This window comes from Diabrotica virgifera, chromosome 10, assembly GCF_917563875.1.
Source record: "Diabrotica virgifera virgifera chromosome 10, PGI_DIABVI_V3a".
Taxonomy (NCBI): Eukaryota; Metazoa; Arthropoda; class Insecta; order Coleoptera; family Chrysomelidae; genus Diabrotica; species Diabrotica virgifera.
In genome coordinates, this window is record NC_065452.1 from 74,507,235 (window position 1) to 74,651,413 (window position 144,179).

The 144,179-nt window shown below is 33.2% G+C and overlaps 1 protein-coding gene across 1 annotated transcript; it reads left to right on the forward strand.

Annotated features, from left to right (window-relative positions):
• The first annotated feature begins 41,883 nt into the window (after positions 1 to 41,883).
• On the forward strand, positions 41,884 to 42,502 carry LOC114346296 (uncharacterized). The gene is made up of 2 exons (XM_050663001.1): positions 41,884 to 42,016; positions 42,048 to 42,502. The coding sequence occupies exons 1-2, from the start codon at positions 41,884 to 41,886 to the stop codon at positions 42,500 to 42,502; spliced, it is 588 nt and encodes a 195-aa protein (XP_050518958.1).
• The last annotated feature ends 101,677 nt before the right edge of the window (positions 42,503 to 144,179 follow it).

Genomic DNA, 144,179 nt, shown 5'->3' on the forward strand with positions numbered 1-144,179 from the left:
CTTATGTATTTACTATTTGTTTACTAAAATTATTTTCTTTTGAAATGTATTGAAATAACTATTGCATAATTTTAAACAAAATTACACATCTTTTAACATAAAAACACATCTTTTAACTAAACTACTATTATGTATTTAGTAAGGTTTAAATGGGTTGAATGCTGAGTATTGCTGAGGGCTTTAACTGAATTACATAGTTTTAATAGTTTACAGTGGAACTTAAATACACCAGATAATGTCTCAGTAATTTGTTTACTTGTGAACTGAAATAACTAAGTTGTACTTACTTGAAAATAATTAATATACCGAATAGATGTTTCAAGTAACCTTTCACAAACACCATTCATAGGTAATAACATAATAGGTAATACACTCACTATTCGAAAATATTTTCGGCATTGACACTAAACAGGATTCTTTAAAACTATCTGTTTACTATCATCTTCTATCTATTTACATGGGACTGTCTATGCTTAAATTTGCGTACCGCACATAGTTGTCAGATTTAAATTTGGATACCAAAATACATTTTAATTTTTTGGTCAAACGGTTGCATTTAGAAAAAAATGTTATAAGAGTTTTTTGTTCTACATGGTGCCTTCTACCTATACCTTTAAGGAACGCACTATTTTCCGGGACACCCTGTATATATATATATATATATATATATATATATATATATATATATATATATATATATTTATATATATATATATATATATATATATATATATATATATATATATATATATATATATATATATATATATATATATATATATATATATATATATATATATTTATTAATAACAGATACAAACAGGTTTTCCTACTTACATGTATCCGTATCTACAATGACAACAGTTTAGTACAACATGCACATAATGTAATAATTCGAGGTAATAGAGACAAAAACGACAGATGTTTACCAGCGAAAACGTTAAAAATAATAAAAAAAACCTCTCTTTATATTATTCATGCAATAGACGTTTAAATAATTGCAAGTTTATTCCAAATAATTCCAGACGAGTGGTTGTTGTTAAATCGTTGTAAATTTGGCACATTTTATTAAGTGGGCTAGAAGTATTTACAAAAAATAATATGTTTCTTGGACGGGTTCTGTGATCCGGGACATAAAATTGTATTTGCCCCCAAAGATCAGGGAGTCTATTAAGTGATTACATAGTTTATAGAGAAAAAGTAACAACGTTGTAGTCTTCTTTGTTCTATTTTTTTTATATTAAATTCTTTTCTTAATGGTTGATACGAATCATATTCTGGCGATATTTTATGCTTTTTGTAAAATAAATATTTAATAAACTTGTTTTGAATTGATTCAATTTGCCGCATGTGACCACTATTTAATAAGGTACTCCAGACAATACTCCCAAATTCTAATTTGCTTCTAACAAATGAATTAAAGAGCCGTTTAATTGAGTCGATATTAGGAAATTTATATGTTACACGTTTAATAAATCCCATCATTTTGCATGACTGAGACATAATATTTTGCACATGTAAGTTGAAACTTAAATTATTTACAAACGTAATACCAAGATCCGTCACTTCATTGACCCTATGTAAGTTATTATTCCTCATATTGTACATAAAATAACTAGGGTTTGCCTGACGACTATATGTCATGATCGTACATATGTTTAAATTAAAATACAGTTTATTACGTATTGACCAATCATAAATCTCGTTTAAATCGTACTGTAATTAAAAATAATCATTCAAATCTTTAATTTCTCTAAATATTTATAAATCATCCGCATATAAAAGGCACCGAGATGTAATTAAAGAAGGTAATTCATTCACAAACAGTAAAAATAATAGCGGTCCTAAATTTGAACCTTGTGGTTTACCTGATTCCACCAGGAAAACCTCCGATTTATCTCCTTTATATGATACAAATTGACATCTATCTGTCAAGTATGTTACAAAAAGTTCTAGCAATGAATTGCTTAGCCCAAAGTACAATAATTTGTCTAATAGAATATCATGGTTGACCTTATCGAAGGCTTTGGCGAAATCAGTGTATAACACGTCTACCTGGTTCTTGTTGACTATGACATGATTAATATAATTAGTAAATAATAATAAATTAGCTTCAATAGATTTATTTTTACAAAATCCATATTGTTGTGGGCATATCATTTTCTGTACATGTGCATACATTTTTTCATGTAAGATGTGTTCAAAAATTTTTGCTATACAATTCAAAATTGCAATAGGTCTGTAATTTTTGCAATTATTTCGTGAACCTTTTTTATGGATAGGAGTTACCTTAGTCATTTTAAACAATTTCGGAAAATAATTATTATCTACTATTTTTTGGAAGATAATTATTAGAGTATATGTAAGGTAGTCGCGACATGCTTTAAATATATACCCCGGAATACCATCAGGTCCCGAAGAAAACTTTGGTTTTAATTTTGAAAATGCGTTATGTATATCACGCACTGTAACTTTAGTGAAACTGAGCAAAGGAGAATTATTGTGACTAGAATTAATAAAATTTAAATCGTATGTAGAAGATTTATGGTCATATATAGACTTAAAATAATCAGCAAACTCTTGGGAAATTGTTTTACTGTCAGAAATTATTTCATTGTTTCCATTAATTATATATTTAGTGTCAATAATCGCTTTCTTGTTTCTATTTACCAAATTCCAAAATAAGTTAGGGCTAGTATTGATAATGTTTTCGGCATTATGTATGTATGACTCATGCGCTTCCCTGATCCTATTTTTTAAAAGTGCTCGCAGTCTTTTATATTCAGTTATATGATAAACCGCTACATTTTGCATACCCCTATGAAATTTTTTCTCCCTTTGGAAACGAATAATGTCTAGAGTAAACCACACAGGAAATTTGTTTATTCTACTCTTAGTTCGAAATCTAGGTACACCCACCTCAAATATTTCATAAATTTTTTGATAAAAGTAGTCAACTGTAATGTAATATATATTATATATTGTTTGTTATTTCCTGACCGTGAATTTTTAAAAAGAAACTTTTTTTATTCCTGCGTCTGTCGGTCTGATAAATAAAACCCTTTATTTTTGCCTCAACGTTTCGGCTACTTACCATTTTCAATAAGCACTTTAAACTTTAATGAATAAAACATTACACTTAATGTTATATTTTCACATACATGTTATATTTTAACATTCATAAAAATACATTTAACATTCTAGATGTTTTAAGTGAGAATGAAAAAACTGGCCTGTCTCGCACCCTATGTAAACACTTCAGAACGGTTTTAAGTCGTAAACTAAAGATTATTTATACAAGAGATCGAAAAGAAAAAATACGATTATCGAATTTTTTATGAATGCGTTTCATCGAGATGAATGCTGATAACAAAATTAAGTTTTTTGTAAAGTTTCCAGAATTTTGGCTACTAGTGTATCTGCCTAAATATCGTAAATTAATTGCATTTAATGTGGTAAATAATTTTTTATATAGGTATCATCGTAACATATACCTACCTAGTATCTAACACAAATGCACCAACGCAGAAAATTTATTCGTTAATCAATTTATAAAATCAGATTTAAATGGATTCTAATGGGTACTTAAAGAAGATAGAAACTCGAATTGATAAAGATTTTAATAGCAAACTTTGACATCGGTTGATATTGCTCTCCACAGATTTGATACCTTCATTTTTGTAAAAAATTGAAATGATATAATTCTGAATATAAAAACCTTAAAGCTTTTAAAAACTCTTAAAATAAACATCTTTAATAGTACCATTACTAGGGCAGTCCGGTAAGTACTTAGCCTCTCCGCCCGATAGCGTCACTAACGCAAATGAAGTGTACTGTCATTTAATGCTTTCTCGTAGACGGCTTATATGAAAATTTCAGCCAAATCGAAATTATATTATTGTTGTGATTGCGTGTGAAACTCAGCGTGTCCGAGGATTTTAATAAAATAGAAAAAGAGCAATACCGGTCGGTGATTCCATTCTTGTTTTTGGAAGGGAAATCACGCAGCGAAATCAATTGGTTTAATGAGTTTCAAGGTGGACGAACGTCGGTTTTTGATGAGCCACGCGTAGGTGCCCTGAAAATGGTTACCACGGAGAATAATGTGACAAAAATCCACAACCTTGTATTGGCCACAGCACACCCCCACATAGCAATGCAAGTTTCGTGTTAACGAGTGAAACGACGATTGTCGCATAAGCCAGTGGTAGGGCGCGTAACTATACGCCATATGGCGGTAAATTCAAAAGGGCTGTAAAATTAACTTGGATTGAGAACTCATTTTAATGTAAAGGAAAATCAATATAACCTTAAAATAACAAAAGAAAACAAAATCCTTATCCTATACGATAATACTTATTATATCGTTGATTGATAAAAGTATATCTGTATGTATCAATAATTCGTATACTATTTGGATTTTCTTGTGTTATTTTGAGGTTATATTTATTTTCCATTACATTAAAATGCCAAAGTGGTTAAAGAATTAAAGAATAAAACATAAAATACAATCTTTATTTACAAAAATGTTTATATGTATGTTTATAAAATATGTTTGTTATCAATTATCAATGTAAAAACTTAAACACAACTACCTTATTACACATATATTTACACATTATTATTATTTATTCATCAGTTTAAACCACACCAAGATTGTATACATTTGGAATAAAACACAACTGCAGTAATTCACTTTTCACTTTTTGTTGCTGGATGCACTATTTTGCACTATTTAAACGCTATTTATGAAAAAATAAAACAAATAAATATGGAGTCGTATTTTTCTCAAGGAAATGAAAACTGACGAAGAAAGTGACAGAATACAGAACGAACTGAACGAACGATGTGCAGAAACCTGCAGAAATGAGACTAGTGGTGCCATCCCCTGCAAGGGCGCAAATTAGCAAACGTGCGTTGACCTTGAATATCCCTCTTGCATTGCTATGTGGGGGTGTGCTGTGGTATTGGCAGACCGCCCACTGAAGGTGCGCGAGATAGCTGACACAGTATGCATCTCAAAAGACCGCGTAGGTCATATCCTGCATGAAATTTTGAGCCTGAGAAAGCTGTTGGCGCGATGGGTGCCGCGTTTGCTCACTTCAGACAATAAGCGCAACCGTGAGGCCAATTCAGAGCAGTGTTTGACGCTATTTAAGTGTGATCTGAAGGAGTTTTTACGTCGTTTCATAACCGTCGACGAAACATGGATTCACTGGTATACACCAGAAACCAAGGAGCAGTCAAAAGAGTTAACAGCACCTGGCGAACGTTAACCTGGCGAACGTCCCATTTTCTGGGATTCACAAGGTGTGATCTGCATTGACTACTTGAAGGAAGGTAAAACGGTCACAGGACCCTATTAGGCCGAATTATTGGGCCGATTCGACGCCCAATTAAAGAAAAAACGACCCCATTTGGCAAAGAAAAAAGTGCTCTTCCACCATGATAACGCACCGGCTCACCACTCCGCCGTCGTCATTGCCAAATTGGTCGAATTGGGCTACAAACTGTTGCCCCATCCACCGTATTCTCTAGCTTTGGCCCCGTGTGATGACTATTTGTTTCCAAACTTAAAAAATACACTCGCTGGTCAGAAATTTAAGTCGAATGAGGAGGTCATCGCCGCGACGGAAGCCTATTTTGCAGACCTCGAGAAATGGTATTTTTCAGACGGGTTAAAGAAGTTTGAGCATCGCTGGGTCAAGTGAATCGAGCTAAAATGACACTATGTAGAGAAATAAATTGCCACTTTTCCAAAATTTTCCTTTTTCTTTTGTAGGCTTATCGCACTGCCCACGTAATTCCTCTATCCACATAAGACATTAAGTGTTATGTCGCGGCTGTGGCCGCGCTGAAATTGTAAAAAAAGAAAAATTTCATTGCCTTTAATTTCCATCTCAAAATAAAATTTCTTGAACAGGATTGGTAAAATAGTTTGACTTGTACCTTAAACCGAAAATCCTGAAAGATTGAAAGCAAAAGATTTTCCTGTCAAAAAGTTGTACTGGGGGTCAAAATTAGCAAATGCGCATATTTTCGATTTTTTTCAAAAAAGAAAAATTTAATTGCCTAAAATTTATATCTCAATACCAAATGCCATGAACCGGATACGTAAAATCTTTTGATCTATGCCTTGAACTACAAAAGCTTAAAAGCAAATTTTTTTTATGTGAGAAATTATACTGGGGGTCAATATTAGCAAACACGCAATTTTTCGATTTTTTTTTTAAAGGAAAATTCATTGCCTTAATTTTCTAACTCAGGACCAAATGCCATGAACGGCATAAGTAAAAGTATTTAATTTGTACCTTAAGCTGAAAATAGTGAAAGTTTTAAAGCAAAATATTTCTCTGCACAACAGTTATAATGGGGGTCAAAATTGGCAAAAACGCGTTTTTTCGATTTTTTGCAATTTTAAATTGGCTCTAGTTTTGTCACACCTTAACCTTTTTAAACTTTTATAAGGCCAATATTAATGGGGGGAGGGGGGGGGGTATGGTTTGAAATATTTAATTTTTTTATTACTTCAAATAAAAGTGCATACTTTCAAGAACACTCTCTAAAAATTTCAAATTGATCGGAGTAAAATTACCCGAGATAAAGAGTGTTGAATATCTCTACCTTCGACCCGCTTTGCCGGCCAGCACGCTTGAGGGTAGTGAGAAACTTTAAACAACTGTTCGCCTTCTTTTTTGTAGATTACTCCGAAATTCAAAAAACATATTCTAATGTTCATCACTTTACGATTTGGCAGACAAATAAGAAGATGAAAATGCAGTTGTCAAAACTTTAAACGCATTTTTCTCAAAACTGCTTTTTCAATTGCGGTGGACATTGTAACTGAAAAACTACTCGACCCATCTTCCTGAAATTTTGCACAGACTTTCTTTGGATATTTCGTGAGGTAACAACGTCGAGATATTTTTTGTTTTGTGCTTATTTTTTTTTCCACAATATTAAATCTGTTAGTTTTCACAAAATTTTTATTAAAAATTTCGTATTTTTGAATTCTGAGTGACACCAAAAATAGAAAAATCATTAAAAATAAAAAAAAAACCGACGTTGCTACCTCGCTAAACTCATAGGCTAATTCAATCTTTTTGAATTTTTTGTTTCTTATGATCCAGTGATGAGTTCTGATGTCCACTGCAAAATCCATGTTTTTTAGCTGCCTGCCAAAATTTGTCACCAATGGCTTATTTTTCAATATTTTGGATTGATTTTTTTCTTAAACATTCTTCGAATTGGACTCATTATCTTTATTTAAATTAAAAATAAAATAATTCTACCATAGCTTCGAAAAAAATTCACAAAAATGTGCTTGATATGTTGATTTCAAACCATACCCCCCTCAATGGAGCTTCCATTAGAATCAAATGTCATTGTTAGAATTTATTGAATACAAGAGAAGCTGGTTTCACGATTACTTGAATGGAGATGAAAATTTCAAAAAGGTCACATTTTTGACATAAGGCTAACTTTTTATGGACACACTATATATGAATTTAATAACTCCTGTTTGAAACCTGACGACTTAACGTAAAAAAATGCAACTTGCAGAATAAGAGAATATTGGAAACCCGAGTTTTGAGAGATTTTTAAAAGTAAAAAAAAAACGATGAAAAAAGGTCGTTTTTTAGCTAAAAATGGCTCGGTCTCCGAATTGGGGAGTATGTATTGGGTCGTGAAGTAGCAGAATGACCCATATATGTACATACACAGAATTTACTTCGGCGAAGCGATGACAGTCGCGAATTAATTCTCTTTCCCCATCCAAAAAGAGGTGCTATTCGTATATTATATACATATTCCGTGCCTTCTATATTATTTATATATACATACACATATATTATCTATACGTACAGAATTTATTTCGGCGAAGTGATGACGTTCGTGTTTTTTTTTTCTAAAGAAACCCGATATTCCTAATTTCGCAACGCATAATTTCTACTTCAACAAATCTCTTTTGCATTTTATTTACAGTGGTTACTTGTTTGTCAGTTATACGAAAATTAATAATTTGCCAACGTAACATATCTTGTTCATCAGCCTCTTATTAGAAGAGACAAAACCGGATATACTTCCTGCTGAATTTCCGATCCTCTTTTGCAATACTTTATATCCAACACACAGAAACTCCTGAAAATGCAACCCAGAAATCTCAGATTATTTACTATTCTATTTATTAGAATATGTATCAAATTACCTGTCATACTAGCCACACGCTCTTGAAGTTTTTTCTACTTAATTATAGGTTTGCCAGCAGTTGTTGAGCGAATTCTATCTAACACAGTGTACTATTTCATCACCTGGCGTATTTAAAATTTTTCGCTTCACTTTATACTGTTGATCCATTTTTAGATTAAATGGACAATTAGAAAGTTCAACACATCACTATTATTAAAAATTATTAAAAATTGATATTTTACACAAAACTTGTCAAAGTTGCGAGTCGGATCTATAGTAAAACTATCCACATCAACAGCTAAGCGTTTGTCGATCAACTGAGTAATGTTCGATCAACTGAATTTGTCGATCTTTCTGCCGTAATTTGAACTTTCCCACGCGCACAGTATGTTCAATATTATTTCTATCCTATTCGTGTATACGTATCTTCCCATTTCGGTTCACCTGTACTGATGTACATGTTTTTTGAGGGTCAGGTGGAAAGAAAATTGGTAAGTAAGTAGCAACTTACTGCTATTTACTGTCCTTAATGTGAGGACATAACCTCCGGACTAGCAACCCCCGTGTTGTGTGCGGAGTTCTGTAATGCCTGGTGCTATATCTAGGATTATTTTAAATACCTAGCACATTTAATTCAATGTAAGAGGCGGGCTGAAAAGTTCGTAGGATCGAATAGAAAGAAAAATTTTTTTTGATAAAATTTGATTTTATTATTCAATACAGTTACCTTCGAGGGTGATGTAACGATTATGGCGGTCATACAACTTTTCAATACCATGTTTATAATACAATTTGTCTTTATTCTCAAAATAAACCTAAGTTTCGGCGATTAACCCTTCGTTGGTGCTAAATTTCTTTCCAGCGAGCATTCTATTGACGTCAGCTAACAGATAGTAGTCGCCGGGAGCCATATCTGGTGAATAGGGTGACTGAGGAGGCAATTCAAAGACCAATTCATGAAATTTTGCTATCATTTTCATTAATTTGTGACACGGTGCGTTGTCTTAATGAGACAGCACTTTATTTTTCTTCAAATGTGGCTATTTTTTACGCGATTTCGTCCTTCAAACGCTGCAATAATGCAACGTAATAGTCGCTGTTAATGTTTTTTTCCTTTTCAAGATAGTCGACGAATATTATACAATGCGCATCCCAAAATGCTGATGCCACAGCCTTGCCAGCCGACTGTTGCATCTTTCCACGCTTTGGAGTCGGTTCGTCACGTGCAGTGGACCCAGCAGACTGTCGATTGGACTCCGGTGTGAAATGATGGAGCCAGCTCATCCATTCTAATATTATATCGACGCAAAAATTCGGTTTTATTACGATTTAATAGCTTCAAATACTTCTCAGAAATACCAATTCGTTGTTGTTTTTGATCGATTGTGGTCTCTCGCGGCACCAACTTTGCACAGAGCTTTTGCATACCCAAATATTCATGCACAATATATCCAACACGATCCTTTTATATCTTTACAGTCAGCTTTCTCGAACAACTTCACTTTATGGTCATCCAAAATTATTTTGTGGACTTTTTTGATGTTTTCATCGGTAATAGCCTCTTTGGGGCGTCCACTGCATGCATCGTCATCGGTGCTCATTTCGCCTCGTTTAAACTTAGCAAACCATTTCTCAATGGTTGATTTTCCTGGTGCTGAGTCTGAATATTGTTTATCAAGCCAAGGTTTGGCTTCAACTGTATTTTTTCGCCCAAAAGCAATCAATTATTAAGGTACGAAATTCCTTTTTATCCATTTTTTTTAAACTAACATAAGTTGCTTCACTTAAAATGCTATATCTTATAAACTAATAGATCGACAACTGTCAAATTTATAAACGCATCTTTTGAAGGTTAGAGCTGACAAAAAATCAAATGGATTTAATATCAGTACCATCTATGTGTCAGCCTACGAAATTTTCAGCCCGCCGATTAATAATGTAAACCTTTCATGATTATAGTACAACATTTATGCCAACAGCACTAATGATGAACTTTTTACTTCGAAAACGTTCTGTGATGTAGCCCTTTAAGAAATTTTTAAATAAAAGATTTTACTATTTTTTTTTCAATATTAACTGTTTATAGGATAAACAGCTATTATGAATTACTGGATCGTCTAAATAACATATTTACGGATAGGTCTAGCTAATAAACGCGAGCTTGCATATATGCGATACCATTTGTTCCTGTTCCTTGGTAATTTAAAACGCGGCGTTAAGCAAACGTGGCGTCTAACGCCCTTATTTGTACAGTGTACGTGTACAGGGTCTTAGTATTGTAAATTAATAACCATATTGTATACCAGTATTACCAGTTCTCTTTAATGATTTTTTTGAAAGTTGATTGTGAAGGGTAAATTTTTATATTTATAGATTTATTTGTTTTAGCTATTTTTGTTGCTGACAAATGAAGAAACTTCAAGTAAGAAAATAGATATATAGGTAAGCCATTTTTTCCATACGTATGTGGCTCCCCCTGGGCAATACATCATTTTTGGTGGCGAATTTAGATTTCTCGTCCCAAAAAACCCCCGCTTTCCAAATTTCGTGTTATTATCTCATGCGTGTTAGTAAATATTCAAGCATAAATAAAATAAAAGCTTAACTTTGACACCCTATATTTCGGTTATTATCAACTTTCGTACTAAGGTAACTTATCTTAAATCGACCTATTTTAAACTCAGAAATCTGAAGTTAAGCTATGGCCCATTCTTTACCAAACACCCTGTATAAGCTAACACGAAACCAAAACCACAGAAAGAGAAATTCAACCCAATAAACACGCTAGTTTGGAAAATTAAGAGAACTTATTGCTTATAAGTTATTATTTATGTCTTTTATGCAATCTGAGTTTACCTTATTTATGTCTTTTGGTTGGTTTTTCATTGAAAGTTTCCCGCTAAGCAAAATTTCCCCTCCCAAGGCAAATTTCTTGATCCGCCACTGCCTCTGACACGGAAAATCTTTAGTTCTACTCCGCAATTCCCAAATGGTAGACGGTGGATCTGTCTGACTCCTTCACCATTCCCCATACGTATTCATCTGGTGGCGTTAGTTTTGGTGAATGGCAACTCTCATAATCATCGCGTAGTATTCGAAGAGACTCCCTGGTAGTGTGACAGGTTGTCCCGCCTGCTGAAACCGTTGTTGATTTTAAGTTTGTACCGTTTTCGTGACCTTTTCCGTACGACCGAAAATAGTACTCCATCATAACAATGTTTTCTGCAAAACTGAGGACCATTCTGAAGGACCTAACATTATCACGACATTCACGAACAAAAGAGGTGCTACACCTATATTATATACGCGTTGTGTGCCTTCTACACTATTTATATAAACATACACATAATACGTACAAAATTTATTTCACTGAAGCGATGACGGTCTTGAATTCAATAATTTTTCCCCATCCAAAAATGCAAAACGTGCCTAAATAATTTTTCAGTTCAATAAAACCAAAAAATCTAAATTACAAGAACATTGAAATTAAATAATAAGTAATATATCTCGCCCTACCATTCAAAATTGATATGCTGAAGTTGACACTTCATTCTCCCCCTTCAAGAAACGCAGCTAATTGCTTTTATTGAGAATACTTTCGGTGATTCTGACCCTTTAGTGGAAGCGTACAAATTTACTACAGAGATTTCCTCTCTTCTACAAAATTTAAATCTGGCCTTTTGGCTATGCCAGTGCCATCGACTAAAAAAACAAGATTTAAATATGCTCTAAAACGCTTCTAATGAACGTTCCTTAAAAAATTGTTTAACTCATCTTCAGAACAAAATTGAATACAAACTAGACAACGACTCTTACACATTCTCTGGAGATCATACTACCGACGAATGCTACTACACTGACTCCTCCTTAATATCCCATTAATGTTTTCTTATAAGTATAACGTTCACCATTCTCCAATGAAACTGCGGTGGGTTCTAGCCTCACATAGATAGAATACAAAAACTGATTAAAATTTACAATCCTGACTTTATCTGTTTTCAAGAACCTAATTTAAAAAAAAATAATTTTGGTCGCCTAAAAAATTTTGAAGGATATCAACGCATACGTCCTAACTGTTCTAGTTATAGCCAGTGGTGGTGCATCGATATTTGCTTCAAACGATATAATATATTATACTCTCTTCTACCTCTTACCTCTAACCTCGAAGAGGTAGCAATTACTGCATGGTGTCCAAATAAACTCACCACCATTATGTAGTCTATATATTCCTCCAGACTATAAATTAAAAGAAAAAGAATTGGATTGATCTAATTTTTCAGCTTTCACAACCAGTCATAATTACTGGCAACTTTAATGCTCGTAGTACTATGTGGGGATCCATCTGTACATTTGGAAGAGGTAAAATTGTTGAAAACGTTTTAAATGTGTCTGGTTCATGTCTATTAAATACGTCCTCACACATACACACACTTTAACATATCATCCAAAACCACCTCCGCTATAAATCTTAGCATCTGCAACCCTAAATAGCACCCCTTCTTTCCTGGAACACTTGCGATGATCTGCACGACAGTAATCATTTTCCCATTATTATCTCTTCATGGTCCAATCAGGAATATCCTGTCCACAATTACTGGAATCTAAAATTTGCTGACTGGTCAAGATATACAATTGAAACGGAAAACATCCTCTCCAATCAAAACTTTTCATACAGACACAAACATTGCCTTTTAACAAAATAACCGACTGTATCATTTCAACGACTGACAATCTGTTGTCTTGCGTTGGTGGAATTTGTCATGCGAAGATATCCGCAAATCCAAATTCACTCTCAACAAACTGCGCCACAATAATACTCCTGCCAATCTTATACTTTACAAAAAACTCAAAGCCAAAGCCAAATATATCATAAAACAAAGCAAATAAATTTTTGGCCAAATTGCGTCTCAACCTAAACAATTCATACCTGCCCAAGTCTGGCCTGGAACAAAATACAACATATACAGTTCATAAATCTAGTAATAAGGGTCCTAATCTTATTATAGACGACAAAATCATCTGTGATAGCCAATCAATTTCAAACGTTTTCACCCTTCACTTTGAAGAAAATTTAAAAAACAGTAAACCTGTGTTAACGGCCACCTGCCAACATCGGCCACCTGTCCTAACGGCCAGGTTAAAAATTTCCCAAACCAATTATATGTAGACTACAAAAACTGGCAATAGCGGCCACCTTTCTATATCGGCCAATAGTTCTTTAATTTTTAGTGGCCGTTACTGACAGGTTTTACTGAATAAGAATTCCTATTCTACATTTAATTCGTCTCTTGCCCGTCCTCTCGTAAATAGTTCTATTGACCCTCTTGATATTGCATACGTCAATGAACCTTTTACCCTCTATGAACTAAAATTAACCTTATCCTCTTCCAAACGCCATGCGGCAGGTCCTGATAAAATCTCACACATTTTGTTAAAAAATTCTCCGATATCTCCCTTTGCAAACTGCTGGATTTTTATAGTCTTGTATGGAATTCCCAGCAATTCCCAACGAAATTCTGTGACTCTGCTGCATTTATTCCGATAATGAGAAAGGATCAACGATCCTCATTACCAACATCTTATCGTTCTATTTCTCTTACTAACAGTACCTGTAAACTTCTTGAGAAAATGATTAATAAAAAACTCCTATGATTTTTGGAAAAGTACAATCAAATTCCAAATTTTCAATCTGGATTTCGACGTAATCGATCCACTAGGGATAACCTTGATCTTCTACAAATCCACATTGAAACAGCACTCAACGGTGCACAAGAAATGGTCGCAGCTATTTTTGATATTAATAGTGCCTATGTCACAATCTCTAGAACATCTATATTAAATAAATTATGACATTGTAAACTTAACAGAATTATTTTTCTCTTTCCAATTCTTTTAAAGTATCTGTAAATGGAAAGTCCCCTATAAGCTGTTCTCAGCGACACGGAGTATCTCAAGGTTCTGTTATTAGCCCCACCCCTTTTTATTCTGGTTATAAATGGCATATGCAATAAATTTCCAAATCCCATTCAATACGTTCATTATGACGATGAGCTTATCTATTGTAATTGGAAAAATATTAACTGACAACTGTTACAGTTTTCAGTCGATCTCCTTCAAAACAAAATTCAACACCTAGGTTTATCCTTATCACCAAACAAATCTAAAGTTATTAAATTCAGCATAAAAGCCACCTCCTTCGCCCCACTAATCTTCAACAACAACAACCCCGTACCTCTAACGGATAATTGTAAAATTCTGGGAATGATTCTTTCACACTTTTGTTGGGGTGCTCATGGGAATGTACTTGTTATAGTCTACAAATCTTTGATACGATCCAAAATAGATTACGACTGCTTTATTTACATGTCCGCCTCATTTAAAACTATTAGATTATATCGATAATACTGCTTTTCGTCTATGCCTCGGAGCTTTTTGCTCCAGCCCGCAGGAAAGTATTTGCTACGAAAGTAACGAGACCCCTCTATCCCTTAGAAGACAACATCTACTTCTATCATATGCTTTCACTACATCAAGTAATCCTATTAACCCCATTTACCATCTTACTACATCTGTACCTGGCTACTAGGGTGGTGCGAAAAAAGTCAAGTTGATAATTCCGTGTCGCTATAGTGCGGAAAAGTTGCGATTGGTAATTACAAGAAAAACAAAAAAATAATTATTCAAATCGGGCTTTATCTTCCGATACCGCAACAGGCCTAAAGATTATGAAAAAATGAAATATTACCTTTTTTCAAAAAAAAAATTTATTTATCCTTCGTGTACGTTTTATTTATCGCTTTAGTAAAATTTATTTACAGTTTGCATGGTAGAGTAACAAAAAAAAATGATTTACGCATTTAACGAATATCTTCCGATCCCGCAAGGTCAATCAAAATCTATAAAAATTTGAAATTTTTGATGATTTTGATAAATTAAAAAACGATTAGTTATCTCATTTTTCTGTTACATTGTGAAGCTCTTCGCTTGTTTAGATATTGTATGACAATATTTAAACGACCCAGAACTCAAAACGAGGGGGTGGTTCCAGTTCTAGCTCCACACGCACCCCTCTCTCCAGCCAACCAATGAGTGTGTGCTTTTTACATTATTTACATACAGGGTGGTTCATCTCATTCGCCTCGGTCTCTGTACGGAAAACCACTTGATATTTTAAAAAATTTTCTTCACAGAAATATACAGGGCCTTTAATACTACAACCTAAAAATAATGTGAATTATACAGGGTGTTCCAAAAAAGAGTGGTATATCAAAGTTTTATTTTTTCTTATGGAATACCCTATATCTGATAACATTATCGAATTGACTATAAAAAATAAACTATACTTTCATAAGGGTTCCCTATACCTAAATACAGGGTGTTTTGATTTATTTCGATTTTTATAAAAATGTAAGGTTTTAGAAAAAAATAAATATCTACGAATCTAAGAAGCAGTGACAAATTCTTTCTTGGATCTTAATAATAGACTATTTAGCATACTTAAACGGATGCTTATTGCAACAAAAATTTTTACAGGGTGGTCAAAATATGAGATTGTTCTATTAACAAATTCAAGCTGTAATAACTTACTTATTTTAAATAGAACACCCTATATCTTACTAGTCTATCGCGTAGAAAATTTACTTAGCTTTCAATTTATATTAGGGTTTCCTATACCTATCTTTTACAGGGTGGTCAAAATATTAGATTATTCTATTAACAAATTCAAGCTGTAATAACTTACTTATTTTAAATGGAACACACTGTATCTTACTAGTCTATCGAGTAGAAAATTTACTTAGCTTTCAATTCTTATTAGGGTTTCCTATACCTATCTAGCTTCATTTTTTAAATATTTAAAGATTTCCTAATTTGTCAGCTTTAAAAATTAGAATTAAGTACCTATGTCGTGGTTATGTACAACACATCACCAACACCGGCAATATACTTAAATATCTTAGTCAAGATAGTTTCATTAATAAAATTCACATTTTATCATTTAATCACACAGAGTGTTCCTATTTTAAATGACATACTCGATATTCTATACTTTATAATGGAAGATATTTAAAATCTCTTCAATTCCATATAATTATAAATTGCCATGTTATTCTGTAAATACCCATTTTTACATATTTTTGTACAATAGGCTCGTTTTCGTCAAAGTAGCCATTGCATTGAATTGTTTGTAATTGCGATTTAAAGATTCAAACAAAAAGTGGCGTTCTTAAATTTACTTAATAACCGTTGGGTTAAGATATGGAAAATACTTATACGGAATGAAATATAATTTAAATATCTTCCAGAATACGGCATCTAATATAGGGTATGCAGTTTAAAATTAACATATTATTCAATTTCACATGTAGGCCAAAATCAACTAAAATAATACAACACTCTGTGTGATTACATGATAACAATGAAAATTTTATTATTAATGACAGCATCTTGTCTAAGTATATGTTGGTGATGTGTTGTACATAAAATAAACACGACATAGGTACTTATGTAATTCTAATTTTTAAAGCTTACAAATTAGGAAATCTTTAAATATTTAAAAAATGAAGGGAGATATGTATAGGAAACCCTAATAAGAATTGAAAGCTAAGTAAACTTTCTACTTGATAGACTAATAAGCTACAGGGTGTTCCATTTAAAATAAGTAAGTTCTTACAGCTTGAATTTGTTAATAGAACAATCTAATATTTTGACCACCCTGTAAAAAGATAGGTGTAGGAAACCCTAATACAAATTGAAAGCTAAGCAAATTTTCTACGCGATAGACTAGTAAGATACAGGGTGCTCAATTTAAAATAAGTAAGTTATTACAGCTTGAATTTGTTAATAGAACAATCTCATATTTTGACCACCCTGTAAGAAAATTTTGTTGCAGTAAGCATCTGTTTATGTATGCTAAATAGTCTATTATTAAGATCCAAGAAAGAATTTGTTACTGCTTCTTAGATTCGTAGATATTTATTTTTTTCTAAAACCTTACATTTTTATAAAAATCGAAATAAATCAAAACACCCTGTATTTAGATATAGGGAAACCTTATGAAAGTATAGCTTATTTTTTAAGGTCAATTCAATAATGTCATCAGATATAGGGCATTCCATAAGAAAAAATATAACTTTGATATACCACTCTTTTTTGGAACACCCTGTATAATTCACATTATTTTTAGGTTGTAGTATTAAAGACCCTGTATGTTTCTGTGAAGAAATTTTTTTAAAATATCAAGTGGTTTTCCGTACAGAGACCGAGGCGAATAAGATGAACCACCCTGTATATTATGTACCGGGTGTCCCAATAAGAATGGCTCTCGGCCATATCTCAGGAACCGTTAATAGTAGAGTTTTGAAATAAAAAATTTTATAACAAAAGTTGCCTCAGGAAAAGCCTGGAAATTATTTTCATAATTGTGGGTCCACCGCTAGAGGGCATAATTGAATATCAAAAATAAAAAAATCTAAATTTTACAAAATTTTCCTAATGAAGGGGCACTGGAAATTCGATTATTGTATTCTTCATCAAATTCTGCGCATATTTGATTTAACAAGTTTAACTCTACCTTTGCAAATAAGAGGTGGGGGTGAGTGGGAACCTTGTTATGAAAAAATGGCTGTAACCGGACGGTTCTGCTAAATCAAATTTTGAAAACTGGGTCTTGTTGAAGACAGATCTTTTTCTTCAATGTAAGCGTGATAATTTTGAACCATCCTAATAGGTAATAAGCCAGCTGGGAGGCGTTATTTAATTTTTTTCAGAAATCTAGTTTTCTTTGGAAAATATTAAATACAAACATGCATTTTTAATACCATATTACAAAATTAGACAAAATTAGCAACAGAATAGCGAAAACCGCATGTTAATACCTTTTTTCTATCTCGAGATATCTTACAAAATGTGTAAATTTAAAAACATAACTGTTACTGTCACCGGTAAACGAAATCCATTAAAAGTAGTGTGCTATGGAAACAACAAAGAAACATTTTCCAGCTGTCAACATATATTAGGTCTTTTCAACGCTTCTCATTTGTTTCGAGCCTCGTTCATATCTCGTGTATTAATATTATACACGGATTATACGGCATATGACAGAGGCTCGAAACAAATGAGAAGCGTTGAAAAGCCCTATTACAAAGAAATAAAAACAACTATTTAGTGATGACATAAACGTTCAAATTTTTGCCCATCATTTTCGTTGCAAACATTTACTCTTTCAAGAGTAGATTGAACAGCAGTCTCAATTTCTGCTCTCGATATGCTTTGAATGGCGTTTAGTATTCTCTGGATAATGTATTCTAGAGTAGTATATATGATGGGCAACAATTTAAATATTTAGGTCGTCACAAAGTAGTTCTTTTTGTTCTGTGTTATATTTAATTTTAATAGTTTTGCTTCTCTTTATATTGTTGTTTTAATTAATTATATTTTTATACGTTAACATCTGGAAAATGTTATTTTGTTTTTTTCCACAGCACACTACTTTTCATTAACTTAGTTTACCGGTGATAGTAACAGTTATGTATAAAATTTACACGTTTCTCGAGATATCTTGAGATAGAAAAAAGGTATCGACATGCGGTTTTCGCTATTCTATTGCTAATTTAATCTAATTTTATAAAGTATGATTAAAAATGCATACTTATATTTAATATTTTCCAAAGTAAACTAGATTTCTGAAAAAAATTAAATAACGCCTCCTAGCTGGCTTATTACTTATTAGGATGGTTCACAATTATCACGCTTACATTGAAGAAAAAGATCTGTCTTCAATAAGACCCAGTTATCAAAATTTGATTTAGCAGAACCGGACTTACAGCCATTTTTTCATAACAAGGTTCCCACTCACCCCCACCTCTTATTTGCAAAGGTAGAGTTAAACTTGTTAAATCAAATATGCGCAGAATTTGATGAAGAATACAATAATCGGATTTCCAGTGCCCCTTCATTAGGAAAATTTTGTAAAATTTAGATTTTTTTATTTTTGATATTCATTTACGCCCTCTAGCGGTGGACCCACAATTATGAAAATAATTTCCAGGCTTTTCCTGAGGCAACTTTTGTTATAAAAATTTTTATTTCAAAGCTCTACTATAAAAGGTTCCTGAGATATGGCCGAGAGCCATTCTTATTGGGACACCCGGTACATTTCTATTTCATCTGTTTGTGTCCAGCTCTTAAACATCAACTTTGTATTGTGATTTTTTGGTAAAATCTGGCAACATGGACCTTGATTTAAATGTTTTCCTGATGAATCCATCTGTTGATTGGGGCCCACATAGTACATTAGCATGCAACTTTAGACACCGCTCGTCAGCTTGCATGTGGCAGGGATAGTTTTGTACATTCCAGTCTGGCATGTCTCCCGATGTAATGCAAGAAATTATATCTTCTTAAAACTCTTCGAAGAACTGGTGGAGAAGATAGTTTTGTAACATGCCAGTCTATTATTTCAGTGTAGTCTTGTGCTTAAAAATTTAAAGTAGGAGAGATGAAATTTCTAATACTTTTGCCCTTGGCTTTAGTCTGTCCGGCTTTTAACACTCTCCTTGGCCCTAGCTCTCTAATGTGTTTCCTTTCTCCCTACTATTTGAAATTTTGAAGCACAGGACTAAATTAAAATAATAGACTGGAATGTTGCAAAACTATCTTCTCCACCACTTCCTCGAAGAGTTTCAAATAAAGATATAACTCCTTCCCTAGGGAAACATGCCAGACTGGAATGTACAAAACTATCCCTGCCACAAGCCAGCTGATGAGCGGTGTCTAAAGTTGGCTACGGAAGCATCGTTTAATGCTAATGTATGTGGGCCTCAATTAAGAGATGGATGCATCAGGACAACACTTAAATCAAGGTCCATGCTGCCAGATTTTACCAAGAAATCACAATGCAAAATTGGTGTTTGAGAGCTGGACACAAACACATGAAAAATAAATGTACATATGTAAATAATGTAAAAAACACACACTTATTGGTTGGTTGTAGAGAAGGGTACGTGTGGAGCTAAAAGTGCAACTACCCCCTCGTTTTTGAGATCTGGGTTGTTTAAATATTGTCATACAATATCTAAACAGGCGAAGAGCTTCACAATGTAACAAAAAAATGAGATAACTAAATGTTTTGTAATTTTTCAAAATCATCAAAAATTTCAAATTTTTATAGATTTTGATTGACCTTGCGGGATCGGAAAATATCCGTTAAATGCGTAAAACAATTTTTTTAGTATTCAACCATGCAAAGTGTAAATAAATTTTACTATAGCGATAACTAAAACGTACACGAAGGAGAAATACATTTTTTTTTAAAAAGGTGAAATTTCATTTTTTTCATAATCTTTAGGCCCGTTGCGGGATCGGAAGATAAAGTCCGATTTGAATAATTCTTTTTTGTTTTTCTTGTAATTACCAATCGCAACTTTTCCGCACTATAGCGATACGCGATCAACTTGACTTTTTTCGCACCACCCTATTGACTACTCCATTAGCAACCCCTCTGACGGAGTCATAGAGCCTTTCCCACTATTACTCACCCATCTATTGAAGAAAACAAACTATCTCTCACCCTGCCCATCCCTTCTCCAGTCACCCCTTCCTGGACCAAACACCTCCCTTTATTTAACACCTCCCTCACCATTTAAAACAAATGTGACACACCTTCGACTCTTATAAAGAAAGCATTCCTAGAAATAATAGACAAAACATCTTTTGATTTAATACTTTACACTGATGCTTCCAAAATTTTTGCGGTGTGGGTTGCGCACTAGGGTGGTTCGAAAAAAACTTTTTTTTTTATTTCAGACCGCTATAGTGCACAAAAGTTGCCATTGGTATAGACGTGAAAAACGCAATAATTATTATTTTTTTATTAATTTGTCTTCCGGTCGCGCAATGCCATCGAAGTTAGCAAAAATTGTGAAATACCTTAATTTTTCATATTTTTTTTAAGCAGGCCAGATGGTTTTATTTGCGTTCCTATACTATGAATGAACTACTAAAAGTATGTAAAATTAATACAAATTCACTTTTTATACCTTTGTTTCATATCTTTCGGTCTCGCACATGATACAAAATGAGTAAAATTAGTAGTTTTTGCAAAATTTCAAAGTTTAGAACAATTTAATCATACGACTTTTAGAGATGCTATAGTTTAATTCAATTAAAATAATGTATTTAAAATTCAAGCATATAAGATAAATTTTGATATTCAAGTGGAATTCGGTCGCGGAGCTTCGTCAAAAACAACAGACTACCGAGAGACGAGGTGAAAGTGACGAATTCCAGCGAAGCGCTCGCAGCCACAAATAGAGATACATGTAAGAATACTTAACTATTTATAATGGGAAATAAGCCACAATTTTACCAAAAAAAGATTTTATTAACGTTTCGAAGTCCAAATCGGGTTTCGTTGTCAAAATGCAAAATACTACTAAAATAAACCAAAATTTTGTTGCTAAGTAAAAAAATTATTCTAATAATTTATTTAATCTGACTCATTTATATTGGCAATTCAGACGTATATTATACATTTTAAAGTAGAAGACTTTAAAATGATATCGTCAATATTTATGAGTTGCGTTCCTGGGACGACTTTACTAAAAGATAGTTCATTCGATTAAATGAAATCAATCCCAACTTAATATGTGGGAACAATATGTGGGAATACCTCTACAATGGAGTGTTTGTCTTCTCCATTACAACGAACTGCCACTTGGCCACCTTTTCCAACACAGATGAAAATACAACAGACCCAATAGGATATTCCGGATCAATTGGAAAGGCCCTACCTGATTGTGTAAGACTACCAGTTATTGATTTTAACCTATTGATTGTGAGATTCCAAAAGTTGACAAGCGTATTCTTAGCAAGGACCAATTGTACTTCTTGCTTGAGATATCAGAAGACATCAAGTCAGGACATTGTTCAGAAGACTTTGTATTACGTGATCCTGGCCCAATGTCACATTCAAGAAGGCTTACTACTGCAAAACGAGTTTTGTGTTTCTACATCAGTGTGTCCAGCCCTTCTAAAAATCTAAGAGAGATTGTCACATTCATTCTCAAATGTTATATGCCTATGTCGTTTGCCATAAAAGTAAACCACAAGTTCACAAATGGGCCTAGACATGATTACAAAATCATTGAATCTACAAGGTATTTACCAGAAGAGCTTCTTCAAGTTGTTGATCCCGTTTTACAACGGAATGCTTATCTCGAACTAATTTGTCCACCCCGAAAATTTATTTTGGATATGGTAACTGATCAAAGAAACCATATCCGAGAGCTGGGCTTCAGGCGTATCATGAAGGCAAAGCAAGCAATATCTTAAAGTGACACTACCAGAATCTTTAAACCACCTCACTTAAACTTTGAAGCTAAATAGTATTACGAAATTATTAAATGGAACACCAGTACACTGACTCCCCTCCACTGTTAAGAACATTGACTAATAATGAAGAGATAAAACAGTATGTGTTTAATGACTTCAAGCCTGTTATAAGTATAGATACTTTCCCATGCCATACACAAGTAGTTGAAAGATGCATTAAGCTAGTGACCGAAGCTTCAAGTAAAGTGTGTGGACACAGTTCCAGAGACGGCTATATTAGAACCACATTATTGCACCGCTCAGCGATGCCAACTTTGACATTGGGCCAGGATCACGTACTACAAAGTCTTCTGAACAATGTCCTAACTTGACGACTTCTGATATCTCAAGCAAGTACAATCGATCCTTGCTAAGATACGCTTGTCAACTTTTTGAATCTCAAAATCGATAGGATTAAAACCAACAACTGGTAGTCTTTCACAATCAGGTAGGGCCTTTCCAATTGGTCTGGATATCCTATTGTATTTCCTTCTAAGTGTTGGAAAAGGTAGCGGAATGGCAGTTCAGAAATTGTAGTAAACAGTCAAACTTTGAAATTTTGCAAAAACTACTAATTTTACTCATTTTCTATTTTGTTGCGCGACCGGAAGATATGAAACAAATGTATAATAAGTGCATTTATATTGATTTTACATACTTTTAGTAGTTAATTCGTGGTATAGGATCGCAATTAAAACCATCTGGCCTGCTTAAAAAAAATATGAAAAATTAAGGTTTTTCACAATTTTTGCCAGCTTCGATGGCATTGCGCGACTGGAAGACAAATTAATAGAAAAATAATAATTGGTGCTTTTTTCACGTCTATACCAATGGCAACTTTTGTGCACTACAGCGATCTGAAATAATAAAAAAAATTTTTGAACTACCCTAATGCGCACTTACTACTTTAAAAGATCTTATAAGTTCCACTCAGTTGCCCTCATCATGCAGCAGTCACACGGGAGAGCTGTATAGCATTCTCCAAACTTTTAAATTGATTTCCACCTCACTCAAAACTGTAGCAATTTGTACCGATTCGCTTTCCTCCATATTCTCATTAAAATTTACTCTTTTTCTATTATTTTTATTTTTTTTTTATTTTTTTTGTTTTTCATTTGTGCAATTTATGCCTTTGGTGAGAACCAAATAGCTTTAAAATTGGTAGAAATAGATGTTTTTAACACCACAAATTAGGGATGGGAAAAACCTACCGGTTTAAACCTAAAACCGGTTTTTTTACTTCACAATAACCGGTTTTACCGGTTGTTTTTTTATCCCGGTTATAACCGGTTTTTTCTTTTTAAAGTAAAAACCGGTTATTAGGTTTTCACGGTGATTAGGATTAGGTTAGGTATTATTTTGGATCCCAATCATAATTATTATTCTCAAGTAATTATTCCAAACAAAACCATAATTCAAATTTTATTTTATTTTATAAATACAGAAGCAAACTGAAAGTGCAATCTCACATCAGCCAGAAACAATTTATAAGTTTTATTATAATATTTCCTTGAAATGGTATTTGTAATCATAATATTTACATAAGAAGTGATCTGGTTGAATTAGACGCAAACATCATCTATTTTTCACACCTAACTCTTGACATTGAAAGTGGGTGAATGACTTTTTCTGATTACCAAAAATAATGCTCTGACTATAAATATCGAATTACTGATTACGAATACGAATCTCCAAGAATTTCCTTACGTTTTCAAAACGATACACCCATACACGAAGTATTAAATGAGTTAAAATATACCTATTCTACAAATATACAAACGTGTTAAAAGTAATACATGATAATTTTTTTATGGTAGTAAAAATAAAAGATAAATTGCATTATCCAATTTATTTTTAAGTAAAATATTTATGATGATATTATTTTTTTAAATCCCATTTCAAAGAGTCTGGGAAATTTTTTATAAGTTGAACTGGTTGGGGATTTTTTTTGGGTTTGGGAGGAGAGGAAAATGGTGGGTATTTTAGAGGATTATATTTTTAAATGGTAAATTAAATTTGTATCATTAATTGAATACAATAATTAATAATTGCATATTATATTCTACTCTCATAATATATTCAATGACGATAGAACCTGAATTATTTCAGGGCTCTCTGTTGAGCAGTAGTAAAATAATAATTTTGGTTTACTGTTCTCTACATCTGAATACTGAAATTCACAAATCTTTGGGATTCACACAAATCAAATTTTATTTCGATCCAATGTATATATTAATCTTACGCTATATTATATTTAATAATAATCAATAAATATATAATAATAATAATAAAATAATAAATAAATATATTAATTAATAGAATAAAATGGTTTTATTAAAAATTGTGTTTTATTTATATTGATATTGATGTTCTTTCGATAGTACTAATTTTGATCATATTGATATCGAGTCGAATGGAGTATCGCAAACTAAAGTGCATTCTAAATGTAACTTTGTAACCTATTGGATTAAAAAAACCGAAAACCGGTTTTTCCAAAAACCGGTTTTTTTGGCCGGTTATAACCGCCAGGTTAAACCGTAAGCAAAAAAAAAACGGTATAACCAAAAACCAGTGTTTTGTCAAAAACTGCCATTCCTATCACAAACCAACAAAAATATTATAAAATAGAAAAATGTTTTAAATTCGTATTTAAATTCGTATTGTTAGATTTAATCTAATCGGGTGACTGCTTACGTGACAAAAGTGAGCGCGACTGTTCCCGGGTATATACAGGGTGAGTTTTTAGTGCGGGATCGGTCGATAATTCCATTACGGTATAGAATATCGAAAAAAGTTATTTAGAAAAAATGTAGGCGATGATATTTTCCACGCTTTGAAAATATGTCCATTTCTACAGGGTGATCAATAACAGCGTGGTATATCAAATATATAATTTTTTAAATGGGACACCCTATATATTTTTTCACATTTATATTCCCCTCTTAATTGTTGTTCATATAATATAGGGTTTTGCATTACTATACAGAGTATTTAACAAGTTATGACCATTTTTATTTCGAAATCCCTATGAGATTAACACCCTGTATATAAAGAAGTAATTCATAGACAATAATTTGTTTTATGTAGTAAGATAAAAAATATACTGTAGTTTTTAAATTAAGTCCAATTGAAATCATTGACGAATGTTTGTATACAGGGTGAACTACAAAACCAAGTTACGATTTTCTCTATTTTTTTAAATGGATCACCCTATATTTTATTTTTCAAAAATATTGTATTTATTATACTCTTTCATTTTTATATAGCATTCCCTATATCTAAACTTATTACTTTCGGAGATATTTTTAGTTTTCTTCAACTTTCGGGAATACATTCAATTTTTCTAGTAGAAATAAGTTGGTATTGAAACAAAATTATTTTTATTCAATAAATAACTAACATAAAATATAAACCATAGCAATATGCAATGAATGTATCAATAAATGTGATATTAAGGAATTATCATATTTCCCTAATATACAAGAATCATACAATTCCTACAAAAACAATATAGGTATCTTGTGTATAATAAAATTACAAGATTATTTTTATTTAATAAACAACTCACACAAAACATAAATTAAAACAATATACAACTAATTTAATAGTTTTTAGATTATTATCAACAGCATTCTAAGCCAAGAAGTTTTTAGTAACACATTCCTAATTGCAGATTGTGACCCACAGTTATTAATAATATAATTTTCATATTAAATTTCATTAATATGCATCAAGAAATCCCTACTTTGTTAACACTCAAACTAGGTGATCTATAAATGTTTTTAAGGTGATATTGTTAGAGATTATGTGATTGGTCCACATTTTTTGACGGTTGAGGTTTTTATACATCGGTGCTCCAGTTCTTCCAAAATTGATTTTTTTCAAGTGGGCTCTATAAAAAACCTTGTATACCAGAAGCATCCAACAACGCTTGATGATATGAAAAATAGAATAAAAGAAGCTTTTAATAATATTGACTTACAAAAATGTTAGAAATGTGGCTCGGTCATTTGAATATCGGTTACAAAATTGCATAGACGTTGAAAGTGGTCATTTTCAACATTTACTTTAGACTTAAATCTTTAACATCACATTAATTAGCACATTCATTAAATTTTTGTTATGGTTTATTATTTTTTTGTTAGTTATTTATTGAATGAAAATATTTGTTATATTATTACATAATACTTACTTGTTAAGTTATTTATATTTATAAGAATTGAATGTATTCCCGGCAAATGAAGAAAACTAAAAATATCTCAGAAACTAATATGTTTAGGCATAGGAGATGCTATATAAAAATGAAAGAGTATCATAAATACAATATTTCAAAAAAAATAAAATAAAGGGTGATCTATTAAAAAAAAATGAGAAAATCGTAATTTTGTTTTGTAGTTTAAAAGTGCTTATAAAAATGAATGTTCTACTAAAAAATTCTTGGCTTAGAATGCTGTTGATATACCAATATAAAAACTGTTACATCAGTTGTATATTGTTTTGATTTATGTTTCATGTAAGTTATTTATTGAATAAAAATAATCTTGTTATATTATTATATAGGTACAATACAAAGTCTCTTTTTGTAGGAATTTTACGATTCTTGTGTATTAGGGAAATATGATAATTTCTTAATATCACATTTATTGGTATATTCACTGCATATTGATATGGTTTATATTTTGTGTTAGTTATTTATCTAATAAAAATAATTTTGTTTAATTATCACTCAATACTAACTTATTTCTACTAGAAAAATTGAATGTATTCCCGAAATTTGAAGAAAACTAAAAATATCTCGCAAAGTAATCAGTTTAGATATAGGGAATGCTATATAAAAATGAAAGAATATATTAAATACAATAATGTTGAAAAATAAAATATAGGGTGATTCATTTAAAAAAATAGAGAAAATCGTAATTGGGTTTTGTAGTTCACCCTGTATACAAATATTCGTCAATGATGTGAATTGGACTTAATTTAAAAACTACAGTATATTGTTTATCTTATTACATAAAACAAATTATTGTCTACGAATTACTTCTTTATATACCGGGTGTTAATCTCATAGTGATTTCGAAATAAAAATGGTCATAACTTGTTAAATACTCTGTATAGTAATGCAAAACCATATATTATATGAACAAGAATTATGAGGGGAATATAAATATAAAAAAATATATAGGGTGTCCCATTTAAAAAATTATATGTTTGATATACCACGCAGTTACTGATCACCCTGTAGAAATGGACATATTTTCCAAGCGTGGAGAATATCATTGCCTACATTTTTTTTAAATAACTTTTCTCGATATTTTATACCATAATGGAGTTATCGACCGATCCCGCACTAAAAACTCACCCTGTATATTCCGAAAAGATGTTTCAAAATGAGCACGAAAATATTTAAGAAAGAATAAAAATCAACGGAGAATACATAAACAACTTAAGATACGCAGACGCCACTGTTATTCTTGCGGACAGTGCTGAAGGTTTGCAACGACTTTTGAATGTCATAACCAGAGAGAGAAATAGGTTGGGGCTGAATATAAACACAGGGGGTTGTTTTAAAAACACAAAAATGAGTTATCTAGGACATATTTACAGAGGAGAAAGATAAAACTTTTTACGACTCATAATGGAAGGGAAAGTGGAAGGAAGAAGAGGCCCAGGAAGAAGAAAATGCTCCTAGCTGAAGAAAGTAAGAATCTGGACAGGCATGGATATACATTCGATACTTAGAACCGCTCAAGATAGAGTGTAACTTGCTGTAATTATAGCCAACCCTTAGTAATGGAGAATGCACCTTAAGAAGAAGAAGAAGAAGAATTTTTAATAATAATTGCATAAATCAACGGTACCATGCCAATAATCAACGGTACCATGCCAATGGCCTTAGTTGTCTAGGAATTTAAGCTAAATAAAAAAATATATATTATTATATAATTATACATAAAAATTATATATAAAAAAAATATTATGTTAAATCCTTAGAAGTAAAAAACAAATGTGAAAGTTCAACCTACATTTTCAGAAACCATTTTATTTGTGTTCGAAAACTATATTACTGTGATCCATTCTGAAAAGCCAAAAAGCAAAAAATACCCACACATGCTGATATTGTACCCTGTGTAATGCGATATACTTACAGGATTACTTCCCGAAGCTCGAATATTTTTAAGGATATGAATAAATAATAAGAAACAGATGATTTAGCAACAGGGACGATTCACGACTTCCAACAATTTTTTAAAGAATCAATTTCAGTTAAGGAACTATGTAAAATAATTCAAGATATAATATGTGAATACTGTTATGCGTCAATCATATCATTATATTATAATAATTAACTGATGTATTGACCTCAAAACATTATCAGCAAAATAAACGATAAATAAATAAGATTAAATAAAACGAGATTCTAAAAGGAGAGAGAGAGAGAAAACGGAAGTCAACGATCAAATAACAACAGAAAATTTTTAAAACTGAAAACAGTGAAAATTATATGTAAAGATTCAACCAAAAACCTAATAAGGCAATGGTAAAGCAAAATACAAAGATAATAAGTTATAGACGGAGAGCTAGAGCCGAAAAATCATCGTCATAAGTAATATGGAGTTTTTCCTGTGAAATGTGTACGTTGTATATTGAAAATTATGACCCTTTTCAGGCTGACACCTCGGTGGATACAGGAAGTAGCAATAAGGGATGAAAGGGGAAAGTTAGTGCAGTCATTAAAGGTTTTCACCTCCTATTTTGTTAAACCTCCATCGATTTGCATGAAAATTGGTGACTAGTTAGAGCATACCTCAAGAAATAAAACTGATTTGGTGCCAACTTGCACTTTTACCCTGGTGGTGAATACCACCCCTTCCCGCGGGTGAAAATTTGTTATATCATGTTATTAAAATAAGTCAATACTTTTTGAGTTATTAAAGATCAAATATTTGTCTATTTAAGAGCATATGCGTGAAGATACGGATGATAAAAAGAACATATAAATTAATTGTATGTTAGTAAAATATTATTTTTATATTATTTCGATATTTAATTGAATCTTTTCTATCAACATAAACTGAATATGTCCAGAAACTGGGGGTGTCCAATAATGGGTATATTTAACATATTCGAATACACTTTTGCTAAATTTATAATATCGAAATAATATAAAAATAATATTTTAGTAACATACAATTAATTAATATGTTCTTTTTATTATCCGTAACATCACGCATGTGTTCTTAAACAGACAAATCTTTGATCGTTAATAACTCAAAAAGTAGTGATTTATTTTAATAATATGATAGAACCAATTTTACTTATAATTTGTCCCTCTATCGATTTGTGGGGTTATTTTTAATAAAATAGTTTTCACCCCCGAGAAGGGGTGGTATCCACCCCCAGGGTAAAAGTGCCAGTTGTCACCAAATCATTTTTATTTCTTGGGGTATGCTCTAACTAGTCACCAATTTTCATGCAAATCGATGGAGGTTTAACGAAATAGGAGGTGAAAACCTTTAACACTAGAAAGTCGGAGGGGCCAATTTGGTCCCTGTTGCGATTTGAAGTTATTGTAGTTTTTTTATTTGAGGCAATAATAATTTCATATTTTATAACTTTTATAATTTTGATACAAAGACTTATTTAGCACAACAAAATATTGTTTACTAAATTTATTAAATGGTTTTTCTAACAAATCTAAAGAATTACCAACTAATCTAAGAACCACCTAAAGAATTACCAACAGAAAAAAGACTGAAGATACACTTACTTCAGGACGACTCCATAAGAAACTTGTACCAAAGAAGATTAGATCAGAAGCTAGTGGAATTTCGTTTTGAGGAGAATATCAACAGGACATACGAACACATAAAAGAAAGCATAATACAAACAGGTCTGGAAGCGCTAGGAGAAATAGAAAATACAAGAGATAAAAATTACAAATGGGAATTCCACGAAGACACCTTAGAGAAAATAAAAGAAAAAAAGAACTATACCATAAATACCTAAGCACAAAAGATCCACAAGACCTCCGTAAATATAGAGATAAGAACAGAGAAGTTAGGGCTATTACAACGAAAGAAAAAAATGAACAATGGGAAAGGTCATGTAGAAGTATAGAACAGAATATGGGAGGAACAAGAAGTTCAGAAGCCTGGAAAATTGTGAAATCATTACGAACTAACAGGAAAGAGAAAACTTTTATACAATACATACCAGACGACGAGTGGGAGAACCACTATAAAAATCTACTGATAGAGCAAAGACCAGAATTCAGCATCGATGGAGACGAACAAAAAATAATGACCACAGAGGAAGAAAAAATAGTCATAACAGACAAAGAGATGAAACAAACAATAAATTCTACGAAGAACAATAAAGCTGGAGGACCAGAAGGAATTGTAGCAGAACTAATCAAATACGGAACAGAGAAATTAAGAAGAATGATATGCCGAATCATGGAAAGAGCAATAAATGGAGAGGACATCCCTAAACAATGGCAGGAAGCCTACATAACATCTATATACAAAAAAGGTAACAGAAAAGATTGCGAAAATTACAGGGGGATAAGCGTCATCGCTACAATGGAAAGACTGTATGGCAGGATCCTCAGGAACAAAATAGAGAAAAATATAGAAGGTAAAATCGGAGAAGAACAAGCAGGTTTCACAGCAGGGAAATCATGTCTAGATCATATCCATACAATACAACAGACAATAGAGAAAAAAACAGCTAAGAACAAAGATGTACACATGGCGTTTATAGACCTTAGGAAGGCATACGACACCGTGCCAAGGAAAGAAATGTACAAAGCAATGACTAAAATAGGGATACCACCTAACCTAACACAAGCAATCAAAAACATGTACAGTGGAAATGAAGTAAATATAAAAATCGGAAACAAGGTAGTTGCTAACTTCAAAACAACAAAAGGGTTACTACAGGGATGCCCAACGTCACCGACACTATTTAAAATATTTTTAGAACACGCACTAACAACTTGGAAGACAAAGTGTAGGGGTATGGGAATACAGATAAGAGACGATTATCTCTACACATTGTGTTTCGCAGACGATCAGGTGGTGATGGCTCAAGATGAAGAGGATATCAGTTACATGGTAAGAAAACTAAAAGAGGAATACAAAAAGGTGGGCCTGGAAATAAATATGTGGAAAACGGAATACTTAGTAATATCGGAAGAAGACGTAAAAAACTTAGAAGTAGAAGAACAAGTTGATATAAAAGGAACGAAGAATTTTAAATATTTGGGCTTTATAATGTCTAAAAACGGAACAACAGAAGCAGAAATAAAAAGTAGATTGGGTACAAGATCTTGCATCAGACAACTCCATAATGTACTCTGGAATAGGAACATCAATAATGTACTCTGGAATAGGAACATCAAGGGAAAAACAAAAAGAATGATATACCAAACAAGAGTAAGGAGCATCATGACATATGCCGCAGAAATTTGGGTCATAAACAAAAAAACCCAAAAAAGCATTCTGGCAACCGAAATGGAATACTGGAGAAGATGCTGTGGTCTCACCAGAAGAGACAGAATAACAAATGAGGAGATAAGGAGAAGAATGCAAGTGGAAAAAGATGCCCTGCAATATATAGACGAGAGAAGACTGAAATGGTACGACCACGTACGCAGAGCAGAAAACACTTGGATAAACAAGGTTGCAGAATGGAGCCCAAGAAGAACGAGAAGAAGAGGACGACCGAGAAGATCTTGGAAAAATGAAGTCGACGAAGCCATGTCTAAGAAAGGATTGGAAGACGGAGACTGGGATGATCGAAAAAAATGGAAGTCCTGGCTGAGGGAAGGGAAACGGCATTAGCTGTAGACAACCCTTTATATACATATATATATATATATATATATATATATATATATATATATATATATATATATATATCTAACAAATCTACCATAGAAGCCTAAAGGGGCCAAATTGGCCCTGTGTAAGTTATTATCGTTTTCTGGGAAATTCGACGAGCCTTTCTTTCAAATTCCTGTCGGATGGGTAAAATTATATTTATGTATGTTTATTGTAAATGGTTACCCTTATACTGGTACTGATCATCTACGTAATAAAGATAAAATTGTTGGTGAACACAAAGATACAATTGTGGGTGTAGGGGACCAAATGCCGCGTCTTTATACTACAAAAGTAACTTCAAGACGATGGCTTATGTACGTGTTTTATAATACTCTTGGCTTGGAAGCAATAAATGCATGGGTTATTTATAAAGAAATAACTGGAAGTAGACTCAGTCTTTGTAAGTTTATTCTTCGGCTGTGCGAAGAATTATGGGCCCCATACTTTGCCTCCCAAAATCTAGAACTACGCCTAGCAACACCAGGTCTACCAACAAGTATCACTGTTACTATCCAAAAACAACAAAAAAATCGGTTGAAAATATTTTGTAAAGGAAATCATACTTCCAATCATTGCCGCGGCTGTAACAAGGCAATGTGTGGCAAACATCAAAAACTGCAAACTGTATGGTGTTCCGAATGTTTTTGATAGGCAGAGAATGTGTTAAACAATGAAAGTAAAAAATAAAATCAGATTCTATCGTCAAGAGCAGATTTAATTTCTTTAAACTGAGTTTTAATTGATTAAAGAAAGTGGGGCCAAAATGATCCCTTCCGGCTTTCTAGGTAGGTAAGCTAAGCCCGACTTTCTAGTGTTAAAAACTACACTAACTTTCCCCTTTCATGCCTTATTGCTTCTTCCTGTATCCACTGAGACGTCAGCCTGAAAGTGGTCATAATTATCAATATACAATAGACACATTTCACAAGCCAAACTCCATATTACTTTTGACGATGATTTTTCGGCTCTAGCTCTTAGACTATTAATCAGAGTACGCCTTTTCAAGAGTCATTTAGGAACAATCTCATTTACATTTCCTCTGTTTTCATGCTTTGTTTTTTATTCGCCCTACTTTTTTTTATTAGAAATAACCCGCATCAAACATAAAAGGTTATTAGCGGTGGTACAATACATATTAAATCGATATAAAATATAAACTATAGAGATTTTTTAAAGATGATTTTAAATTGTTCATAAAGTAGCACTTATATTTGGTTATATAATTTAGTTTCCTTTAAAACCCAATGATTTTGTCACACTCTGCACTGTCTAAGGCACACTTTATATCACTTGGTAGTCCATTAGTTTGTCTTTCCAGATAATATAATGGACAGTCTATAACAATGTGACCTAATAGTCTAAGAGCTAGAGCCGAAAAATCATCGTCATAAGTAATATGGAGTTTGGCATGTGAAATGTGTCTATTGTATATTGATAATTATGACCCCTTTTAGGCTAACACCTCAGTGGATAGAGGAAGTATGTACCAATAAGGGTGAAAGGGGAAAGTTAGTGCAGTCTTTAAAGGTTTTCACCTCCTATTTTGTTAAACCTCCATCGACTTGCATAAAAATTGGTGACTGGTTAGAGCATACCCCAAGAAATAAAAACGATTTGGTGCCAACTTGCACTTTTACCCTGGGGGTGGATACCACCGCTTCTCGGAGGTGAAAACTATTTTATTAAAAATAACCCCACAAATCGATAGAGGGACAGATTATAAGTAAAATTTGTTTTATCATGTTATTAAAAAAATCAATACTTTTTGAGTTATTAAAGATCAAAGATTTGTCTGTTTAAGAGCACATGCGTGAAGTTACGGATAATAAAAAGAACATATTAATTAATTGTATGTTACTAAATTTTTTTTTTATATTATTTCGATATTATAAATTTAGCAAAACTGTATTCGAATATGTCAAATGTACCCGTTATTGGACACCCCCAGTTTCTGGAAATATTCAGTTTATATTCATAGAAAAATTCAATTAAATATGGAAATAATATAAAAATAATATTTTACTACAACACAGTTAATTAATATGTTCTTTTATCATCCATAACTTCACGCATATGCTCTTAAATAGACAAATCTTTGATCTTTAATAACTCAAAAAGTATTGATTTATTTTAATAACATAATATAACAAATTTTAACAAAATTTGTCCCTCTATCGATTTGTGGGGTTATTTTTAATAAAATTGTTTTCACCCGCGGGAAGGGGTGGTGCTCACCACCAGGGTAAAAGTGCAAGTTAGCACCAAATCAGATTTATTTTTTGAGGTATTCTCTAACTAGTCACCAATTTTCATGCAAATCGATGGAGGTTTAACAAAATAGGAGGTGAAAATCTTTAATGACTGCACTAACTTTCCCCTTTCATCCCTTATTGCTACTTATTGTATCCACTGAGGTGTCAGCCTGAAAGGGGTCATAATTGTCAATATACAATGGACACATTTCACAGGAAAAACTCCATATTACTTATGACGATGATTTTTCGGCTCTAGCTCTCCGTCTATACGGTTATATTGGTGTCACAGGCGTAGCACGTTCTAGGAGGTTCCTTCCTTAGTAGGTGTTCGTGCGTCAGTCTGGTATGCCCTATTCGGATACGATGTAGTACAACCTGCTCCCTTCGCTTTACTAAATTTGGTGTTTTCGCAGATAGATCTGGGTTTACTTGCCGCAATTTATTGTTTGGTACGAGTTGCCATCTTTGTAACCATAAGTTCTTTTTGTAAAAAGAGTTGAAGGGTTGCTGTCCTTAGTATAAGTGGACAGATCTGTATTACAATACGGAATTTGTATAGTCCAAGGGGGAGCATAATCAAACTGGTATGCATAATACTCGGAAATGTGAAGTTGCTAATTCTTTTGCTAAATGATGGTCGAAGATTAGGATTTTGAATGTAATTAGAATGGAAATGTGTGGAAAAAGCATAGGGTTAGGCTGGGTTGTTTGGATTAGTTGATAGCTTGCTTGCCTATTGTAAGCTTAGACGTAATCTTCTAATCGAAAGTGGCAGTTCCTGAGGTTAAAATAGGCCGATTTAAGCTAACTTACCTTAGTAAAAAGTTTATAATAACCGAGATACAGGGTGTCAAAGTTAAACTTTTTTTTTATTTATTATTGAATATTTCCTGACAGGTATGAGATAACAACATAAAATTTGGTATGTGGGGTTTTTTTTGGTCAAGAAAACTAAATTCCCTACCAAAAATTATGTATTGCCCAGAGGGCGCCACATACGCCTTTCAGTACTCATTTATTACGTTAAATTTTTTTTTATCCCTCACTCTGTATAATTTTGACATTAAAATGTGTATTCTCCTATTAGTTTTACTTAAAAAATGTATACTTCTTTCATCTCCCTAAACTCAACCGTTTTCGAGATAAACGCATTTTAAATCTGCGATACACCATCATTTTTAGCATAATATCATTGTAGTTACACCCTAAAAATAACTTAAAACCATAAAATTATCCAAAAATGTATCGCAAATTTCTTCAAATGGAATTTGCGATGCAATGACATAAATTTGAGAACTGGCACAATTATTATGGTTTTAAGTTATTTTTCGGGTGGAACTACAATGATATGCTAAAAATGATGGTGTATCGCAGAATTAAAATGCGTTTATCTCGAAAACGGTGAGTTTAGGGAGATGAAAGGAGTATACCTTTTTTAAGTAAAACTAATAGGAGAATAAAAAATTTAATGTCAGAATTATACAGAGTGGGGGCTAAAAAAAATTGAACATAATAAATGAGCGCTGAAAGGCGTATGTGGCGCCCTCTGGACAATACATAATTTCTGGTAGGGAATTTAGTTTTCTCTACCCAAAAAACCCCCACATACCAAATTTCATGTTGTTATCTCGTACATGTCAGGAAATATTCAATAATAAATAAAAATAAAGTTTAAATTTGACACCCTGTATCTCGGATATTATAAACTTTGTACTAAGGTAAGTTAGTTTAAATCGGCCTATTTTAACCTCAGGAACCTGAGGTTAAGCTATGGCCCATTATTTACCAAACACCCTGTATACAGAGACGCCCACACTCAGATATGTTGAGATAGACGGACAGCTAGAGCCGAGAAATCATCGTCATAAGTAATATGGAGTTTTTCCTGTGAAATGTGTCCATTGTATATTGACAATAATGACCCCTTTCAGGCTGACACCTCAGTGGATACAGGAAGGAGCAATAATGGGTGAAAGGGGAAAGTTAGTACAGTCATTAAACGTTTTCACCTCCTATTTTGTTAAACCTTTATCGATTTGCATGAAAATTGGTGACTAGTTAGAGCATACCCCAAGAAATAAAACTGATTTGGTGCCAACCTGCACTTTTACCCTGGTGGTGAATACCACCCCTTCCCGCGGGTGAAAACAATTTTATTAAAAAGAATCCCACAAATCGATAGAGGGACAAATTTTAAGTAAAATTTGTTATATCATGGTATTAAAATAAATCAATACTTTTTGAGTTATTAACGATCAAAGATTTGTCTATTTAAGAGCATGCGTAAAGTTACGGATGATAAAAAGAACATATTAGTTAATTGTATATTAGTAAAATATTATTTTTATATTATTTCGATATTTAATTGAATTTTTCTATGAATATAAACTGAATATTTCCAGAAACTGGGGGTGTCCAATAATGGGTACATTTGACATATTCGAATACACTTTTGCTAAATTTATAATATCGAAATAAACAAAATAATATTTTAGTAACATACAATTAATTAATATGTTCTTTTTATCATCCGTAACTTCACGCATGTGTTCTTAAACAGACAAATCTTTGATTTTTAATAACTCAAAAAGTATTGATTTATTTTAATAACATGATATAACATATTTTACTTATAATTTGTCCCTCTATCTATTTGTGAAGTTATTTTTAATAAAATAGTTTTCACCCCCGAGAAGGGGTGGTATCCACCCCCAGAGGAAAAGTGCAAGTTGGCACCAAATCATTTTTATTTCTTGGGGTATGCTCTAACTAGTGACCAATTTTCATGCAAATCGATGGAAGTTTAACAAAATAGGAGGTGAAAACCTTTAAAGACTACACTAACTTTCCCCTTTCATCCCTTGTTGCCACTTCCTGTATCCATTGAGGTGTCAGCCTGAAAGGGGTCATGATTATTAACATACAATAGACACATTTCACATGCCAAACTCCATATTACTTATGACGATGATTTTTCGGCTCTAGCTCTTAGACTAAGAAGGGTAACTAACTGGACACCACTATGGTCCAGGTGTAGAGGAAGACCTAAAAGAAGACGGCTGGATGATGCAGAAGAAGACATAAGAGCAATGAACGTTAATTATTGGAAAGTTCAGTGCAACGACAGGAAGAAATGGGAAAGGGTCACGACAGCAAAGACACACAGCAAACTATAAATGACAAAGAGGAGTAATCCACCTCAACCAAGAATAGGATTTTGAACGCCTTGATGTTAGCTTAATCTCTAGGGATTGTAATGATTAATGGATGAATGAATGTAATATAGTTATTTACTTTAGTTGCTGCAACTTCGTATTGATTCTGCAGAATAACTTTATTTAATTCATATTGTGCTGTGAGTTAAGAGACATTTTAATTGACGAATTATCTTACTGTGGTGATATATCTATCCATATATTTTTTTCATAAGTTTTGATAAACGGTTTTCTTTGATACAGATATCTATAAATCTATAGCTTGTTTTTATATTTGGTTTTATATATCTGTTTTACGGTTAGGTTAATTTACTCACAACTTATAAAAGCGATTTTGTTAAGTTTTTTCGTATTGTGCAAAGACTTTGTCGCTTTATATACTCTATCGACCCTATAATAATTATTATTCTCAACCATACATAAATGTTTTTGTTACTTTATTACGTTCATATTTTAAATTTTTGTAGGTCTTTTTTGTAATGATTTAGTATTAAATGTATGATATCATTTTTTATTTTACTTGCTTATTATATCTTCTATGTTTTAATACACAGACTCAAATCGAAGGAGGGAAACCAGCGTTTAGTAGACTGAACGTATATATTCAGACTCCCTTTCTGATAAGTCATTGTATGTGCAGAAAATAACAATGTAGTAATAGGTTAACCGTCTTTGTTGCATTTTTTATTATAGGTTTATTTACTGTTCTATTCTGATTCTTGGCTTTTTTATTCTGTAATACACTATGCGGTAAAATAAACAGTACTGAAATGAATATTAAAATTTTTATGATTGTTTATATACCTAGTATACATGATATAGCCCTGCAAACATTATTCACGAAGTCACACGTTCCCGATAAAACAGATGTTAAAGATGCCCTCTGGCCAGTGGCGGATCTACGGAGAGAAAAAATGAGGATATTTTCCCTCCTCACAAGGTCCAAAATTAAAGAAAAAAATTGTTCAAACATGAAAATATATTAGCTGACACGAAACTGAAATTACAGAAGGACAAATTCACTCAAATAAACACGCTAGTTAGAAGACTAAGGGAACTTATTGATTATAAGTTATTATTTCTCTCTTTTATGTAATTTGAGTTTATCTTGTTTAGGTGTTTTGGATGGTTTTTCATTGTAAGTTCCCCCTAAGGCAAATTTCCCCTCTCACGGCAAATTTCTAGATCCGCCACTGCCTCTGGCACGAAAAAGTCTTTAATTCCAGTCTGAAATTTCGAAGTGGCAGACGGTATTCGAAGAGACTCCCTGGTAGTGTGACAGGTTATCCCGCCCTGCTGAAACCATTGTTGATTTTAAGCTTAAACCCTTTTCGTGAATATTACCGAAAATATTACTCTACCATAAAATTTTTTTCTGAAAACCTGAGAACCATTCGGAAGCACCTAAAATTATCACGACATTCACATACGTTATAACGACGTTCGGAAACCACTCAGTACGTTTTGGCTCCTGGCACATACAAATTTGAGGCATACGAATATCAGTACTGTTTATTTTGCCAAATACCGGGCATACCGTAGTTTGTTTTTTCTGTCATTTTTCGTTAGGATTGAGATTTAATTGCAGGTAGATGCCTATGGATGCTCCTCTTGATATGGTTTTTGCGGTAACCATTTTGGACCAAGGCTTATTTTAACCGTTAACTACAGAGATCCGGTATTTTTTACCGGTGGGTATTTCCAAAATGCGGATTTCGTGGTAACCTCACCACTTACAAGTTCATGTGTCTCTGTACCTCTCGGGCAGTTTGTATAACAGTGCTGGTCAAAGCGTGTAGCGTGTATTATCAATATTTTCTTTTGTAGCACACATCAAAAATCTTAACCGGTAAAAATTACCGGATGTCTGTCTTCAGTAAGTATTTTTATATGGATACTATATTTGTAAATGTGAAATGTTTATATTATTTTTTTGTTTTTTTAGGGAAAAAGTGAATAAATGGACTGTGGTAGTCATTATTGACCTTCCATGAAGGCTAAATTTGAAGATAAAAATTTTGAGGCAACTTTGCAAAAATGCAATTGCCATTTAATTCTGTGACAATTTTACACCTTGCAGATTTTTTTCATGGATTTAAAAATTTTCGTAAATGCTATTTTATGTTTCTTTTGTGATTCTTTATTACGTTTATTTGTTAAAAAAAAGTCTAAATTTTTGTTCATAGCATTTATGACCGTTTGTTTCAATAGACCAAAAATGTTACCAAAATTTCTGGTTTAATAGATTAGTCTTTAAAAATCTTGTATTATAATAATAAAATCACTTATTTTACCATTTTCTCATATCTAGAGACTCCAAAAAAACACATAATGCATAATTTTTTTGTTTTATATTATTAACTTTATATTTTGACTCTATTTTCGAATAAGCGGTAAAAAATACTGGGATCTGTTGTTACGTGCTAATAATAGGATGTCTGTAGTTAAGGGTTAAAGAAGAAAGATCTTTTTACATAATCTCAACGGTGCGGCAGCGTCTTGATCTGGAAATATAAGTAGTAATGACTCAAGTAATTTGTGAAGGTAAAGACTGGAGTTCGCACGTAGATAGCGGTTGATATGGATGAGTTTTCTGTAAAGAGTGTAAAGGAAATCTTGAGATTGGTTTTTATAATACCGTCGAGTAACAATAAGGATTAATCAGGTTTCATATACATCGGAAGATGTATATCATTATGGAAACTATTCACATCTATTTGGAGAAATTAAGCATAGGCGAAAGATTGTACAGCTTTTGTCAATGGTGGCACTGACAATGAGATATAGTGGGTTTGCGAATTTTAGATAAGTCTTACATTCGAGGTTTTCTAAATGACTTGAAATTCAAGTTTGCTTTATGTCGAGAGACAGAAAGAATTTAGTGAAGATGGCTTTTTTGTTTTTTCCAAGTAAACGGTTTTTTAGAAATTGGTTTTGGTCTGGAATATTGATGAGATGTGCCATTTTTTTGACTATAAAAAAGTGTAATGTACCTACCTACTCATATGTGCGATATTAATATACCTATGTATTTTTATATAGCTTTTAGTCACCCGGTATATGTTATTTACAATTATGAAAAGTTTCTCATGTTTAAAACACTAATATTTGCTACTGAAAATCAGAATTAATACTATTCATAATTATTTTTTCCCATTTAAAATAAATAAGTTTCTCTAGTTTATTTGTCTAATACTTCGTATCTATAAGTAACAATAATATATTTCGCCAATTTCTTTGTTCGATAAGCTATCCGTATTTGCTATTTTACTATTAATATTTGAGTCCAATCTCTTGTACTCAAATCCATTCAAAACCTCGGTAAATGATTGTAGATAACAGAACCTATAAATTCATAGTTTTAAGAAATAAACGTAACATTGTAATTTTCATTTTCCAGTATAATAAATTAATCTACGTCATTCTACGTAATTTTATTCTAAAAAGAAGAATTAGTCCGGAGAAGAATTAGCAGCATAGTATTCCATAACAAAAAAGTGGTGTCAGAAGTGGGATCTCAGCAACAGAGTTCCTCTGGTTGTTGAGAGAAAGAAAAGCTGAGGAAATTTCGAATTGGCTTATTTCCTTCGAGGAAACATTCGGAAGAAACTGTCAGTGTGGAAAATTCGCCACTACAACAACTGTTTACATTAGGGTCCAGTACAAATCCAGTTCCAAATCCAGTGCCAGCCCAAGTGAATACTACCCTATTGTAGTAACAATCTGAAGTAGAGGTGAACCAGGAATAAGAGACTATGCGACTAACCATAAAATTAATATTCTGCATGTAAGTACATTCCTTCTTAAATTCTGTCTCATACCTATGTACTAAGTCATAAAAAAAACGTAAAAGATTATAAATGTATGTCTACCATATAACCTGATATAAGTAAATTATTTGACGAACAAATACCTTCTCCCGACTCAAATTCTTTCTCAAATTCTACTACTTCTAATTCTAATGGCATGTCATTATCAATTGAAATAGCTGAAAAACTTCTTATAAGATTCGATGGTACAAAATCAAAACTATACGAATTCATAGATAATTGTGATAAAGCTTACAATCTACTAGATTCAATCCAAATCTTCAATCCACTTCAATACTAGATACAATCAACAATCCAAAGCAATTTTATTAGCCATTATAGAAACTAAATTAACTGATAAAGCTAGGGCCATAACTAGAAACCGAACATTTGATGCATGGAAAGATTTAAAAGATTTCTTATTAGATGCTTATTCTGAACGCCGAACGGAAGGTCAGTGGCAATTGGAATTACATTCCTTACGTCAGATGCCCAGTGAAAATGTAATGTCATTTTCAAATAAAGTTGAGAACTGTTATATAAAATTAATAAATCCACTTGATCCAAATTTATCTCCAGATGCAAGAAATGCTTGTACTAAACTTTTAAAAAATCAAGCACTAAATGTCTTTATCCGAGGATTAAACAAAGACCTCTCTATTCTTATCAAAGCCCGAAATCCAGATTCCTTAAAAAAAGCTGTTGCTGTAGCAGTTGCCGAAGAACAGGAACAGTTATCAAGGCAAGAAATTTTTAGACCATTTTGTAATATTTGAAAACGAAATAACCATTCCTCAAACAACTGTCGATATAAAAACAATTTAGATAAAAATATTAGGCATTTTCAAAATTCTAGTTTTCAAAATCCAAAATATCCTAATACAAATCTTCAAAAACCAAATTTTCAAAATCGAAATTATAAACCCTCAAATTCAAATTCAAATTCCGATTTTCCTCTAAACTTAAGAAAAGATTATACCAACACTTCCCCACGTTTTTGTAGATACTGCAAAAACAGAGGTCACGTTATAGAAGAATGTAGAAAACGCGAATTTAACAATAAAAAACAAAAATCCAACAAATCCTTTAAACTTACAGAGTCCTCGAGAAGCAGCGGTCGATTCTCGAGGAGTTCGTTCAGTTCAGGTCGTATCGCAACCATCAACTTCTCAGTCACTTCCTATGTAGATTTGCCCATAGTAAATAATAATTGTAATCAACTCTTTTGCAAGTTTCTAATCGATACAGGTGCTAGATCTAGCACTATAATACTAGACCTTCCAAAAATTTATTCCGAATTTATTACTCTACGAGGTATTGATAAAAATGTCTTAAATCCAAATAAAACTATATGTAGTTGTAACATAAATTTCAAGGTCAAAGATTTTGTCCAAAGTCATGTTTTCTATGACGATTTTCCTCTTCATTTTGACGGTATACTAGGTAGCGATTTTTTTGAAATAAATAAATGTCAAATTGATTATAAAGAAAACAAATTAAACTTTAAAAAATTTTCTATTCCAATTGACTATATAAAACTTACACTAAATAACAATAATGACGAAATTCTAAGAGATCAAAATATCGAGACAAATTATCGCACTCATGAAATAATTACTTATGACTCTAAATCTACAGAAGATCATTCTTATTTAGAAACCTCAAATGATATCCAAATAACCTTAAGTAGTAGACCAATTCAATCTAACTCTGAAATCAGAGAAAATTCAAGTCCAAAATGTGAAAAATCAAATGAAAATGAGATATGCACAAATAAAATTTCTAGCTCTTCACTAAATTATGAATCAAAATCCTATTCAGACTTTCAGTCCAAGAAGACTCATATATTCGAACAAAGCTCAAATTCTAACTCAAAAAGTAATAAAATTATTCTAGCTCCCAGAACTGAAACAATTGTTCAAATTAAAGTAATAAATAACGAATTAAGCGAAGGATTATGTCCCGAACGCGAAATCCTTAAATGTGTATTTTTATGTCCTAGTGTTGTGAAGGTAAAAAATGATTTCTTTTTAACTTCAAACGTAAACACTACCGAAACGGATGTTGAATTAAAAGATATTCAAATAGCAATAAAAAAAAATTCCAAATTTACAAAGCAATGCAAACATACGAAAAATGTCTTCTTATAAAGGTAATACGAATTCTAACAGAATTGCTAATTTAAAAAAATGCCTTGGGAACAGATAATTTAAATAGTGAAGAAAAATTATCTTTAATTTCTATTTGCAAGGAATAAAATAACATATTTTATCTTGAAGGAGATCAACTTACCAGTACAAATGCCATAACCTGCAAAATTTCTTTAAATTCTAATGTACCTATTAGCACTAAATCATAGAGGTGTCCTGAAGTACACAAACATGAAGTCGAAACTCAAATAAAAGGTATGCTAGATCAAGATATTATCGAAGAATCAACGTCGCCGTTTAATTCGCCCCTCTGGGTTGTACCAAAAAAGGCCGATGCTTCAGCAAAGAAAAAACGGCGAATTGTTATAGACTATCGACGACTAAATGATATTACTATAAGAGATTCATTTCCACTTCCGAATATAGTCGATATATTAGACCAATTGGGTCATTCAAAATATTTTTCAACAATAGATTTAACATCAGGATTTCACCAGATCGAAATGGATCCTGAGGATTCTCCAAAGACTGCTTTTTCAACTCCTTCTGGACATTATCAATATTCACGAATGCCATTTGGATTAAAAAATGCTCCCAGTATTTTTCAAAGGCTAATGAATACTGTCCTCTCAGGAATACAAAATTATAGATGTTTTTTCTATCTCGACGATATAGTCATTCATGCCGATACATTAGAAAATCATAATAAAAGATTAAAAGAAGTATTCGAAAGATTGTCTACATTTGACTTAAAAATACAGCCAGATAAGTGCGAATTTTTCGTCGCGAAGTAATGTATTTAGGACACATAATAACTGAATTTGGTGTCAAACCGGACGAAAAGAAAATATGTGCTGTTACAGATTTTCCTATACCCAGAACACAAAAAGATATTAAGAGCTTTTTAGGTCTCACTGGTTATTATAGCCGCTTTATAAAAAATTTTAGTGCTTTAACACAACCTTTAACAAAATTGCTGAGAAAAAATGTTGAATTTAATTGGACAAGCATTCAACAAGAGTCATTTGAGAACCTGAAATCAATACTTTGTTCAGAACCAATACTCCAATATAAAGATTTTACCAAACCCTTTGTCTTAACAACGGATGCTAGTAATTATGCAATAGGGTCCATACTTTCTCAGGGTAAAGTACCAGATGATTTACCTATTGTTTATGCTAGTCGTACCTTGAACAAAGCAGAATCAAACTATAGCACAACAGAAAAAGAATTGCTTGCAATTGTATGGAGTGTTAAACACTTTAGACCATATCTGTGCTGAAATAACTTTTTCATTTATACGGATCATAAACCACTCACATGGCTATTTAACGTAAAAAACCCTGGATCAAGACTTGTTAGGTGGAGATTAGCATTAGAAGAATATAGCTATGAAATTATTTATAAACCAGGTAAATTAAATCAAAATGCTGATTGTTTAAGTCGTCCTCCTTTAACCATATCTGAAACAAATATTTGTGAAGAAAACAAAAATCCGACAACAGTCACCTTACAAATAAACCAATTGAGTAAAGAAAATAATGACACTTATTCACAGTTCTTATCTAAATCCGAAACTATATTAATAACAAATGATAATATAAAGAAAACAAGTGAAAAGGTTACATCATTCTCACAAAATTTAGCATTGTTTGTTTCCGTAGATTTAAATTTTAATGAGGTCGTTCAAAAGCAAATAAATAAACAATTCAATCATATAGAAAAATTAGAAGCCAAAAATCCAAGACTAAATGACATTATATATATATATATATATATATATATATATATATATATATATATATATATATATATATATATATATATATATATATATATAGTGATTTTTTGAAATATATAATTATATATATATATATATATATATATATATATATATGATTTTTGTACAAATATATATATATATATATATATACACCCCGCTATCATTATGTCATCTTTTCATGTTGCAGTCATTTGGCATCACCAAGAAATACTATCATTTTCGAATTTTAATTCGTGTATGTTTGTTGAGCGCATTTTTTAACGCCCTGTATCGTTCTCAGTTTTCTAAAATTTTAATTTTAAAAATTTAAATTATATACAAAAATTTTTACACTTCATAACCATTTTGACTTCCACCACATAAAAATGTGTATTTCCCATCATTTTGCCGCTTTTCGACGTTGCCACGAGTTAAAAATACCGATCTTTTGAGGACAGGTAGAAAAGGTCTATTGTAAACTTAGAGGATGGAATATTTTGGTAAAATATTCCATCCTCTGAGATTATAAACTACATAAAAGGTAGGTTCTTTACCTGTTCAGCTGGATTACCAAGCAAGGGTCTAAATATTTTACGAGTTGAATTGTGTTTATTTGATTTCATCTGTTAAATTAAAATTTCTCATACCGACTTAAAATATTTGTTTGAAAAATTCATTTTATATTTTCGTTTAATTTACTTAGGGTTTTTGGTCAGAATTTTGAAGAAACGCTTGGTTTGACATAAAATTTGGGACACGTACCTATAGCTAATATGTTAAAGAAAAAAAGTGATATTGTGCCGATATGTGCTTTTGATCTGGAGGTGAGTTTCCTCGGTTATAGGGTATGAAAACAAATACGTTCAAATAAGTCCGGAATTGGATAAACTGACTAATTCTAAGCAACTTCTATTTTATAGCGTTTTTCACTAAGTCAATACTTTTAGATATATTTGCGAGTGAATATGTTCATTTTTCAACAAAAAAAAAAACGTTTTTATACGGTTTTTCGCAAATAACTCAAAAAGTAGGTACTTTATTGAAAAAAAATTAGCAAATAGTAAATATAGCTTATAAAAAAGTGAAAAAATGGTATATGTGTCAGGTCTGTAGACCCAGTAGAAGCAGAGTTATTGCTAAGCTTTGTTTTAAAACCAAGAGGAGTAGGTAAACTAAATGGCAGATTCACACCCAAGAAAGTCACTAGAAATATCATCAGATAAATCTTCTTTTTTGGTTGATCATATCGGCCTTTGACGGTAATCTTGACTAAAAATCCAAAAATAAAAGGAAGAACGCAGAAAATACAAAAATTGCTGATAAAATAAATAAACTGACCTATGAAATGCCAATAGTGTCAAAATTTGATATGAGTAAAATTGCCTGAGGTTGTACCAATTACAAACAAGGTGTACGGCGCGGGAAATTTGAATGACTCCTCTTGTTTAAAAACAGACTATAGTGAAAAATAAGCTCTTATATCTCAAATTCCAAATCGAATATTTTAACGTGAAATAAAAAAAATGAAACACTTTTCTGGGAAAACTTATTACAACTTTCTTAAAGTGTTTAAGAAAATGTTTATTTTTATTTTTTTTTAAGTTTCCAGCAGCAAGAGTAAGCAGGTTACGCTCAAAATACAGTTGTTCCTTTTTTTTTGGTTAAAAATATTCTAAAAACTCCCTCTAATTAACAGCCCAAATGGAATTAATCGTTACCACTTCACAAGTAACTTTATGTATTGTTTGTGTTTGTAAGTTTCATCAGTTCAAAGTGCTTATTTGTGGAAAAATTTGGTTTTAAAGTAAATTTTTTTAAATCTTTAATGTTGAAAAAAAGACTTTTGTCAAAATAACTTAAAAATTATTAGTGATACCAAATATCTTAAAGAGTAAAAAATGTAGGTGTTGCTTTTTTAAATATTTGGAATTTTTTGATTTTCTGGAAGACAAAAATTGGTTAAGATATGGCTGTTCAAAATTTGCATATACATACTCGTGACTAGTGATTCGTTCGAGGCCTTTCAACAAAACCCCTTTCAAAAATAAGCATTTTGAACCAATGCAACTTACAGATCATATACAGGGTTTCCCCGAAAATAGTGCGTTCCTTAAAGGTATAGATAGAAAGCACAATGTAGAGCAAAAAAGTCTTATAACATTTTATTCTAAATTCAGCCGTTTGACCAAAAAACGAAAATACATTTTGATATGCAAATTGATACTCAATTAGTAAATAAACAAGGGGTCCCATTAGATTAAATTTCACAGTCACAGGTTCTTCTACGCCATGTTGCCAGGTCATATAAATTTATGAAAATAAAAATTTACTCTTATGGAGAACAACGTAATTTTTGTTGAAACGGTTAACTTTAGGAAAAAATGTTACAACACCTTTTTGTTCTAAATTGTGTATTATATCCACACCTTAAAGGAACGCACTATTTTCGGAGACACCCTGTATAAACAATACATTTATCTAAAGTAACGTGTGAAGCGGTAACAATTAATTTTCATGACTTTCTTTTGCCAAAAAAAAGGGAAAGATTTTATTTTCAGCGTAACTTGCTTACTTTTCACGCTAGAAACTGTTTTAAAAACACCAAAAAAAAATTTTTTTTAAACACTTTAAAAGAGTTATGATGAGTGTTTCCCGAAAAGTGCTTTATTTTTTTGGTTATTTTACGTTGAAATATTCGATTTGGTATTTGACGAATAAGAACCTATTTTTCATTAGCTGCAACCCTGCTTCTAATGGGTCTACAGACCTTATACTGACACCTCTTTTTCATAAGCTATATTATTGCTAGGAATATTTTCTTCGATAAAATATGTACATACTTACTTTTTGAGTTATTTGCGAAAATCCGTCCAAAACGTGTTTTTCTATGAAAAATAAACATATTCACTCGCACATACCTCGAAAAGTATTGACCTAAAACTTTTATAGAACAAAATTTGCTTAGAATTAGAATTAGTCAGTTTATCCACTTCCGGACTTATTTTGCACGTATGTTTTTTCACCTCCAAGAAGGGGTGAAAGTCACATCCAGGACAAGAGAACATATCGGCATAATCTCACTTTTTTCTTTGGCATTTTAGCTACGTGTGTGCCAAATTTTATGTCAATCCAAGCGGTTCTTTAAAATCTGGAGGTTTTGCGATATTTTATCGTGAGTGAATGGAATAATAATTATTACAACGGCAATTATTGCCGTTGTCACTTTTAGATAAGAAGTCATTATCACAATGATATAGTCAGGTTAACTGAATTGTATAATTATTGTTTTTATCATTAAATGTGAAAACCTAGAATTATCCATGTCTGTCCGTCAATAAACACAACTCGTCTATTAGTAGGACAGAAAGAATGACAAATAAGGTGTCAAATGAAAGCCTATAACCAAAATATGATATTACATGTGAGAAGTTTGACCTCGGACTGCCTGTTCCAGAGTTGCAACCGAAAGTACTGTTTTAAATTCGTCGAAATAGTACAAACTATTGGTCAACACGACTAAGAAAGACCAGAACAAATACATACTTCCGGTTTCATGCCTGTCTGTTCGTCCATATCTGTAGGTGAACAAAATTCATCCGTCATATCAGCTGACAAAAAGTTACACGAAGGGTTCAGATATCGACTGCCGGTTCAACTTCCGGTCACTTTTTGTGAAAAATTAGAACTTACGATGTCCAATTGCTTGTTACAATTTTTTTTATAAGTGTTCTACTCTATCTATTCTGACTTTTCATTAACTTACTTAGATCATATATAATTTAATACAGTTTTGATGTCAGGGTCTTCAAAATTTATGTGGTGAGTTCCGGTATGTGATGAATGAAAAACGACTCCAGAAGCAGAAGAAAAAAGTGTTCTCAAGACCTAAGACAATACATCGACTCACAAGAGCGTTGTGACAGTAGCAAAAATTCGAGTTGGGGTTCTAATTACTTTCTCATGCGGCTTACTCTCCTGACTTGGCCCCCTCCGATTATTAAGTGTTCCCAAATCTGAAGAAATGATGGGCGAGTCACAAAGTTTCACAAAAAAGCGAATATTTCGCGAAATGAACGTCAGATCGAAAAACTAAAAAATGCGTGTTCAATATTTTTCAAAAGTCTATCGAATGATACCAAAAACGAACCCCCACGGAAAGGGGTGAGGAGTAAATTAAAAATTTTAAATACGAACCCTGCGATATTTCGCGAAATGAACATCAGAGTGCCAGTGTGTGCTTTTTTTCTGGGGATGAGTACCACCCCCTTCTCGAGTGTGAAAAAATATAGGTCCAAATAAGTCCGTAAGTGGATAAACTAATTAAATTCCTTGTAACTTTTGTTTTTAGATGGTTTTTCGCAAATAAATCAAAAAGTAAGTATTTGATCGAAAAACTATTCCTAGCAAATATAAAGCTTATAAAACAGTAAAAAAAATGATGTATGTATGAAGTCTGGACACACAATAAAAACAGAGTTGGAGCTAATCAAAAGTTGGTTCTTATTCGTCAAATTCCAAATCGACTAGTTCAACGTAAAATGTCCAAAAAATAACGCACTTTTCGGGGAAAACCCGCCACAAATTTTTTAAAGAGTTTAAAAAAAGTTTTATTTTTGTTATATAAAAAGTATCTATTCTATCACCATCAGCATCAAAAGTAGACCGGGCAGTATCGTCGCCCCCGCTAGCGAAATTATTCCGATTCGATTTTTTTGCACAAACTTACTCAAAAAGAGGTCCTTATAACATATCCAAAGGGTGCCGGGCGGTGCATTGGTCGTAAAATTGTTTAAAAAATTTTTTTGAAACAAATTCACAAAAACAATTTTTTCATTTCGAACAATTTTTTTTAGATAACTTGTGTCATTCTGGGCAAAAAAGGTGTCTTGCCATTTTTGTTTAAAATTGATTGTTGTCGAGTTATATGCGATTAAAAATTTGAAAAATGCGAAAATGGCCATTTTTAAGTCTTAATAACTCGATTAAAAGTTATAATTATGAAATTAAAAAGTGAGCAGATCAAGTTTCAAACCCTTGCTTCAAGGTCCTTAAGAGATTTTTGTCATTATTTTATTACAAAGCTGTTATTTTTAATTATTAATAATTAGCGCTATAGTCCCGGATTTATCGTCGCCCCTGTTAGTGAAATTATTCCGATTCGATTTTTTTGCACAAACTTACTCAAAAAGAGGTCCTTATAACATATTCACAAGGTGCCGTGGTCGAAAAATTGTTTAAACAATTTTTTAAACAAATCCACAAAAATAATTTTTTCACTTTGAACAATTTTTTTTTAGATAATTTTGGACATTCTGAACAAAAAAGGTCTCTTGTCAATTTTCTCTAAAATTGATTGTTGTCGAGTTATACGCGATTTAAAACCTGAAAAATGCGAAAATGGCCATATAACTCGACAAAAATCAATTTTAGAGAAAAATCTCAAGATACCTTTTTTGCTCAGAATAACCCAACTTATCTAAAAAATCGTTCGTAATGAAAAAATTATTTTTGTGAATTTGTTTAAAAAATTGTTTAAGGTGATACAGTAGCGATCAACAGGTAGCCAAAACGCGTTCCAAGATTGCGGCTGTAATTTTGAATATTTTTTCAAGATATTTGGCACACGTATCCGTAATATAATAAAGAATGGCGGTACAGAGCCCAATTTGAAAAATATATTAGGTAATATTTGAAAATTATTCTGTAATTAAATACAATATTAAAAAAACGAGCCTGTACCGCCATTAAGAAGAACAAAAAAATACACTTTCTTCAAATAAACTTTTTTATCCGATGCCTAGATTTTGTGTCATTTTGGAACTACTAAAATGTTTTATTTCATTAGTCCAAAACAAAATTTAAATTTTTTAATTCGACAAAATATTTCCACGCACAGGCTGTGGTCTGTATTAATTCGAGAACCAAGAGAGACAGCTCATTAACCGCCTTTCATTTTTTCTTAGAAAATAAACGATCTCTACACAAAGTACTTATAGGATAATACGCCGCCGTTATGAAATGATTGTAGGATGTTAAAATGACGAAGGATGTTTTACCCGGAAATCCGAATTTTATATACTTTTGTTATATTTAATACCCTAATAGCACACGACGTCCTTTGGACGTCCAAAATAGGTCAATTTTTGGTCCTAACGTCCATGGACCATAAACGGACGTCCTTTGGACGTCCGACGCTGGACGTACTTCGGGTGTACTAAATATGTACGTCCTTTGGACGTCCGGCGTTGGACGTCCGGCGTTGGACGTCCTTCAGGTGGACTAAATATGTACGTCCTTTGGACGTCCGGCGTTGGACGTCCTTCGGGTGGACTAAATATGTACGTCCTTCGGACGTCCGGTGTTGGACGTCCTTCGGGTGGAATAAATATGAACGTCCTTTGGACGTCCGTACTCGGACGAAATACGGACCTTTTCCAATCGTCCATATTGGACATATTCTACCAATAAGGGGATTAAACAGAAAAATTATTTAATAAAATATTAACTTAATTATGTTAATAAAATAGTTTAAATGGAAAAGATTATAAATCATATTTAATTCAAAACTGTATATGTAGTTTAATATCTAATACATGTTTTTGTTTTTATGTAAAGTGTGAAAATCTGATCGGTAAATTATTCGTTATGTCCACTCTACATCAACAATAAATTGAACAAGAAATTGACTAAGTTATTCAAGGCCAAATTTGACGAGTACAAAATGTATGATTTGTAAAAGAAAATGAAGGAATTTGATGAAATAGAACAATTGGATATGTTTTATTTTGTCAAATTTCTTTATTTTCTGTTTATTCACGGCAAAATTGGAAGTAGAATTGTGTTTTGTATAAGCCAAATTTGACCTTGAATAACTTGTCGTCAATTTCTTGTTCAATTATTGTTGATGTAAAGTGGACTTTATAATGTTTTATTATTCCCGTTACCAAGATGATAGAAGTTTGGTGGTTAAATCTAATAAGCAAAAATATAATTTTTATCAATGTATCCTTACTACAGATGAATATTGAGAGCATCTTTTTGAAGTTGAGCGTACGTGTGCCCAAAATAGGTCCAGTTTTAGTCCTAATGCGGATGGACTATAAATGAACGTCCTTCGGACGTCCGACGTTGGACGTACTTACGTGTTGAATAAATATGAACGTCCTTTGGACGTCCATTGGACGTCCGTGCTCGGACGTCCGTTGGACATTGATATCGATCCGTGAGCGTCATCTGCAAAGAAGAAAATCACAAGCCAGGACAACCAATCCCAATAGTGAGTGTTTCAAACTTTTGTGTTGTGTTGTCAAAAGTTTATTTAATTATTTATGTTTTTCCTTACATACTTACATATTTTTTCAAGCTTTTTGGTATATTTTTCATATTTTTTACTATATTTCGATAAAAAAATTCTTCGCAGTTTTATCCTAATCAACATCATCATCATTCTATCCAAAAAGGCAAATCGCCAAAATCGCAATTTTATCATAATATGATATGTATATTTGCATTTTACCACATTTTTTCGATGTTTTGAAACATTTTTGTATATCTTTTGTGTATCTATCTATATTTTGTATATCACCCCTCCTCGGGGTAAAACTCACCCCCCAAATTCACATACTAATTTGTAAGTACACATACTTTGTAAGTATGGAATAAAGGTTGCTTAATATTAATCAGTTTATCGAAGTCCGGACTTATTTTGAACGTTTTTCACCCCAGAGAAAGAGTGAAACTCACCCCAGGGCAATAGCACACATTGGCACAATATCACTTTTTTTCTTTGGCATGTTAGCTATGCGTATGCCAAATTTCATGTCAATCCTTTAAAATTTACAGCAAAAACCATCAAAGAATGTAGTAATACTTGTTTTCATGAAGTCGGTGATAGAGTTTGACAAATCTTTATGGTTGTTAAATATCTTTTAATTTGTGTATTCGATTTTTAAAGGTAGGTACTATATACGTCCATTTGGCACAATAAAAAATAACCTTCGACCGGTACATATTGCTTGTATCGATGCTCGGTGCATTGTTCAGTCATAAATTTTACCTGTCCCTATTCGCTCCGAGCGTTAACAAAGTGTCAAAGCAAAATCGACCGACCTGCTCATGGTGGCGGTTTTTTGAAATTTTATAAGGACGCTTTGTGTATGTTTAAATGACCCATTTAAAAAAATGCCGTGTCACGCTAGTGATATTATGTATTAATATAAACAGAAAATAAAAACGCACTATAAATTCTTCACTTTCCAATATTGATTATCAGTTTGATTTTGTATGCATAACCTCACTATCGCAGTTTATGTCAATAAATATTTATTAACGAAAAAGAAAATATTTTGTTGCACTATAAATTACAGTATAAATTATTAACTAATGAATTCTAACAATTGTATTCGGTTATTATCACTACAAAATAAAATATTCAAGTTTAACAAAATAATCCCATAAGACTCAATGTTAAAACGTCCTTACAAAATCTGACAGCGTATCACGTGACTGTACGTAGAGGGGAGACGCACGGAGCCAATAGCGTCGGCCGTCGGTCGGGTCCTATTGTAAATTATTATAATAATAGTCCGTCTCGGTATTTTATTATTTCTGTCATAAGAATCTCTGTGGAAATGCAAATGCTGCTTGTAACATCCCAAAAACCAGCTCTACTATTAATTGTACTCGTATAAATAAGTGTATAATATGTACCTACCTACTTATTTATTGTATTCATTTATAGACCTGGATCCCGCGTAATAAAAAAAGTTGATTAACAGCAAGCTGAAAATTTGTTAATAGCTTCACGGTGTCTAGTCGGACAAACTTTGATGTACGGGAATACTGGAACCGGGGAAGTTTTAATTGTGGAACAGGTTAAAAACTTGGAACATCAGACTACCGAAAACGTTCCATGTATTTTGTCGGACAGAACTTCCAATTGATTTGTTACCATTTCATTAAACTCTTATGCAAAAATCAGACTGCGTACCAGTCTACTTTTATTCTCTTAATATTTTTACTTAAAAAAAGTGTACTACAATCATCTCGCTAAACTTAATATAACTGTTTTCGAGATAAACCCATTTTAAATCTGCGATATAACATAATTTTTTGCATAATATTGTAGTTAAATCCGAAAAATCAACTTAAAACCATAATAATAATTGTGCCAATTCTCATTTATGTCATTTATATTTTTGGAGATTTTTATGGTTTATAAGTTATTTTTCGAGTTTAGCGAGACGAATGTAGTATATATTTTTTAAGTAATAATATTAAGAGAATAAAAGTTTTGATTCGAAAAGTATATGTAATGTAGAGTTCCCTCAGCGATGTGATATAATATTATTACAGTATAGCTCCCCGTGCATGACAAGCTTATGGAGGTAGCCCATATAGCCTAGGCTATAATATTATTAAAAAAATCACTTAGATGGGACAATGGCTTTAGGAAATTCGAGACATCAAAAATGGCCCATTTTTAAGGTGGTGCGTTAATTTCTTGGAGAAATGTAATTATAATTTAATGTAAATAATCTAATATCCAATAATTGTAAATTAATATAAGATGTAATATAAGTTCCTTAAAAAATATATTTTTTATTTCCCACAATACATTCTCCACAGGTATAAATATCGTCTCTAGACGTCCACCGAACGTCCTCCCAGGACGTTAGATGGATGATCGGCAGCAATACATTGGACCAAACTGGGACGTCCTATGAAGGCCCAATTGACGTCCACCGAACGTCCCTTCGGACGTTAGGTGGACCTCCATTGGGCGTTTGGCAACATGGAATTTGGACCAAAATTGGACGTCTTGTTAAGGTCCAATTCACGTCCCCTAAGACGTCCGATTAAGATCCAATTTACTCCGATTAAGGTCCAATTTACGTCCAATTAAGGTCCCATTTACGTCCGATTAAGGTCCAATTTACGTCCGATTAAAGTCCAATTTACGTCCGATTAAGGTTCAATTTACGTCCGATTAAGGTCCAATTTACGTCAGATTAAGGTTCAATTTACGTTGGATTAAGGTCCAATTTACGTCCGATTAGGGTCCAATTTACGTCCCCTAGGACGTCCGATTAAGATCCAATATATGTCCCCTCGGACATTAGATGGACGTCCAATGGACGTTCGGTAGCGCGACATTTGGACCAAAATAGGACGTATAAAGGACGTTCCTCGGACGAAAACGGACGTCCAATGGACGTCCCTAAAGTCCGTGAAGGACGTCCATTGGACGTCCTTGTGCTATTAGGGTAGGTACCTACCTATAATTCTGGTGATTTTTTAAATCCTCTATTGTTAAGAGAATTTACACCTTTAGCCAAAGTTTTACGATTTTCTAACGGAAATTAACAAGTTATTTTAAATACGCACCAATTATCGATGTTGAAAGGAGTTTTTCAAGTTATAAAAATATTTTGTCTGATCAAAGAATATGTTTCCTCGTAAAGAATTTGGAAAAACACATTGTAGTGAATTATAATCGAAGATATATTTATAGTGATATTGTTGTTTTATTTTAAATAGGTAACTATTGGTAGCAGTTTTTGTAAAAACTGTGAATAAATTGCATATATAAAAAATAATTTTATTTGAAAAATAATAAATAAGATTACTAAATAAGACAGAAAATTTGTGGTTTCCCGAAATGCGCATTTTTTGAATTTTTGTGCATATCTTGCGCATATTTCGTAATTTTTTACCGCATATATATGCGAATATTTCATCAAAATTGATCGCATATAAATCCGCTCCCTAGTCATTGTATTCTGTTGGCTGATTCCAATGATTTGAGCCGCCGTACGACACGTTGGGACCAATGGGAGTGAAGATACGTAACTAATACCTATCAAGAGGTTTACTCAAACTTCTTTTCTGTACTTATACCTACCACTCGGTATAAGTACAAAAAAGAAGTTTGTGTAAACCTTTGCACAACTGTGTAAATACTAAAGAAAAATCTAAAATATTAAAAAAAAATAGTGGAATCCGTTAATCTGTTCTCGAAAAAATTAGCTATGAAAATGAGCATAATTTTCTATATCCCTAACTTTTGACGAGCAGTTTAGCTTAAATGGGGAAAAGCGGTAAGCTTAGACCAAACACCAGTTGGAGGCATTCAATTAATTGAGGAAAAAAATTAAATGGATAACAATATTCATTTCAGTTATAGAAAAGGCATTGCCCCGCTAGAATGGTTGAAATCACAAGTAACAATTAATAGTCCTACAAAAAAGACAGGCGCTTGAAAGTGATAAGACCATTGAACAATAAGCCTGCGAACTGCCTTTTAAACACATTCTTAAAAATAATCCATAACACAATTAAAAAAAGGTTTGTTAAGAAATTCTTTTATAGACTTCAGAAATTCAACAACTTCTCCTGATTATGTTTAAAAAACGTACGGAATGCACTAAATGAAAAAAAGAAGAAAAAGATTTATCATACCGTTATACTCTAATATATTCTTACGTTGAACATTTGATGCTTCCCTGTAGAGCATAAAACGGACAGTTGTGTTTTTCCCGTGAGCTGCCTTGTTTAGTCTTCTTTGTCGTTCTATTCGTTAAATCCTATCCTCTCAAGTCACAGCGTCAGAAAGCAGTGGGTATATGCAGTGAACGGGAGGCCTATGTCGAGCAGTGAACGTTGGGGCCCTTTCGCGTTTATCATATGTAGAGAAGTCGCTTGTCAAAAACTGGACGTATGTAATCGTATTCTATTTGTTAAATACTCTCACCTAATATGTCATACCATGTGTGTTAATCCATTTTATTTCTACAATTTTAAAGTGTTATTACATGCCGTCATTTTCATTTGTCTACACCATCTTATTCTGCCAGTTAAATCCCATCATTTCAGACGCTGTACGTCACGATTGAACCAATAGAACCGTAGATACAAGACTAAGGCCCTTTTGACATGATGCTGTAATTGATTTTCATACGTCATTGTATTATATTAGTCAAATCCAGTTATTTTAGGTGCTGTACGCCACGATTGGACCAATAGGAGCGAAGATACGTAAATAAGGCCCTTTTGACATATTGCTGTATTTGATTTTTCTGTGTCATTGTATTCTGTTCATTAAACCCTACCATTTGAGCTGCTGTACGTCACAATTGGACCAATAGGACTAGATATACATAACTAGGGCCCTTTTGACTTGTTGCTGTATTTGATTTTTCTGTGTCATTGTATTTTATTTGTCAAGTCCTATTATTTGAGATGCCGTACGTCACGATTGGTCTTATAGGACCGAAGATACGCGACTAAGGCCCTTTTGACATGAGGTTGTATTTGATTTTTCTCTCATTGTATTCTGTTTGTCAAATCCTATCATTTGACGTGCTATACATCACGATTGGACCAACAGGACCGAAGATACATAACTAAGGCCCTTTTGACATATTGCTTGTTTGATTTTTCTGTGTCATTGTCTTCTATGATGTCTAAGGCATATCTCTGATATGCCCTATTTTTAAATTGGACTTCATAAGTCCTAGGTTTTCACCCACAAGCTTTTATTTGACACCTCATTTGTCATTCTACCCGGTATAATGGCGGAGGAGTTATATTGGCGGTCGTACGGACCGACAGAAAGAGTACCCAGCTCAAATATCTCACCTTTAGTACCATCATTGGATTATAAGCTTTCATTTGACACCTCATTTATTATTATAGCTGGTATAATGACAGAGGAGTTACATTCGCGGTCGGACGGACCCACCGACAGACCGCCTAGGTCAAATATCTCACCTTTAGTACCATCCTTGTATTACCAGCTTACATTTGACACCTTATTTGTCGTTCTACCTGGTATAATGACGGAGAAGTTATATTCGCGGTCGTACGGACCGACAGAAAGATTGTCTAGGCCAAATATCTCACTTTTAGTACCATCCTTGGATTATAAGCTTTCATTTGACACCTTATTTATCATTCTACTTGGTATAAAGACGCAGAAGTTATAGTCGCGGTCGTACGGACCGGCGGAAAGACAGCTTAGGTCAAATCGCTCACCTGTAGTACCATCATTGGATTATCAGCTTTCATTTGACACCTCATTTGTCATTCTACTTGGTATAAAGACGCAGAAGTTATAGTCGCGGTCGTACGGACCGGCGGAAAGACAGCCTAGGTCAAATCGCTCACCTGTAGTACTATGTAATGATTGAGGAGTTATACTCGCGGTCGGACGGACCGACGGACAGACCATGTAAGTCAAATATCTCACCTTTAGTACCATCCTTGGAATATCAGCCTTCATTTGACACCTCATTTCTCATTCTACATGGTATAATGACGGAGGAGTTATATTCCCGGTCGTACGGACCGTCGGAAAGACAGCCTAGGTCAAATATCTCACCTTTATTACCATCCTTGGAATATAAGCTTTCATTTGACACCTCATTTGTCATTCTACCTGGTATAATGATGGAGGAGTTATATTGGCGGTCGGAGGGACCGGCGCACAGATCGCCTAAGTTAAATATCTCACCTTTAGTACCATCCTTGTATTATAAGCTTTCTTTTGACACCTCATTTGTCATTCTACCTGGTATAATGACGGAGGAGTTATATTCGCGGTCGGAGGGACCGACGGAAAGACAGCCTAGGTCAAATATCTCACCTTTAGTACCATCCTAGGATTATCAGCTTTCATTTGACACCTCATTTGTCATTCTACCTGGTATAATGACGGATAAGTTATATTCGCGGTCGGAGGGACCGAGTCACAGACCGCCTAAGTCAAATATCTCACCTTTAGTACCATCCTTGTATTATAAGCTTTCTTTTGACACCTCATTTGTCATTCTACCTGGTATAATGACGGAGGAGTTATATTTGCGGTCGGAGGGACCGACGGAAAGACAGCCTAGGTCAAATATCTCACCGTTAGTACCATCCTTGGATTATATGCTTTCATTTGACACCTCATTTGTCATTCTACCTGGTATAATGATGGAGGAGTTATATTCGCGGTCGTAAAGACCGACGGACAGACCGCCAAGGTCAAATATCTCACCTTTAGTACCATCCTTGGATTATCAGCTTTCATTTGATACCTCATTTGTCATTCTAGCTGGTATATTGACGGAGGAGTTGTGGTTACAGACAGACGGACAGACGGACGTGGATAATACAAAGTTTTCACATTTTTTCAAAATTGGGTGAAAACAATAAAACATGATGCCAGACTGATTTCTTTATGAAAATAATATATACATTCTCAAATTGTCTATTTTTCGTTGTGAATAATATTGTATTCAACAGTGATGCCAAATTTCTGATGCCAAAATGATTGATAATGAAAGTGGGATATACGTTTTCATGTATATAACGGCAGCGACAAAACGGTAAAACACTGAACTAAATGTATATAATATTTTCACTGTACGATCATTTTGGACTCAAACATTTTATGGAATAAACTTATATAACTTAGTAAGAGGTAAACAAGGAAAGCTGATATATTAAAGTAACATCAAGGAATCAAATCTCTAACTACCGAGCTGATTAGACTTCTGGTAGCAAGTACAGGAATAAAGTTATTAAGGTAGTGTAAAGTGGCATCGATATACAGATGCCACTTTGCAAGACGATGCCAAATCGATGGTAAATGCATAATGTATCGATGCCAAATTGATAGTAGGATGTATATATATATATATATATATATATATATATATATATATATATATATATATATATATATATATATATATATATATATATATATATATATATATATATACATCCTACTATCAATTTGGCATCGATACATTATGCATTTACCATCGATTTGGCATCGTCTTGCAAAGTGGCATCTGTATATCGATGCCACTTTACACTACCTTAATAACTTTTTTTCTGCACTTGTTACCAGAAGTCTAATTAACTCGGTAGTTAGAGATTTGATTTCTTGATGTTACTTTAATATATCAGCTTTCTTTGTTTATCCCTTACTAAGTTATATAAGTTTATTCCATAAAATGTTTGAGTCCAAAATGATGGTACAGTGAAAATATTATATACATTTAGTTCAGTGTTTTACCGTTTTGTCGCTGCCGCTATATACATGAAAACGTATATCCCACTTTCATTATCAATCATTTTGGCATCAGAAATTTGGCATCACTGTTGAATATAATATTATCCACACCGAAAAATAGGCAATTTGAAAATGTATATATTATTTTCATCAACAAATCATTCTGGCATCATGTTGTTTTCACCCAATTTTGAAAAAATGTGAAAACTTTGTATTATCCACGTCCGTCTGTCCGTCCGTCTGTCTGTAATCACAACTCCTCCGTCACATACCAGCTAGAATGACAAATGAGGTGTCAACTGAAAGCTGATAATCCAAGGATGGTACTAAACGTGAGATATTTGACCTTGGCGGTCTGTTTGTCGGTCTGTCCGACCGCGAATATAATTCCTTCATCATTATACCAGGTAGAATGACAAATGAGGTGTCAAATGAAAGCTTATAATCCAAGGATGGTACTAAAGGTGAGATATTTGACCTTGGCGGTCTGTTTGTCGGTCTGTCCGACCGCGAATATAATTCCTCCATCATTATACCAGGTAGAATGACAAATGAGGTGTCAAATGAAAGCTTATAATCCAAGGATGGTACTAAAGGTGAGATATTTGACCTAGGCTGTTTTTTTCGTCGGTCCGTACGACCGCGAATATAACTCCTCCGTCATTATACCAGGTAAAATGACAAATGAGGTGTCAAATGAAAGCTTATAATCCAAGGATGGTACTAAAGTTGACATATTTGACTTACGCGGTCTGTGCGTCGGCCCCTCCGACCGCGAATATAACTACCAGCTTGAATGATAAATGAGGTGTCAAATAAAAGATTATAATCCAAGGATGGTACTAAAGGTGAGCTATTTGACCTATGCTGTCTTTCCGTCGGTCCGTACGACCGCGAATATAACTTCTCCGTCATTATACCAGATAGAATGACAAATGAGGTGTCAAATGAAAGCTGATAATCCAAGGATGGTACTAAAGGTGAGATATTTGACCTTGGCTGTCTGTTTGTCGGTCTGTCCGACCGCGAATATAACTGCTCGATCATTATACCAGGTAGAATGACAAATGAGGTGTCAAATGAAAGCTTATAATCCAAGGATGGTACTAAAGGTGAGATATTTGACCTTGGCGGTCTGTCCGACCGCGAATATAACTCCTCCATCATTATACCAGCTTGAATGATAAATGAGGTGTCAGATGAAAGCTTATGATCCAAGGATGGTACTAAAGGTGAGATATTTGACCTAGGCTGTCTTTCCTTCGGTCCGTACGACCGCGAATATAACTTTTTTGTCATTATACCAGGTAGAATGACAAATGAGGTGTCAAATGAAAGCTGATAATCCAAGGATGGTACTAAAGATGAGATATTTGACCTTGGCGGTCTGTCCGACCGCGAATATAACTCCTCCATCATTATACCAGCTTGAATGATAAATGAGGTGTCAGATGAAAGCTTATGATCCAAGGATGGTACTTAAGGTGAGATATTTGACCTAGGCTGTCTTTCCGTCGGTCTGTGCGACCGCGAATAAAACTCCTCGATCATTATACCAGGTAGAATGACAAATGAGGTGTCAAATGAAAGCTTATAATTCAAGGATGGTAATAAACGTGACATATTTTACTTAGGCGGTCTGTGCGTCGGCCCCTCCGACCGCGAATATAACTCCTCCATTATTATACCAGCTTGAATGATAAATGAGGTGTCAAATAAAAGATTATAATCCAAGGATGGTACTAAAGGTGAGACATTTGACCTACGCTGTCTTTCCGTCGGTCCGTACGACCGCGAATATAACTTCTCCGTCATTATACCAGGTAGAATGACAAATGAGGTGTCAAATGAAGGCTGATAATCCAAGGATGGTACTAAAGGTGAGATATTTGACCTTGGCGGTCTGTCCGACCGCGAATATAACTCCTCGATCATTATACCAGGTAGAATTACAAATGAGGTGTCAAATGAAAGCTTATAATCCAAGGAAGGTACTAAAGGTGAAATATTTGACTTAGGCGGTCTGTGCGTCGGCCCCTCCGACCGCGAATATAACTCCTCCATTATTATACCAGCTTGAATGATAAATGAGGTGTCAAATAAAAGATTATAATCCAACGATGGTACTAAAGGTGAGATATTTGACCCAGGCTGTCCTTCCGTCGGTCCGTACGACCGGGAATATAACTCCTCCGTCATTATACCAGGTAGAATGACAAATAAGGTGTCAAATGAAAGCTGATAATCCAAGGATGGTACTAAAGGTGAGATATTTGACCTTGGCGGTCTGTCCGTCGGTCTGTCCGACCGCGAATATAACTCCTCGATCATTATACCAGGTAGAATGACAAATGAGGTGTCAAATGAAAGCTTATAATCCAAGGATGGTACTAAAGGTGAGATATTTGACCTAGGCAATCTTTCTGTCGGTTCGTACGACCGCCAATATAACTCCTCCGCCATTATACCGGGTAGAATTACAAATGAGGTGACAAATGTCAAAGTTTAGTAAAAATGACTCAAAATTAGAAAATTCGTATATCAATCCACGCAAAGTTACACGTAAAATTCAAATATCGTCTTCCAGTTCTACTTTCGATTACTTTGGGTGAAAACCTAGGACTTACGAAGTCCAATTACTTGTTTTGTTTAAAAATAAGGCATATCATAGACATGCCTTAGGCATCATAGAAGACAATGACACAGAAAAATCAAAACACAGCAGCATGTCAAAAAGGCCTTAGTTATGTATCTTCGGTCCTGTTAGTCCAATCGTGATGTATAGCACCTCAAATGATAGGATTTGACAAACAGAATACAATGACATAGAAAAATCAAATACAACAGCATGTCAAAAGGGCCTTAGTAGCGTATCTTCGGTCCTATTAGTCCAATCGTGACGTACAGCATCTTAAATAATAGGACTTCATAAATAGAATCAAATTTGACACAAACAAATCAAATACAGCAACAAGTCAAAAGGGCCTTTGTTATGTATCTTCGGTCCTATTGGTCCAATCGTGACATACAGCAACTCAAATGATAGGGTTAAACGAACAGAATACAATGGCACAGAATAATCAGTTACAGCAACATGCTAAAAGGGCCTTATTTACGTATCTTCGCTCCTATTGGTCCAATCGTGGAGTACAGTACCTCAAATAACTGGATTTGTCAAATAGAATACAATGACATAGAAAAATCAAATACAGCAGCATGTCAAAAGGGCCTTAGTCTTGTATCTACGGTCCTATTGGTCCAATCGTGATGTACAGCACCTCAAATAATAGTATTTGACAAATAATATAAAATGGCACAGAAAAATCAAATACAGCAACATGTTAAAAGGGCCTTAGTCATGCAGCTTCGCTACAATTGATCCAATCGTGACGTACAGCGCCTCAAACGATGGGATTTAACGGGCAGAATGCGACTGTAGACAAATCAAAATGGCGGCATGTAATAGCACCTTAAAATTGTAGAAATAAAATGGATTAACGCACAGAGGTGCATGACATATTATGTGACAGTATTTAACAAATTGAATACGATTACATATGTCCAGTTTTTGACAAGTGACTTCTCTACATGATAAACGCGAAAAGGCTCCGTTCGGTCACTGTTCGACATAGGCCTCCCGTTCACTGCATATATCCACTGCTTCCTGAAGCCGTGACATAAGAGGATAGAATTTAACGAATTAAACGACAAAGAAGACTAAACAAGGCAGCGTGCGGGAAAAACAAGACCATCCTTTGTATACTCCACAGGAAAGCATTATATATTCAACGTTAGAATTATGTTATAGTATAAGGGTATATATTTTTAAATGATAAAAATATATTTTTTTATTTAGTACATTCCGTACGTTTTTTAAACATGATCAGGAGAATTTGTTGCCTGAAGTCTATAAAAGAATTATTTCCTAACAATCCTTGTGTTATGGATAATTTTTGAGAATGTGTTTAAAAGGTAGCTTACATGCTTATTGTTCAATGGTCTTATCACTTTTAAGCGCTTGTCTTTTTGTAGGGCTATTAATTGTGATTTCAACCATTCTTGCGGGACAATGCCTTTTCAGTAAATGAAGTGAATATTGTTATACATTTAATTTTTTTCCTCAATTAATTGGATGCCCCCTACTGGTGTTTGGTCTAAGCTTACAGCTTTTCCCCATTGAAGCTATTTTATAACTAATTATAATTAGGGGTACGGAATTTTCGTAAACAAAAACATGAATTTCGCATTTACTTTTTTTATAATTACAAAATTTCGCATTTATTTTTAACTACGAGTAAAACAACAGAAAACATTAATTAAAAGCTAACATCGTTGTAATTTCGACATTCGACTCTTTAAGAGCTGTTCTTCGATCTGTCTCTACAATATTATATGTGCTGAAGAATCGTTCTGCGTCTACGCTGTTCGTTGGACTCCAAATGCTCTGTAATGCTGCTTTAGCAAATGACGGAAAACTGCACTGTGTAGCAATTGTGTCTTGTGTCACACAGATATAGGTCATCTGTTGCAAATTCTTTGACTCGATCACTCAAAATTGTTTTAGGGCGTCCCATTTTAGGGGATACTTTAAGTAACTTTATGTTACTATGAAAACTTTTTTGATAGACCATGTTCTTAATAAAAATTGACGGAATGAGCACTGATTGTCATGTTTGACTAATTTATATGTTTAGAAAATAAGAATTAGCCGACTTTTATTCCTACTTAGATTTTTACCAATACAAAAGACCGAAATGCAGATAACAACAGTCGGATTATTTATATTTCTCAAAGAATCAACATTGAAAAATATCAATTCCTTATCTTATCTTTATCTATTTAATGATGAACAATGAAAGTTCCTTCTGTTTCAACACGTGTTAGAAAAATAAACAACCTTTCAAAAATTATGTACAATAGAAAACTTTCCGTAAAATCTTTCCATGCCTTATTTACTACGTAACTACCTACTTATTTACGGGCGAGTTGGGCACCTGCAGGTATTTCGCGGATATAAACAAAAACTCCATATTTCACATTTATCGCATTTATGTTCAAAATTTCGCCGAAATTCGCATCTATTTCGTAAAAACCAAAATTCCGTACCCCTAATTATAATAAAACAGTTGGTCCAGAATCATTATCTCGTTGACATTCTTGTTTATCGTTGATAATTCTGCCGTTTGAACCTTCTGATAATCCATATATTTTCTCTATCTGCTCTTAAAGTGTGTTTATTATATTATTTTCTTTCTCATTTAATTTACACCGATCCAGACTAGTATAGCTCCATATAACAGTTCTAGTTCTGCAGTAACGAATCAATACTTTTATTTAGCACATTAATTTTTGTTTTGTCTTCGGGTCTATTAAATCATTTTCTTGCACTGTTTCTCGCAATTTTTAATTATCCATTTATTACTCTACTTGTCTTATTTTTTGAATATACGACTTGAATAAAGACTTTAATGTTTTTCCAGTCGTTATTGTTTAGTAGACCGGAATATTGAGATATTAATTCTTTACATTACATATTTGTCTTTCGGTGATTTTCTATTATTAATATGAAGCTGGAAGTGTTAGGTTACACTGGTTTTTGATATTTGGTCCAGAGTTCCCTCTCAATTCTTTTGTCGGATTTCTCTTTAATATTATCGCAGCTGCATGCACTGGTACTAGGTTCTGAGTGCTCAGGTGACCTTTGAAGGACTCCCAATTACTCTATTTCGTCCACTTCTTCTGAGGTGGGTTCAGAAGTGGATATCAACTTCTATTCCATTATTCCATATCTATTTATATGCCATCTAATGATTTTACTTTAAATTTAGCTGCTTGATCTTCTTCATGAGTAATAAATTTTTTGTTATTTTTTCTACTTAGCATAAAGCATTAGAAAGTCTGTAAGCTTTTTTTATGAACTGCTGAAGTGCGTCCTATAAAAGTAGACATATTTTCAAGAAAAACATGTTTTCATGAAAATCCTTTAATTTTATTCAATATGTTCAATACAGCGATTTTAACGGTTTTACAAATTTTTTATGTCGATGCCGTGCGCATAATACGATTCTGAAAGCTCTGAAAAATAGTTATTTTTTTCTTCAATTATCTCAGCTGATTTTTTTATTTACGAGTCATTTCTTCAGATTTGGGAACACTTAATAATCGGAGGGGGCCAAGTCAGGAGACTAAGCCGCATGAGAAATTAATTCGAACCCCAACTCGAATTTTTGCTACTGTGACAACGCTCTTGTGAGTCGATGTATTGTCTTAGGTCTTGAGAACACTTTAAAGAACACTTTTTTCTTCTGCTTATGGAGTCGTTTTTCATTCATCACATACCGGAACTCACCACATAAATTTTGAAGCCCCTGATATCAAAACTTTATTAAATTATATGTGATCTAAGTAAGTTATAGAAAAAGTCAGAATAGATAGAGTAGAACACTTATAAAAAAATTGTAACAAGCAATTGGACATCGTAAGTTCTAATTTTTCACCCAAAGTGACCGGAAGTTGAACCGGCAGTCGATATTTGAACTCTTCGTGTAACTTTTTGTCAGTTGATATGACGGATGAATTTTGTTCACCGACAGACATGGACGAACAGACAGGCATGAAACCGGAAGTATGTATTTGTTCTGGTCTTTCTTAGTCGCGTTGAATAATAGTATGTACTATTTCGACGAATTTAAAACAGTACTTTCGGTTGCAACTCTGGAACCGCCAGTCCGAGGTCAAACTTCTCACATGTAATATCATATTTTGGTTATAGGCTTTCATTTGACACCTTATTTGTCATTCTTTCTGTCCTACTAACAGAGGAGTTGTGTTTATTGACGGACAGACATGGATAATTCTAGGTTTTCACATTTAATAATAAAAACAATAATTATATAATTCAGTTAACCTGACTATGTTATTGTGGTAATGACTTCTTATCTAAAAGTGACAACGGCAATCATTCCATTCACTCACGGTAAAATATCGCAAAACCTCCAGATTTTAAAGAACCGCTTGGATTGACATGAAATTTGGCACACACGTAGCTAAAATGCCAAAGAAAAAAATGAGATTATGCCGATATGTTCTCTTTTCCTGGATGTGACTTTCACCCCTTCTTGGGGGTGAAAAAACATACGTTCAAAATAAGTCCGGGAGTGGATAAACTGACTAATTTTAATTCTAAGCAAATTTTGTTCTATAAAAGTTTTAAACGGCTGAAAATATTATAAGAATTTTTTGCTCTACATTGTGCTTTCTATCTATACCTTTAAGGAACGCACTATTTTCGGGGACACCCTGTATATGATCTGTAAGTTGCATTGGTTAAAAATGCTTATTTTTGAAAGGGGTTTTGTTGAAAGGGCTTGAACGAATCACTAGTCACGAGTATGTATATGCAAATTTTAAACAGCCATATCTTAACCAAGTTTTGTCTTCCAGAAAATCAAAAAATCCCAAATATTTAAAAAAGCAAAACCTACATTTTTTACTCTTTAAGATATTTGGTATCACTAATAATTTTAAAGTTATTTTGAAAAAAGTCTTTTTTTTCAAAATTAAAGATTTAAAATTTACTTTAAAACCAAATTTTTTCACAAATAAGCACTTTGAACTGATGAAACTTACAAACACAAACAATACATAAAGTTACTTGTGAAGTGGTAACGATTAATTCCATTTGGGCTGTTAATTAGAGGGAGATTTTTACGATATTTTTAACCAAAAAATAAGGAACAACTGTATTTTGAGCGTAACTTGCTTACTGTTGCTGCTAGAAACTTTTTAAAAAAATAAAAATAAACGTTTTCTTAAACACTTTAAAAAAGTTGTAATAAGTTTTCCCAGAAAAGTGTTTCATTTTTTTTATTTCACGTTAAAATATTCGATTTGGAATTTGACATATAAGAGCTTATTTTTCACTATAGTCTGTTTTTAAACCAAGAGGAGTAATTCAAATTTCCCGCGCCGTAAACCTTGTTTGTAATTGGTACAACCTCAGGCAATTTTACTCATATCAAATTTTGACAATAATGACATTTATAAAATTTTAACACTATTGGCATTTCATAGGTTAGTTTATTTATTTTATCAGCGATTTTTGCATTTTCTGCGTTATTCCTTTTATTTTTAGATTTTTAGTCAATATTACCGTCAAAGGCCGATATGATCAACCAAAAAAGAAGATGTATCTGAAGATATTTCTAGTGACTTTCTTGGGTGTGAATCTGTCTTTTTACCCTAATAGCACAAGGACGTCCATAGGACGTCCTTTACGGACTTTAAGGACGTCCGTTTACGTCCGAGGAACGTCCTTTATACGTCCTATTTTGGTCAAAATGTCGCGCTACCGAACGTCCATTGGACGTCCATCTAAGGTCCGAGGGGACGTAAATTGGACTTTAATCGGACGTAAATTGGACCTTAATCGGACGTCCTAGGGGACGTAAATTGGACCTTAACAGGACGTCCTAGTTTGGTCCAAAGCCATATTGCCAAATGTCCAATGGACGTCCACCTAACGTCCGAGGGGACCTAAATTGGACCTTAATCGGACGTAAATTGGACGTTAATCGAACGTAAATTGGACCTTAATCGGACGTAAATTGGACCTTAATCGGACGTCCTAGGGGACGTAAATTGGACCTTAACAGGACGTCCTAGTTTGGTCCAAATGCCTCGTTGCCAAACGTCCAATGGACGTCCATCTAACGTCCAATGGACGTCCACCTAAAGTCCGAGGGGAGGTTCGGTGGACGTCAATTGGACCTTCATAGGACGTCCCAGTTTGGTCCAATGTCGTGCTGCCGAACGTCCATCTAACGTCCTGAGAGGACGTTCGGTGGACGTCTAGCGACGATATTTAGACCTGTGGAGAATGTATTGTGGGAAATAAAAAATACGTTTTTTAAGGAACTTATATTACATCTTATATTAAATTACAATTATTGGATATTACATTATTTACATTAAATTACAATTACACTTCTCCAAGAAATTAACGCACCACCTTAAAATGATGCATTTTTGATGTCTCGAATTTCCTAAACCTGTTGTCCAATCTCAGTGATTTTTTTTATAATATTATAGCCTAGGCTACAGGTTACCTCCTTAAGCTTGTCATGAACGGGGAGCTATACTGTAATATATTATGTATATTATATCATATCACTCCCTATAGAAATGAGTGAGCCTGGAGACACGGAACTAATGGTTCCGTGTGTGCAGGCTCACTCATTACTATAGAGAGCGATGTGATATAATATATATTACAGTATATAGCTCCCCGTGCATGACAAGCTTAAGGAGGTAACCTATAGCCTAGGCTATAATATTATAAAAAAAAATCACTTAGATGGGACAACTGGTTTAGGAAATTCGAGACATAAAAAATGCTCAATTTTTAAGGTGGTGCGTAATGGGCTCTATATTATACATATACATATTATTTCAAATCGACACCTTGCTCATTTGGAGATAATGGATAATTTCTTAAAAATAAGATATTCTATCTATGTATACTTATTATACAGAGAGCACGTAAAGGTTGGAATAAATTCATTTTTTTTTTGAGAATGGAGGATTTTGGAGAAAAATCCCGAAACAGGTCAATTTTTGTTTTTAAATTACGACTTTTTGGCATATATATCATACTAGTGACGTCACCCATCTGGGCGTTATGACGTCATCGATGATTTTTTTAAATGAGAATAGGAGTCGTGTGATAGCTTATTTGAAAGGTAATTCAATTCTCTATTCAGTAATATAAACATTAACATAATTATTTATACAGGGTGTCCAAAAATTTTTTTTTTGATTAAATTAATTGACATGGAAAGAAGAATGTATGTAATTTATTTAATTCAAAATACATTTTACTGCTCTCAGAAAACAAAAAAATGTTTATTTGAAAAATATTCATGGCTTTTCGCTTAAATTAAATATTCAAACTGTCACGAGGCTGGTGGGTGGCTGCTTTAATATTGAATTTAAGCAAAAAACAATATTTATTTGCCAAATAAACATTTTTTGTTGTCTTCTGATAGCAGTAAAATGTATTTTGAATTAAATAAATTACGCACATTCTTCTTTTTATGTCAATTAAATTAATTAAAAAAAAATTTTTTTTGGACACCCTGTACAGATAATTATGTTAATGTTTATATTACTGAATAGAGAATTGAATTACCTTTCAAATGAGCTATTATACGATCCCTATTTTCATTTAAAAAATTCATCGATGACGTCATCACGCCCAGATGGGTGACGTCACTAGTATAATATATATGCCAAAAAGTCGTAATTTAAAAATAAAAATTGACATGTTTCAGGATTTTTTTCCAAAATCGTCCATTCTCGAGAAAATGAATTTATTCCAACCTTTACGTGCTCACTGTATAGTGTAATATTATATTATAATAATCATTCAACTTTTGTCTAATTTTTTTTCATTCGCCTTCGCTTTCTGTCTTTAGATAATTCAATATTATAAATAGATTATAAAATACTGAGATAAATACTTTTTGCTTACTAGGTACAATAACCAACCCAATCTGTTTGACAAAAGAACTTTATGGGTAGAGGTAATAAGTTAAGACGAACAAAAGGCGACCGCGGTAGCGAAACTTTCCTTTAACAATTGTAATTCAAAATTCAAGGAAGTCTATACTTTATAGAAAATCAAAAAGATTGGCTAGAATACAAATATGTACTTATACAGAGTGTTTGGTAAAGAATAGGCCATAGATTAACCTTAGATTTCGGAGGGTAAAATAGGTCGATTTAAGTTAACTTACGTTAGTACTAAAGTTGATAATAACCGAAATACAAGGTGTCAAATTTAAAGTTTTATTTTATTTATTCTTGAATATTTCCTAACAAACATGGGATAATATCACGAAATTTGGTAAGCGGGGTTTTTTTGGGACAAGAAATCTAAATTCAACACCAAAATTGATGTATTGCCCAGGAAATAATCAAGAATAAAATAAAAGTTTAAATTTGACACCCTGTATTTCGGTTATTATCATCTTTCGTACTAAAGTAAGTTAGCTTAAATCGACCTATTTTAAGCTCAGTAATCCAAGGTTAAGCTATGGCCTATTTTTTACCAAACACCCATAAGATTGAAAAATGTATGAAAAATATACCAGAAAGAATAAGAAATATATATCAAAGAGCATGAAAAAATATGCAAATGTAATAAAAAACGTAAATAATACCAATGTTTGGATACCAGTTGTCCTGGCTGGTGGTTTTTTCCATCATTCTCGGTGAGTTTGTCCTCTAGGCCATCAGGGATCGATAGGCTATGTCCAGACGGTGGTAGCAGCAGAGTCTGAATGCTTCCTTTTTGGCGTTCACTTACCAAGAAGTGACTGGCTGCAACGTGGAGCTCCAGTAGCTGTCTGGGGTTGATGGCTCCGAAAACTCCTCATCTGATCGAGGAATCAGGAACATAGACTGTTTCGGCACTTCAGAAAAACTCCAGGAGCAGGAATCCTCAGGGTGGTAGATTAAAATGTTGTGCGCCTATGTCAAAGGGGCACATAATAATCCATTGGATGGGCTTATGCATTGATGCTCTAAATGTCCCGATGAGGCGGTCGGACTCTGTGTTATGTTGTGAAACAGCGTCTTCATAGTTTTACGTAATATATAGTATATGTATAAGTATATTATACTTTAATTCATATATAATATAATTTCTTGCATTATGAAAATCAGTGGTTAATGAATAAAACTCTACGCGGGAGCCCTAACGACGACAACGACTGAGAGATCAACTCTCCAACTTCGAACTGATATCGGTGGGTGAATCGAAAATCTATCGCCTATCGTTATAGTTTTGTGAACAGAGGAACCAAGTAGTGGGGGTGATTTTCAGACGTCCACAAAAAGTCCGTATTTCGTCCAGTACGGACGTCCAAAGGACGTTCGTATTTATTCCACCATCGGACGTCCACCATCGGAAGTCCGAAGGACGTATATATTTAGTCCACCGTATTCATATTTATTCCACCCGAAGTACGTCCAACGTCGGACGTCCAAAGGACATCCATTTATAGTCCATAGACATTAGGACTAAGACTGGACCTATTTTGGGCACGGCCACGTATATTCAACTTCAAAAAGATGCTCTTAAGATTCATTTTTAGTACAGATACATTGATAAAAATTATATTTTTGCTTACTAGAATTAATTAGCAAACTTATGTCATCTTGGTAACTAGAATAATAAAACATTGTAACAAATAATTTACAAATAAGATTTTCACACTTTACAAAAAAAAACAAAAACATGTTTAGAATATTAAACTGTGCAATTTTGAATTAAATATAATTATCTTTTCGATGTAAACTATTTTATTAACATAATTAAGTTAATATTTTATTGAATTATTTTGCTATTTTATCCCGTAATTCGTATAATATGTCGAATATGGACGATCAGCAAACGTCCGTATTTCGTCCAGTACGGACGTCCAAAGGACGTTCATATTTATTCCACCCGAAGAACGTCCAACATCGGACGTCCGAAGGACGTACATATTTAGTCCACCGAAGGACGTCCAACGTCGGACGTCCGAAGGAAGTACATATTTAGTCCACCGAAGGACGTCCAACGCCGGACGTCCAAAGAACGTCCATTTATATTCCATGGACGTTAGGACCAAAAATGGACCTATTTTGGACGTCCAGAGGACGTCGTGTGCTATTAGGGTTAGTTTACCTACTCCTCTTGGTTTTAAAACAAAGCTTAGCAATAACTCTGCTTCTACTGGGTCTACAGACCTGACACATATACCATTTTTTCACTTTTCTATAAGCTATATTTGCTATTTGCTATTTTTTTTTTTTCAATAAAGTAGGTACCTACTTTTTGAGTTATTTGCGAAAAACCGTCTAAAAACGTGTTTTTTTTTGTTGAAAAATGAACATATTCACTCGCAAATATCTCTAAAATTATTGACTTTGTGAAAAAACTCTATAAAATAGAAGTTGTTTAGAATTAGTCAGTTTATCCAATTCCGGACTTATTTGAACGTATTTGTTTTCATCCCCGATAACGTACGAAACTCACCTCCAGATCAAAAGCACATATCGGCACAATATCACTTTTTTTCTTTAACATGTTAGCTATGCGTGTCCCAAATTTTATGTCAAACCAAGCGTTTCTTCAAAATTCTGAACAAAAACCGTAAGTAAATTAAATGAAAATGTAAAAGGTATATTCCATGTCAAATCACTCAGGCAAAAAAATTTGGATCTCCGATTTGTCTGAAAATTGGTATATAGCTTCTGCGGGACGTAAAAAGAAGATATTTAAGGTCAAAAAATCTTTTTCTTCTTTTTTTCTCAAAATGTTATTTTATGCGATTTTACAGTGATTTGGTGTTTATTTAAACAAATTTGCATTTTCTGTCGTAAAGTATCAATGAAAAACATAATATTTTAATAGAAATGACTCAAAAATGTCATTATATGGCATTATAACAAGTTATTTTGAATCAAAACAAGATTTTGATCAAATTTTATAGTGTAAAAAACGTTAATATACCGTTTTTTACATTTTCCTCCATTCCCAAAATACATCATCATCGATTTGGCTAAAAATTTGCCCGCAGATAGCTAAAAGATAGGACTTTAAGTGGTTAGAAGGATTTGAATTATATTACAATACCAAAAAAGTTACATGCAGTAATATCGTACTCAAAAGTATATATTAGTCCAGTCGGGATAGCATTTGACCTTGAATGCCAAGCTGCACAAAAATTTATTTTTCTGATCTTTAGGGGAGTCAATAGTAGCCTAAATTTAAAATCGCGAATGAATTCCTCCGTTACGTTAGCGGCCATCTTGATTTTAAAGGAGAACCTGTTTTGCTCAATATCTCCGCCATTTTTAACTTTTCGACAAAAATGGAAGGAACTGAAATTGTTCCAAATAAATCGTATTTACAATTATTACAATTTCTTTTTAAAAATTTTTGTCGTGAGGTCGATATTTTCGAGTTAATTTTACTTACAGTAGACGCCTATATTTTTGACTATAATATTGCATGTAACTTTTTGGGTATTGTAATATAATTCAAATCCTGATGACCACTTAAAGTCCTATGTTTTGTCTATCTGTGGGCAAATTTTCAGCCAAATCGATTATGATGCATTTTGGGAATGGAGAAAAATGTAAAAAAAAACGGTATTTTAACGTTTTCTACAATATAAAATTTGATCAAAAGCTTGTTTTGAATCAAAGTAACTTGTTATAATGCCATATAATGACATTTTTGAGTCCCTTCTATTAAAATATTATGTTTTCCATTGATACTTTACGAGAGAAAATGGAAATTTGTATAAATAAACACCAAATCACTGTAAAATCGAATAAAATAACATTTTGAGAAAAAAAGAAGAAGAAGATTTTTTGACCATAAATATCTTATTTTTACGTCCCGCAGAAGCTATATACTAATTTTCAGACAAATCGGAGGTCCAAATTTTTTTTGCTCCAAAATTGAGTGATTTGAAATGGAATGACACAAAATTAATTTTTCAAACAAATATTTTAAGTCGTTATGAGAAAATTATAATTTAACAGATGAAATAAAATAAACACAATTCAACTCGTAAAATATTTGGACCCTTACCAGCCGAACAGGTAAAGAACCCACCTTTTATATAGTTCATAATATACCTTTTCTACCTGGCCTCAAACGCTCGATATTTTTAACTCGTGGCAACATCGATTGACGGCAAATACACCGCAAATACACATTTTTATGTGGTGGAAGTCAAAATGGCTGTGAAGTGTAAAAATTTTTGTATATAATTTAAATTTTTAAAATCAAAATTTTAGAAAACTGAGAACGATACAGGGCATTAAAAAATGCGCTCAACAAACATACACGAATTAAAATTCGAAAATGATAGTATTTCTTAGTGATGCCAAATGACTGCAACATGAAAAGATGACATAATGATAGCGGGATGTATATATATATATATATATATATATATATATATATATATATATATATATATATATTTCTGATCAAAATAAAAACTTTTATTTCATCTTTATAACAAATAATTATTGGGACAATACCTCTTACGAAGACATATTTAATTCCCTAGTAAAATTAAGAGACTGGTTATTAAACGATAAATTCTCAAAAATTTGCCTACCCAGAATAACTTTTAGCTACGATAAATTAAGTTGGGGAAAAATTAGATCTATGATTAGATTTATTTTTAGAAAAACCATTATACCTATTATTATTTTTCATGATATACTAACAACTCCTGAACCTGAAGAAATAACTACAATATTACAAGAAAACCACACTAGTCCTACGGCTGGACACTCTGGTTTTCATCGGACATACAATGGTATAAAAAAATATTTCAGATGGAATAATATGAAAAATGATATAAAAAACTTTAAAAAATCATGTGAATCTTGTCAGAAAAATAAACTCGTTAGGAAAAAATTCGTAAAACCTATGGAGATAACAAGCTCAAATCCATTAGAAAAGATATTTTTAGACATAGTAGGTCCTTTACCTTTAACTTAGTCAGGTAACAAGTTCATATTACCATTACAAGATGACTTAACAAAATTTTCTCAAGCTTATGCAATCCCGAATCATGAAACGAAGACTATCGCTGAAAATCTAGTTCGTGGATTTATTTGCAAGTTTGGAAAACCCGATATAATAGTTACTGATCAGGGCCGAGATTTTATTTCTAAATTATTTGCTCAAATCGCCAAGCTTTTTAAAATCATACATATAAATTATACTACTTATCATCCAGAATCAAATGCTGCATTATAAAGGAGTCACGCTGCTTTAGCAGACTATCTTAAACATTATATTAATGCTGATCAGTCTGATTGGGACGAGTGGCTAGATTTTGCTATGTTTTCATATAACACAACTACTCATACTTCAACCAAGTTCACACAATATGAACTAATATTTGGATATACACCTAATCTGCCTAGCAGTATAATAAGGCCAGTAGAATTTAAATATACATATGAAGATTATCTAGATAATTTAACACTTAAGCTTAGAAAATCTCATGAGTTGGCAAAAATAAATCTATATTTGGCAAAAAATATTATGACAAAAAAATTAATGACACAATTTTCTCAGAAGGACAATTAGTATATCTCCAAAATGAGCAAACAAAGAAAGGTCAAACGAAGAAACTTACACAAAATTATAATGGGCCATATAAAATTCTAGAGATAAATTCTCCTATAAATTGTACAATTTTAGTAAATAAAAAACCAATAAAAGTTCACATGAATAGATTGAAACATGCTTTTGTTTCAGGTATGCAATAATATGGTTGACAAATTCTGAGCAAATCTACAAGCAATTATCCAACACTCCTATCAACAAATCACCTGGAATTTATTACGAACACATAAAAAATGTTCAATTTATTGAAACTCATTGGAACATATTAAGTCATATTCCTTTACAACCTTTTACAGACAAATTAAATTTTGTAGATCTCACCTATCAAAAGACATTAAGACAGTGTCAAAACAGACCAATTCTTACTGAATTACGATTATGTGATACTTCACTAAAACTTTTGGGACAAATCATACCTAGACTCTTCCAAGGTGAACAAACTTTAAAAAATCTAATTCTGCATGAACATTCTAGACCAAAACGAGCTCAATTTAATGCAATTGGATCTGTTTTTAGGACTTTATTCGGTCCCTTAGACAGTGATGATGCGGAAAATTTCAATAATGCTATTAACAATGCCGAAAGTAACGAAAATCATCTTCTTGATTTACTAAAACAACAAATTCATGTAGTAAAAGCCACGATTGCAAATTTTAATAACTCTATTACGAATCTAGACCGAAACAAAGTAATTTTGATAAAAATTTCGAATCAATAACGAATTACACAAATAAAATTAATAATAAATATTTTAATTTAGACTTAAAACAGAAAATAGAAGAGCATTTTACCTTACTAAATTTATTTATAACAGAATTACAACAAGAATATTCTACTTTAATAAACATTGTTCTATTTGCAAGAAATAATAACCTTCATCCTTCTGTTATAACACCTGACCAACTAATTCAAGAATTATCTAAAACAGTAACGCATTTGCCTAGTACATCGACTTATCCATTTCCATTGACTATCGATTATGCTCATAAATATTTCGAAATTATTTTACTTAAATATAGATATTTTGATAACAAAATTTTCATTTCGGTTAGTATACCTTTGGTTAGTAATACTCATTATTCTCTCTTTAACCTAATATCTCTTCCTATAATTCATCCAACATTAAAGAAACTTACCTTTATTCTCCCATCTGTCAAATATATTGTTCTTTCAGAAAATAGAAACATTTATATTACTATTGATACATTAGAAGGCTGTTATTCATTAGATGAGGAAAAACTTATTTGCAAAAATCCTGATACTTTCCGATTTACACACGTTAACCCAATTTGTGAAACCGAATTGTTAACTTCAATAACAAACATACCGTCTAGTTGCGATACTCGCATAATTCAAACGGAATACAAAATTTGGCATAAATTAAGTAAACCAAATTCTTGGATATATATTTTACCTAAACCAACAGATTTGATTTAAGCTGTCAGACTAGTACGCCAATATCTATTGTTCTTTCAAACACAGGTATTTTTTCTACCTCGAATAATTGCAAAACCTACACTGGATCAACTATCTTGATATCGGTCTCAAATCCAAAAGAAAGTAATTTTCAGTCTATCATTCCAGATTTATCCCTTCCAGAAGTCTGTTGTGATGATATTAAGATAAATAATGAATCCAAATTACACCTTGTTCCCTTACAATTAAATAATCTCGACCGAGATGCATTAAATTTAGCAAGCCATAAAGTAGATAATTTAGAGAAAATGGCATCGGAAACAAATATTAATTTTTCAGACACAATAAAAAATAGTTCTTATTTCACTTATGTAATCTTAATTTTGATAAAATGTCTGTTACTTTATATCTTATACAGGATAATTAAATATTTCTACCGACGACTTCCTCGAAATTCGTCACGTAGTTGTCAACAAATCAAAAATTGTTAGCACTAAATATATGTCAAAGTAAACGAAACCATGTAAATGAGACAGATTTAAGTATAGAGTGTAAACATCATAAAGACAATTACAGTGAATCCAAAAAGTGCGAAGAAACTAGTTTTACAGAAACTACACCGATAAGACGAAGTGAAAGATTATCAAGACTAAAAGAAAATATTTAAATGTGTCAAAACAAAATAATAATGTACACAAATGTTTTTACCATTTGAATGAAAATTCATTTAACAATTATTTTCATTCTTACAAAAGGAGGTGTAATGTACCTACCTACTCATATGTATGATATTAATATACCTATGTATTTTTATATAGTTTTTAGTCACCCGGTATATGTTATTTACAATTATGAAAAGTTTCTCATGTTTAAATCACTAATATTTGCTATTAAAAATCAGAATCAATACTATTCATAATTATTTTTCCCATTTAAAATAAATAAGTTTCTCTAGTTTATTTGTCTAATACTTCGTATCTATAAGTAACAATAATATATTTCGCCAATTTCTTTGTTCGATAAGCTATCCGTATTTGCTATTTTAATATTAATATTTGAGTCCAATCTCTTGTACTCAAATCCATCCAAAACCTCGTTAAATGATTGTAGATAACAGAACCTATAAATTCATAGTTTTAAGAAATAAACGTAACATTGTAATTTTCATTTTCCAGTACAATAAATTAATCCACGTCATTCTACGTAAATTTATTCTAAAAAGAAGAACTAGTCCGGAGAAGAATTAGCAGCGTAGTATTCCATAACAAAAGTAATTGGGATGACTGTAGCGTTTGCTTTCTTAACGAGAAGAATAATTCTATCTGAATTTGAAAATATTTATTTCAGGCTTTGAATTTCTAAAAATTCTGGAAATATATTTTCTAGCCATTTCGGTATTATCAGAAGTAACCGTCAGAAATTCACACTGAAATCAAATTATCCTAGATCCTGTTTTGAAATATTCGGTAGGTTTGAACTGTGTAACATAGTAAAAGGTTTAAATAAGGAATTTCATAAAATTTCTATTATTCATTTAAAATGGTGTATTTGACGGATCGGACAAGATCACGAAGTTTTTGGTGAAAAGTCATTGTTACTTTTATTCCTTTTAATTACTACAGTTTAGAGTACACTACTCTTGATTGAGACAATAGTGATATAGCAGACAACAAGAATTGAATATAATATAAAGCATTCTTATAATATCTACTCTTCAATATATTTGTACATCTACTAAGAGTGACAGCAAATAAAAGATGTTCAATACTTTTTTAAAGCAAATGTAAAAACCCGAATAAGTATAACGGACTACAACCCTTAAACTATAACCCTTAAAACAAACTTACAAGATATATGACTATAAAAACGGGATTATATTAAACGTTCCAACTACTACCTAAATCAAGATTCACTTTCGTCAAGAACGTCCCTGTTCCCTCACAGTCGTGTAAAATACTCATCCCTAGAAGATTCTCTCGTAAGGAACTTAGATGTGCTGCAATTTAAGCTCTATTTCACTTCCCTACTTCTGACGTTAATCGACTTCTCAGCTTTTGAAACGGTCGCTGATGTCAAGCGAGGGTTGAAGGGCAGCTTAGGGGGCAGTTTCTTTCTACCTTCTCTTCGATATGAATTGTTCTTTTCAATTCGCTCGTTTGTGTTTACTAGTTCTGGGGGTTCTTCGCTGAAAAATTACTTATTCGCTCGTATTCGCCTCGTTTTAAAAATTCTAAAACGTTTCTCGTTTTAGTCGTTAATTTTACAACATGAAACTTGATTAATTTTAAAATAAATAAGTTTATTAAAGTAATAAAAACAAATTGTAAAAAACAACATATGCAACGTAGAACAATAGTAAAGCAGAAGGACTATCTATTCGGCTAACTTCGAATATAATGAATATTTTGAAATAAAATACACAGATATATTATGTAAATATAAAAGTTATTTATAAAAAACATATATACACCATTATTGCAATTTTTGGTTTTAAATTTTGTTTGTTATTAATTTGTTCGTTGTATTCATTACTTGGTTTATATGTTTATTGATATTCAATTCCAACTCAAAGTTATTTTTTGACATTGGAATTTCTGTTACTCTATGCAATATGCTGATAATTTATGATGTATAGGATGAGATGACGAATTGTGTATAGTTGTGTGGGTACGGGTAAGTTTATGAAATACGGGGAACTCATGTTTTTTTTTTAAATCTGGTAATTCTTAAACCGCATTTCTACCGAACGTTTCTACAAATTTAACTAAATAAGTTCTCCGTATTTCGTAAATCTACCCATACCGACCCAACTATACATAATTCATTATCCCACCCTACACAATATCAATTGGCAGCCTATAACATTATTGGCAGCATGTTACATACACCAACAGAAATTCCCAGGTCCAAAAATAACTTCAAGATAGAATTGAATCTTATTAAACAAATAGCAGCAAACAATGGATACAACAAATAAATAACAAACAAAATTTTAAACCAAGAACTACAAAATAAAGCTCTGAAATTAGTATTTGCATCACCAGAGAAAACACGCAGTACCGTCTGTTTTATTACATACACAAGCAAAATATCAACTAAAATAGCCAAACGTATATAAAAGAAAGGAACAACTCCAGCTTTCAGGACAAACAACTTAGACAAATATATTAAGAACAACAAGAGCCAAAAAAAGCACTTACACAGTGGTGTATACAAACTTACATGTGGTGACTCCCCAAAAACTTACATCCTTTAAACTGGTAGAACCTTTAGCAAAGTCAAAACAAAATCATTCTTATAATGACCAATGTTAAATTCTTCATATTCAAAATAAAGACCTTAAGTTATTAGAATCTATGGAAATTAATAAATTCAAAATTATAGCGTTACAACAATCTGCTAAAATGTTTTGTTTTAAACCAGTCCTTTAAACAATTATCTCTTGTATTTTGTGTTGGTAATATCATTCATTAAAATTTTTTTTTAATTTGTTTAATGTTTATTTAGATGGGAAATAAGCCACAATTAAATTGAAAAAATAATTTTATTAACGTTTCGAAGCCCAAATCGGGTTTCGTTGTCAAAATACAAAATACTACTAAATTAAACAAAAATGTTGGTGCTAAGTAAAAAAATTCTTCGAATAATTTATTTAATCTGACTCATTTATATTGGCAATTTAGACGTATATTACATTTTAAAGTAGAAGACTTTAAAATGATATCGCCAATATTTATGAGTTGTTACTCTTCACATGCTATAATTTTATTGTGACGGATATTCTTGCATTGGGATTGATTTCATGTAATCGAATGAACTATCTTTTAGTAAAGTCGGCTCAGGTACGCAATTCATAAATATTGGCGATATCATTTTAAAGTCTTTTACTTTAAAATGTATAATATACGTGTGAATTGCCAATATAAATGAGTCAGATTAAATAAATTATCAGAAGAATTTTTTTACTTAGCAACAAAATTTTTGTTTAATTTAGTAGTACAATGGCTCTCGGCCATATCTCAGGAACCGTCTATAATACAGCTTTGTGAAAAAATTTTTACAACAAATGTTACTTCGGAAAAAGCCTGGAAATTATTTTTATAATTGTACGTCGACCGCTAGAGGGCGTAATTCAATATCAAAAATTAAAAATCTAAATTTTACAAAATTTACCTAATGAACGGGCACTGAAAGTCAGATCGTCGTATTCTTCATAAAATTCTACGCATATTTGATTTAGTAAGTTTAAGTCTACTTTTGCAAATAAGAGGTGGGGGTGAGTGGGAACCTTGTTATGAAAAAATTGCTGTAAGTCCGGTTCTGCTAAATCGATTTTTGCAAACTTGGTCTCGTCGAAAACAGCTTTGTTTGTCAATGTAAGAGTTATAATTACGAGACAGAGAAATAACTGAAAAAAGAATGCAAGAGGAAATAAAGGAGAAAGCACAAGAGGCCTGAAGAGAAGGTAAAACAATAAAAAGGGGGTTTCGGAACATCCCAATAGATGGCAGATTATGGAGATGGAACCGAACAAAAGGAAAGCTGGACCCACCAGCAAACTAGAGCTGAGCAGCAGGGATGGATCAAAGGATAATGGAACTATGGTAATGGATGAGGACACGAAAGGATTATTAATAGGGGAAGCAGGAAAAGTAAGAAAAAATAAAGATCATCCAAGCACACTCCGGATAGGTTCCTGGAACATAAGAAGTACTTATGAAGCAGGCGCCCTAAAACATAAAGTGTCAGTAATGAAGCAGTACAAAGTGGATATCCTGGTAATGCAAGAAACAAAACAAAAGGGAACTGGTGAAATAACCCCCTGATGAAGTGTAGACGTTAGCCCGTGAAAAAGCCCCCCCTTGTCTGTGTTGCCCCTTGTTTTTCGACTAATCTGTCTTGGTAAGTGTCAAAAGGATGCCAGAGGTTAGTTGAAAAGAGCCCATGAAGTGAAGTAGTACTTGAAGTCTTCCCCCTTGAAGTGAAGTAGTAGGAGTGCCCCCCGTGATTGATGTCTGTCTTCTTGTATCTGATGGATAACAAGTGTAATACTCGTGATGAAGGAAGTGTTGTTCGGTTGTTTGGGAACACTCCCATTAGTAGTCGGAGCAAGAACTCTCTTATCCCGTGTAAGCTCATTCAGGAACCAAGTTTTAAATATTGTTTGTGTTTGTATACCCCTGTTTTGTCTAAAAGTCTTTGAGTCTGTTATCCCCCGTTCCCTGCTTGTTTGTCTATCCCTGTTTTGTCTGGAAATTTGAGAGTTTGTTGTCCTATGTTCCTTGTTAGTCCGTGTCCGTGATGGAGTTTGCTTTTTTTGGCGAATAGTTTGTTGGCCCCTCTTTTGTTTGTTGAATGAATGTAGGTCAAGAGCAGAAGCTGTTACAAGGCTGGTGATTTGGGATCTGGCCACGTTGAGTACAGGTGAAGTTTGCTTTCGGTCGATAAATGGAAGCGGTCGTTCGTTGAAACTGTCATATTTTTCACTTTCCCTTTGGTCCTTCCCTTGTGTGTTGCTTTCATCCCTGTTTTGAAAAAGTAGTCTACCCCCAGTTTTAAAAAGTGAAGTCTATCCCCAGTTTTTGAAAAGTGAAGGCTACCCCAGTTTTGAAAAAGTAAAATCTATCCCCAGTTTTGAAAAGTGAAGTCTACCCCAGTTTTGTGATTTGAAAATAGGAAAGTTGTCTTGTGAACTTTTCATGAAAGGCTCTTATGTCCTAGATTGAACCGTTGATTGGAAACGTAGTGATGTAGTGTTCTCTATATCATGTATTGCCTTCAGTTTCTTTAGTCTTATTTAAAAAGTTTTATATCCCGTCTGCATCCAGTATACTAGTCTTTTTTGTTTGTTTTTTCGTTGTTGTCACACGCACGCCATTGTTAGTCTTGTCTTGATTTTGGTCTTTGTTGTTGTTGTTGTTATACACCCCTTTGTCTACACCTGTCTTGTTCAAATTAGTTGTTGAGGTACGTTATTTATGAGATTCTGTTCAAAAATTTTCAAATATCTGAAAATGAGTCACCCATCCCTACTGGAGACAAATTTTAGGGTTACATTTTGTCTCACTGAGGTATTTAGACTGAAGTGTCTAAATCCTCCTTTTGCAGAACCGTTGCCGAAATATTCCGTGAAACTCGCTTGGCGTTAGCAGAGTTTAAGTAAATGTTTATTTGCCATACACCTTTTTTAGTTTTAAAAACCGCTCGAGGTTAGGCAACGAGGTGATAAGGCTGTACCTGCCCTGGTATGTCACTTGTGTTACTGCTGTGGATGTCAGCGAGGTCCACACAGGGCACAAGGTTAGTTTCTTTCCCAAGGCACAGAAACTCTTGCCACCTACAGTTCTTTGTAGAGTCGATACACATTGAAGTCTACTCGACTTTAAAGTGTCTGGCGATTGATGGCACGCTAGCCCAATCCCTAACGATTTTTTTGTTTTGTTTATTCCCCACTAGACATCATTTAAATATTTTGGTATTTGTGTCCCGTCACACCCAACATGTCAATGTTGGATTTTTTCTGTTGTTATCGAAAAGTGGATAGATATCCCAGTCTCATCTCTTCCGAGGAGGCTATTATAGCATTACAAAAATTTGCTATAATGTTTTTGTTTTAAACTCGCCCTATAAACAATTATCCCTTGTCTTTGGTGTTGTTGTTTATCATTCATTTAATTTTTTTAAAATTTGTGTAATATTGTTGAAGTTTTTGGTTACACCCTGTATACATGGCTCCTCTAATCTATTTATTGTATACGTAGTATGTATGCACCTGAGTAAACAGCTACTACGCATAAAATAGTTTTGTAAAATGATCGTATTTTCTTTTCTTTTGAGCGCGAAGCATCCCATGCGACTATTGGAGTAGGTTTTGAAAGATCGGCCACTCAATTCGGAATGATCAACTTACGACGAACAGCTCCCCAGTCCTCAATTTCTTCAGTTTTTCTTCTTCTACTAATGGCGCTACAACTCTTTATGCCCCAACTTTTCTTAGTCCATCCCCAATATGAACTCGTCGGAGATCTTGTCAATTAATACTTGGTGTTTAATTGTGGTCTGGACAATGGAAACTGACATATTAGCCTCGCCATATAACATGTAATAATTAGCTCACAAGTTGCTGTTCTAAGCCTTATTGTTTCAGGTGATAATTTAAGATGACCTGTTACTACTTTTGGACGTGCGATAGTTCTTGTTGTACCCGTTCACCAAAAACGATCTACATCTATTATAGATACGACCTTCGATGTATAAGTTGTAAATTCCACCGGAGGACGCAAGGTTGACAGTTACTATGGGGGCTCTAGTTTAAGCGGTCGGCAGTTGCCCCTTGATGTCGACCCGCTCTAGTTTTTTGACTGTTGTACTATCTTCTTACAATTACTACGAATACGGCCTACGTCGCCGCAATTCCACCACCTAGGCTCGCGTCTCTTTGGCATATCGTTACGAACTACTTTCCGTATTATTTCCTCCAGAGGTTTATCGTTGTGTTCGTCACTTTCTTCAATGGTTCTTACTCTATGGCTTCGTGAAGTTTGACTAGCCGTTTAGTATTACAATGCAATAGCAAATGCTTCTTCTAAAACTTTCGGTCTTGCTAATCGTAAAGCTTTCTGTAGTTCACTCTCTTTCAACCCATTGACGAAGGTATCTACCGCAATTTCTTCCAAAACGCTTTCTGGCACCTCCAGATAAGCCAACCGTACCACACGAGCAACATATGCTTCAAATTCTTGCAGATTCTCACTTGCTCGTTGACTTCTACTTCGAAGTTGTGCTTTGTATAATTGTTGTAGATGGGCATCTCCATAGCGTTTTTCCAGACGAGTGAACAAAGTCTGGTAACATTTTTCCTGACCCTTAGGAATTGACCTTAATATATCGGCAGCATCACCTCGTAGAGCAGCAGTCAAGGAAACAGCCTTTTCTTGTTCGGTGCAATAATTGGCGGTCGCAATAGCTTCAAATTGTCTAAGGTATATGAACCAAGAAGACTTTCCATCAAATGGTGGTAATTTGAATCTCATATGATGCGACGTTTCGTCTCTTGATTCTTCTTTCACTACAGGATCTAAAGCTTCTGCATTAACTAGTGGTTACATTTTCGTATTGGTTATTATGCTCTCTAATTCTTTGATATTTTCTTCTCCGGTCTCTAATTGTGTGATCTTCTCTTCTAGTATTTCTTTATTGTCGTCGACACTTTTCGAATTTCTCGTTGTTCTGTCTGAAAACATATTTAATTACATAAGAAACACTTTCAAATTTCTCGCTGTTCTGTCTACAAACTTCTTCAAGTTTCTCGTTGTTCTTTCTAAAAGTTTCATCGATCTTGTAAGAAACACTTTCGAATTTCGATAAGATTGCTTCTTCTACTGACTTGAAGTGGAACGTCTCTAGATCATCTCCATTCTTCCTGAGGACCTCCTCGAGTCGTGCTTGCAGGACTTTCTTGGATCCACTGACATCTAACTCGCGTTCTTCTAACTGCTCACTCAACTGTTTTACGGAAAGTTCTACTAGCAACATGGTCGGCACACACGTACTTTTCAAATGTTCTTTTAAAAGTCTCTCCGAATACCGAACAATTAACGCACTCCGCTTATTCCCGACGAATAAAGTTCAGAAGTCTTTTAAAGTCACTTTTAATTTGCATTAAATTCCACACGTAACACAAATTGTAACAATAAAACGAGCGACTCGTTTATACGAAATTTATTTATACAATTTTACAGATCGAATTTACGTTAATAACTAACTACTGCTAAACATTCGCGTCCTTACATATTGAATACAAAAATAGCAGACTTGCTCTTGAATGTTCCAGAAAAACAAAACCACCCACCCCTAGTAATCCGCAGCCTTGACCGCCGAACATTCTCGAGAAAACCTTTCCTCGCTTGTTCGCAGCGTCATTCTTCCCGATGTTTCCGTACATACCTGGCTGTCGAGACGGAACCCATTACTTGAGGTCGGTAATTCGTCACAAGGTCGATCGGGACCGATCTGTTTAATGGATAAAAATTATTGGATATGTAATTTAGTATGTTATTAATTACAAAAAACAAGGGGTGCCCGATCTAATTTTGTTCTGACTATAATTAATCAATAATTAAAAAAGGCCTTTTTTTATAAATTTTAAAATAAAATTCTCGACCCGGGCAGATATTATTTCAGATTTTTTTGGATTATTCTAAACAAAAAAAACTTATGTAATTTTTCCCTTAAGTTGATCGTATTCGAGTTATAAACAATTTAATGCTGAAAAAGAACGAAAGATGATGATTTTCAAGGCTCAAAAACATAAGTAAAAAACATTTTTTAAATTACGAAGTATCTAAATGAGAGCTCAAATTTTATTCTATCAGTTCTTAATAAATATTTTGCACCTATTTTATTGTAAAATATTGTTGAAGTAAAAACTTTTTTAGGGACTTTCTGCGATTTTTGGATAGGGGAAAAAGCATTGAATTTGCGACCGTCATCGCTTATGCTGTATAGTATGTGTATGTATATAAATTTTGTGTAGAGGTATTTAAATTTAAAATAAATGTAAAACCTATTTTAGGATGGGAAAAAGGATTAATTTTGCGACCATCATCGCGACCGTCATCGCTTCAGCGAAATAAATTTTGTACATATACTTATAGGTATAGTCCGTTCGCTAAACTCAGACACAACTGGCTAGTGACTTTAGTAAGTAAAAAATAATTACTAAATATTTAGTAATTAATAAATAGTTAGTGATTTTGCTAATTTGTACAAAATTGGCAAAAAACAAAAAAATTAACCGACTACAATCTCTAGCCAGTTGTGTCTGAGTTTAGCGAACCGACTATATATTATGTGCGTGCATATATATTAACTTGAATAGAAGTATTTAAATTTAAAATATATGTAAAACCTATTTTTGGATGGGGAAAAAGGATTTATTTCGCGACCGTCATCGCGATCGTCATATCTTTGGCGAACTAAATTTTGTACGTATATTTATTATGTGTATGTATATATAAATTGTGTAGGAGTATTTAAATTTAAAATACATGTAAAATCTATTTTGGAATGGGGAAAAAGGATTGATTTCGCTACCGTCATCGCGACCGTGATCGCGACCGTCATCGCTTCGGCGAAATAAATTTTTGAAGTGAAAACTTCTTTAGGGAACTTGTGCACTTTTTAGATGGGGAAAATTTGTTGAATTAGCGACCGTCATCCTTCGGCGAAATAAATTTTTGAAGTGAAAACTTCTGTAGAAACGTTATGCCCTTTTTAAATGGCGAAAAAGTATTGAATAAGCGACCGTCATCCCGACCGTCATTGCTTCGAAGAAATAAATTTTTGAAGTGAAAATTTCTTTAGGTACGTTGTGCCCTTTTTAGATAGGGAAAAAGTATTGAATAGCAAACATCATCGCGACCGTCATTGCTTCGACGAAATAATTTTTGAAGTGAAAACTTCTTTAGGGACGTTGTGCCCTTTTTAGATGGGGAAAAAATATTGAATTAGCGACCGTCATTGCTTCGATGACAATAAATTTTTGAAGTGAAAACTTCCTTAGGGACGTTTTGCCCTTTTTAGATTGAGAAAAATTATTGCATAAGTGACCGTCATCGCGACCGTCATTGCTTCGACGAAAATAAATGTTTGAAGTGAAAACTTCGTTGAGCCCTTTTTAGGTTGGGAAGAAGTATTGAATTAGCGACGGTCATCGCGACCGTAATTGCTTCGACGAAAGTCAATTTTTGAAGTGAAAACTCTTTTAGGGACGTTGTGACCTTTTTAGATGGGGAAAAAGTATTGAATTAGCGACCATCATCGCGACCGTCATTGCTTCGACGAAATAATGTTTTGAAGTGAAATCTTCTTTAGGGACATTGTGCTCTTTTTAGATAGGGAAAAAGTATTGAATTAGCGACCGTCATTGCTTCGACGAAATGCTTTTTGAAGTGAAAACTTCTTTAGGGACGTTGTGCCCATTTTAGATGGGGAAAGAGTATTGAATTAGGGAACGTCATCGTCATCGCCACCGTCATTGCTTCGACGAAATTATTTTTGAAGTGAAAACTTCTTTAGGGACGTTGTCCCCTATCTAGATGGGGAAAAAGTATTGAATTAGCGACCGTCCTCGCTCTGGCAAAATAAATTTTTGAATTGAAAACTTTTTTAGAGACTTTTTGCACTTTTTCGATGGGGAAAAAGTATTGAATTAGCGAACGTCATCGCGATCGTCATTGCTTCATCATCATCATCATCATCATTTGGCTCTATAACTCTATGTGAGTCTTGGCCGCGTTTACTATTTTCGTCCATTGTTGTCGGTCCTGAGCAGCTATTACCCATTGCTGAACTCCCATTTTGCGTAGATCACTGGCTACTGCGTCCTTCCATTTCTTTCTTGGGCGACCAACTGACCTTCTGCCACCGGGCCTTTCCCAGAATGTGGCGTTCAGAAGTCTTTCGTCACTCGATCTTAGCACGTGACCCGCCAATCTTATTCGGTTTACTTTGATGTAGCGTACTATGTTTTCATCTCCATATATTGTCTGGAGTTCTTCATTGTCTTCTTCTCCATTCTCCTGTTGTCTCTTCCCTGCAAGGCCCATAGATAGTCCGCAGTATCTTTCTTTCAAGTACCAGTAATTTTGTTGTTTCCCGCTGGTTCAGAGTCCATGTCTCGCTTCCATACGTTATTGTGGGACGAATTATTGTTTTATATACTCTTATTTTTGCTGCTCTTGAGAGTATTTTTGATTTAAGTACGGTCATTATTGAGTAATAATCCCTGTTTCCTGCAATGATCCTGGCTGACACGTCCTTTTGATATTTAATTTCAGATGTTATGATCGCTCCCAGGTACTTAAATTCTTTGACGACTTCAAAGTTGTATTCATTAATTGTTACGTTTTGTCTAACCCTTGGTCTTGGGCTCTTCGTAACCACCATGTGCTTGGTCTTGTCCTCGTTGGCCTTAAGACCAACATCCTTGGCTCCGTTCTCGAATAGGGTGAAAACTTCTTTTGCATCTCTGGTGGATTGTGCAATTGTGTCCACGTCATCCGCAAAGGCCAATATTATTTTTCATCCTTGGGCGGCAAATCCGTTTGTCAGTGGTGGCTGAGCTATCCTTACTGCATGTTCCAGTGCGAAGTTAAACACCAGGGGGGCGAGAGGACCGTCATTGCTTCGACGAAAATAAATTTTTGAAGTGAAAACTTCCTTAGGGACCTTTTGCCCTTTTAGATTGAGAAAAATATTGATTTAGCGACCGTCGTCGCGACCGTCATTGCTTCGACGAAATAATGTTTTGAAGTGAAAACTTCTTTAGGGACGTTGTGCCATTTTTAGATGGGGAAAAAGTATTGAATTAGCCACCATCATCGCTACCGTCACTGCTTCGAGAAATAATGTTTTGAAGTAAAAACTTCTTTAGGGACGTTGTACTCTTTTTAGATGGGGAGAAAGTATTGAATTAGCGACCGTTATTGCTTCGACGAAATACTTTTTGAAGTGAAAATTTTAGGGACGTTGTGCCCTTTTTAGATGGGGAAAAAGTATTGAATTAGCGAACGTCATTGCGACCGTCATTGCTTCGATGAAATAATTTTTGAAGTGAAAACTTCTTTAGGGACGTTGTGCCCTTTTTAAATGGGGAAAAGTATTGAATTAGCGACCGTCATCGCTTTCGGCGAAATAAATTTTTGAAATGAAAATTTCTTGAGAAACGTTGTGCACTTTTTGGATGGGGAAGAAGTATTGAATTAGCGGCCGTCATCGCTTCGGCGAAATAAATTTTGAAATGAAAACTTCTTTAGCGACGTTGTGCACGTTTTAGATGTGGAAAAAGTATTGAGTTTGCGACCGTCATCACTTTGCCGAACTAAATTTCGTACGTATATATATTTCGTGTATGTACATAATACTAAAAATAACCAGATAGTATCTTCCCGTAGCCCAAATACGTCCGAGTTCACGCATGATGACGTTGTGATGTTGGGGGTTGCTGGACGAAGACACTCCCGAACAAACAAACTTAAACTTTCTACATATCTTTATTCTTACAAGGTTAAAGGTACAGTTACAACTACGTCGACCGACATTATAGTTAGGATAGGTCAAGGTGACCCATATCTCGGTAACTATATCCCCTGACCACGCGCCAGCAGAGTTCAGCGAACACACTGATACAACAATGAATGTCTCAGGTACTCGACCTTCCCACTTATATCTTATTATATTAAAAACAATGCCCATATGTATTACCATATATGGTTATGCTATACGTATTTCAATAATGACGTGTGCTGTGTTTGCAGTCTTGCGAATGAGTTGAATACTTTGAACTTTGCTACTATCGTAATAAATTATACAAATTGCAACTATAATATTGACCTTATTCTTATAACAAATAAATTAGGAAAATTCCGTGAGGGTTGTCGTGTACCATCACATCTCTCTGGGCGGGGAAAAGATGAAAGGGAATTTCAGTAACAATTTCCTTTCATCTCTATTTTATATTATTTATGCTGACTGACGTCTCTCCTTTATAAGAAAATTAAACAAACATATTAAAGAAAATGAGAAAAGAAAAAAAATGAGATATATAAATATTTACACTGAACCTTAAGTACTAGTAAAAGTCTTATGGTGGACTATTATTACACTTTTACACTATAACACTTTTCAGTACTTATTCTTTTTATATATTATACAGCTTAACGTTATTCTTATGTATGACTACTTGTTTACCCTTTTTCTCAATAATTACGTTAGGCGTTTCATCTTTAATTACGGTATATGGACCCGAAAACAAACAGTTAAGTTTTGTGTTTGGCTCCTTTTTTATTAATACCTTATCTCCTGGTTTATAAGTTATTTTACTCGTTTTGGCATCATATATTTTTTTTTTGCTGTGTTTTGTATGTGTTAGTGTTTCTCTGGCCTCCTTTGCGGCTACTTGTAGTCTGTATTTCAGTTCCATGGGATAGTCGTCAAAATTATACAGGGGTTCTATTTCGTTTTGAACATTTGTCGGCAGTCTACATATTTTTCCGAACACTAATTCGAACGGAGTATAACCCGTTGCTGAGTGTACTGAAATGTTATACGAAAAACAGAAATATTGCACCCATGTACTCCAATTTGTAGGGAATTTTGATAGTTGTATCCTAAGGTACGCATTTAAATGTTTGTGAGTATTTTCTAAAGCTCCTATTGTTTCGTGGTGATATGCTGTTGAGTTTAGTTTCTCTATTTGCAATAATGAGCATGTTTCCTTAAATGTTCTTGCCATAAACTCTGAGCCTTGGTCTGTGACTATTTTTCTGGGTACTCCATACCTCAGAATAAAATTTTCTACCAATGCCTTGGCTACTGTTTCGGCTTCTTTGTTCTTTATTACATATCCTTCTATGTATTTACTTAGCTCACATTGCAGTGTCAATATATATCTATTCCCACTGTCATCCATCTCAAATGGTCCTACTAGATCTATAAATATTGTGTCGAATGCGCAGGTGGCAGTCGATGTGATAGTTAGAGGTTGTTTGGTTATGATAGAATGCTTATGTCTTTGACAATCGTCGCATCTCTTCACAAATTCCTCGATATCTTTTCGTAAACTATTCCAAAAATAATATTTCCTTATATTTTTGTACATTCTATTTATTCCGGCATGCCCTCCTGTTGGTAACATGTGAAAATCATTAATTATAATTCTTCTTAATTTTTCATCTGCTATATTCTGTTTGTCTTGTACTATACATATTTTGATATCTCTTTCTTTAAATATTTTAGGATCCTTTCTTATCTCTTCAATAATTGGCTGATTCTTATTATTCTTTACTAGTACTAGTTCCTTTATATTCTTTTGTGCGCACATTTGAATCAAGGCTCTCAACGATGCTCGTAGCGCAGACGTTGATCGAGGTTCTTGATATGTCGAGTTTCTCAACGACGCTCGTAGTGCAGACGTTGATCGAAAATCTCGAATCAGATAAATAATATCGTCTTCTTCATTGTACAATATACTACTATTTGTATTTTCTTCAGCCGAATCTAGCTTCATTGTTTTGCAATCGTCCTTGTCTATCAGTTTTACCTCTACCGCATTTTTCGGGAATTTCAACAATTCGACTACGTCTGGTTGATCAGTCCATTCGTTCTTCGAATCGGTGATTTCCTCCTGCTTTTTCGTTTGTGCTCTCGTCATCACTAATATACTTTTCTCTGAGTCCTTATTTAGTTGCTTTAGTTCTTCTGATGTAACTTCTATTCGTGATAAGGCGTCAGCTGTTACATTTTCAGCTCCTTTCACGTATTTAATTGTAAAGTCGTATTCTTCTAACTTCAATCTAAATTTGGTTAATCTGCTGGAAGGGTTTGTCATACCAAATAGGTACACCAATGGTCGGTGGTCTGTCAAAATAATAAATTCTTTCTGTAGAAGGTAATGTCTCCATTTAGCAATGCTCCATACTATTGCCAGTAATTCTTTTTCTATCGTAGGATAATTCATTTCCGCTTTATTAAGTGTTCTACTGGCATATGCTACCGGTTTGTCATTCCCGTTTGACAAAGTTGCTCCTAGTGCGATGCCAGATGCATCTGTCCGTAGAATAAACGTGTTCTCCTCCGATAAATCTGGGAATTCCATTACGGGGGGGTTTGATAATGACGTCTTGAGGCTTTCAAAAGCTTTTTGGCATTCTGTTGTCCACTCAAATTTTACATTTTTCCTTGATAGTCTATTTAGAGGTGCGGCTATTTCTGCAAAATGATTGATATGTTTTCTGTAATAATTTGCAAAGGCTACGAATCTTTTTGCTTCTTTTGCATTTTGTGGTATTGGATATTGTTCCAATGCGGTGATATTTTCCGGATCTGGTGCTACACCTTTATTCGAAATCTTGTGTCCTAAATATAATAGTTCTTTTTTCATAAACTCGCATTTAATTGGATTTAATTTCAGATTTACTTTCCTTAGTCTCTCTAATACCTTCACTAAATTCTGATTATGCTGTTGTAGACTGTTGCCAAAGACTATCAAATCATCAAGATATATAAACATGTTTTCATAATTTAAACCTGACATTGCCATAGTCATGGCTCGTGAGAAACATCCTGGGCTTGTCTTTAACCCCATCGGAAGTCGTGTCATTTGATATTGACCTCTATCGGTTGCGAATGCTGTGTACGGTCTGGACTTAGAATCGAGTTCTATTTGGTAATATCCTTGGTATAAATCTAAATGTGAAAAATATGTTGCTCCTGATAAAGCGTCTAGGATTTCTTCTATGCATGGTAATGGAAATCTGTCATTCTCAATTTTGTTGTTTAGTTGTCTGTAATCTATCACAACTCTCCATTTCTTGTTTCCATTTTCATCGTTTTTCTTTGGCACTATAAGTAGTGGAGATGAGAATTCTGATATTGCATTTTCAATAATCCCGTCTTTTAACATTTTGTCTACTTGTCTATTTATTTCCGTTTTTTGTCCGTGTGGTAATCTATACGGTTTTGTATAAGCAGGTGATACTCCTTTTTGCAATTTTATTTTTGCTTTGTATACGTCCGTCGTTGTGCATGGATCGTTTTCTAAGAAAAACACATCGGAATATTTTACACATATTTTTTCTATTGCTCTTTTTTCCTCTAGCGATAAATTTTTTGTGTTTATTATATTCAAAAGTCTTTCGGCACGACTCACCGATTGTTTTGATTCTCCCATGTGGAAAACGTCGAACTTGTCTAATCTTTCGACCTTCGGTCTAAAATTCTTAACAATTATTTCTCTATCATTGATATTTAATATCCTTATTGGTATTTTTCCGTCGACTGGTTTTGAGACTGTTCCTGCCGAGAAAATTCCTTCCGCTATCTCCTGTGGTATAGTTACAAAATCTCCGTAGTGTGTCCCGATCTCGAAAAAAAATAATTTTTCACATCTCCTAGGTATTATTATCGTATAAATTTCTCCCATAGATAGCATTTTAAAATCTCTTCTCATTCCTTCTACATGTAACGATAATTTTAAGGATTCGTAATCTATTGTAGCAAAATATTGGTATAAAAAATCGCTACCAATAACCCCATCGACTTTATTTGTGAAACTCTTCATAACTGCAAATTCCTGTGTCAACGTTATCTTCTCTGAGTTATCTAATATTTCAAGGTCACACAATAAGGTTCCCCTTGTATATATAGTTTTTCCGGTAACACCTCGCAAGCTAATACGTCGGGTTTTGTTTATGTCGGTGTAGTTTTTATCTAAACATTCTTCAAATAAAACGCTGACTGTTGCGCCAGTGTCAATTAATAGTTTTTTGCGTTTTCCTCTGTAATAACCATTAATATAATTTAATCCACTTGCTGTGGAATTATCTGCCTCCATTTGATGGGCCACGAAAAAAATCTACTTCTTGTATTGTGCTTGTGTGTGGTTGCTCTTGGCGGGGCTGCTCCTCTGTTGCGAAATATGCTCCTGGTGAATTTCTGTTGCTGGGGTTTCTACCTTGCGACCAATTATTATTTCTCCCTCGATGACCATGTCCTGCTCCTCTGTTTCTTTGAGACCTACCTCTGTTATGATATTGTCTTACTTCGTTTCCATTTGTATTTCTATTATTATATGTCTTGTTACCTTCTTTTCTCCTGTCAAAACTATTTTTGTATCCGTTTGTTGTATTTCTTCTTCCGCCTCTATATGTTTTATTCATGTGGTACATTCCTGCAGTTTCCGTTCGAGTTAGCGATTCTTCGTTCTTTGCGCTTGTTATCGCTTCCGCTAAAGTGCTAAAGTTCTTGGCTTTCAAAATTGTCTTTATCTTGTCATTTTTTAAACCGTTAGTAAACACGCTTATTGCAATTTTTTCGTTTACTTTGGCCAGCACTTCTTCTGCATCTCTGTTTCCCTCTGCTTGTGCTATTGTTAATTTAGCCATGAGCTCCTCTAAACTTCTTCCAAATTTTTCTATTGACCTATTCTCTTGTTTCGCTGAGTTGATCTCCGCTGACAGAACAGGGATAGATTGTTTTACTAGAAACTTTTCTTTAATATCGGTTATTAGTGCCGCGTTTGAGTTGTAAGTGGTCTTCAGTCGTAATTTTGCTGCTTGCGTTAGTTTCACCTTCAACAGGTACTTTGTTAGTTGCGGTTTTCCTTCATCATCTAAAAATTCATCGTACAGTTCAATTGCGTCTATGAATGCTCTAATTGATTCTTCGGTGTTTCCTATGTGAGGGATCAGGTTCCCTGCTGTTTTCAGTTCGAATTTCTCTCCCATCTTGTCGTTGTTATGTTCAACTTGTCTTTTCCGTAGTTCTGTTTGGACTTTTCCGATCTTTTCTCCAATTTTTGCAATAATATCTGCAATGAATTTGTCTTCTGCTGCCTTACAGCTGTCACCTTTGTATATTTTATGCACCGTCCTAAACTGTTCCGTGATAGTCCTGAGTTTTTCCACCCATTTATCTGTGATTAGCTTATTTTTCCTTCGTTCTATAGTGTCTTTTGTGAGATTCCTATTTAATATAGTTATATCTTCCAGAATACGTTGAAATCTTTCCTCGAACATAAATTCGGCTTGGCCTGACTACGTTACTCAATAGTATATGGCCTAGTGTCTCGAAGTCTCAATTACTTCGTAAAGCTTATCATTGCCGTTAAGTTTATCAAATATAACAAAATGTAACATATAAAATAATATAATAAAACATAAATGTAAGTAAAATAAAAGGATCAATAATATTGGATAACCGTCAATATTTAAAGTGTCAGTAAATAAGTAAGTGAGTAATTATATAATAAAAAAAAATCAAAATTTCAATATGAAAATAAAAAAAATAGTCATCAAACTTACTTCATAAGCAGTTAAACTGTATTGTATTAAAAAGAAAAATTACTCACGAATATGGGTTCATGTGTCTATGTATTTGGTCCTGGATTCTGGGCGTCTAACCTCAGCATCTCCATTGATTTAGATACTTCCTGTCGGATGTGGCGTCGAAGCTGCTTCTTCCATCGTCGATACAGTAGCCATCCGACGATGATTATGGCCAGGCTGAACGATACAATTCCCAAAACTCCAGGGATTGATAGCTTCTCGTTTTCGCCGGTTTCAGCTGTCACACCTCCGCTGTTGCCTGCTTGGTTTATGAAGATCTGTTCCTCTTTTTCTTTATTCTGGTTGTTTCCCATCTTACGTGTAGAGCTGCATACCTCAATCTATATGCGAACCAGAAAACTCCATTCTTTGACTTAAGGCACGGGTCGCCATGTGATGTTGGGGGTTGCTGGACGAAGACACTCCCGAACAAACAAACTTAAACTTTCTACATATCTTTATTCTTACAAGGTTAAAGGTACAGTTACAACTACGTCGACCGACATTATAGTTAGGATAGGTCAAGGTGACCCATATCTCGGTAACTATATCCCCTGACCACGCGCCAGCAGAGTTCAGCGAACACACTGATACAACAATGAATGTCTCAGGTACTCGACCTTCCCACTTATATCTTATTATATTAAAAACAATGCCCATATGTATTACCATATATGGTTATGCTATACGTATTTCAATAATGACGTGTGCTGTGTTTGCAGTCTTGCGAATGAGTTGAATACTTTGAACTTTGCTACTATCGTAATAAATTATACAAATTGCAACTATAATATTGACCTTATTCTTATAACAAATAAATTAGGAAAATTCCGTGAGGGTTGTCGTGTACCATCACAACGTAACTGGAGATCAATTTGAATTTTAATTCTTGTTATGGTTAAATGGGATTTGTATGCATTCTGTCATGAAATTATTCAATTAGCAAAATAATATTAAACGACTTTTTTTGTGTTTTTTGTTTATAAAAGACATCTAACTTTTACAAAGATAAAATATAAAATACACTTATCTTACAACCGCGAACAATTCAAACTAATCGGACGTTACGAACCATTACGAACGTGCCGGTCTCCAGTTACGTCACGACTCCCCCTCTCTTCAGGATGATAGAGCAATATATTATCTTCTTGTTTGTAGTATCATGTGTATGTATTTCAACGCGTATATAATATAGGTATAGCACTTCTATTTGGATGGGGAAAAAGCATTGAGCTCGTAATTTATATATAATAAAAAGTTTTAACTTCTGTTAGTACTCCCATGAGTGCTTTAAATTTTTTTTATTTTTTTTTTGTTAATGCAACAAACAATTAACCTTCCCCATTAACAATTAAAAAAATAGATTGTAGAATAAAGCATAGCAAAAAATAATCTCGCGACCTAATAGGAGAAGGTTTAAACTTGAATTTAAATTCTTTATCATTTCAAAAGTGATACCTTTTACTTGTGTTTTTGAGACTTCAAAATCGACATCTTTCTTTCTTTTTTCAGTTTTAAATTGTTTATAACTCTTAAACGATCAACTTGAGACAAAAATTACAAAAAATCTTTTGTGTTTAGAATGGCCCAAAAATTCTAAATAATACCTGCCCAGGTCGAATTTTTTTTATTTATAAAAAAGTAATTTTTTAATTCATAATCAATTATAGTCAGAACGAAATTAGATGAGGCACCCCTTTTTTTATAATAAATTACATATCCAATAATTTTTATCCATTAAACAGATCGGTCCCGATCGACCTTATATCGGATCCTCTACTAAACAATAGGGTACGTACGTCCATCAAGTTAGCAGAACAAAGTCAGCAGAACACAGTTATTATTATAACATAATCAAGTGTAAATACAATGCAAATTTAATGTTCCAAGAAAAAATGTATTGCCCTTTTTTTAAAAAAGTTATGGCATGTTCTGCCAACTTGATTTTAAGCTAGCAGAACAGTAGTTTAAAAATTGATAAACCATTTGAAGAGTGGATATATATATATATATATATATATATATATATATATATATATATATATATAACGGTCCAAGTGACGAAAAATCAATATTTCTGTTTTTCTCAATGGTCTATGCAACAATGCCGTTAACCTGTATTATGGGCCAAGTGACAGTTGCATTGGAAACAGGTCTAAATAAATTCAAGAGATAACGTCCGCCGTTAAGTATAGTGTTCTGTTTCCTGATAAAAACTCATTTTTCTTGATTGTGTATTTTTGTCACTTGGCCCGTTATATTATATCTCCACTCTTCATTTATAATTGAATACCAGAATATTCACTAAAGTAAATGCAAATTTAATGTTCCAAGAAAAAATTTATTGCTCTTTTGTTAAAAAAGTTATCGCATGTTCTGCCAACTTGATTTCAAGCTAGCAGAACAATAGTTCAAAAACTGATAAACGATTGATAACTGAATACCAGAGTATTCATTGAATTACATGCAAATTTAATGTTCCAAGAAAAATTTATTGCTCTTTTGTGAAAAATGTTATCGCATGTTCTACCAACTTGATTTCAAGCTAGAAGAACAATATTTCAAAAATTGATAAACCATTTATAATTAAATTCCAGAGTATTCACTGAATTAAATGCAACTTTAATCTTCCAAAAAAAGAATTACTGCTCTCTGTTTTTAAAAGTTATCGCATGTTCTGCCAACTTGGTTTCAAGCTAGTAGAACAGTAGTTAAATATTGATAAACCATTTCTAATTGAATACTAGAGTATTCTCTGAATTAAATGCAAATTTAATGTTCCAAGAAAAAAATTATAGCTCTTTTTTGTTTAACCTTCGGATGGCCAAGCGGGGGAAATTGTGACCCCAGCGTATGTTGTTCTTTAATAAATTCAAAAGTATTTTTAATTTTTGACTCATTATTTTTTTATTTGACTTTAATATCATTCTAGATATCCTCATATTTTGAAATAAAAAAAATCCCTATATTTTACGAATAAAAAATATATTCTGAAGTTGATGTTTAGTAAAATACCGTCTATAATGTGTAATTCCAAGTAGTTTTACGCTAATGACGTCGACTTTGCAAAGTAACAAGACACTTACTCAACATACACACTACACATGACACTAATACTCATGTTGTGATTGGCCGAATGACATAAAGTCCATGCCATAAAAAAAAAATTCATTTTTTTGTTAATTGTCATTTTTGGCATTTTTGACCTGGGGTCATTTTCCCCCCTTGGTCATCCGTGTAACAAAAAAACGTTGGTCATCGGAAGGTTAAATTTATCGCATGTTCTTTCTAAATTTTGTCTTGGAACATTAAATTTGCATTTAATTCAGTGAATATCCTGGTATTCAAATATAAATGGTTTATAAATTTTTGAACTATTGTTCTGCTAGCATGAAATCAAGTTACTGAACATGAGATAACTTTTTTTAAAAAACAGCAATACATTTTTTTTAACATTAAATCATTTAATTCAGAGAATACTCTGGTATTCAATTAGAAATGGTTTATCAATTTTTTAACTATTGTTCTGCTAGCTTGAAATTCAGTTGGCAGAACACGCGATAACTTTTTTAAAAAAAGAGCAATAAATTTTTTCTTCAAAATTTAAATTTTCCTTTAATTCAGTGAATAGTCTGGTATTCAACTATAAATGGTTTATAAATTTTTGAACTTTTGTTCTGCTAGCTTGAAAATAAGTTGGCAGAACATGCGATAACTTTCTAAAAAAAAAGAGCAATACATTTTTTCTTGGAACATTAAATTTGCATTTAATTTAGAGAATACTCTGGTATTCAATTAGAAATTGTTTATCAATTTTTTAACTACTGTTCTGCTAACTTGAAATCCAGTTGGCAGAACATGCGATAACTTTTAAAAACAAAGACTAATAAATTATTTCTTGGAACAATAAATTTGAATTTTGTTTGCACTTAATTATGGTATAATATTAACTGTGTTCTGCTGACTTTGTTCTGGTAACTTGATGAACGTCAAGTAAGTAGGTACTCGTAAGCAGCAGTTGTAAATACATGTCTGCGATAAGATTTTATAAAATTGACTTTCGATTATACTTGTCTTCGAATATAATGGATAATAAAAAACCACGGATATAAATGTAAATATATATACATAGAAGTTATTTTTGTCAAGTACATAATACACCGTTATGGCAATTTTTGGTTCAAAATTTTGTTTATTATTTGGTCGTCGTATCCATTGTTTACTGTTACTCAATTCCATCTGGAAGTTATAGTCCCATGGTAGGTATATTCCACCTTGAAGTTCCAAAAATAACTTCAAGATAGAATTGAATATCATTAAGCAAATAGCCGCCATCAACAAACAAATAATAAACAAAATTTTAAACCAAAAACTGCATAAGAAACCCTTGAAATTAGTCTTTGCATCATCAGAGAAAACAGGCAGTATATTCTATTTTATTACATACACAAGGAAAATATCAACTAAAATAACAAAACGTATATAAAAGAAAGGAATGACACCAGTTTACAGGACAAACAGCAACTTAGGTAAATATGTTAAGAACAAAAAGGGCCAAAAACTTACACAGTGGTGTATACAAACTTACATGTACAAAAACTTACATCCTTCAAACTTACATTCTTTTAATGGCCAATTTTAAATTCTCCATAGTCAAAATAAAGGCCTTAAGCTATCCTTATTGGAATCTATGGAAATCAATAGATTAAAAAATACAGATATAATTCTGAATGACCAAATCGAGACAAACCTTCAATTTCTTCAGTTAAAGACTATAAAGTGTAGACTCGTAGCAATACCACATCAGTTGAGAAAAGCACTCTGCCGAAACATTGTAGTGACATTAATTATTTGTAATACGTTTTTTGGAGGTAAAGAAAACAAACGTTTTCAGTATTTTACTGTTACATAAAATGAACTTCCATCAAGTAACGGTCGAATCCGTCACTTGTTTACAATAATCAACTGCAAAAGAAATTTGCAAAAAATTAACTCGTTAAACTATTTTTGTTACAGAGAATAATTATTGAGGTATTGATTAAGAATAAAAATGGTTGACATATCGAAAGTAAATAGAATAGAATATAATAGAATAGAAATATGCTTTATTGCCATGAAAATTTTTACAATTTTATCGACAAAGCTTATAAATAGTCAAAAAAACAAAACAGTAACAATCCAATTTACTAAAATTACATAAATCGTCAATATATTTAAATAATAATAATAATAATAATGAAGTTAAAGCAGAAATAATCAATTGCAAAAATTTAACACGGCAGTAGTCGCGCTCACTTCTGTAACGTCGATAGTCGCGTGTGAGATTCTATCTCAAGATACGAATTTAAAACAAATTTTTAATTTGGACTATTTTTATCTACTTTTTATATTGAAAATATATATTTCTAACAATTTTATTAAAAAACCTGTGTTAACGGCCACCTGCCAACATCGGCCACTTGTCCTAACGGCCAGTTTAAAAATTTCCCAAACCAATTATATCTAGACTACAAAAACTGGCAATACCGTCCACCTTTCTATATCGGCCAATAGTTCTTTCATTTTTAGTGGCTGTTACTGACAAATTTTACTGTACAGTAAAACCTGTGTTAACGGCCACCTGCCAACATCGGCCACCTGTCCTAACGGCCAGTTTAAAAATTTCCCAAACCAATTATATGTAGACTACAAAAACTGGCAATAGCGGCCACCTTTCTATATCGGCCAATAGTTCTTTCATTTTTAGTGGCCGTTACTGACAGGTTTTACTGTATTACGAAGAAGGATGAAATGTGAGATTATATCTAACGGCGCGACTACTCGCGGGTTAAAGCTAATTGACTCTCCCCAAAGCCATAAATTCCACAAAAAGAAGAAGAAGAAAAAGAAATTCCTACGCATTACTACACCCTTCCTCGAGGCACTTAAGAAATTTTTTTCAAAATTGCAAAATTTTTCATCAAGTTATCGCGAAAAAGGATAAAAATTGAGATTCTATCTCACCGCGCGACTACTCGCGGGTTAAATAAATTGCAAATGCATAGTCTACCTAATAATTAATAAAAAAGGTTTAAAAGTTAAAAAAATAAGCTGCTGCATATGACACCCAAATATAGATAAAAAAATAATAAAAATACTACTTGTGTAAACGGTAATGTAATTTCTTAGTTATTGACTAAAAAAATCTTCTACTGAATAATATGGTCTTTCAGATAGGTAGGCTTTTGTCAGTTTACGGAATTTGGGGAAAGATGGTGCAGATTTTAGTTGTAGGGGGAGATGTTTGTACATTTTTTTTTTGAGGAATATAATATCGATTTCTTTACTAACTCCGAGGACGGGGTCGGCAAATAGACGTCTAACGTAGAATTTCTCGTGAAGTAGTCATGATTAGGTCTTGGTGGAAAGAAATGTAGATGTTTACGAATTAAGCAAACAGTTTCTAAAATATACAAAGGTCAAAGATGGAAAGTTTAAAATTCCGTGATCTTTGAAATATCTTCTGCAATGTGTTGTTCTTCTGAGGCCAAACAGCTATCTTATTGCTCTTTTTTGTAATTTGAAAATAACATCGAATTGGGCAGCTGTACCAGAACCCCAAAAAGGAAGACCATAACGAAGGTGTGACTCGAACAAAGAAAAATATGTTATTTTGGAAGATGCTAAATTGAGTTCATTGGAAACAGATCTTATGGCATAGCAAGCTGAAGAGAGTGTCTTCCGTAACAAATCGATATGGAGGGACCATTTAAGGTTGCTGTCTAAAAAAATACCAAGAAATTTTACAGAATCAACGGTACTGATCTGGCTGTTATTAAGAGGTAAGGGTTGAAGAGCTCCATTATAATACAATGCTACTGTTTTATCTACGTTAAACGAGAGTAAATTTGAGTCAGACCAGGTTTTTATTGTAAGTATATCAGAAGTTATAGTAGCATGAAGAGTTGCAATATTTGAGTTGCTCCAAGTGATGCTGGTATCATCAGCAAAAAGAAAGATTTTTCCATCGATTTTTAAATTAGTGATGTCACTAATAAAGATAAGGAAAAGTAGAGGACCCAATACTGAACCTTGAGGTACCTCACATACAATGTTTTTGAGACTAGAGTCTGTATCATTTGCTCTAACCAGTTGTTTCCTATCATCCAAGTAAGATTGGAACCAATCTAAAGAAATGCCTCGAATTCCGTAGAAATTGTGATTTACACAATCAAAAGCTTTAGCGTAGTCACAAAAAATGGTGGCAGTGTGAAGATTATTGTTTGTTCAGTGCTTGATAAACCTCATGTAGTACAGAAAACATGGCATCAGTGGTGCATTTATTATTTAAAAAGCCGAACTGATTTTGTGATAAAATGTTGTTTTCAACTAGAAAGGACATAAGTCGGGCTTTTATGAGCCTCTTAATAATTTTGGAGAGTACCGGTAGTAGTGCAATAGGTCTATAATTGCAGGTATTAGATATTTCCCCACCCTTATAAAGAGGAATAATGATGGCTGTCTTCAGGCACTCTGGAAATTTACCTTTCTCAAAAGAATCATTAATTAGTGAGATGAGGACTTTAACACATTTTCTGGAAGATTAGAAAAAATTTTTACCGATAGACCATCAGTACTACAGGAAGATTTGCTTTTGATACTATTGATTGTTTGGACTAGTTCAGATTTATCGACTGGTTATACAAAGAATGAATTCGAGACCTTTCTTGAATTAGGGAGATAGGAAATGGGATCTTGTTGTGGCAAAATAGTTGATGTAATATTTTCACTCACATTAACAAAGTATTCATTTAGATTTTCAGGTTCTGGAAGGGAAAATGTTTGAGCAGTGTGGGTTTTATTTCGAAGATCGTTTATTATGGACCAAGTTTCTTTTGCAACACTTTTGGAGCTTCCCAGACGGTTCTGGTAGTAGACTTTTTTAGCTGATTTTATAAGTTTAAGATAGGTTGCCCTGTACTTGGTGATATATTCAGTGACGTTGGTAGTAAATTTCTTGATATAGAGAAAAGAACGCATATTCTTGGAAGATATTCGGATACCTTTAGTAGTCCAGGGTTTGTGATATTTTGGCTTAATTGCAATTAAAGGAAATCCTTTATTGAAGATACAGATAAGCTTATATAAGAATTCACTGAAATTATTATCCACGTCCATGGCAGGAAAGCGCCACTCAGAGGATAAGCATAAATTTTGGAATTTACGAAAGTTTCGGGTGGAAAAAATCCTGCCTAAACGTCGGGTTTTCGAGGAGGGTTTGCTGGAGATATTAAACTTCCTATAAACTGCTTCATGATCAGATAGTCCAGCATTAATAATTGTAGAGTGGACATCAAGGGGTGAGAAATCTGAGACAGTATAATCAATTATGGTAGTTAAATTTTTTGTATTCCTTGTAGGAGGATCAACGTGCATTTTTAGACCATACGATTCAAATATGTTGACCGAGGATATTTTTTGTAGCACAAGCAGCAGCATAATCAATGTTAAAGTCTCCGCATAAATTTTTTCTACTTTTATGAGGCAGGTCATCTAACAAATTTAGCAGGTTCTGAAAAAATAGTTCCACGGAAGAGGCAGGTGATCTATAAATGCAAATAATATAAAGATTAAGATTCTTATTGTAAACTAAGGAAAACTCAAAGGAGGCGTCGCTTAACAGAAAGTCATATTTTTTACCAAAGAAAAATCATTACTCGTAGACAGAATTAGTGTCCCCCCATAAGCTGAGCTTGGACGATCATACCTACCAATTGTGGTGTATTTATCTACAAAAAAAGGCTCGTTGACTTCAAGCCAGTGCTCTATAACCGCAACTACCGGGGGAAATCCTAATTCCTCTAGGAACAAAAACAATTCATTAGTTTTGTATCTTATAGAACGAATATTAATCAGAACCATACTAAAGTTGATATCCCTAAAACAATTTGAGGATTCTAGTCCCTCAGAACACGTCGTGACGTTTAAAAATTTCGTTTTGGAGAGGCAGCGGAATAGTAATTTCGGTGACATTCTCTTGATTTTTGCAGGTGTATAATTCTTTCAGAAGTGAGAAAGGACCTATAAGCATTAAGATCAGCTTCCACCTCATCTGGACAAATTCCATAGGCATTGTTAAAGTCTAGCAGAATTTGTCGTAGATCTTCTGTCTTAGTGGCAAGTCCCTCGGAAGCCAAAAAGAGTTTAACGCTTGTGTTGGTAAATCCATCGTAAAACACTGAAGCTAGTTTGTCATGTAGATAAGAAAGATGAAGTTTAATGGCTTTTAAGTTATCCGGTTCCCTTAATCTGGCTAGAAGATATCGACTATTAGAGTTATTGGTTAATCGAACTCTTGGTGGGGTCAAAGGATCCAGATTTATCGATGGTTCTAAAGTATCCTTCTTAACGAAATTTATTGGCGAATGGAACGGATTCTTCGATTTACAAACTTCGATGGCTTGCTTGTCTGTACGTATGTTTGTGTTTTCTACTTCATCTTTGTTCTTGCGAGAATTGGTAATTGGATTTTCCAAGATGACAGGGCTTCTGAGATTCTTCGGATTCTTATGTGACTGAGATGAAAGCGTTGGTTCAGAAGAGGAAGATTCTATAGACCATCTAATGTTAACACCAGGTGGCCAAATTTCCTTATTAAACAATAAGTTAATAGATGTTTTAGATTTTATACCTATTTTGAACGAAGAGCCAGTTGTTGTGTCGGCATCTTTAAGGAGTGCGTAACATCTAAAATATATTCCTTAATGCCTAGCTTCTCTATAATATAGTGAACCACTTGTATAGGGGTGTACGTTGGGGTCAAGTTACTAATAACTACAGAGTGACATTTATCTTCTGTACTTTTATCTTTTGCTCTGGACTTGGTTCTAAATGTCGGTACTCTTCAATTTGGGTACTTTCGGTGGCATAAGATGTATTTTTCTTCAATATCTCTTTTTTAGTTGGTATAGTAGATAGATTTTTAGTAAGACTGCTCATTTGATTTGAAATTTCACCGATATTTGAAGAAAGCCTTTCTAATCCCAACTTAATCTCAATTGAATTTGTGTCTTGGATTTCAACCTTGATAGTCTCGTGTGAAGAGCCGAAAGAAACTGACGATATATTGAAAATGTCGTGTTCCATCTGTCTTAGCGATTTTAAAACCTTTTCAGGATTCAGCACGTTGTTTAGTTTGTGGATCTCGTCAATTTTTTTCGTAAGATAGTCCAGTTTACCGTCATTTTTAGTTAATATATCATAAGTCTCGATGAAAACAGGCAACTTGTCATTTAGTTTTTTAGTAACTTGAATTAGGGTCTCAAAGTTTTCTAAAGGTATTTGATTTTTTGCTAAATTTGTAATTTTGTCGTTTGAATATCTTAAGCTTGGAGAGTCACATATTGTACAAAAGAATCTAAAATGGGAAAACTTTTGGTCCAATAGGGCTTTAGTGGTGGTCTTATTTAATCCCGTACATTTCGTACAAAAATTTCTTCGCCAATTTCCGTTACATATTAACTGAGTGTATTTATCCGAGTCAGAATATTGGGTAAGACAATGTTCACAAGTATACGTCATTTTCAAGGTTAATTGATTACGATGTGCAAAAATTGACTAGGTCGATGTGATGGTAGTAATAAAAAATTTGGAACACTTACAGCTAGTATTCACAACACATAAATCAAAACAAATAACAAAATTTGTAAACACAAGAAACAAATCAAAACATACATCCGTACACTTCCACTGCTGGAAAACGAATGAAGTACAGTATGCGGCAAAATAAACAGTACTGAAATGAATATTGAAATGTTTATGATTATGTACTTATATATTTAGTATACATGATATAGCCTTTGAGCATTATTCACGACGACGTTACCGATAAAACAGATGTTAAAAATGCCCCCTGACACGAAAACAACTTTAATTCTAATCTGCAATACCAAAATGTATCACTGTGGATCGGTCTGCCCCTTCGGTATTCCCCACGCCTACGCATCAGGTGGAGTTAGGTCAGGTGAGTGACGATATCCCAAAATGATCGCAGAGTATTCGAAGAGACTCCCTGGTCGTGTGACAGGTTGGCCTGTCCTTCTGAAACTATTGTTGATTTTAAGCTAGGACCATTTTCGCAACCTTTTCCGTATTACCGAAAAAACTACTCCACGGTAAATTTTTTTTCTGCAAAACTGAGAACCATCCTGAAGGATCTAACAATAACACCACATTCACATACGTTATAACCAAGGTCCCTATACCATAGGTTGTATGGTAACTTTGACATTGACAAATGAAATATTGTCATCGTGACGTCACCCAGATGATCAATTTTACGAATTGTTTGTAAACATAATAGGATACGTGGTTTGGAGGCTATATTTTGTTATTAAATATCGTTAGTGTTTTAATTTGTGTTTATATCTTGAGATATAATGTATCTATAGATATCATTAAGTGTTTTTAGTATAATAACTTAAACCCAAAACTCTTTTACAAGAAGTGTTATATACGTTGACGCCTAGCCCTATTTCTTTCGCATTTTCTTTAAGCTCCACATACAGTTCTGTAATATCTCTTGCGGTTCTTCACATCAAGTTTACATCATTTGTGTACGTTACAATCTGCTTAGACTTATTGAACAATATATCTAATTAAGTCTATAGATAATAGATCTATTATATGTACCTAATTGTTTCATAAAAAATTATAACCTAATATTGCAGTCATCTGAAGATCGTTTGAATAAACAATTATAAAGCAAATGAATATATAAAATAGGGAAAATTCCCTTTGTTGCACTGAAATTGTATTTTTTTTATAATTTACTGTTAATGTAAAACTTCACAGGTACCTATTGAATGGAATCATAATGTTTTAATAGTTTTAGATATTATAATCCAGTACCTAACGTAATCAGATGCTCTTATATTAAACTTAAGGGAAAAACTACTAATTTTGATAGGTACATAAATCTTTAGTTAAATCTCTTTTTCACCATGGTTTACACGTTAGAAGGAATTTATAATAATGTACTACATGCATTATCCCCAATTCAAAATGATTATATACCTACTCAAAATCATTTAAAAAAGTAAATTGTATTCAACCCATTATTAATATACCTAGGATATTTGAATGATTTAGTCCCATATATAAACACAAGAAACAATCTACTTCTGCTTTAATTAAGTAGTAATGCTATTCTACTGCATATATTTAATTGCAGTTATATTCTATGATTTTTGTAACTCTACAGGTATCTACCACTTTTTTTAAAGAATATATTAAATAAATAGTCATTAAAAATCCAAACGTATTTTTTTTAAATATACATATATTTTCAATCATTAAAAACATTCCTATTTTCCGAGTTCATTTCAATGAGTGAAGTGAATGAATTTGAATGCAGCATTCTGGGTGACGTCACTCCCGCCATTAGATTCTCGACGCTGATTGGTGGAAAGTTACCATGCAACCTGTCTATTTATGAACCTTGCGTTATAACTACATTCGGAAACAACTCGGTACATTTCGGCCCATAACACATACAAATTGAAGACATACGCATTTCAGTACTGTTTATTTTGCCGCATATCGTATTAGTTTATTCCTAAAACATCTGTATTTTTGGGAGCTGATATGCTTCTAAACAGTTCTTTCAAATGTAGATTGATAGATATTATGTTTTATTGTGCAATTGACTCAAGAAAATATTGGTCCAATGCACCAATGCACCAATTATTGCTCTCACCACTTTTTAAATGGTATAATCATATAACATGCATTGATCAAAGCCTGAATTTAAATAATTAAAACATTTATAAAAATAAATTTTTTTTGTAAAAAGATACTTATACCCATTATATTCCCGTTTACAACAGATCACGTGGTATTTGTTAAGAGCTCGAAAAGAACTATATTATAAAACTATGTTAAATAAATGTCAGTAAGAACACAAAAACTTTTCAAACTATCTATAAAATTCTACCAGCAAAAGACCAAAATTAAAGCAAGCAAATGAAAACAAAATATTTAATTAAAAAGTTCATTACATTATCTTAAACTATTTAATGATAGTTTTATCCAAGTTCCTAAATTAATCAGTCTTTCAGCTACTTGTTAGTCTTTTAGCTACTTGCTTACAATTTACTACAACAAACTGGCTAAAAAAGAGTTTATCTTTAAAAGTTAAAAGTGTTAATCTTTAATAAACTTTAAAACATTTTTATAATAGTCAATATAAGTTTATAAGGTCGATCTGCACCTATCTGCTTAATGGATAAAAATTATTGGATATTTATGTAATTTAGCATGGTAACAATTACAAAAAAAAACAATGGCTGCCCGATCTAATTTTGTTCTAATTATAATTAATTATTAATTAAAAAACGACTTTTTCTATAAATTAAAAAAAATCGACCCGGGCAGATATTATTTCAGATTTTTTAGATCATTCTAAAGAAAAAAGGTCTTTTTTAATTTTTCTCTCACGTTGATCGTTTTTGAGTTATAAACAATTTAAAACTGAAAAAAGAACGAAAGATGACGATTTTTAAGGCTCAAAAACATAAGTAAAAAATATCATTTTTGTAATCATCAAGTCGTTTCCGTTAATGCAAAATGTCATATGTTAAATACTGCACTTTTCAGGAGACAAAAAAGAACTAGAGAATATTTACTCTGTGAGTAGTGTTTTTCTTCAAACTATAGGGCTTACCTATACATATAGGTATCGTCTTTTGTTTTTAAGTATATCTTCTAATTTAGAGAGAAACACTAATTACACAGTAAATATTATTACACAGTACACTTACACAGTAAATAGTCCAGAAAACTTATCAATAGCTGATAGAATCAGGTTTGAACTTGAATTTAGGTGTTTCGTAATTTCAAAAATGATACTAGTTTTATTCTCATGTTTTTGAGCCTTGAAAATCGTCATCTTCCGTTCTTTTTCAGTTTTAAATTGTTTATAACTAGAAAACGATCAACTTTAGAGAAAAATTACCAAAGACTTTTTTTGTTTAGAATGGACTAAAAAATCTGAAATAATAGTATCTGCCCGGATCGAATTTTTTTTTTATTTATAAAAAAGTAATTTTTTAGTTACTAATTAATTCTAGTTAGAACAAAATTAGATCGGGCAACCCTTATTTTTCTAATTTTTAACATGCTAAATTACATATTCAATAATTTTTATCCATTAACACGTTCAGTGCTACTCTTGTATTAGTAACATTTCTGCCGGCCTGATACATATTTTTGAAATTTTTGGCTCCCCATTATTGTTAATATGTGTGTTATTATAAGAGTTAAAAACAAGACAAAATAAGTACACACATTACCACAAGTGCTATCACTCCTACGAAATACACACTACAAGTGCTAGCATATAACTAAACATTATATTCGATATGGTATATGACGCACAGGTGTGTCATCAGCACAGAACGTGTTAAACAGATAGGTGCAGATCGACCTTATATCGTATCCTCTACTATAACATAATTACTTTCGATTGAAAGCTGTATGTAGTGACATCTCAATTATTTAATCATATACGGGGAAAAATAACATTACCTACTTTGTTTAGTGGGAATAAAACGAAACTTTTATTTAAATTGCGTTGTATTTAAAATTTAGATTTCCACTTTGTGACGTTTCTATTTAAGTTTCATTTCGTCCAGAGTACATTCCTGTGATTTCCCCTGTCGATACGAATAACTTAGATGTACAGGGTGAAATTTTGAAATTATACAGTGTGAAATCATGGAATAAAATTGTGTGTGTCCTTATTTTAAAAAAAAATGTAAAAAAACGCTTGGACTCGCCAACTTTTAAATTTAAATGGGCGCTATTCAAGCATAAATTTAAATGTACAGGGTGATTCACGCAAGGCCAATATACTCCGTTATATTTATTTTTAATGCAACCTGTATTGTTTTATATTGTTAAGAGCTTCTTAACAGCCTGATCTCAACGAACTAGATTATTTAGGGTCTTCGAAAATTTTTGTTAAGTATTAAATACATAATATTTTGGAGTTATTAGTGAGTTATAATATATAATATATCACTCTTTAAATATTGGTATTTTTTAAACTGAATAAAAGCATTAAATTTCTACACTGAGTATCAATATATTGAGTTTTGTATTCAATTTTTTGACCAAAAATGTACCTACATAATTTCAAAATTACACTGTGTATTAATAATATAGTATAGTAAACTTCGTTGAGATCAAACTTTTACAAATATCAAAATACAAAAGGTATTCCATTAAAAATAAAGATGATGGACTATGCCAGACTTGCCAGAATCACCCTGTACATTTAAATTTATGATTAAGAAGCGCTCATTTATATTTAAAGTTGACGGGCCTCACAGTGATTTCTATATTTTTTAAAATAAGGACACAAATAATTTTATTTGATAAGTGATGAACACACTGTATAATTTCAAAATTTCACCCTGTACTATTCATAACAGACCCTACATGATATAGTTCGTTCAGATCAGGTTGTTAAAGAGCTTTCAAAAATATAAAAATATATTAATAGGGTGTTTCATGAAAACCAAATTATGTTATGTGGGTACACCACTTAACGACAGTTTTAACGACTCCAAAAGGAAGAAAAATATGTCACCTAATGGTGGTAGCCACTGAAACAAATTAAATCTTAAGCTGTCTCTCGTTACTTTATTTTTGCTCACATTTTGAGTACTAGGAAGCAAAATTTTGTTAAATTTTTATCTAGATAAGTAGACAGGTGTAGAATGGTTATTCTAGATTTTCCCATGTCTACTATTTATCGGTCTGTATGCCTTGCAAATTGTAGGAGGCTCAGATTAAGGGTTGCAATCATTTTCTTTTCGACCGAAGAGATCTATAGTACTTACGTCCTTTTGATTTTTCTTTGTTTTAAGTAGATATCACTAATGTCGTAATTGGCTTACTAGACAGCTGGATTTAATTTTGTTTCAGGGTAAACCTCAGATATTTCAAAGAACTCCAGAATGAAGAAACCTACTTATGTCAACTGATGGTCGTAGCGCCTGAAATACATTAAATCTTAAGCTGTCTCTCGTTACTTTAGTTTTACTAACATTTTGAGTTCTACGAAGCAAAATTGTGTTGTAATTTACCTAGATATGTAGACAGGTGTAGAATGCATATTGTAGATTCTTCAATGTCTCCCATTTATAGGCCTGTATGTCTTGGAAATTGTAGAAAGCTCATATTACGGGTTGCTATCAACAATTAGCTTCCTGATCGAAAAGATTTATAGTACTTTTGTTGATTAGATTTTTCTTTGTTTTAAATAGATGTCGCTTATACGTCCAATAGCAAATAATTCTTTATTATTTTGCTTACTAGATAGTTGGATTAAATTTTATTTCAGGGTACACCACAGCCAGTTATGAGGACTCCAAACGGAAGAAACATGTTAACGCAACTGATGGTGGTAGCCCCTAAAACAAATTAAATCTTAAGCTTTCTCTCGTAATTTTCTTATTTTTTCGTCTTGTGCTTTAAGATTTTGCAAAATTGACTGATTTATTTCCACAGATTCGTCTAATTCGGGCTTCTTGTCTGACTTCCAATGTGGATCATTAGCGCTATCATTTAAATTATAGTATAAAAACCTCACTGCATTTCCAGAACTATAACTTTATTCTAATAACACTATTAATTCGTCTTTCGACGAAAGATCCCGCATCACTCCTTATGGAAAACCGGTCCTGGTCAAATTTAGCGTAAGTTAGATCAATGATAGTTCCCAGTCCGCAGATTAAAAGAGACCATGGACCCGGGTCTGAAAAACTACTATTCTGAAGCGAAAGCCTTCTGAAGTTATTGGATTAAGTTGCTCAGTGTACGTCAAGAGCACTAATTCATGGTGAAGTCAACGAAAATATTTATTATTAAAAGAAGAGAGTCTCATTTCCTTCATGCATATTTGCTGTTGCATATGAATCCGTGGTTAAAAATAGACGCATCGTATTTTAGTCTTGAAGAAACCCCCGAAAAGTTCTCAGAAAGCTAAAGAAGACCGATAGAAAATGTGCTGTTAGAGCGACATAAGAATTATCATGTTTTCAGTAATCCTTCACACTTATGCAATACCAGCATAGTTGCAGTTGCGCCTCATCTTCAGAAAACTACTGAACAGTGGCGGATATTCAGGGATAGAAAAAATCCCCCTGACACGATTTTTTTCTAAAAAATCTTAAAGAAATTATGCATATATAATAAGATGATATTTTGGGTATTATCGATGCAGCAAGTGCCGTGCCGCGGTTTCTTCATTTTTTTAATAATAAGTCAGATTTTTTTGGATAATCAAATGGTGCTGTTGCAATGTTAAAAGTCAGGTATGTATTCTGCATGCGCTAAAACGTGAAATGTGTTGTGCTGCTCTAGCAGCACATGTGCTTTTTCCTCAGTTTTTTGAAGGAACTGAGTAGCAGTGGCAGATCTGGATATTTGCCTTGTGGGGGAAGACTTCCAATGAAACGTCAACCAAAAGACACAAAAAAGATAATCCCAAACTACAAAAAAGATATAAATAATAACTTCTATGTATTAAGTTCTCTTAATTTTTCCAACTATATTTTTTATATTTCAACAATTTTTTCTCTAATTCTGGAGCGTTTTGTATGTGAGGGAATTTACCATATTCCCGCCTTCCCCCCTCCAAGTGTGAAGCGTTCGTGAAAACCTGATAACTCTTATGTCGCACATTTTCTATAGCTCTTCTTCAGTTTTCTGAGGACTTTTCGGAGGTTTTGTGAAGACTAAAGTACGATGTATCTATTTTTGTCCACGGACTCATATGCAATACGCAAATATACGTGAAAAAAATGAGTCTCTGTTTTTTCAATAATAAATATTTTCGTTGACTTGGCCGTGCATTAGTACCATTAACGTACATACACTGAGCACCTGAATCCAATAACTTCAGAAAGCTGTAGCTTCAGAATAATAGTTTTTCAGACCCACGTCCCACCCGTGTTTTTCTATATGATTGAACTTGTAAATGGACAGAAACGTCTACTGACATACAGTTACATCCTTTCGACTGTTCATGTCGTCGGGCATATACAGTTGATCTGGTGCTGACCGAATAATGAAATCATGAAAGGCCACATCAGCCACATTTGAGCAACACTGTTTTTTTTTTTTGTAAAATCACAGGTTGTTTAAAAATCTATAGTGCTTAATATGGTAAAAATTATTACTATATTTAAGTAGATATAAACAATGAAATGCAAATATACATGGGGCCTAGAATTTCTTTAAAAATTATATGTTGCGATCAATGTGTTAACATACATTCATTAACTTTGAAGTACGATTAAGTGTCCCTCGGCTACAAAGTGATCACGGTTTTCCGATGAATTCAGATTTTGCCTGGTAATGACAGACGCCGAGTTGTTTGTGCATGCGTGTGTTTGAATCTGTGATAGGGGTCATAGAGAAACAATAAGAGTCGCTTAGTTAGTACATATGTACAGGGTGTTTCTAAATTCATGCGACAAACTTCAGGAGGTGATTGCTCGTATGAAATTAATATGGGTTCTTCCTATAACAAAATTTCCTAAGCCCAACCCTTAAGGGTGATATCACCCATAAAAGGTGGTAAATAAAATTGAGTTTTTATTTTTATTCTGTAATTTTCGTGCACTCGCAAAGGACTAACCACGTGTATTTTTTCAATATTCCTGTTACATTCTACGGGGGTGAAATTAGCAACCCTTACTTTATTTCATATCAAAACTTTTTTTTCGAGACGAAGTTGCATGAAATAAAATTTAACTTAAAATCCTTGTTTTGTTTAAAACTTTTTTTTATTCTTAAATTTTTTTCCCAAAACCAATAGCTGCAGAGAAAAAAAAATAAACATCATAATTTATAATTTTTTTAATAAATTGAGTGGAAAACATTAAAGATCTAAAATGTGATACGATTCATAATAAATGCTGGAAATGACCACCTCTACCTTAATGTTTTTAATTACAAAGTTTTAGAATAGTAGGCTGCTGTCACTTCGACATTTACCGTGTTTACTTAATGTTTATTCAAATTTTAGTAGACTGATGTCAAACACTGTTGTTGGTAGTTACCAATCGAAGTTTACTTGTAAGTTTGAAGGTTGTTATTTTTGCATTATCTGTGTATTGTTGTCCAAACGCTGAAATGGCCGACATGCATTTTGTGTATGGTATGGCAAATGGTAATTTTCGACAAGTTAGACGTCTTTATGCTGAAAAATATCCGCAACAAATAACGCCTCATCATTCCGTATTTGCACGCATTCACAACCGCTTATCCGAAACTGAAATGTTAAAAAGAAATTCAATCAGTACTGGTCGTTTCCGGACAGTTAGAAATGTAATGGTAGAACAAGCAATTTTAGATGAAATTGATGTACACCCGGAAACAAGCACTAGAATAATTGCCAACACCTTAAATATCAGCCATTCATCTGTGTGGCGAGTTTGAAAAGAGCAGCAGTTATGTTCTTACCACATCCAACGGGTTCAAGCTCTTTTACCTAGAGATTTTCCTCAACGAGCTAGATTTTGTGAATGGTTAACACACGAAATGCGACAAAATCCTCAATTTTTAAATAATGTATTGTTTACGGACGAGGCACATTTTTCAAGAGTAGCTATCATAAATTTTCACAATAATCACGTATGGGCAGACGAGAATCCCCATGAGATTATAGAGCACCATTTTCAAAATGTTTTTTCAGTGAACGTATGGATTGGTATAGTAGAAGTAGGGGATAACTTAATTGGGCCACATTTTCTGGCTCAGCCATTAAATGGAATTTCTTACAACAGTTTTCTACAAAATGATCTCCCTGAACTACTTAAAGACATCGCACTAAATATCAGACAAAACATGTGGTTCATGCACGATGGTGCTCCAGTACACTTCTGTCGGACTGCTAGGCAACACTTAGATGTAACATATCCCAACCGTTGGATTGGCCGAGGAGGGCCCCAACATTGGCCTCCTCGATCTCCAGAGTTAAATCCTTGCGATTTCTGTTTTTGGGGTTACCTTAAATCATTAGTCTACACGACACCCATAGCTGATATCAACGATTTGAAGAATCGTATTCAAATAGCGTGTGACACCATAAGAAATACACCTCAAATCTTTGAACGTGTACGGCAATCCATGACACGTAGGCTACGTTCATGTATTTTGGCTAGAGGTGGTCATTTCCAGCATTTATTATGAATCGTATTACATTTTGCATCTTTACTGTTTTCCACTCAATTTATTAAAAAAATTATAAATTATGATGTTCATTTTTTTTCTCTGCAGCTATTATGATGTTTATTTTTTTTTCTCTGCAGCTATTGGTTTTGGGAAAAAAATTTAAGAATAAAAAAAGTTTTAAATAAAACAAGGATTTTAAGTTAAATTTTATTTCATACAACTTCGTCTCGAACAAAAAGTTTTGATATGAAATAAAGTAAGGGTTGCTAATTTCACCCCCGTATAATGTAACAGGAATATTGAAAAAATACACGTGGTTAGTCCTTTGCAAGTGCACGAAAATTACAGAATTTCAAGTTTCTAGCTTTACTGAAATTTAAAAAAAAAATAAAAACTCAATTTTAGTTACCACCTTTTATGGGTGATATCACCCTTAAGGGTTGGGCTGAGGAAATTTTGTTATAGGAAGAACCCATATTAATTTCATACCAGCAATCACCTCCTGAAGTTTGTCGCATGAATTTAGAAACACCCTGTATATTTATCATGTCTGCACCTTCGTAGGATTAAGTTATGTTAAAGACATAATTATTATCAGATATATTTTTCAACTTCCCTTGAGACTGTGAACTGGAGGAACAGATCACATGCATATAGGGGGCGCTGGCGTCAGGGTTTGGTATTAAACAGAACCTTATTTTATTCTGTCATTATTTATTTACATTGCTTGGTACTTGTTTTGTATTTATTTGTTTTGCAATTTTGTGAGTGATTTAAGTTTTAGTAAATTATTTAGGACATTTTAAATGTTTGGGCACAGTTTAAAATAGAACTGACAATGTTAAGTTTTATAAATTCCCATTGAACGAAGCTTTACAAAAACGATAGTTGATCGGTATCAGGTCTGAAAAAGTATCAGCAAGCACACAACAACATATTTAAAAAGACACTTTGAACGTTTACCTGTTATAGAAAAATGTTCTATAGAGAAACAAAAGGCTCCAATTTGTTTACAAGCAGCAGAATACCCAGTGCCAGAAGGGTAGCTGTAAGATGACTGGCAAATCTCAGTCAAATTTGTGTTTTCTAACAACCATCTCTAAGTTGTAATCTGATGATTTTTTTAGTCTGCACAGTACCTGCTCATAATGAAGTACCTACACATTGTTATCCTCAGAAATTTGGGTGTACTTAATACATAGTTTCATTGCCAATATTCCACCCTTTTATTTGCCCTTTTTAGCCATTTGCTGTTGAAAGAAGACGTCTATGCTGGCTTTATTAATTATTTTAGTCCTTTAATTGTATCTGTTGGAAGTGGTTTATAAACAGTATGAATAGGATATGGTATTGGCGTTTTATGAACTTCAGTCTTCTTTAGATTTAATAGAGAACCCAAGTTTTTTCTTGCCACAACCATAAAGTATATACTAAATAGTGTAGTATTACAGAGCAGAAACAAAATATTGTATAGGTTTACTTACCGTCTTTCAAGTTGCTTTCTATACTAAAGTCACAACAATGATGCACTAGAACTAAACAAACCAAGACACGTTAAATGTTACGAGTTAGCTTTTAGTATATGTAGTACCCGTTGTTTTGGTGCCAAGTGATGATAACTTTTTTTCAACGTTGAAATATCCGTTATCCAAAAATGTTTAAACTAAAGGTTAAATAACCCACTAATTTCACAAATTTTAAACACAAAAAAAGGGAAATAATCAAGGCAACTCATAAATTAAAGGGAACTAACATATTCAAAGATGAAGACTACCCCAAATAAATTCAGATTCAGAGAGGAATATTACGAAAACAGATGAAAGAAGCGAGAGAAAAAGGATATAAGGCAAATATAGTATACAACAATTTGTACATAAATGATGAAATTTATACAGCAGAGAGCTTAGGTTATGAACAAGAGGAGCAACAAGTCGTAACAGATGGCGATAAGGAATATAATGCAAGATCAAAAGCAGGAATAACATACAGCGCAAGGTCTCCTGGGATGGGAAAAACGGAAAGGTCTCCTGAGATACGCAACAAATACCCAAGAAAAATCCATCCAAAAAACTAATTAGCGAATCGGACGGAGAGACGTTGATGACGACCAGGCAAGGACATGGAACATCCAGTACTACGAAGGAACAAATAAAGAGGGCAACTAATAACAAGGAAAATAATAGAGAGAAGAACAAAACAAGAGTGACAAAAGCTATTAAACTAGGAACCTGGAACAACAAAACTTTGTATAACAAAGAGAAGGAACTAGAAATGGAATTTGAAAAGGCAAATTTAGATTTTCTTGCATTGACAGAAACTAAGAAGAAAGGTAAAGGAGAAATAGAGCTAGAAAATGAACATTTGCTAATATACAGTGGGGTCAACACAACTGAAAGAGCTGCATCAGGAGTAGGATGGATAATACACTCCAGAAACAGAAAGTTTGTAAAAAAGCGGGAGGCCATATCCGACAGAATAATGGTAATTGTATTAAAATTCAATGAACCAAACAAAAGTATAATAGTGGCGTATGGGCCGAACGAAGACGAAAGAGCAGAACGAAAAGATGTTTTCTGGGAAGAACTATCAATAGCGAGCGAAAGAAGTAAAGGATCCATATTAGTAGCGGGAGATCTTAATGGGAGAGTAGGGCAGAGAGATCATGAGTACAAGACAATAATTGGAATACATGGAAAAAAAAAAAAGAGAAATAATAATGGCAAGAGACTACTCGACTACTGTCAAGTACACAATTTAATCGTCACAAATACCTCCTATGAACACAAAGATATTCATAAGTATACAAGGGAAAAACCTAGCAGAGGTGAAAAATCCATAATAGACTATGTGCTGATAGAAAAAAAAAATAGAAGGAAAATCACTGATGTAAGAGTAAGACGCGGTCCAGACATAGGTAGTGATCATTATTTACTCGTGGCAACAATAAAAAAGTAACAGAGGATCACAACCAAAGAGCAATAACAAAAAATTTGGAACAATTAAATCATACAGATTAAGGCACAAAACTTTAGCGAACAAATATGTAAATGTTTTGAACGAAGAATTAGGAAGGAAAAATTGGGAAAACTTAAAAGTGGAACAAATGTGGCAAACATTCAAAGACACAATTATAAAAACAGCAGAGACAGTTTGTGCACCAAAGCAACAGTAAACAGAAATTAACAGCATGGTGGACAGAGGAAATGAGAAGACACACGCGCAAGAAAAAGTAGATGTGGAGAAAATATCTAGGTAACCGAACAGAAGAAAATTATAAACAATATAGAGAGCCGCGAAAAAGAGTTAAAAATATAGTAGTAGCAGCAAAGCAAAAGTCCTGGAAAGATTTTGGAGACAAATTAGAACACGATAGCAGAAGCAATTAGAAATTATTTTATAAGGTCATAAAAGGAATAAGAGGTAATAAACATAAAGAAGTAACATCACTAAAAGATCAGAATGGAGATCTACTGACTGATGAAGTGAGCATTATGAAAAGATGGAAAGAATATTTCCAGAAACTACTACAACACGAACCACACAGCACAAGTGAAGAAGATGAAGAAAGAACTGGCGAACAAGAAGTTGAATTTATACCAAACATTACAATGTATGAATTAACTGACGCGATTAGGAAGATAAAAAATGGAAAGGCACCAGGTCATGATCAAATTACGGCGGAAATGATCAAAAACATGGGTAATGTGGGACTACAAAAGTTATTAGAACTATTTCAAATGATTTGGAGAGACGAACAAATACCTACAGACTGGGAGATTGGTCTGATTGTACCTATACATAAAAAGGGTGACAACAAGAATTGAAACAACTATAGAGGAATAACTCTGTTAAGTACAGTGATGAAAGTTTATGAGCTCATAGTAGAGAGTAGACTAAGAAAAATAATAGAACCAACTTTAGAAGAAACGCAAAGGGGTTTTAGACCTGGTAGATGTACAGAAGAACACATTTTTACGTTAAACGATATAATAAGTAAAAGATTATCTAGGAAGAAAAAAACGTACCTCAGTTTCCTAGATATGGAAAAAGCATTCAAAGTACAGGACAAAGTACCTAGATCAAAAGTATGGAAAAGTCTGAAGAACAGAAACATACCAGAGAAACTTATACGGGTAACTAAATCAATATACAGACTCACTAGAAACCGTGTGATAAGTAAAAATATGATATCTGACCAGTTCAGAACAACTGAAGGTGTAAGACAAGGAGGAAGCTTGAGCCCGTTACTATTTATTACTTTTATGGACGAAATAATAAAAGAAACAAAAACAAAAGTCAGATCATTACACATAGGGTATAGAAATCCGAAAAGCACAGAGAGAGCAGATTGTACATTTGCCGACGATGTAGTAGTTTTAACAGCGACTGAAGACGAGCTACAAAGAAGTGTAAAAACATGGAACACAGTTTTAAAAAAGTATGGTATGACTATGAACAAAGAAAAATCGAAGGTAATGGTAATAGCTAAAGAAAGAAAGGATGTACATGTCCAGGTAGATGACACAGAGGTTAGACAGGTATAATCGTTTGAGTACTTGGAAGTAACCATTGAAGAAACAGGTAGACAGGGAGCTGAGATCAATAAAAGAATTGATAAAGTGAATAGACTGTACGACGCAATAGGAAAAACAATTATTAACAAGAAAGAAGTATCGAAACATACGAAAATCAAGGTATTTATGGCTATATACACATACAGACCAGTACTGACATACGGATATGAATCCTGGGTACTAAATAGACAACAGAAAAGTAACATACAGGTAGCAGGAATGAGGTATCTACGTAGAGTTCAAGGAGTCACTAGAAGGGATAGGGTAAGGAATAACTACATAAGAGAAGAACTGAAAATCGAGATAATGATGGAGTATATTGAAAAAAGACAATTAAGTTGGTGGTGGCATCTATAACGACTACAGAAAGAATTACCAGTTAAAAAGATATGGGAAACGAAGGTGCAGGGAAAAAGAAGTAGAGAAAGACCGAGAGAGACATGGAACGAAGTGATGGCAAGGATTCTTGACAAAAAAGGAATATCATGGAACGAAGCAAAGGCTATGGCACAAGACACGAAACAGTGGAAGAGATTTGTGCAATGTTAAGAGAGCACACGTTAATACCTACACCCGAGAGGGTAGAAGGTCTAAAGATTATATAAATTTCAAATTTTAAATCACGTATAACTCGACAAAAATAAATTTAAGAGATAAAAAATCACACGAGACCTTTTTTGCTCAGAACGACTCGTATAATCTAAAAAAAAAATATTATATTATCATAATTGTACCAAGTGAAAAAATACATTTTTTGAATTTGTTTAAAAAAAGTTTAAACAATTTTCCAACCGCGGCACCTCCCGGCACCCTGTGGATTTGTTATCAGGACCTCTTTTTGAGTAAGTTTGTTCAAAAAACGAATCGGAATAATTTACCTAACGGGGGCGACGATATATCTTGGACTATAGCGCTAATTGTTAATAATTAAAATTAACAGCTTTGCAATAAAACAATTACAAAAATTTCTTCAGGATCTTGTAGGAGGAGTTTTATTCTTTGTGTTGGTCACTTTTTGACTTTCATAATAATAATAATTTTTAATCGAGTTATTAAGCTTTAAAAATGGCCATTTTCGCATTTTTTTTTTAATTTTAAATCGCGTATAACTCGACAACAATCAATTTTAGAGAAGAATAAGGAGAGACCTTTTTTGCTCAGAATGACCCAGATTATCTAAAAAATATCCAAAATGTGTTTGAAATGAAAAAATTATTTTTGTAGATTTGTTAAAAAAATTGTTTAAACAAATTTTCGACCACGGCACCGCCTGGCACCCTGTGGATTTGTTATAAGGACCTCTTTTTGAGTAAGTTTGTGCAAAAGAAATCGAATCGGAATAATTTCGATAACGGGGACGACGCTACAGACCCATCTATTAAGTTTTCTCTCTTTAAATTCCATGAGTTAAAATAAGTACTGATAAATTGTATAGATAGATAACAAAATACTTGAACATGTCTCCCATCCTACTTCTCGATTTTCTCTGCTGAGCTCTATGCAGTGCTCAAAGCTATCATGCATATAAATTCTAATGACATTCCTAATTCAGTTATCTTAAGTGAATCACTAAGCACTCTTCAAACCCTTAAACAGATCTATCCCAAAGGTCCTATTGAGAAACACATTAAATTCGAACTGATGCAGGCTCAAGAAAACGCTAGACGAATCAGATTTATATGGATACCATCCCACATTAGCATTGCAGGCAACGAAAAGCTGACCAGTGCGCCAGTGAAATTGTCGTATGTGCCGATATAGAAAACGATGAGTGTCGAAATACCGCTAGTGATGTAAAAGCTTACATTAAGAGTCGTGTTTTGTGCAAGTGGAAAAACGAATGGCAATCGTCTCAAACGTTACTGAGACTAATTAAAAATGACATTACAGCCTGTGAAACCTCAACTCGTAACAGAAGAGAACAGTTGGTGATAACCCGATTGAGAATTGGCAACACGAGACTTACTCACTCATATTTATTGTATAAAAACGATCCACCTGTATGTGAAATATTTAATGTACAAATTACTGTTAATCACTTGTTAATTGTTTTCCCCCGTTTTGCCAATTATCGCGCCATGTTCAACATACCTAACTGTATAGGTAATTTATTGGGCACTAATTATTCAACGGACAATATTATAAAGTTTCTTAAATCCACAGGAATATTTTATAGAATTTAGCATTATATTCTCTAGCCGCCGCTAATCACAATCAAGGTGTATGCGGCTGTATTTTCTAAATAAAAAAAATATTTAAGAGGGTGATTGGTCTCCAGTTTTCACATCAAGAAAGGTTTCCTGTCTTTACTAATTTTATTATCATTCCTTCGGTCCACTCCATAGGTATTTATTCATCAGTTCATATTTTTCCAGTAATAGGGATAAGATTTCAGGGTTAAGTGTGCCTTCATTAATTCTGCTGGTATTCGATCTAATCTCGATGCGTTTTCATTTTTTAAATGGTTTATTGCATGTCTTATGTCGTCTTTCGTAAATTCTTCTTCATTTATGTTCAACACTTTGTTTCTTTCTGTTTCTTCTATAAATACATTGAGTGCCATGTCCTCATTGTACAATTCTGCAAAACATTGAGTCCATCTTTCTGCTACTTCTTCTTGTCTTGTAAGTATATCTCCTTCTTTCCCTTTATATTTGTTTTTTGTTTGTTTTTACCTCCCTTCAGTCTTTTTATTATTGCGTGCAGCGACTTTGTGTCATATATTTGGCCTGCTGATTCTGCATCTTCTGAAATTTGCTCTATGTGTAAGCTTTAGTTCAATCTAGCTCGTTTTTTACTTTCCTGTTTTTTTTTGTATTCTTCCTCTAGTTCTCTTCGTCTAATGGGGTTTGTTCTAATTAATTTTGTTTTTATTGCTCTTGTGTCTTCAAATTTTTTCTTAGTGTCTTGGGTTATCAATGTTCGTTTTATATCCAATTATTTCTATTGCTGAGCAATTAGATTATAACGTGTATAAACATGTATATGAATTATAAAGAAAAAAATGTAATATCAAAAATAGTAAAATTTATTAAAACGAAAAATGATCGTTAAAATTCTGTATGTGTTGCTCTAAATGTTTTTGCAAATTTGTTGTATTGCCGAAAAAACATTAATTCCTTTTTACATCACATACAAAAAATTATTTAATGTTTTCTTTTTTTTTTTTAATGATTGCACTCACTGAAATGATTTTTTTCTCCTAGATTTATATATTTAATGGTAACAGATAAGTTTATTCTCGTTTGTGTATAGCATCTAACAATTACAATAATTGTAACTTCATTATTAACTATGACTGCACAACTTATTAACTGGTTGAATTTATTTTTAATAAGAACGCCAAATTCAACAAACAAGACGTACTTATTCTCAAGAGCATCAAAATGGTCCATTCAGCCTATCACATTTCTAAAAACATATTTAGTGAGTTGAGAGTCATTAACGAATATAAACATTAAAAAATCAAGAATATTGATTAATTTAAAACAAACAATCTTTTTCCCTGAATTCATTATTTTTGTCAGAGGTATAAGTTAAAATACTTTAAGGCGGCTACAGGCCTTCTGTTCAGTTAAAATTTATGTGTGTAGGCAATGCTGTAGTGTGTGTAGTAAAGGTTTTCACTCGACAGTTCGACTGTTCAGTTGAAACTGTGCAGTTAAAACTGTAGGTTTGTAGCCGCCTTTATCCGGTTATTACCTTAAAAAGAAAAAACCAATTACAACCGGGACCAAAAAACAACCGGTAAAACCGGTTATTACGAAGTAAAAAACCGGTTTTAGATTATAACCGGTAGGTTTTTCCCATCACTACTCCTCAACCTATCCAGTTAGATACTTTAAGGTGTAGACGCATTGTAAAAACCCAGTGGCGGACCGTGACTTTTTCTAAAGTGTTACCAAAACCAGATGCAAAAAATCTTATTTAAAAAATGAAGATATGGCTAAATGTATATATAGGATTAGGTGGGGTAATTGTAAACACTTTTCGCCAGTTCGTAACTTGTTTTGTCATAAAATATATACAGGTTAATTTTTAAGAATCTAGTATTAAAAATAATATTCTTTAATATTTTATATTTCATATTATATGCCTACATAATATTAATAAAGTTAATTTAGGTTCCTCAGATATTGTTTACATTTACCCCTATTCCTCATCAGTTTACATTTACCCCTGTGTTAAAGGGGTAATTGTAAACAAGTATGTCAGGATACTAAATCAGGATGGTACTAAATGAAGTAAACCTTAGGAGAATTGTAAATATGTCTGTCATTTATTTGTCCACTGAATTTAAACAAATTATATAGCTGTTTACAATTACCCCAAATCAAGTCTATAACCTGAAGCTTTGGGCTTTATCTACGATTAAAAGCCAAATATTTTCAAGTACATTTTTATTCAAAATCATTTTTAACAAAACGAAAATACTTTATTTATAAATATAATACTAGCAATCAGCTACTTTTTTTCATTTACTGACACAGAGCCAGGGAAAGTTTAAATAAGCTTGCGTTCACGTGATTGAATTGTCGGTTCAGGAAGCACACCTTTTATTGAAAAAAAAACTAATATTTGAAATGTCATTTTCAATTATTATAAACTCAGTATTAGTGATGTTAACATTTTTCATTCCTGTAACTCGAAATTCATCTTTAACCACTAATTCATTCACAACACACAGATAAGTAAAGTGTGTCTTGTTTCTATTGCCACCAACAAAATCAGCTAAAATATAGTATCCTGGAATTATATTCGTATCTAACCTCAGGTGTGTTCTCTATTTCCATATCGATTCTGAATTGCTCTTCTATTTCTTCATCGCTACTGTTAGTAAAATTATCTTCACTCTCTGCTTGTCCTTTTGTTTTAAGTTCTTCTAAAATTTTTGACTTTTTCATTTTCTTGTCTTGATCTGCATTTGTCTGTACCTTTCTTTTTTTAATGGCAGTTTTCTAATTTAATTTCTTCTCCTCAGAATCTTTCAACTTTATCATCACCTCTTGTGATGTTAAGACTTCCCCATAGCTAGACTGAGTCAATCTTCTAACCACAGTAGGATTTTTCTTTAACTCAACTGACTTTAACTTTTCTTTTGTAATACGGATGGAAATATTTCCACTATGGTCCGAGGATTATCTAAAGGTTTCATTGGCGACGGTTCGTTCATTCTTGTTGACAAATAAATTGCGATATTTTGTATTTCTGGGCTCATGGAATCTTCAGTATTTGATGCTGAAATTATAGGGTTTGTAGGTGTTTTAAGCTTTGGTTTGATGACACTAGTGGAAATGGACGGTTTAGAAAGGAAATCTTTATTAACAAACAAGGAACCAATATCTTTTTGGGTGCTTGTAGATGTAGATTCAACATCATTTTAGAGCATGGTATTACTGTTATCAACGGCAATATATTGTGTTAAACACTTAGTTACATACTTTTTATTTTTGTACCTTTGAAGGTCTACTGGGTCAAACAAGGTTTCTGGAAACTTAGATGGATCAATTGGATATGTTCCAGTTAAGACAAAGCAACTTATAATATTTTTTGAAAGTAGTGATTCGCGTAGCACTTCTTCAAGTAAAATGCCAAATTGTTCCTTACTTAGACGTCCAGTTCCTTGTTCAACTTGAGATTTTTCATATTGGACCAATTTTTTATCCCATTTTACTTTAATTGGTCCAAACACATATTAATCTAAGGGTTAGATTCTACTAGTTAAGTGAGAAGGGAAACGCATGCATGAGTCCTATTTTATTTTTTATGGCTTATTCTACTATCCTTAGGCTATAATGACTTGCATCACCATCATACAACAAAATTTCAGCATGATCCACAATATCATGGTTTTGAATATGTTTTACATGTTCTATAAAACAGTCTTTAAACCAACAAAAAAATTGTGGTTCCTCCATCCACCTGTTTGACAATGCTGCATACCTGGTTCCTGGATATGATTGTGTAGATGTCAAACGGGCTTGAACGGCAGCCCCTTTAAAAACAATTAATGGGGGAAGAAAAATCCATCAGCTGACACGCATATCAAAACAGTTGTTGACTCTCGTGCAGATCCACCTGATACTCTCGTCCAGATCCACCTGATACTCTCGTCCAAATCCACCTGATACTCTGTTAAGAGGCTTCCCTTTTTCACCCAGTGCTTTTAGTCGGCTAGGATTACTGGCAAAACCACTTTCATCGCAGTTAAAAATAAATTTAGCATTACTAGACCCCTCCAAATCATGCTTTTTATATAGATCCCCGAATTTGGAATAAAAATCATATACAGTTGCTGGATCTCAAGCAGTTTTTCGAACTTTTTGAAGATGTTCAGCCTTTTTTAGGCCGATATTATTGTTTCTTTTCATGAAACCTTGGTACCAGTACTCTCCTGGTAAATTATCATGAAATGGATTTGGTATGTCATTTGGTTTAACATATTCAGATACCAATTGTTTCAGTTCTTCCTTATCGCAAGGAAATCCAATTTGTGCCCGAGCTATCAAGCATGTCGCAATTTGCTTTTCAATCTCAGGACTAAGTACCGTTGTGGTCGGCCAGCACCAATTCGATGCAGGGAGATCTTGTGACCCTTTAAAGGATGAAAGATTACTGAGATAAGAATTAGTGATGTTGAAAAAGTAACTATCCGTTACAAAGTACTCGTTACTTACGAATACCGAAAGAAACGATTACTATACAGAGAGGCAAATCGTTACTTTGATTACTTCGTATCAATCGTATCAGAGTGAGTACCTATTTACGTATTGTATCTACAATCGGGTATACTCCACGAGTATCTACCATAACAACAAAATGGAAATCAGAATATATGGACAACTTACAGAATCTATAGATATAGGCAGCGGAATAAGACAGGGAGACTTATTGAGTCATATGCTCTTCAATTTAATCATTGATGAATGTTTATGTTTTGGATGCATTTTATACTGCAGTTATGCATTTCCGCCCATTTTTCTATTGAAAACTTTTTACTGTTTCACTATTTCCCTAAAAATCATTTATTTTTTCCTAAATGCCTTGGTCTATGTGTATTTTATTGTTATTATCCAAAAATCTAAAATAATATCTGCCCGGGCGAAGAAATTAGTAGAATTTATAAAAAAATTCATTTTTGGTTATGAATTAATCTGGACAAAATTATGTCGGGGACCCTTTGTTTTTAATAATTTTTAACAAAATATATTACATATTTTCATTTAATTTCTATCCAAAAATAGATCAGTGAAGGTCGTTGTTATATCGGATCTTATACGAAATACTGAGAAATGCGATTCTCGATGATTACCTGTACTGAAATACAAAAGTAATCATAGTAATCAAAATATCCTACTAATACAAAATATGTACTGAGAAATTCGATTCTCCATATTATGATTACCGGTACTCAAATACAAAAGTAAGAAAAGTAATCAAAGTAACGAATACTGTAAATGATTACTTTATACAAAAGTAACGATTTGTAACGATTACTCGAAAGTAACTATAATCAACATCACTAATAAGCATTCCGTATCTCTCTTTTGCTTGGCAATAGGTGGTGTTGCCATTTTGAATGTTATTACGGCTCGTTCTATGTCTTCAAAAGAATAAGTGGGGGGTTGTTTTTTCCTTATGTAAATTCTTGACATATTGTACCTGGAATAAATATAAAATACTCATAATTAAAGTAACATACTAATAAAATACACAAAAAATTACTGAATAATGTTGTTTACCTTTACCCCATATATGATGTTTACAATTACCCCATAATACAAAAATCAGGTTTAAATGTAAACATCCCAATATTTTCTCAATGGCCTTCCAATTTACAAAGACAATTATCTCACATTGTTTTCAATGCCTTTTGCCATCAATTACTAATAATATTTTTACTTACCTCTATATAAAATCCAAGAAACAACAATTTTCTCACACCAGTGCTAAAACGATTTTAAATTTTAAAAACCAGTAAAATATAAAATGCACATGTAGGCGGCATAAAGAATCAGAACACAACATCAAACTTGCCAATGACAGTAGACAGTACAAAGAAAGCAATGTTGCCAACAATAGGTAAAAAAAAATTAAATTGACAGTGTTACCAATGATGTTTACAATTACCCCTTTTTTACAATTACCCCCCACCTGACCCTAGCTTCAATAATATCATTTTGTATATCACTGGAAACTCCCGAAAAAACAGTTGATGTTTCTAGATGTTGGCAAAATTTTTGATCTTTTTTGGCAATTAATGTTAACAATTCCCTGTAATTGCCTCGAATGTCAGAGCCGTCACCCTCAAAATGACCACGAAACGCTAATTCATGTTTGGCTAAAAAACATACGGTTTCTATTATAAGTGTGCTAAGGATATACCTATCTATTTTTTTTAATAAACTCATTATGTTTAGCAATATTTGCTTTAAAAGCTTGGTTAAGAGAACTTTCGATTCTTGTTTTGCCAAACTGAATCAAATTGGGTATACATCTTACATGTATGTAACGGAGAAATTTCATGTCTCTTTTTTAAAACTCTAAAACTGTTTAAATCGTAAACCTGGTCCACCCATTTTTCTGTAGAAACCAGAAGACATGGCCAACAATACAGTATATTTTTTTGCAACCACATAACCAAGGATTTTTACTGTACCAACCAAATTTAAAATATCGAACTACTTTTTTTATTCCTTTTTTAAATTGTTTAAAATAGGTCCTTCATTTTCAATAATCTCATTTTTTTTTCAATCAGAATTACTTTTCAAGTGTTTGATCGATTACGCAGCGATACTCATCCATGGTGAAATGCACGCACACTTTTTATATGTACTGTAATCAAATTTAAATCTGGTAACAGCCCTACTGATATACTGAAAGCTCTATACTCTGGGTATAGAGATTTTTGAAGAAAAAGAACTGACGAAATATGGGGAAAATAGGAGAGAAGAGATTTAAGACAAAAATGAAGAGTGGCTTAGCTCAGAAGGAAAAATCAAAAGGGCAGAGAGACACTAAATTTTAAGTGAGTATTCGGGCTACTTTCAATACACTGAATATTGGCTTTAGAGATATAAAATGATAGATGGGATAATGAAATGACAGTAATACGGAAGAAAATGAGACCCGTCAATACAAAAAGGGAAGGAAAGTAGATAAGAGTGCTAGATATAAAATGATATGGAGGTACAACAAGAAAAGAAGAAGAAAAAGGGGGCCAACTCAACGAACAGCTCGGCTCTCGGGACCAAGAAGTTGGAAAAGTTAGAGATTTTTTGAAATATAGAAATAACAGGAAATAAAGGACACTGGATACAATCACCTGAAATACAAAAATATTAAATACTAACCTTGTCTTGGTATATTATATACTGGTGATACAGACTGAAATAAAATATCTACCTTTCAAATAACAAATATATTGACAATAACTATATTTTATATTATGTTAACAATTTACATATAACTCTAGAAACACAATAACAGTGGTAGTGGGTGGTGTAAAGGTCGAACAGGACCAAAGAGCCGCTAACAAGCAAATAACCACTACACACTGCGCTAAGCAAAGATATTAATAATAAAATCCCAAACGAAGTCCGTTAGAATAGCACAAAGTCCTTACAACTAAAAGTTAGTAATATTCCCTAAATGAGCTGGATTAAGGTGAAATACACGAAAGAACGCTACGGTTACCAAAAAGTAAATATTTTACCTAGCAAAATAATATTTATATAATTATAAAATGAGTTGGTCAGTGACTCTTTATATTTAGTTAAACAAACAAACCTACCAGACATATTCCCTATTTAAAACCCTCGACGAAATTTTAACAACCCGATTCCCTATTTAATTTTAAGAAACAATTATTTATAATGATTATTAAACAAGACCTGATTTTATTTATTTGAACGAACTACTACTTATATTGAATAAAAAAAAACAACGACCTAAAACTTTATCTATCATGAAAACATGTACTCTACCTGATCGTATGCATACGAAAAGTTTACACTGTAGCAAATATATATTACCCAAAAGTAAATAATGAAAAAGTAAATAAACTTAGCTTTTACACAACAGCCGGTTAAAAAAATAGGGTTGCAACTCTATAGAAATTAATTCTTTTGGCACGATAACGCTGGTTGGCTGCTGTGGTGAGTACGTCCTACTGTAAGGCCCTGGGTGAAAATTCTGGTTGTAGTAAAATCAGGTATGGTGTATTATCCAACAAAAAACAGCCCACTCTAGGGATAAACCGTCACAGAGTGGCTAACAATCTAACTGGTACATATGTATTTAGATATGTCAGTAAGACGTAAGGTTACGTTTCGTGACTAAATGACTAAGTGGCTAAGTGGCTAAGTGACGGAATTGAAACGAAGGCAGGCGCCGGTAGATCCACTTCTGCAATGCTAAGAGGTCCAAAAAGATGCTTAATTTTAATTCTATAGTTTGCAAATGATATTAGCTGACGTTTCAGTTATAGGTATCTGATTCCGATCTAAAATCTCGTTTCAAATCCGCCACTTAAAAATGAGAATAACCCCACTAGCGGCGTCGGGTCTAGGACATTTCGCCGTCGCCGTTTCGCCGTTTCGCCGTCGAGCCATTTCGCCGTCGCCGTTTCGCCGTCGAGCCATTTCGCCGTCGCCATTTCGTTGTTAGCATTCGTATTTATAATTTCGGGATTATCATTACTTGTATATAAGCTTTGAATGGTTTTCGAACGATTATATACTGTCACTTTTGCATAATGAAGTTTTTTATTTTTGATAGAGTAAAAACAATTGAAATTGAAATCCCTTTTCTCAATATTGTTTATTTCCGGGAATCTGATAATAGTCTAGCAACTTCAGCATTTTATTTACACTGACATTTAGTATAAAAAAAAGTTAGTATGTTATCACGTTCTTGTAAACTTAACCAATGCCGGGATGGCGACGGCGAAACGGCCGACGGCGAACTGGCTCGACGACGAAACGGCCGACGGCGAAGTGGCTCGACGGCGAAACGGCGACGGCGAAATGGCGACGGCGAAACGGCGACGGCGAAGTGGCTCGACGGCGAAACGGCGACGGCGAAATGGCGACGGCGAAACGGCGACGGCGAAACGTCCCAGTCCGAGCGGCGTCTGCCCTTAGAGCCGTTTCCTGACCAACTGCCGTTCAATGTTCAACGTAATCGATTCGTGTCGATCCGATAAAAACTCATGCCCAATGCTTTCTTCTCGCTTCGTTGCGAATGTAGGCAACTGGGCGATTCCATAGGCGTCTCCAAAATGCAATTTGTAAAGGGGCAGTAAATGTGATTAACTTAAAGGACTAGTAGCGTGACCGCTACAATGCACAGCGCGCTTACGCCCGTCGCTCCTTCAAAATTTTCAGACACTAGCCGGTCCCGAGCCGCCCGAGCGACAGTGAGATAACCATTCATTGTAACCACAAATGAGACTGGTAACAGAGCAACTGAGTCACATAAACTCGCCAATATTTTCGTGTGTCTACGAGTAGTTGGCTATTTACTGAATTAGGTACTATTAACACATACTATAATAATATATTTCTATTGGTAAAAATATAGATAAATGGAATTATTCATCGTCATAAAATATTTATTTGCAAGATTTTTAACTGTTACCAATGGTAACAGTGGTTACATGGACGATTCGCCAGTGTAAAAACCCATCACTTGAGAAAGATACTTTGCCGAAACAGCTTCAAAAAGACACATGTCAGACGTAATTACTATTTAAAAAAATCGGCTATCCATGTGGAAAGATCAATGGATTCAATATTGTTTTAATTGTATTGTTTAATTCTACAAAGTATATTACTTATATCTGTCTTGAAACTGGCTGAATGGCGAAATTTTACTTCACAAAAAAACTCTACTAAATAATAAACACACTTAAATTCTTCTTCTTCTTCTTCTTCTTCTTCTTCTTCTTCTTCTTCATCATCATCTTTTATATAGGCAGTACTGCCTGTTTTTCTTCAACGGTACCTTTCATTCTGGCCCTAAGTTGTCATTCCATCTTTTTCTTGGGCGTCCTATACTTCTGCTGCCTAACGGTGACTTGTCCCTGGCTATTCTTACTATCCTTGATTCAGACATCCTGCTTATGTGCTCATTCGACTCTTCTTTTCTGTTCTTTACCCAGGTATTTATATTGTCTACCCCACATATGCGTCTGATTTCCTCACTTCTTAGCCTATCATGTAGTCCTTTTTCAGCAATCCTTCTTAAGATCTTCATTTCATTGGTTTCCAGATGTCTTCGTGTTTTGCTTGTACCTGGTCTTGTTTCGGCCGTGTAAGTCATAACTGGCCTAATAACTGACTTATATATTCGGGCCTTTGTTTCCAATCTTAGGTGTTTGTTTTTCCAAATTGTGTCATTTAGGCATCCGGCCGTTCTACTGGCTTTAATTATTTGGTCTTGTACCTCTTCTTCGATATTGTTGTCGGCTGAAAGTGCAAGTTGCCGCGATGTGAAACTTTTATACGACACTAACAATAAAACAAATACTATGTGAATCTCCCCTCTATTATAATCAACAACAAGATACCAGTAACTTCTAGAATCTAGAAGCTCTACATGCCGACTGAAATTTTAACAATATTCTAAAGTTCTTGAAAGACATTAATAACTACCACAAAATTTAATAAACTTAATTTTATTGTAATTGTAATATAGTCTATTAGTTTGTCGCTAATGACCATTTTGTCGATGCGATCATCTAAATAAAAAAACTTTTCAAATTGTTTTACGTTGAAATTATAAACTACAAACTACAGTTGCGCTATTTTTATTTACTTTTTTATGCAATGCAAGGACAAGATTTTTAGTTGAAAAATAAGGGTAAAAATGGGTAAAATCCATTACAAATTGTCAAATTTACCTAACATAAACCCATAAAAAATAGTAGCAGTATCTGCTGACCCCACTATCACTCTTGGCAAACGATACATTATACACATTTGTAATACTACTTGCCTGCTTAGTACAGAGAGTTAATATTGTCTTTATAGCCTAAACGAGATTTACGGAGCAAAGTATTACTCGCATATTACATTCCACCCGAATCTAACAGACTCCATTTCAACCTCGTGCCACATCAACCCTCACCTCGCAACCCTTTATACATGATACAGTGTGAAGACTCACATCTTACCATAATTTTGGTTTCAATATAACAGATACCTAATTATTGGACTAATATACTGACATAAAATCTGAATACCCGAAAAAATAGTACTGATTGATACGAATCAAAAACATACTCATAAAATATTCTTCAGAATTTTAGAGGTAAAGTTCGCCAAACATAGCTGAAAGTATGAGATTTCCAATTACTGAGCGAACAATGAAGTGAGAACGCAAATACAAGCAGTCTGGTCCGTCAGTTCGAGTGACAGGTCCGTCATATGACGAATGCGCATCATGAGCGTGGTTATTTTCACAGTTTCAGCTATTGTAGTGAATTACGTACTTGCTCATTAGTGTTTGAGTTGGGATTTATTTCTAGTGGACTATATTTTTTAGGTTATCTTATCAGTAGGATAATAATTTATATTTGCTTAAACATAGGGGGGCGGCTAGTTCCTCAAGCATTTGAACTCGACATGCCAATATTTCTGGCGAATTTGATCAACTATCTAGCGAGTATGTATATTCTTTACCCCTGAGTCTGCATGAGTAACCACTTCTAGAAACTTGATGACTGATGACTATTCACACTGTTTGATTTGTCGAAGTTATTAACTTTATACAGTAATCAGATGAAACTATATGTTATTAATAATGTAATGTCATTTTTGAGATTCCATTTTGACGTTTCAGGCTATAATTCTACAAATATTTTGTTTGCCTAATTTATAGCATATTTCAGATATAGCTTACACTGATATCTTAAATTATTGCTTTCTCAGACATGGAATTTTCTTTAGTGCTTCCAAATAATTTTGTAATTTAGAAATTTAGCTCCGTTGCTCCCACTTAAGCCCTTTATCTCGCTTGAATTCATCCGTTCACCAGAAAATACCATAACTGAATCCATTTATAGTTTTGGTTTAGCTTTAACATGCGTTCGTACATTTTTGTAACTCTTTAAAACAGTATGTAAAAGCCGAACTTAACTCGCAGTTTGTTGTTATCATTATGGATGGTTTAGTTTTACTTTTATATTGTTTTAACGTACTACTTGCTACTTACTACACTGACTAGTACTGCTTCTTTAGCCCATTTCTATCCAACTTTGGACATAGGTCTTCCCCAAATCTTTCCATATCTGTCTGTCCTTGGTTGCGCCTTTCCAGCAAGTTCCTGCAGCTTTTACAATATCGTCCTTCCATCGCATCTGAGGTCTTCCTTTTCCTCTTCTTCCTGTCCACGGTCTTCAGTTTTTTATTTCGGCATTCCATCTTTTATCTTCCTGTTTCGCATTGTGGCCCACAAATCTCCACTTGAATCCTGTTACATTATTCAGTTACATTTTTTACTTTTGTTTTTTCTCTTATTCATTTGTTTGATTTTCTGTCTTGCAGTTTTAATCCCAACATGGATATTTCCATTTTTCTCCGAGTTATTTCTATTTTGTTTGTGTTGGTCTTTGTTAATGTCCATGTTTCTGAACCATACGTCAGAACAGGAATGATGCACTGGTCAAATACACGGGATTTTAGGTATTATTGTGTCATTGTGCTTTTTAGTGTCCATCTTAACTTTCCAAACACTTGACTAGTACTGTACTGCCGTCCTTAGTGAAAACGCCGTATCTGCAAAAATCTGGAAAAATAAATTTGTACTTCTTTCTAACCAAAATGTGCATATATATCTTATTAGCTTAATAAATATGACGTACATAAGTTACATAAGCCAAAACACATTAAACACACCGCATTTTATGCCGTATCTGCAAATGTACATGAATACTTAAAATAAATGCGTCAACTGAAAAATACTTAAAAAAAACGCCGTATTTAAATCTCACTTGCTGCGTTTATCCTAAGCAGGCACTAGATGCGTCATTCTGCCTAAGAATGTGATAGATTTGTACGGCATGTGTAAAAATTTTAATAAGATTAGTTTGTTGCCATTTTTCAACGAGAATGATTGGTTAATATATTTTTTTAAAAATGTAAAATAGAACAAAGTATTTTGGTTTTCGTAGGTCGTAGAATTTCCAAATAAAAATGTGTCATAAAAGTAGTTAAAGTAGTTAAATCAATGCCTAATAATTGATCATTAAAAGTACCTAAACTTTAATATAAATGTTAATCGTTTCTGGAATGTTCATTTAAATCAGCCTTGTGAATTTCCTGTCGAAAAAAGGGACATTATACTAAAAAACTTTAAACAGGTTTTGCCACAAAATAGAAAAGACTTTTGGTTAAATGTGCCCGGTGCCCGTGTCCACTTCTGAATAAAGTTCGTTTAATTAAAACATAACTCAATATAATATACTTGTATATAATTTTTGTTTCAATATTTTGCTTTCGTTTGTAATAAAACCTTGTTTCTTAAAAACAAATGTTTATTTTATTTTCCTTTTTCGTCGTTATCTTGGATTTCTTATAATATAAAATAATGATATGCTTAGCGAAAAAGCAGCACTGCATTATTCTTCCTAAACAGAAAGAAGTTAATTTATTTATGTAGTATACTTAGAAAAAACGCAGTAACAAGATTTTTTAGAGCAAAAAATATATTTTTTGCCAATCTTATGTATAAATATGAATTGTATGACATTTATTATGTATATAAAGTAGAAAACAAAAATAAATTCTAAATATACGAAGAGGATAGGTCAAAAATCTCCGATGAGGCTCCAATAAGGCCGATGAGGCCGGTGAGGCCGATGAGGCCGAAAATCGCGATTCAGAGGACTGGACTGCGCTCCGTATTCTAATTGAAAAGTAAGATTGTTTTGCCTTGGCATTGCAACTGAATAAAAATGGTATACATTTTTATTGTGTAGTCGTATTACTCCGTGGAGTAACCAGGGGCATTTTCCGTTGGAACTTTACCAAGCTGCAGACGGGGGATGTGAATTGCATAGTGTAGAATTCCTTCCCTTTGTCTTCACTGCAGCATCCATGTGCTTGCAAATTGTAGAAGCCTTGGAGGTGTCACCAGGAAAGTGTACCAATAACTTTTCAATTTAAAAATCTTTTAGTAATGTTTTTAATATTTTCAATATTATTAATTTTGCTATTGGGGTTGAAAACTAATTCATCTTTCAATTTCCAGATGACGCTAGTCACCTTATACCTTCACTTCGGTTGCAATGGGTGGGAAAAGCTCTCGGTGCTCAATTAGGATATGGAGAACAGTGCCTACGTTCTCTCCGATGAGGCTCCAATAAGAGCCGAAAATCGCGATACAGAGGACTGGACTGCGCTCCGTATTCTAATTAAAAAGTAAGATTGTTTTGCCTTCGCATTGCAACTAAATAAAAATGGTATACATTTTTATTTTAAATTTTAAATAGTTTGCAACGGCTAGACATTTAAACAAAAACTGATTTTACTCAAATACTCAAAAACTTAACACAGGGGAGTTCGTTAAGGGGGGCCCGAAAAAAAAATCTATCCCTAAAAAAACTCGAAATTGTCACATTAAGATAAGGTAAGTTAAGTACATGCAAGAGAGTGTCTATTTCAAAAATCTGACGATTTGGGCCGGGCGTAAGGAAATGAGTGGATTCCGAAGTTTCACAAGAAGAAAGCGAATATTTCGCGAAATGAATGACAGATCGAAAAACTAAAAAATATTTGCGCAATATTTTTTAAAAATCTATCGGATGACACCAAACACGACTTCCCACGGAGAGGGGTGGGAGAGGTAAATTTAATATTTTAAATACGAATCCCGCATTTCGCGAAATAAACAACAAATCGAAAAACTGTAAAATACACTTATTCAATATTTTTTTAAAATCTATCGAATGGCACCAAACACGACCCCTTACGGAGGTGGAGTGGGGGGTTACTTTAAAATCTTAAATAGGTGCCCCCATTTTTTATTGCAGATTTGGATTCCTTACGTAAAAATAAGTATTATTCGAGACATTTTTTCGAATTATGGATAGATGGCGTTATAATCGGAAAAAACTATTGTTGGAAATGGAAAATTAAATTAAAAAATGGCAAGCGCTCACTAAAATGGAAAACTTTACTTAACTTTTTTTGGTTTTAGGACCTACTGTTCACAACCCAATAGGTTCCAAGCTTTAACATAGCTTGACATAGCTAGGTTGACATAACGCTCGAGTGACTGCACATTTAGCATACTTTGCTCCCCCACTATTACGCAATACGCAGCAACACTCTTCCATGTTTAAATGCATGCATACTGTAATCTGTAATAGGTACTAAACCAACGTTGCCAATCCTCAAAATGGTTACAATACTGATATACACAGCGTGCCCGCGCGCCGTCTCTAGAGCCGTAGCGTCGCTCGTTTAAAATTTTCAGAAACGAGCTATTTAGTCCCACGCGATAGCGAGGTTCCTCCTTCCTCTTGCGTTACCACTGCCAGAATTGGTAACAGCATATAATAACGTGCAATGGATTCACATATCTCGCCAATATTTTCGTGCGTCTAGTTGGCTATTTACTGAATTAGGTAGGTAGATACGATTAACAAATATTTCTGTTGGTAAAAAATATAAATGGAATTATTTCATAGTAGTCATAAAATATGTATTTGCAAGATTTTTAACTGTTAGCGATGGTAACAGTGGTTACAGTGGTAACTGTGTCCAAAAACGGACACAGAATATTAGATATCAGCGAACAGCTAAAAGAATGGAAAAACTACATTAATGACTTATTTTAAGAAGACAGAGTGGTACATTATTCAGCGATTGCTATAACAGGTCTTTCTATAATACATGAGAAAGTGGGGTAACATGGGCTATGCAAATGGCAAAAAATGAAAAAGCACTGGCCTCAATGAATTGCTGCTGAAGTACTAAAATTTTTGGGAGAAAATGGAATTAAAGTCTGTAGTCCATTCAACACAATCTATGGCACTGGGATATTACCCACTGATTGGACTAAGTCGACATTGGTCCCAATAATAAAGAAATATCGTGCAAAGACATGCAGTGATTATCGAAAAATAAGTCCGATAAGTCACGTGCTAAAGATCTTTCTGCGAGTAATACATAGCAGAGTCTATTATTATAGTGAGGGTAAAATTATGTAATACATACAGAGTCTGGGCTGATTATCGGAGAATAGGCCATTTTTGGGAAAAGTTATTTACCAGCAATTTTATTGCTGAAATCGAATCTTATGATTGTATACATTAATAATATAGGTATGCAAAGTCCGCAGATAGTGTGCTACTTTTTTTATAAACAAAATGGCGCCAGAAAATCGTATTTTTTTCAATTTTTGCTCTATAACTCCAAAGATTTTAACTTTACACCAAAAACACTCAAATAAAAATTCACCGCAATTATTTTATGCATAGAGACGTGTTTTTTACGATTTACTTCGATGAAAACTTTCCCCGGAAAAAGCGGGTTTTTCCAACAAAATCTTTAATTTTCAAATTAACTTTTAGATAAGTAATTGTTAATCAATAATTAAATAACTTGTTAATGTAAAAGTCCTTCTCATATAGATTATAATTCCAGAAGGCGATGGAAATTGAATGAACAGTTTAGCAACAATTATTGAATTGTTAATTAAAACTTTACGGTCGCCGACAATAATCATGATGCATAAGAATATTTATGATTTTTCCATAAAAAGACACTATACCTATCTAATGTATTTTACAGAATTGAAATTGGACTATTAAAGCGGCCTCAGGAATATTTTAAAATTATAAAGAATTTTTTGGCTTATAAAAAAATAGAATATCTCGGCAAATATTAAACTAAATTAAATTGTAAAAACGGTCTTCGAAAAACAGTGGCGGGACACTTTTTTCTAGAAGAAAAAACGTTTAATTATGATGAGTAGTTCCTGAGATACAACCGGTTAAAGTTGACCGGAATTTACGGCAAATATATAAACAATAGGATCATAATTTTTAAACCAACACCTTTTTATTTTTGTCCTCTTTCTCCACAATAATTTTCATAGCCTTAAAATACTCATAACATATATTATTATAATAAAAACTATCGATAATACGTGTGAAAATTGCCAAAAACTGCAAAATTCCAATCAAAAATTAGGTTGGAGAAAATGTTACCCTCAAAGTTCAAAATCGGTATACATTAAAAAAATGCATATTCTCGGCTTCCCATGAAGCAATTTCCTTCATTCTTTTTTTATTACTCGAGGTAACTCGAGTAGAGCCATCGAATTAACGCATTATTAAATGTCAAATTTGCTTTTGTTTTGTTATAATAAATTAGTTTATTTATTATAACACAAAATTTTAATTTGTTTAAATAAAAATTGTTTAAATAATTATACAGCTTTCAAATGAGAATATTTATGTTTTTAACTTTAAAAGGTACACTTGTAGTAAGTTTATCTAAAAAAAGCCTACAACTGGAAAAATATGTAGTTTTCTGTTCTTATAAATAAATTAATCTATTATAACAAAACAAAAGGAAGTTTGACATTAATAATGCGTTAGTTCGATTTCTCTATTCGAGTTATTAGGGAACAAAAAAGAATGAAGGAAATTGCTCCATGGGAAGCCGAGAAAATGCATTTTTTTAACGTATACCGATTTTGAACTTTGAGGGTTACATTTTCTCCAACCTAATTTTTGATTGGAATTTTGCTATTTTTGGCAATTTTCACACGTATTATCGATAGTTTTTATTATAATAATATATGTTATCAGTATTTTAAAGATATGAAAATTAGTATGGAGAAAGAGGACAAAAAGAAAAAGGTGATGCTTTGAAAACTATGATCCTATTGTTTATATCTTTGCCGTAAATTCCGGTCAATTTTGACTGGTTGTATCTCAGGAAATACTCATCATAATTAAACGTTTTTTCATTTAAAAGAAGCGTCCTGCCGCCGCTTTTCGAATACGGTTTTCACAATTTAATTTAGTTTAATATTTCCCGAGATATTCTATTTGTTTATAAGCCAATAAATCGTTTATAATTTTAAAATATTCCTGAGGCCGCTTAAATAGTCCAGTTTCAATTCTGTAAAGTACATTAGATAGGTATAGTATCTCTTTATGAAAAAATCATAGTTATTCTTACGCATCATAATTATTGTCGTTATTATAGCGACCGTAAATTTTTAATTAACAATTCAATTGTTGCTAAACTTTGCATTCAATTTCCATCGGCTTCTGGAATTATAATCTATACGAAAATTTATATTATCAAGTTATTTAATTATTGATTAACAATTATTTATCTAAAATTTTAGTTGAAAATTAAAGATTTTGTTGGAAAACCCCGCTTTTTCCGGGGAAAGTTTTCGTCCGGTATAACCGGAAGTTGCAAAGAGATGAAAATATTTTCATTTAATAGATCATCCTTCAAAACACCTGTATTACAAATTTCATGATTCTGTTGCCTTTAGTTCTCGAGATATTTCTAATAGGCCAGTTATCTGCCTCACCCTGTATATATATATATATGTATATATATATATATATATATATATATATATATATATATATATATATATATATATAAATATGTTACACTTAAAGTTTCCGCGGGTGCTATATGTGCTTTCTGTTGTTTTCCGGCTTTGACTCCGCGTTGAATAATTTTGGTTTTGAGAAAAAACATTATTTTGACGACGTTTCGGCAAGATCTCACTTGCCATTGTCAAGTCAGGTAGTTCCGCTTCTCGCTGTTCAAGTATTTTTAAGTTTCGACTTTTTGCCATATGTATCATACTAGTGACGTCACCCATCTGGGAGTGATGACGTAATCTATAATTTTTTAAATTAGAATAGGGGTCGTGTGATAGCTCATTTGAAAGGTAATTCAAATCTCTATTCAATAATATAAACATTAACAAAATTATTTGGGTCTAGGACGTTTCATCGCCGACGTTTTGATGCCGCCAGTTCGATGCCGATGCCGGCCGATTCATCGCCAGTCAATTAATCGCTATCTGATATATTTCCGAATTTTCGACAGTTAAAATTATTCGTTATTTTTAGTATTAATTAGGAATTCTAGGAAATGCGAGATATGACGGCGATGAAATGGACTGGCGATGAACCGGCGGCATCGAAACGTCCCATTCCGTAATTATTTACACAGGGTGTCCAAAAAAAAATTTTTGAATTAAATTTATTGGCATAAAAAGAAGAATGTGTGTAATTTATTTAACTCAATATACATTTTACTGTTATCAGAAAACAAGGAATAATGTTTATGTGACAAATAAATATTGTTTTTTGCTTTATTTCAATATTAAAGCCGCCACCCACCTTCCTCTTGACAGTTTGAACATTTAATTTAAGTGAAAAGCGATGATAATTTTTCAAATAAACATTTTTCTCTGTTTGCTGAGAGCAGTAAAATGTATTTTGAACTAAATAAATTACATATATTCTTCTTTTTGTCAATAAATTTAATTAAAAAAAATATTTTTTGGACACCCTGAATAAATAATTATATACAGTCAAACCCGCTTAATAGAATACCTGTTATAGGAATATCCCGATTTAAGGAATAGAAATTTGATGTCCCGAAACGTTTCTACTAGCCACCAATGATCGGTTATTAGAATATCCCGGTTATAAGAATACTTTTGCTTGGCACGAAGGCTATTCCAATAAGCGCGTTCGACTGTAAATGTTTATATTACTGAATAGAGAATTAAATTACCTTTCAAATGAGCTATCACATGACCCCTATTCACATTTAAAAAAATAATCGATGACGTCATCACGCCCAGATGGGTCACGCCCAGATGGGGCGTCACTAGTATGATATATATGCCAAAAAGTCGTAACTTAAAAATAAAAATAGATCTGTTTCAGGATTTTTTCCAAAATCGTCCATTCTCGAGAAAATTAATTTATTCCAACCTTTACGTGCTCACTGTATATATATATATACAAAATTTTGGTATTTTTCGGGTTCTCTCGGTCAGGAATTAAAACAATTCTATTTTTTTGTCACTTAATATTTCGTCAACTGATTGTTGACTTCATCAGAAGTGCACTACAAATTTACAAGAAACAAA

What these genes read in the sequence shown, in the direction of transcription:
- LOC114346296 (XM_050663001.1), top strand. Translation starts at nt 41,884, where the DNA reads ATGTCATTATCAATTGAAATAGCTGAAAAACTTCTTATAAGATTCGAT. An exon ending in AATCCAAATCTTCAATCCAC is followed by an intron (nt 42,017 to 42,047) that starts TTCAATACTAGA and finishes AACAATCCAAAG; the next exon opens with CAATTTTATTAGCCATTATA.